The sequence below is a fragment of the Strix aluco genome, chromosome 2 (genome assembly GCF_031877795.1).
Source record: "Strix aluco isolate bStrAlu1 chromosome 2, bStrAlu1.hap1, whole genome shotgun sequence".
In the NCBI taxonomy this organism is placed as follows: Eukaryota; Metazoa; Chordata; class Aves; order Strigiformes; family Strigidae; genus Strix; species Strix aluco.
In genome coordinates this window covers 89,918,274-90,049,437 of record NC_133932.1, presented here as the reverse complement: position 1 = coordinate 90,049,437, position 131,164 = coordinate 89,918,274, and the positions used below count along the sequence as shown (strand labels likewise).

At 39.2% G+C, this 131,164-nt stretch overlaps 1 protein-coding gene and 1 long non-coding RNA gene across 7 annotated transcripts; one reads left to right on the top strand and one right to left on the bottom strand.

Moving 5' to 3' along the window:
- Nucleotides 1–9,627: 9,627 nt before the first annotated feature.
- Nucleotides 9,628–28,440, bottom strand: LOC141919597 (uncharacterized). 3 transcript variants are annotated; one of them, XR_012622017.1, is made up of 5 exons: nucleotides 28,417–28,440; nucleotides 22,471–22,568; nucleotides 21,466–21,495; nucleotides 11,205–11,526; nucleotides 9,628–10,179 (listed from the first exon to the last, which is right to left on the bottom strand). It is a non-coding gene; the product is annotated as an uncharacterized LOC141919597 (long non-coding RNA). The 3 variants fall into 3 exon arrangements; XR_012622015.1 differs by lacking the exon at nucleotides 9,628–10,179 and having other exon boundaries at nucleotides 10,919–11,526; XR_012622016.1 differs by lacking the exons at nucleotides 9,628–10,179; nucleotides 28,417–28,440 and adding an exon at nucleotides 26,560–27,430 and having other exon boundaries at nucleotides 10,919–11,526.
- Nucleotides 27,741–74,895, top strand: NDFIP2 (Nedd4 family interacting protein 2). Of its 4 annotated transcripts, none has more exons than XM_074815460.1 (10): nucleotides 27,760–27,867; nucleotides 44,136–44,220; nucleotides 46,379–46,535; nucleotides 48,013–48,140; nucleotides 52,065–52,124; nucleotides 55,333–55,420; nucleotides 64,089–64,213; nucleotides 67,376–67,442; nucleotides 71,125–71,230; nucleotides 73,073–74,895. In XM_074815460.1, the coding sequence occupies exons 2-9, from the start codon at nucleotides 44,215–44,217 to the stop codon at nucleotides 71,226–71,228; spliced, it is 735 nt and encodes a 244-aa protein (XP_074671561.1). In that variant the 5' UTR covers nucleotides 27,760–27,867; nucleotides 44,136–44,214; the 3' UTR covers nucleotides 71,229–71,230; nucleotides 73,073–74,895. The 4 variants fall into 4 exon arrangements, with proteins under 4 accessions (XP_074671560.1, XP_074671563.1, XP_074671561.1 ...); XM_074815461.1 differs by lacking the exon at nucleotides 44,136–44,220 and adding an exon at nucleotides 37,285–37,359; XM_074815459.1 differs by lacking the exon at nucleotides 44,136–44,220 and having other exon boundaries at nucleotides 27,741–27,867.
- Nucleotides 74,896–131,164: the final 56,269 nt, after the last annotated feature.

The following is a 131,164-nucleotide window of genomic DNA, read 5'->3' as shown; positions in this document are numbered from 1 at the left end:
CTGTAACTTAAGTAGAGTACAGTTAATGTCCACACACACTAACCATTTTAATAAATGAAATTGTAGTAGTGGCATCTTAGCATTTAACAAAAACCTGCAGACATTTTCTATAGATTTTCTCAAGGGTATAGCCCAAGATTATATTGGGCTATATATAGCCCAATATGTATGTAGTCAAGACAATCCAATAAATTGGATAATTATTATTCTAAAGGATAATGAGCAGGAAGTGAAGATAAAGGACTTTCATATAGCTAGACAATAAAAAAGTTGTTGGCCAGATATATTGTCTACACCTGGACTTTTTTCATTGTAATTTTGGCATTTTCTAGTTGGTAGAGGTCATATTTCTGTTATTTATTAATCCTCAAATGTGTGTTTGGTTTTGTACAGATACATAGAAAGTAGCCATGTTCCTGCTCAAATGTTATCCAAAACACTAGCTACTTATAATACTTTGAGGCATACCCGAAGTGGTAAAGTACAAGGTCATATTGGAGGAAAAAATATATATATCTATATAAATATATTTTAAGAAGACAGCTGAATGAGGAGGGAGGGTTATTTGGTTCGTAGCAAGTTACAGGCAGTTCCAAAAGAATCTGTATCACCACCTATAATAAAAGTGCCCATATGCATCTCCTGGTGCTCAATATACAGCTGGGTTTGCTGACTGCTTTACAGTTAGGCTCTGTCGGGAGGCAGCAACTGTGGGATGCTCCACAAGGTGTGGGGAGCAGCAGCTGTGGGAAGAAGTCCTTGGGGGATGGCAAGCTTAATGTAAGCCAACAGTGCACCCTGGCACCAAAGACAGCATTCAGGGTAACATTAATGGGAGCCCAGTAGGTCAAGGGCAGTGATTATTCCCTGCCTCATTTAGCACTCGTTAGACCACATCTAAATGACAGGGTGACAGGGAGGTGATTAGGGACAGCCAACATGGCTTCACAAAGGGGAAATCGTGGCTGACTAATGTGGTAGTCTTCTTTGATGGAGTGTTCGTGGATAAGGGAAGAACAACTAATGTCATCTACCTGGACTTCTGTAAGGCTTTTGATACGGTCCCACACAACATCCTTGACACTAAGTTGGTGAGATAGGGGTTTGATGGATGGACTATTTGATGGATAAGGAATTGGCTGGATGGCCACATCCAAAGAGTTGCAGTCAATGGCTTAATGTCCAAGTGGAGATCAGTAACGAGTGGTGTCCCTCAGGGGTCTGTACAGACCCCTGAGGGACACCACTTAATGAAGATACTGTTCAGTATCTTTGTTAATGACATAGACAGTGGGACTGAGTGCACTCTCAGCAATTTTGCAGATGACATGAAGCTGAGTGGTGCAGTTGATTCACTTGGGGGAAGGGATGTCATCCAGAGGGACCTTGATGGGCTTGAGGAATGGGCCAATGTGAACCTCTTGAAGTTCAACATGGCCAAGTGGGCTGGGGCAACCCCCAGTATCAATACAGACTGGGTGATGAATGGATTGAGAGCAGCCCTGCGGAGAAGGACTTGGGGATATCAGTAGATGAAAAATTGAACATGAGTCAGCAACGTGCGCTTGCAGCCCAGGATACAATTGACTTTTCAGAAGAAATGTGGCCAGCAGGTTGAGGGAGGTGATTCTGCCCCTCTACTCTGCTCTCTTGAGACCCCACCTGGAGTACTGTGTCCAGCTCTGGGGTCCCAAGCACAAGAAAGACAGGGACCTTTACAGCGGGTCCAGAGAGGGACATGAAAATGATCAGAGGACTGAAACATCTCTCCTATGAAGAAAGACTGAGAGAGTTGGGGTAGTTCAGCCTGGAGAAGAGAGGCTCTGGGAAGACCTTATTATGGGCGTTCAATGCTTAAAGGGGGCTTGTAAGAAAGTTGGAGAGAGACATTTTACCAAGGCCTACAGTGACAGGACATGGAGCAACAGTTTTAAGCTGAAAGAGGGTAGATTTACATTAGACATAAGGAAGAAATTTTTTACAATGCGGGTGGTGAGAGATGGAACAGGTTGTCCAAAGAAGTTGGGGATGCCCCGTCATTGGAAGTGTTCAAGGCCAGGTTGGATGGGGCTTTGAGCAACCTGATCTAGCGAAAGCTGTCCCTGCCCACAGCAGAGGAGTTGGCCCAGATGATCTTTAAAGGTCCCTTCCAACCCAAACCATTCTATGATTCTAGAGATACTGCAACCAGGTTTGGACTCCCCAGTACAGAAAACTGGGGTGAGTTCAGTGGAGGGCCACTAGAGTTGGGGCTGAAGCACTTAGCCTGTGAGAAGATGCTGAGGACCAGAGCTTGTTCAGCCTGGAGAAGTAATGACTTCAGGAACACCTAAGAGCAGACCCCAGTGCCTGTGGGAAGGTGAGCAAGGAGATGTTCTTCACAGTTGTGCATGGTGGGATGAAAAGAGGCAATGGGTGCAAACTGAAATGGACTGTATATAAGAAAGAATTCTTTCCACCTGAGGACAGCTGGGCAGGAAGCAGGCTGCCCAGGGAGGTTGTGTCATCTTCATCCTTGGAGGTGGTTGAGACCAGACTGGACAACCTGGTCTGACCTCAGTGAGCAGGAGCTTGGACTAGAGACTTACTGAGGTGCCTCCCAGCCTGAATTATCCTGTGCATTTATGAGATATGTCTCTGTTAGTCACCATGGGCTCCATTTATGATTAACAACATTTCTAGACAGTGATTAATTTGACCTATTTATTATAAGTATTTCTTGCTATACAACTGCCCATTTCTTCACTATGAAGATAGTCCAGACAGCTAACTCAGATCTAATTATCAATGTGTTAAGTGTCCAAAGGGAGGTCAGGTGGATCCCATCCTGGCTGTTTGTGCTCCCTGAAGGGCCCAGTTGGATACCAGGGAGGGAAAGGAAGAAGTTATTACTGTACAGCGTCATAGCAGTTACAACACTTGCCCCAGAAGAAAGATATCTGAAATCAGGACCATATTCCCTAAATTCTTATTGTTTTTATCCAAAACCTCATTGATACCAAACTAATAAATATGTAGAGTATGTATTCTTCCATCTCTCTCTTCATTCTGTCTGTTTTCCTGCCCGAGTCTCTCTCTGACCCCTCATGCTTTGCACGGGGCTGTGCCCTCTGCCCTGTGCTCCCTCTTCCATGGAGCCATGGCTTCTTCCTGAAGAAACTGCAGGGCCAGCTCTCCCTGTTCCTCAGGAAATGGTCCAGATGCTACTAACCCTAATACTAGTTTGTCTTGACACTGGCAAAATTATAAATAGATCATTTAGGTGTTTCTGCTGGGACTCTGATTTGTGGCAAAGGGACACATTCTGATTTTTAAATTGAATTGTTTAAAAACACCTTTCTTCATGTGATTTGTAAATAGGCTACAGAAATAACATTCATGCTACCACAGCACCTTGCCCCTTTTATCAGTGTAACAGTAACTCTGACATAATCTGTTTATACATGCATTTTGTAGCTGTACAGACATAAAAAGCATTACCATGTTTGTTTATGTTACTAATGATGTGTTTCAACAAACAATACAATTAAGTACATCAATAAATTATCACAGGGATAATACTGTTGACTTTTCCCTTGAGTATCTGTTCAGGTTATATGTGTGAAAAAATACAGTCGTTTTCAATCCATTTCAATGTGTGGATCTAGTATACAGGAGAAAATTATCCCAAAGTTAAGCTTGCTAGAAGTATTGTCCCAAAATCTGGGTTATTTTACGCGGTGTGCAATGAGCTGAAAAACACAGAATTGAGATATTTGTTTAATCCGTATCTGCGCAGAGATGGGTGCTAGGTGGTTATTCCACAAAGCTAGCACCCCTTGGTTAACATACGGTCAGCGTTTCTACATTCCGCGCAACAGTTCCCAGTACTTTACACTGGCAAGTCTCGCCACCCCCGTTCTCAGTGGTCCTTGCCAGGTCTTGTCTCCATTTACAGGTGCAGTAACCTCTTTTTTAAGTGCGCATGTGCAGTGAGGAAGGGGCTTTTCTTGGTAGGGGGGCTTTTCTCTACTCGAGCAAGGGTTTTTGCTGTGTTAATGAGGTAAGCTCACTCATAGTTCAAGTAGTTTCCTCCTTGGTTTTATCAGCAGCTTTTGTTCCTGTGCGCTTATCTTGGTATTTCCCTGCTTGAGGGTTTTAAGGTGTCATCCCTTGCACTTATCCTGGTATTTCTTTGTTTTAATCAGTGTTGCTTCTTCGGGATCCTATGTCTTTACCAGTTCCTTTACCAGTTCCTGGCATGCTTTCACAACCCTCCTTTGGTCGTTTTATCAATTAAGATGTAACAGAAGCACCCTTGCTGTTCTTGGGTATTTTTATTACAAAGTTCATGAATCCCATGGTGTGTCAATACCACTCTGATTTCTAGACTTTTCAAAACTATGTCTTTAGCTTAATTATAAACATGGTTTTTCATGCCTCGTTAGTGTTTCGTGCTTTAGGACTTTTAGCTTTTCTTCTGTTGCTTTGCATGTTAGTACCTTTTTCTTGGTGATTCAAGCAACAACATCTTTGCTCATCCTAATTCAAAGCAAGAATGTGATACTGCATTTGAAAGCATAGGTGTTTCTGACACAACTCTTGCTTCTACATGGTGTATTTTGTCTTCAAACATTAGCACCCCAAGGCACATATGTGACTGAGCCTTGAGAATGTGTATTTCCTTTTGAAGTTTGTTTGTATTGCTAATTCACAACAGGGTGCAAAGATTTCTGAGGACAGAAAGAAGGACCGATTACCATTCTTTTATTTTTGATATTTCATCCGTAGATGTGTACATTTTGTTTCCACAATTATTGTAAACTGTAGACTTTGTACATGTTGATGGATTATTTTTGTACTAGACTGTTACAGAAAACTCTAACTTAGGGACTGACTTGCATCTATTTTGCTAACCTGTTATAAGGAAAATGCCTCCTAAATAACTAAATTGGTAAAAAATCATCTCCCCTGAAGTAACATGTTTGTTGGTATATACCATACAGATTAAATGAAAAATACTGGATGAAAAGATGTGATTTTGTGATTTCTTAGAAATTATGTGGGTGCTTAACTCCAAGAATACAAGTAGTCCTACTATGTGTCTCAGATTTAGCTAGTCTGAGTACTTGCATTGCTTTAAACACTAGTTGCATACACAGTTCTACTGCCAATGGAAACTGAGAACCCTCAGCACCTTTCAAGCCATGTTCAGCTCTCTTTAGGGTTAGGATGCTGCTTGGACTCACGTGTATGTCTCTAGAATGAGAGTGTATTTTATTCTGTATTAGGTTGCAAGAGTTGTTTGTTTGGACCGATTCTTCTTATGATTAAGAAAGGAACAGAAGGATAAAGGTAGGAAAGAATTGTTTTAAAACATGAGTGTAAACATACTCCCCTGCCAAGTCTTTTAACAACTGAGTAGTTAAAATTACTTCACAGATACCCGTGCAAATAATATTGCTTTCCTTTTTCACTTTGTGAAAGTGCTCTCCTTCAAAAGTTGAATCATCCTATTTTTTGGTCGTCAGTCTTGAAAACACTTATATACGTGCAAATTTTACACTTGGGAAAATGTATGCAGGGTAAGTCTTGATAAAGAACTATCTGAAAGAATATTTGAGCTATATTTTACAAATTTTCCTCCTACCTGCTTCACTAAATACCCATGCTTTATATGTCAGAAGACCATCCTTTATATTATATCATAGATGTGTCATAGAAAGCGAACACTGTCCAAAATTATCTTTTTTATTATTGTTACTTGGCAACATTAATGCATTCATTGTTGCAAGGTCTTCACTGGAACAACTGCCATACACAAGAATCCTTCTGTACTAACATGCTTTAGTTATTTACCTGAAGAACACTGCAGAAGTCACATTTTCTTTGTAGGAAACATATTTATCACTCAGCAAAATTAATTATTCTTATTACTTCAGAATTTTTCTTTCAAATATTGACTCTTGACCATGTGTGGGCTAGGACAGATCCTGCTAGTCTAGGTTTACTTTTTTTCATGCTAGTATTGTTATAATTATCCATTTAGGATTCAAACACTTCTCTTCCTCCTTTCATGTTTCTTACAATTGTAGTAGGTTAAATAACATTGTATTTCCAGTAGACGTTCACAGAAAAACTGTCAGGTTTTACAGCAAAAACTATATGCTCAGTCTTCGTTTGTCTTTATGATTTTTACTGAATTCAGTCCAATGATTAATCTGAACTATCTCTAGATATGGAACTCTGCAGCTTCTCTTTCCACTAAACTGAACCAGTCTGTACTTTTGTGGATATATGCAGAACAATCATCTACTTGAACAGCAAAAATGAAAATAAGTAGTGTTAAATGTGCTCTCATACAAGACTTCTATATTTTTCATTAAAAGCCTGGTTGGTAAAACTGATACTCGTGTCCTTAGTTATTAAAGCAGACATTGCTCAAATACGGAAGCAGTTACTCCCACTCAGTTGCTTATCCCTGCCCTGCAAAATATATGCTACAATAAAACAGAAAATGACTGTTAATCAGGACACTATCACTTCAAGTCCTATGATAATTTGAGAGGTGTTTAGAAACATGGATTTCAGTCCTGATTTATATGGAAAAGCTCATTAGACAGTAAACTGGAGTGCCTAGCCAGATTTTTTTTTTATGGCTATGAAAAATAAAAAAATCATACTAGATTCTTGCTTATTTAATTTTTTTAGAAAAAACTGTTTTGATAATGACTGTGATTGCTACTTATAATTTCCATCATAATGCTCTAATAATGTATTCAATTTTTTTATGTTGTTCAAATAAAAAAATTAAGAAAATTAATATTGTGGCTATAGAAGAACATGTAACAATTCTATGCACCTATTTGTAATGCCTTTCTACTTTGCCAGGTGTTACTCCTTTTCTAATTATGTTACTGATGTCACACAAGCATTTTGAACATTACAGTTTCAAATGGAGTTTGGAGTCTCAAAAATCAATGTGTGGCCCTCTACACAGTCTTAATATGAAGACTTCTAGATAAAAAAATGAGAATCAAGATTTCAGTAGTTCTTATACATGAAATATCTTCATTAGTTTGATTGACTATAGGACAGTCTATAAGGAAGTTTTCAGTATAAACATTAAACATCTATATGCTTTGCGAAAAATAATATCTGGTTCAGTTCTCCTTACTTCACTGGCCTAATAAAAGGATGCGTTTTACCCTGCATGTCACCTTGGGGGGGGGGGGGGGGGGGGGGAAGAAAAAAAAAAAAAGACCAAAAGCATCTCTGAAGAACAGAGAAAAATATACTAAATATTTTCCAGCTCCTTTTTCTATCAGTGTTTGCACAACTGATGCACTGGAGCAACTGAGCTGGAGATGTAAGCACAATAGGCAGCCACTTTAATAATTGTACCAGATGCTTAAAAGTTTCTCCTGAAAGTTCTGTAAAGATTTTTTTTCCTTTGTCTGAGGGATCCTAAGGCTTGCTACACTCTCAATAGGGAGCAGTGTCTTTTTACTTACTTACAGAGGAAACTGATGCCTTAATCTAAGCTTTTGTTGCCATTTGGCTGCTCTTTTTTACAGTATTATAGAACTGAAAAACACAGTTTCAAGATCTCATGTGTAGAAAATTCTCTCAGATTGGTACCAGAATAAGTAGACAGCTTTGACAAAATTTTTTTAATAGCAAATCAGGAAGAATAGGAGTCTCTTTTATGAATTTTTGTAGTCTTCATCCAAATGGAAGATAAGAGAACTTACAAATTAAATTTTAAATTAAAATGATTGAACTCAGTTTGAGTCAACTTTCAGATTACAATTATCAGTTATGGAAGAACTGGACATGTCCTCATTGCCACTTTCTATGGCATATTGGACCACTGTAGACTTCAATACACGTAGACCACTGTTCTCTTTCTCAGACTTTCTAAATACTAAAAAGAAGAAATTTCAAAACAATCTGTGGTCTGAAAGAGCTTTGTTTTCTTAAAACATGTGATTAGACTCTGACCCAACTCTTTAACGCCAGTTAAATCTAGGAATTTTCCTGGTTTCCTTACATATAATCCCGATGGCAGTGCTCTTTTGACTAGTCCTTCTGTCCTCACGTGACACAGTCCCCATCAGTACATTTTGTGCCACCCACTTGTGCTGGCCATTGCCCGAAGACATTTGAGGAACTGAGGTTACATTTCTGCTCACAAGTGAAACTGAGCAATTCACAAAGGTAACTTTGTAAGAGTTGTCTTTGGGAAGTTTATGACATTTTGTCTTTCAAACCAAATAGCTGTATGTTTATTTTTGCTAGAAAGCTTAAATGGGCATGAAGAGATGCAAATACTTGGCTGACTGACCTTTCTTCTTTTTTATATAGCTTCAGTCTTACCATGGACATCTTTAATTTTTAACTTTTAAACCAGCATTGTGATCTATTTTTCCCTTCCTTTATTGATTTACTACATTGTGAAAGGCTTCAAATTTCAACTGCTGTGTGACAGAGACCCAAACCAAACATAAACCCATGGAAAATAAGGTGGGGAGTGACTCCCAGGAACTACATATAGCAGTGTTGTTCACCATTTTTATTTATTTCCACCAGAAGCAATCGCGCTGACATCAGTGGACTACTCAGAGTAAAGTACTGTTTAATACAAGCAAGAGGATCACAGCCTGGCTGCCTAAAAAGTACAGTACAAGGAACTGAATCTCCAAATTACTGTACCAGTCCATGTCTAACTTTCACAGATTAATGTGTAACCCCATATATAAGAAAGTGAGGTGGTAACAAGCTGGGAGGAACATCCTAGTCTAGTGGGAAAGATATAATGGAAGGTCTTTACTCACTGATACTAGTAAAGAAACTAAGTGGCTTAGACTAATCTTCTCCAAAGGGGAACAGTAAAAGAGTAAGGGAAAAAAAAAACCCAGAAATGTCCTTGTTTTTAGAAATCCTGAGCACCTAGGAGTGCTTACTAGCCATGCCTGTGTTAGCAATTTAAAAAGCCTGGGGAGTATCCTTAGGCACTGTAATTTAATGGTTTATATCATTAAACTGCAAGTACAATCCCTTAGAGAATTCTGGGCTTTGCCCAGCTTTCTAACAGTTCCCAGGCATGGTTTGGGTAATAGCATGGGTAAGAGACTGTTCCCAACAGGCAATTTAGGCCAGACCACCCTGTTCTGGAGAGCCAAGCCACACAGATGTGGGGGTGGGGGCTGCCCCATGCCAATTGCCTTTAATGCCAAAGAACAGTCCTTGGTACATTTGATTTCTTAATATAGACCAGCCAGCTGATGTGGAAATTTCCAGATGCCTGACAATTCAGAAAGTCCAATTGCTTAAATTGAATGTATGGATTTAGTGCCTAATTATAGACCTATTTTTCAAAAAGATGTTGGCCTGAATAACTGAACAAGCGCAGGGCAAAGAGTTCTTCCTTAATGCAGGAGGAAACTTGATGGCTAGGAGCCATGCCAGCTACCAGCTGGATCACTCCCCCAAGCACTGTATTGGCTCTCCTCTCCTCTGGCTGCTCAGTCAGTGCCCAGAAATGCTCCTTCCACTGACCATTTGCACAGAATTTATGCACACAGAAAGACTCAGGTTATCACCAGCAAACAGTTGTGACAAAATTAGCAACATAAATGACTTGACTTGGTTTGCTTATACTTATTTTATTTATACTTACATACTTGTTTATACAGTTACAGCACAGCATTTTCAAGCAGGTTATGTCTAAAAACTAGCAGATGAACTAACAACTTTCAAGCTGCAAATATGTAAAATAAATCCTCATGTTAGATGCTCAAGAGGGGAAAAAACCCCCCACTGCCCAGATTTCACTCCTTGAAGTGCACAGCTTCTTCTAGCTTTAGTGAACCATGAAAATATTAAGGGGATAACTTGCGCCTAAGTATTTTGATGTTCATTAATCCTCAGGTTGCTTTAGTAAGAAAAACAGTTGTATCAGTATTGTACAGCATTGCATCAGACACTTCTACTCTAGTTTTTCGGTTGGTACGACTTCTCAGATTTTTAGTTCTGTTAAAGAACACAGATTCTTCAGCAGTCTTTGAAGGGTGATGGTACTTTAAAAACCCACAATGGAAACATGTCCAGGGAGAGTGAAAGAATCAGCGTGTTTCCTAGGAAAATGACATTTGAGTGTGTCCTTCCTTTTGAACTTATTTACTATTTCAAGGTATTCTGGAAGAAGGGATGGAAAATTCAAATGACAATTATGTTCCTATAAATTTAATGAAAAAAAAGTATTCACTAACACAAATATAAACTGGTACTTTATAATATATTGAATTGTCTTTCTTACTCAAATGTTCCAACCATAGAAAACAAAACTTTTAAGAATCTTCTATATGACACAGTCTTTTGCAATTAATTTTGGAGCTAAAATTATCTGAAGAATAATTATAAGCATTCTGTCTGTGCACCCAGGCCTTAATTTACTCTGTCCCCAAATGATTCTCAGTTAATGCTTGTAGGTTTTAAAATTGCTTTACTTTACTGATATTTATGTTTACAGGCTGGTGGCTAATATAATTTGTCAGCTTAATCCAATAATTTTTTTTCTGTTATATGTATCTCCTATGATAACCAAATAATTAGCATATCTAAAAAGATGGTAGAACTCTTCTGCAGTTGTGATATTCTGAAAAGTTTACCTTTGATTAAATCATTTTTCAGTAGTTACTTCAAAGAGGATAGAGCATATCCCAGAGTACTCATAAACTGACACAACACTGAAGAGAGATTTCTCCCTCTATCTATATAGTACATTTTTCAGCTCCAAGCATCTAATTTTATCATTCAAATGTTTTAGGATTCCAAATTTTTCATCAAAACCCAAGGCTATTTTACAGAATGTCATAATGTGCATATTTTCACATTTGATAAAATCAATATATTTAATAGTATTTTCCATCTTTTTCTTGAGTAGCTGACAAATGTAAAATATTTGATCCCCCAGGGGTACATTTATTCTAAATCCCATATTGATGTTCCCTTCTCATTTCCTTTGATTTTGGGATAATGTAATGAAGATGGCATTAATGGTAGAGATGCCATGATAATCTTTCGATTTAATTTCATCAAGCTTTCTCATAAATTGGTATGTGTTAGTATTCATCTGTTCCACTGAGATATCTTCAGACTACTAAACCTAGCTTAAGTCTTTTTGTTATCTTATGCATTTTATAGTTAATGAAGAGATTTACCAGTATGTGTTATCTTGCTGTTCCCAAGCAATCTAATTTCCTCTTCAGTTTATTTTTTAAAGTATTTCTTCCATATTTGCTTCCAGAAGAAGGTGTTTTCTTTTAAGATAATTAAGAAGATTACTCACATCTTCCCTCAACTGGTCTATAACTGTAGTATTAGAAATTAAAAGATGCCCGTTTTCATTCTCCATCAGCTCGTCTTCTCCAGTTCAGTGATATCTTCCCATATTCCTTTTGCCCTACTCCATCTCCTTCAGAGAGCCTCATATGCAGTGCTTTTACCACCAGCTCTTCACTGGCTCTTTCAGATCTAGGAGGTCTGAAAAAAAGAAGACCAAGAGAAAGATGACAGCAGTCTACATAAGTAGGGTGGGAAGTGTGAATAGAGATCAACTGCTCATTGTCCCTTTGAGAAAAATACATAAGGGGTATCAAATAAATGTGATGGATAGAAAAAACAGAAGAGGAAATACTTCTTCATACAGTGTAGAAGTCTTGGCCATGTGGCACTAGAATATTAAAATGCCACAAGAGTTCAAAAAGCAATGAAGAAATTTATTGAAGAAAAACCTATGGGGGTCTGTTAGAAAGATGGTACATACAGTTTGTAACCACAGGTTGCTGGGAGCTGAGCAAATATTCTGGGGATGTGTCACGAGATACTTGTCTTGTTCTTACCCTCTTCTCTGCACATCTGCTATTGGCAGGTTTTGGGAACAAGATCCTGAGGGAGTAGGACATTTTGTATGACCTAGAGGCCATGGCTGTCCTTGGCCTTTCTTCTGCCTTATCATATTTTTCAGAGATTCTGTTTCCAAAGACATATGACCTCTGAAGCACATCAGTTCTCAGTTGTTCTTTTCCAGCCTTTATCAAAACCCTGTTCATATCATTCCTGTTGCCATACTATCCAATGGCCTCTTTGTTTGCATCAAGATCATCCATAACATTCACATAGTTTTAAAATCCACAAGTCTGTTTTATAAATATCACCTGATATCCCTCTTTATTTGGATTCCTCCAAAACACTGTATTTTATGAGCAACTCAGCTATTTTTTTTCTATTCCTTATTGTGCCAAGGTTCTGTTCTTTTTTTTACTGCCTTTCAGCACTTTACAGCTTCACAGTCAACTTCCCTTATTAGTATTCTGACAGACAAAAGTTAAGTGGCCACCAGCTGGCATCATAATCTTTCAAAGCATCTTCTGAATTTATCATTTTGCATATGTAAAGCATATCTAAGAATTCTACATATCTAATACAGAAAAGAAGTCAATATGAGTATGCAAGCTAAAGATATTCCTTAAATATGAAATGGTTGAGAGGTAGAAGCTATTAGACTAGTTTTTACTTTTCATTAATACTTGATTGGAACCCAGGTAGATTCCAGGAAGGAATATTACAGGACCAACTTTTATTATCCAACAAATCCCAGGAAAAAAGGTATTTTCCAACAGAGCCAGACAATGGCTAGGAAAGAGAATCTGACAGCTCAAGTCCTGGCCGTTCTCAGTATTCTTGATCTCTTGCTCTATCTCTTCTAAAGTTTACCATTTATTTGATTTATAAAATATGTGTGGAAGTAGCATTGTGATTTTCATGATAGACCAAGAATAGAAATGAGGCAATGTCTGTGGGAGGGAGATTTTAATTTACTAGATAAGTGCTAGAACCAGGAAAAAGGCAAGCATAAAAGCCTCTTTTCAGGATATTATCTCTCCCTACACACCTTTCCTCCTTTATGTAACAGCTGCATAATTTAAAATGACCCATTATTTGTCTTGGCATTTTTTGTAATAGCTTGCTAATGGAAATAGTTACGGATCTATACAATATTTTCCCCTTCTGGGCCTTTGTTGTTAGCCTGTTGCTGTTTCATTTACTAATCATTTGTTTCTGTGACAATTTAAGCCAGTCTGTCAATTTTTGATCTTTGAGAACTTTTTTTTTTTAAAAGAAGCTATCTCAGAAACATAATTTTGTCAATTATAAAATGAATTGCAACTGTGAGCTGCTTCTTCATTTCTTAAGAGGCTGCTGTGTGGGCTTCCTAAGCCGGGTGGAAGAAGGAAGAGAATTAGGAAAGATACAAAAACTTGCTACAGTTGCCTCAACTTTCAGTTGCCATTTCAAAGGCCCTCAGGTTTCTCAGATAGATGCGATTTGACACCTCAAAAAGCTGAGGTATCCCCAAAGTTCTGTTAGGATGACCTAAGTATCCTAGGGCATTTCAGGTGACCCTCACATAGATTCTCAAATGATGGAAAAAGCATGGGGGGGTTTGTTTGTTTGTTTGTTTGTTTAATCTAGCATTTCCAGTTGATCTGGCTGTGTAGTACAACTATAATATGACGGGAGACAACGAAAGGAAATAAATGCAGTAATCCAGCCTTACTTTCCCATCAACCGGGGCAAGTCTTAATAACTGTCATAAGTTAATAGTGTCTTACAGCTATGTTTTCTTTAAATTCCAGTGATCTGTGTTCTGATTCATGGAATATCTATCTACTTTATTCCAAAAAATAATTCTTAAAAAAAAAAAAAAAAGTGGGGAAAAAAGTTTCGAAGCAATATAGAAGCTTGATGACACCTGAGAATTTATTTCAGAGGGATTTACAAATCCTGTTTTTAGAGCTGCTTCATACCTTTGGGCATATCAAAACAGTTAGGGACATGCAAAGTATCTGGCCCTTACAGTTCAAAGATGTTTATTTTAGCCTTGCTTATTTTAACCTTAGGAAGTTCTACTATTGTGGTACTAACTGTTGTTGCAAAAGGCACTATTATCTTATTGTAGGCTCATTTAGAAAGAAATGATAGAGATTCACTGAATGAATTATTCATACTTGGCTGAAGTGACAACATATTATTGTACCAAAATACAGGAAAATATAAAATTCTATTTGTTCTTCAGCTTTGGACACAATGGTATTTTTAAAAAATCAAATACTAATGTGTACTTTGGCACATCTTTAGCATTTGTGCCTCCCTCTGATAAAAGGTGATGCAAGAGCTTTCATCCAGCCTCTCTGCAGACAAGGACACTGCTTCAGGGGAATGCCAGACAATGTAGTAGCTCTTCTGCAGTAGACAGGGAAAACATACTACCCCCTACAGTTAGCTGCTAAGTAACCTTGTTTTTATCCTCTTTCCTTTTCAGGTACCCAATTCTGCTCTCACCGAGGTGAATGAGATCTTTTGCAGGAAATTTGCTTTTGTTCCATAGAAATTTATGGGAAGGAAATGGTCCTTCAGGAAGAGTTCATTCCTGTGCCTTTATGAATTTTCTACAGCAGGGTTCACAGCAACAGCAATTCCACTACATTTACCAGCAATTCAGAAATAACCTTAAACACTCATTGCCATCAACTACATGTGTGTTTAGCTGTCTTAAAATCAAGCCAGACATTTAAGATCCTCCTATGGCCTTAGAAAACTAACTTTATGTGCTTTCATAAAACACAAGAAAACTTCTATTCATCTCATTTTGCATCCATTGTCACCCTCTTGATGAGGTATCTGGTGCTGAGGTGCTGCACATAAGATGCCTCTACTGTTTTGCTCTCAGAAAGGGAAACTGGACATTGTATTATTGTCTGTGTGTTACTATGAGAGAAAATTAGATTACACCTTGCACTTTGAAGCAAAAAGAAGGGAAAGTCCTGACAGATTTTACAGTCTACAAGAGATACTTAGTCATGGAGTGATTACTCAAAAATCACAAGCAATCATTACACTCACTTTCCCTTGCTTTGTTTTGTAAAACAGCAGAGAGCAGTTGTGGTTCTGCATCTTTTCTTGGTTATCGTGGACATAAATCAGTCACAGATTTGGAGGCAGGTATTTCAAATCTTGAACTCTGCGTGAAATTCAATACAAAAGCAACATATAGTGGTTTATTTTTCTGAAGAACCAAGTTTGAGCACTTGCCTATGAATATTCCAGCTGTGGTGTACATAGTGCACATATTTAACACATGTTCTAGTTAGCAATGTCGGTTGGGATTATGCTTGTGTCCTGAATATTGCCAGACTTCTGTACTGAAGACACAAAGAATGAAAGAAAACCTAGTCACTGCTTAGTGGGTTTACTTCTCCTATTCATGCTGTTGGGAAATAAGCCAGTCACTTAGTATTGAGGCCATTGATAGGCTCTGACTCATTGATATTATTGCCCTAATCATTTGGTTTTGCATAGAAATACTTCTTTTCTGGTATAGGTATTTAATCTAAGTCTTGCAGATTTAAGAGCTCTTACATGATGACTGATGTTATGATCACGTAAACCAATTCTAATGGAGTTTACATACACAGACACTAAAATTACTCACCTTCAGGGGCAACAGTACTAATAATGAAATGAATTAGCAACTTGATCTATTGGATATGTTAATTTGCCTGGTAGATTTGGAGAAAAGATAGAGGATACCCACACCAATTTCCTGAATACAGACTGATTCACTATTATTCTCTCTGACATATGAATCACTATATTTTTCAGTAATGAATGTCAGGTATAATGTTTAGAAACAGTGGAGTAACAAGTTACAGCAAAGATCCATACAGCTTTTTCCTTTGCTAAATCCGAACTTATCACCCTGGTGATAAATAGCCTTCTCAGAATTAGTAGAGGCTAATTCTGTGACATATCCCTAGACCCCCATTACAAAAATATCTCTCTCCTACTTAAATGGTACTCTTATTTCTCTGATTCAGAAAAGAGCCTGAAAAGCTGTCTTTTTCTCCTCTCAGCTCTGTTCATATGGGCATCTGGTTCAGATGGAGTTAAGGGTCTTCCAGTTCATTCAAACATCTGGTGCTATAAATATTCATGCCTTGGTAGGATTCCAAATTTTTTGTGTCCGTTGGCTTCTTTTTCTACAAAATACTTGAGGAGTTTATATGAGGGGAGCTTTCTTCCATCTGAGTGCTTGCTCAGAATTATGACTGTATCTTCAAAAACTGCTGAAGGAGGAAGAAAATTGACATTGTACAAAAGCAGTATAGCTATACTAAGTCAGGAAAAAAACACCACAGACATTTAGACCAACATCCTCCCTCTGACACTGAGAGAATGGAGTAAATATGGACTCCAAATGAAACAGATTCTCCATCCTTGAAGATATCAAAAATTTGACTGGGCAAGGCCTGAGTAACCTGATCTAATCGGGCCTGCTCTGAGCAGAGAGTTGGACTAGCTGACCTCCGCATCTCCCTTCCAGCCTACATGATTCTGTGACTCTATCCTTTCTATTTAGCATCTATCCATCCATTGCTAATCCCCTGGTATCAGAAAAATAAATCCTTCTCGCACTTGTCTGGGATCTTTTCAATTATGCAATAAGAGTGTCAAAACACACATTCTGTAGCTTTTTGAAGGCACACGGGGTATAGCTAGATGCCTATCTATGAGCTAGATGCCCAAGCTCCCACTACAGTCAGTGGAAATCAGTCAATACAGTTGATAGTTGCACTAAATTTTATAAGTCTAGGTTGCCCACAGTCTCTATAAACTTGTTACTAATTTGCTGCATTTAAATTACAGCTTAGGTTGCCCCTGCCAGTGTGGAACTTGTGCAGTTCATGTGGGTCACGTGTTTTACACAGAACTGGGAATTTACTGCTAGTCTAATTAAAGTCTTGACAGTCTAATCAAAGAATTAGTATTAGTCTGGGTACAATGATACTAACAATTATAGTTTGAATTATCCAAACATTACTTAATAATGATACAGTGAAAACCGAAATACCCAAACTTTGTAGTAATTTTCCCCTTCTCTAGCATTATGCTCACCCTTCCACTGTCATTCTGGTGACACAGAGATCATGTCCTAAGATTGATGGCTTCTATCTTGGGAGGAGGGTGTCATGACAAGTCATCCATGGAAGAATTATGATGTTGGGGGGTTCCTCCTCCTCTTTTCTGGAAATATGATGTTGGTGTTGATGGTTTCTTACTCCTTGGTTCTTACTCTTGGGACTGCTTAGTGTCATTATTATGTACTTGCTAACACAGTCCACTTGCTCCTTATTCATTGGTTCCCATTTCCATATTATAACCAAATCTACTCTGTATGGTATGTTTTACATATATCAGATTCCTGTTCTTTGCTCTGTTTGTTACACCTAAATTGTTTTACCTAGCTCCCAAGGTTGCATTCCTTTGATGGTCAGTAACTGACTACTACCGAGTTGTTTATGACCCAGGGCCCTCTGTTATCATCCTGTGTCTGCACTTTCAAGGCTTCAGTTGTCATCCTATGCCTGTGCTTCTCTACACTGCATTTTTATTCTAGCATTATAGATAGGTCATTATAGAAAGAAAAACTACATGTATTTACTACTTATAAAAATGTATATTACAATAGGCGTTACACCATTCAACTGTACATAGCTAAGAAAGGCTGAAACAAATCAGGTAAGTCACCTGGTTATCAGACAACTGCTGATACAGCTAAACAAACTAAACCCAACCTCCAGGTAGGTCAAGACAAGTCCAGGTGAATCCTGACATGTCCTAAGGCCTGTGTTGTCAGCTTAACACAGAGCCTGAAGCCTGATAATCGTAACAGTAGCACTGTATGCGCTGGGCTGTAAGGCTGAAGAGTCAGGAGAGCTATTCAGCTCACCTTGCAAACAGATGCTGCCATTTGAAGAGCCCAGTCCCACCTATAGTGTCCTGAACGTGCTTGGAATCCTGGCAACGCATCCCTTGATTTTCAAGGAGAGTGAATTATTAACACTTTCTTTATCTAGTTCTGAGAGTGCTAAGATCAGATAGCGTTTCTAAAAGACATCCTGAAAAGCACATGCTTGGCAAAACTGTTTTGAAATGCAGATACCATGGTCTTATCTACACATGCTTTACCTATGTGAGAGCTCATATGTCAGAACAACTGGTACATTATGGATTTGGAACCGGCTTTTCTATCACTCGTAACTCTGATGTTGTCCGAATGAGCCCAACAAATACCATGCTTCCTTCATGACTGGGACATTTGTCTCAGAGTTGAAATAGTCAAGACCAGCACGTCCTTCCAAGTGGACATTTGTGTGCTGAGTTAAGCAACATTTTGCGTTGCTTGTTGACACCAGAGTTACAGCCATATTCATGTAGTACTTGCTGACTTGTCACTATACCTGCTACATTCACTTTTGCTGGGATTCTTGCACAAGACCCAGATCTTCATCTTCAGTTGTAAATATCAGAAAAAAATGCTGGAAGACACTATAGGCCCCATTCAGCTTGCAATTCTGGGCTTCATTTCTGTTTAAACTTGGTACAGTATATATCAAAGGCTAGGAAATTTGGTGTGATGCATGTCCGAGTCTAGTATGATGCATGCCTGAGTTCAAATGCAGCTGAGATGTGGTCAATGGAAAAAGGATCTAGGAAAGCAATCTTAGATCTGTAGGTATAGGGAGCAAAGGACTATTTCTTAGTTCCAGACAAACTCTCTCAAAGTATCAGTCAGCATCTTAGGCAATATTGTTTCTCACATCTGTTGGTTTCTAAGTTTACAAAGGTTTCTGCAAATAATTTTTCACCTGTTTCTCCTCCTGGCTGGCATCTCCTCTTCTTTCTGAGACTTAACATTGCCTGCAGATTTTACAGAGGCTCCCATTTTCAATTCCCAACATCTTGCTTATTATTATATTTGCCAGTGTAAACAGCTTAATAGCAGTATTGTCAGCACATGATTCAGCACTTCTGGAAGCTCTCACTGTGCAGTATTCCAAATGACAAGGAAATAAGCTCACTTAATTCTTACTCAATGTACTTATTAAGATATAGATTTATGGCTGGACATGCCGTGGTCCTGATCCCCAGTCACTCATTCTTCTTTCTGAGATGGGCACCCGTCTGTTTTTTTTTCTGTTATGGCCACATTGCAGAACTAGCATGGTGGTTTATGCTCACAAGGTTTTCACCTCCAAGAGAATATGACTAGCATGTGAACATGGTTCCAAAAGTACAGACTAGTCTCCTATGCCTAGAATTAACCGCTGAGTATCTTTTCCCTCTTTCGTCTTATCCCCCTTATTCTGTGATGAGCAAAATTAGCCCTTAAGTAGCCTTTTCCTCAACTTTCCAGACAGAAAGGGCTAATCAGTTGAGATATCCTACCAAAAAAAAAAAAGAGCTTCAACACTGAGATGAAGTACCTTGTTCTATTTTTTTGAGAAACATACCTTTATCAAAGATAGACTCTGCACACCCCATGGGTCACCTGTCCCTGCTTCCACATATTGTACACTTCCTTTTTATGTCTGAATTAATTTAGGAGCTCTTTGCTCATTCCTGCAGGCCTCTTGCTGCCTTTGTTTGATCTCCTATTTGTCAGGATGGACCCTTCTTGAGCTTGAAGGAGGTGAGCTTTGAATCAACCAGCTCTCCTGGACCCCTCTTCTTTCCAGGGTCATAACCCCCAGGATTCTTCCAACCAGATATCTGAAAAGGTTGAAGTCTGCTCTCCTGAAATGCAGGGTTGTAGTCCTGCTTTTTGCCCTGCTTCCTCTTCTTGGGATCCTCCTCCTGGGTCCTTGTGGATCCTGTGACTCCAGTGGTCACATAGTGACTGCAGCCAAGGCTGCCTCCAACTTTCATATCCCTGACCAGTTCTTCCTTGTTTTTAAGTATCGGGTCCAGGAGAGCACCCTTCCTTGTTGGCTTCTCCAGGATGAGCGCTGGCACTGTTCAGCATGGGCAAGAGAATGCTCAGGAGAATCCCATCCATGTATATAAATACTTGAAGGGAGGGAATGAAGAAAAGGCTGCCAGATACTTTTCAGTGGTGCCTAGTGACAGGACCAGAGGCATTTATCTTAGAATGAGATTAACTGCATGATGAAAATTACTGTTTTTCTCCACTCACTATAAAAAACATCCAGATACCTAGATCCTAGGCAGATGTCTGTAACAGAAACAACTAAATTTAGGTGAGGTAACTGCTCTGTGGTGGAATAAATCTGGGCAGCACAGCTGACAAATATTTTAAGATAAGTCTTCCTCCTTTCATTTAGCTGAACTCACATAATGATGTGCAGGATCAAACCATTACTGAAGTGCTGAGTTCAGAGCAGCTCTGTACATTCCCAGCAGCATTTAAGACACTGAAGCATAGCACTGTCTTTTTTGCCTCAAAACTGGTATGAATGCTGAAATATCATGCCCAAAGCTATATACACGCACCACACAATTGAACAAAAGCTGGTTTCAGTGGAAATTGTCATTGAAGATTTCTCAAAATTAATTTTTACTTTCTGCCACTGCAGTCTAGGTCAGCTCAGATGTTGACAGATACTTCCACTCAGATTCAGCAAACCAGGCATTTTTTCCAGAAAGCTACATTCTTTGGAAAACAAGAGTATGGAAAAGACTTGAGCAATCTTAATTACAGTTGTGACTATGTGTTTGCGTATTACTAGTTCCTGAGGTGTGTCTGGATAAAATTTGGGTGACTGCCTCTAGCTGAAATAGCACAGTGTATTCTGACAGTGGGACACATGTTGTTTGACTGTTAACATGCTAGTCCAGTGAAAAAGAACATTTTTCTCCATGTTTAACAAGTTACCTGTTGAGGTAAGCAGTCATATTCAGACAGTTTTAACCACCACCTAAGCTTGTGTGTCTAGCTAACAGGTAAAAACTATGGATGTCAGAAATCCTCTTAAAGTCATTTGAAGTGCTTTGCAAGATACAGAATGCTTACTCAGCAGGAGACTAGAGGCACGGGGCCTCAGTCAGAATTTAGGCTGAGTTAGCGATACAACTGGCTAGTGATGATGTGGTGGCTAATGGCATGGTAATGCTCTATTTTTGTTTATATTCTGACTTAGGTTCAAAGGAAACTAACCTAGCATTACAAGGAGTCAGTGTAACAGCGCAGCACTGTGTGATTTTTAATGCAGTTGGATTAGGAACCACCCTTTTGTTCTGTGTTTATAATACAAGAGGTTTATAATTTATGCAGAGCTTTATTTTATATAGAAGAAAATCAATTTGGGCATAAAGCCTGCTCAAGAGCTGTATATATGGGAAACATATATAATGATGAACAGACTGAAAGTTATTTAGAACAAGACCATTATCAGTACCGTACAGGACAGTGTGTCACAGGACATCTAATTTGAATGATCAGCATGATTTTGATACTGAAAAAATAATTTTCATTTTATAGTTTTTTCAAATAGATTTTTATATTGTGTTATCAGTGTTAGGAGAAATGCCAATACATTAGACTTACTATTCACTTACCATGAATATATACTCAGTTTCTCTCTGTTCCTGTAGGACAAAGACCATGCATTGCAGTTAATATTTTAAAGCAATATTGGCACTACAAGATCATGGAGTTACTTGTGTATCTATTACTTGGTCTTTCCTCTTCTAGTTGTATAACAAAATGATTTTCAGATAACATGCAGGCCTTAACTGTTTAGATTTTTTGCAAACAACCAAATTAAAAACAAGGTAGCTTTCAGATTAATGGCTGAACAAATATTTGAATAATCTTTTTCCTAAGGGATACACGCTAAAACTGTTTTCTATTTAATCACACCTTATTGATAGTACGAAAAAGACAAGCATTGCCAAGATCAGAATGGAAATGCTGCATATTGGCATCTGTATTTTTTACCATTTTTTTCCAACAGATCTCAAGCGTTTGGGGATTTTTTTTGTGTTCTTTGTTTTCTAACTGGAGGTATTTTCTCACATATTTCCCACATTCCTTCACAGTTTAGTGTATAGTTACATTCTTTATTCTGTATTTCTACTTTACTGTCATCAGTTTTATTGACTCTGCCTGACTTCTGCACATTCCATTCAATCCCATTTGTTAAATGGCAACTTCAAAGCCATGTGGGGATTTTTTTGTTTGTTAAATATTAGTTATTTCCATAACAGCACATTTTGCTGCTGTCAAGACTAGGTTTTTAACATCAGATCTGTATCTGAAAAAAACCTGAAAAACTATTGCATAGAAATTTTTAAAAATTGTAATTACCTCTTGGTTTTGTTGTTTGTGGTTTTTTTAGGTAGTGTCCACCACTGGTGTTTGCTACACACAAATATTTAAATGATTATATTTTATTAAAAGACTTCTTAAAAAAATATTTACAAACTCATAGATTTTAAAGACAAAATAGTTTTAAAGACAACAGCTCCAAACTGGGACACATGTGTTTACTCCTGTGATTCTTCTGCTTTGTTCTGACTTCTCTCAGAGTACACATGCCTCTCCGAAGAGGTGGGACTTACCAGATCATTATTACTCACTGTTAGACCTGTCTGTCACCTGTGTGAAGTGCTGTCAGCCTTTGCATTCATTCTTCAGAGCAACATCCAGTTTGTGTCACCTTATGTGGAAATAAGACTTTTTAAGAAGAATGCCCTCTCAGAGACAAGCACACACTGCCTCAGCCTTTATTTATGGACTCTGTACCATTTCCTCTGGATTCATAGCTTACTCCACAAAACTAGCTAAGCAATCATCTCTCAGTGACAACTTGTTCTGCCTTTTTTTTTTTTCTGCAAAACCAGCAAACTATACTGAAGAAGCTGTATTGCTGCTAATGGGAGCATTGGCTCCCCGAATTTGTCGGAAGCACAGCTATGTCTGCATTGAGGATCATGTTCCTTCACTTCTGTGGTCTCCTGCTTTAACCATGCTTGTGGCCAGCAAAGGTAATTAGTGTAAATTGTAAGGGAGGCAACAGAGACATAGGGATCTGACCATGCCACCGATTTAGACAAAGTACAGCTATGCACGAGTTTGTCAGAATACACCTGAACTAGTGTAAAATTGTCTCTGTGACTAATGGCAAATAGGTGTGGAAGTATAGAGATCCATGCAACCTGCAAAATCCATCCTAGACCAAGGCAAATACTTGGGATGTTTCCTGCCCTGAGCTCTGAGATGCAGTAATGACACTCAAAGCTGGTTCAGATATATCCACATGGTATTTGGACATATCCAAGGACCAGATTTACAAGACTATACACATGTCTAGTCACACTGAACAAAGATGATGACAGTGTAATTGAAAATCCGTATTCAGCTATGCAATCTTAAAAGTAGCCCAGTGTTCCTGTTAATGATGGCTCTGTCATTGCCTATGTGGCCTAAAAATGGAGAAGAAAAGATGAAGAAAACCATTTCTTCCTAATAAATTCAGTCCCAGGGGTTTCTTTAAGCCAACTTCCTGCTTAAAGTAGCTATCTAAACCCATATGGAGATCAGAAATTTTGTGCAGTTTACATAAAAAAGAACATGGAATTAAAACTAAATAGTTTATAAACAGAGTTTGAAAACAGCGGGGAAAACAAATAGTAAAGTCACAGTGTGGTTTCAGGTCAGTCCATGAATAAATTAGGCACATTCGTTTCATTAGACTTAGATTTGGAAAAATCTATTTATTTCCCACTGACATTATCTGTATTAGAGGTTTGAAAACCAATGCTCAAGATGCAAAATGAAGCTACAAAAACTGAAATTTTTTTTTTGTTCAGTTTTTGGACAGAAATCTACACCTTTTATTCTAAATTCTTTATATGGTACAACAAGCAAAACAGGACAGTAAGCATAATATTTACTTGAAATAGTACAAAACTGTAGAATAAATATGCAGTATTGGTTTTATGTATGTTTATTAAAATAAAATTAACCTAGTTTGGAAATCTACCTATTATGTAAGTTCCATCAAAAACCTTAAAAATTTGAATAGCCTTACACAGGTGAAGAAGTGTAAAGTTAAATATAGTGTTTTCTTATTTGCTGGCCATTGATTGAATAATGAATGAAAAACAGGTTTTAAATTGCTAACAGTCCTGTACTGCTTGCCTTTGTGCAATCACATTCAGACTTGTCTGAATTCAGATCACATCCTTCAGGTCAACTTTCTGCAGAATTGAGCTTGCAACAGCAACTAGTACCAAGAAGATTCTTTTCTTGGCTCATTTTCATGGTGGAGCAAAGTTTAAACTGTTGTAAACTTGCTGACTACAGCAATTAAATTTCTTCTTTCCTAAAACAAATCTGAAGCAATATTTTAAATGTCATTTTGACACTATTTTGTTACATGCTATTTAGAACACTATGTTTCCTTAAATACAGATCTTGCACAATAAACAATTTACTGCCAGGATCCAGGAGACAGTGATAACCATTACTGCCACTATAGGGCCTTAAAGTTTAAGAAGGTCAAACTGAAAAAGTAAATCTTAGAACTAGCATTAAACTGTTTTAGTCCACATGACTTGTTCATGTAAGTAATAAAGTCCTAACAGTTCTGAAATACGCGTTTCTCACATTCAATACGTGTTTTGTACAGGAGAGATGTGGACAAACCGGAGAGAGTCCAACAAAGGGCCACCAAGATGATGAAGGGACTGGAGCATCTCTCCTGTGAGGGAAGTCTCTGAGACCTGGGACTGTTCAGCCTGGAGCAAAGAAGGCTCAGGGGGGGATCTCATCAGTGTCTGTAAATACCTGCAAGGAGGGTGCAAAGAGGACAGCGCCAGGTTCTTTCCATGGGTGCCTAGTGACAGGACCAGAGACACTGGGCACACGCTGAAACACAGGAGCTTCCCTCTGAACATCAGGAAACACTTTTTTTTTTTTTATGGTGAGGGTGACTGAGCTCTGGCACAGGCTGCCCAAAGAGCTTGTGGAGTTTCCATCCTTGGAAATATTCAAAAGCCATGGTCATTCAAATTCATGGCCCTGAGCAACCAGCTCTATGTGGCCCTGCTTGAGCAGGGGGGCTGGACCAGATGGCCTCCAGAAGTCCCTTCCAACCTCAACTATTCTGTGATTCTGTGGTTCTGTAATTTAAAGGTGCCTTCATGCTTGCCAGTTACTTTGCAATATAGATTAATATTATGCCATAGTCAAAACCTCTTGAACCAGACAGTTAAATTAAAATATACAGATAACACTGTTTTGAAAATACAAAGACCTGACAGAAATGCACAACCTTCCTTTTGTAGCCTCTACCAGTACAATGACATAGGCTATAATCTAGTTACATAACTTTAAAAAAAAGTTACTATGTTTCAGAAAGAGTAAGAACTGAAAGATGGACATACCCTCAAAACAGACAATGTGACTGATTTAGGCTTTAAATAAGTCCCATAAGTACACTGGTAATACTCCTGAAAAAAAAGAAGTTGAGACTCTGTATATCTCATAAGTTGTATCACCCATCCAAAATCTGTCCCTAAATATAAAACTCTGACCCCCCACACACTTTTACTACCTTTACTGAATCTACCCCTGCCTCTACTGACACTTTTCCCAAGCTCTATGGGATATTTTCTAATTTCACTATTAAAGACATTCTCGTTCTTGCCTTTCTTCCCTTAAAAAAAAGTGATTTGTACAAGTTCAAAACTAAAAGTTACACCTTAATAAATTCTTACTTATATTCCAACATTTACACACTGAAATGCTATTTGGCAGCTACTAACTAGCATGCAAACTGGAGCTTCTAGGACAGCGTATTCCACAGAGCTGAGATACAAAAAAACCCACTTACAAAACCCATGGAGCTTAGGTGACATTTTCAAAATTTCAGATCAAAACTTCATTTTTGATTTGTACACCACTTTTCAGGAAATGTCTTCTTGGGCTGAGATGTCACATGCAACACTTTAGAAACAGTTTACTTTGGGGAAATTTGTTTCTAACAATGTAGAAAACACTAGAAGTTAAACCTATTACATGAATGGTCCAAATTCCATTTCCCATGCAATCTGGTAATATAATTAAGAGATTTTCCTTCTATTTGGTAACTGAAGTACAGTGTAGTACTCTGTACAAACTATTCTTAAACTCCGTATGACCTTTACTAATAACTGTTCCTTTTAAGACAGAATAATTAAACATAGAAATTTTCATAATGTATAAAGAGGAAGAAGGAGGAAATCCTGTCAGGAAAATAATAATATTAATCCATTTATAACCTATATATCTCTGCCAACTTTGTTTCCTAACTGGTAGGACTTTTGATGTGCAACAGAGTTCTTGTATGAGGAACATAACAAATTCAATGAACAACAGAGTAGGCCCAAACTTTCCAAACTTGTTTGGGTAGCTCTAGTAACCGCTGCATTAGGCAGATACGGGGCTGCAGGCAAGGTCCCAGGCACACGCAGAAAGCCTCACGCTTCCACCTCCTCCTCCCTCATGATCCTGTATATCTTCACTCCCACCCCCGTCTAGAAACAAAACTCTGAGCTCACTCTCCACTTCTCTGCCCTCCTACGCATACATACTGGGACTTAACTCCACTCCCTTAAGTCCTCACCCAGCTTATCAGTAATGACTGCCTGCACAAAAACACTTACCCTGCTGTGCAGGTCAGCCTCCGTACTAGCAATCAGCCTGGATAAAGGCGATGATCTGGGTTGCAGGTTAAAGTTCTGCATGCAAGCTATTACTGATAGCAAGAAACTGCTTTTGTGAAAGCGTTATATTTCAGTACATGTACAAACACTCCTCCCCACTGCATCTACAGCTATTTCGAAATTGTTTCATACCACAGCTACATGCAAAAGACTGGGAACCTAGGAATGAGTCATCCTCATCTGATATGCCACTATAGGTGAAGGTGTTTTTCACTGTTTTTACCACAGAAGGTCATAAACATATAAACAGTTTTAAGAGGAAGGCAGAAGAAAGTCACATTTTCTTGTCATACAATGATGTTCTGCCTTCAAAGTCACAGAGGGCAAATGGGCTCATGACTCATAATTATGCAGATGCCTATTCAAAATCATCCTCCAGGTCCTCAAGATGTCTTCTGGGTCACATCCTACTTCTCACCCCATGGAGGTAAGTATCTAAGCAAGGCATGAGTTTGGGACCGAACAGCCTTACAGAACAGTACTGCAAAGAAAAGTGGGGAAAAGGCTGAGGCGCAGACACCTGGTCATAGGCTGGGCACCGTGTATGCCACCGGGGGCGAGGCTGAGGACGGCTGCCAGCACGGCTCCGCGAGCAGGCCTGCAGCAAGGCCGGGGCCTGTACCAGCCCTACACTGATCGACAGGAGGCAGCAACCCTCAGAGCCAGCAGCAGAGAAGATGGCGATACCCACAGGCGGGAAGCCCGCGGACTCAGCAGCCCCGAAACCTGGGACAGGTACAACGCTGGGGCGTCCGGCGAGGGAGCACGGCGGCGCGGCACTACCCTCCCTCGGTGCAGCTGCCAGCACGGGCTCCGCCAGAATATGGCCGCCGTCGCGCGCCCCCGGCGGCAGCAGCGCGCATGCGCCCCCGGCGGCAGCAGCGCGCATGCGCGCCCGGCAGCGACCAAGGGGTTGGGCTGCGGGGGCACGCGCGGCGGAACACGCGTGGGGCGGGGCGTCACGGCGAAGGGGCGGAGACTTCCCCGCCCCGCCCCGCCGTCCTGCGCGCGGCGTAGCTCTGCCGGCACCTCCGGCGGGGGCGGGGCGCGGGGGGGCGGTGCCCGGGCCGGCTCCGCCGCCGGGGGGCGCGGTGGGCGGCCGGGGCGGGGCGGGGCGGCGGCTCCGGTCGAGCGGGCGGGGGAAGGGCCGAGGGACGCGGGGCAGGTCGGAGGAGCGGTGGCCGCGTCTGTGCGTGTCCGCGGGCGGCCAGGATGGATCACCACCAGCCCGCCAGCCGCTACCAAGTGGTGAGTGGAGCGTCACCATTGAGGCCCCGCTCGCCCCCCCTCCCCCCCGGGTCGGGGCGGTGCGGCGGGGGAGGGGGCGGCCAGGGCGCTTTCCTCCCCGTCCCGGTTCTCGACTCCCCCGAGCGGGGGTCTGGCAGGGACCCCCGGGCGTTTCTGCAGTGCCCGTACGGGCCCGAGTGCGGCCCCGTCCCCTCCCTTGCCCCGGCGGCGGTGGGGCTCTGACAGCCGGACCTTGCCCGGGCGGCGCGGCCCTGGCGGGGGGAGCGGCCCCCTCCCGCCCCACCCTCCCCCGCCAGCTCGGCCTCTGAGGAGCGGCTGACCGGCTTCGGCCGCGCTGCTGGCCTGTACGGAAACCGCCTTTGCCCGCCCCCCTTCCCCTCCCTCCGCCTCCCCCTCGGCGGTTGGTCCCGGTCTGGGGGCGGCGGGTTTTCCCCAGTGCGTCCCCCGCCGGTGAGGGGGCGGCGGGCCGGGCCGCAGCGCGCAGTCGGAGCAGGACGGCGGCTGCCGCCTGCCGCGGAGCGGGGTGGGGGACGGGGTAGGGTTAGTTACCTCTGGTGAGTACGTGGCTGGGAGCGAAGCGGCGTTCCTGCTCTAAAACCTTGTTATTTTTAACAGCTCGTTGCTGTCTGGCACGGGGATAAAGTGTAATGCGCGTATGTGTGTTGTCATCTTTAAGCCAGTGTGTGTATACACACACACGTGTACGCGGGCTTAATGAAGATTAGATGCAGGGGACTGTAAAATGCGGGAGACTGACCTTCAGAGTAAGCCGCTGGGGGGGTGTGTGTGTGTATATGCACACGCACAAACACACGCGGGCAAGCTGGCTTACTAAAGAACAGCCCGCAGTGGTTTGCGGCTCGTCGAGTCCAGTTTAAATGTCTGTTCCTTCCTTCCTGAACTTCACTACAGAAATAATCATTTAGGCGGCAAAGATTTTCCTCCTGCCCGAATTGACTGTACTGCTTGTTTCTCACAGTCATTAATGTCAGTTATATTAATCTTGTAGTCATTAGTTTAATGATTATACAAAATATATAAGCTTTTCTGATTATCGGTCACAAAAACAACTGAGGTGTGGTCAGTCTCGTCAAGAGTTTTAATTTTCTCCTTCGGTTCTTTGTACTTCGTGGCTTTGCTATGTATGTAAGGGTATACTATAGAAGTCTGAAATCTTTGCTACTGTCTGTAATTCAAATTTCTACTAAAATCTTCTAGGTAAATACTGGATTATTTATCTTAATGTTTGTGTTTTACAGCTTGAGCAGTGAAAACAATGTTCACAGAAGTAAACACATTTCTGTGAACACATTTCTGTGCCTATGTAGAACTAAATGCTGATACTTATATTCAGACTGTTCCTAGGTTAAGATCTAAGAAGAACTAATAGGAAAACCCTTGTAATAGGTTTGGTAGTCTTACAGTGTGGGAAATTTCTGTATGCTTTTGGACAGTTATATACTGGGACTGTCATATAGCTGATGAACACACCTAGTATCCTGCAACTTCTCCAGAGTGACGTGTGCCTTTGGGATGCTAGTTGGTCGCCAGTTGCTGTATGGGTCAGTGCTTTCTAGCATGCTTCTTTTCCTGCGCCACACTACCATAACCTGGAATCAGCAGAAGTCATTCCTTCTTCTTTACAATGGAGAACGAAAATGCTGGCAAACTGTTTTCTTAAGAGCCTACAAACACTTCTCTTCCCTGAGGCCTGAAGTAACCTGGGTATGTTTTAAAAGGCCTTAAAAGTATATGCTGTTAAACCTCAGACAAATATAAGAGAAATTTTAATTCCATTACTTAAAGGAACAGAAAAAAAAATGGTAAGATGAAACAAAGAAATAATTTGCCTCTTTAATATTTTTGTTACATTTAGGAACTTCCAGCGATGGTGCTGGTGCCACCTTTGGGTAAATGCTCTCTGGTGCGGCCTTCCGAAAGGGCTAATCTTAATATTCAACAGCAGGAGTTGGCCTACTCAGTTCCCTGTGGATATGAAACTTTGTGATAAATTTGTGCCACTGAATTTTGTTATGGAAGTGTTCTTTGAAGCCTTCACAATTACAGCACGTTAAGTTCCATTGAATTTGTTGTAAGTCACGATCAAAGTACTATCTTAACCTCTGATGTACTCTGGAATTTAAAATATGACCTTACTGATTACTGTTCCATGGGAAAGAGCATGTTGTTTTATCTTCTCTCTGTTGTATCTGACTGCTAGACGTTGAGATTTTTGTAATGTTATTTACTTACTGTGTTGGGTTAGAGAATGAAAGGAACAAGGCAATTGCAGATGTACTTAACTAGCACCTGATTATTCAAGCATGTGATCTTAAGTGTTATGATGTATTTGCTTACATAATGGCTGTGATGGGTAATAAGCAATAGATCATTGCAGATTTTATGGTTGTGTCCTAATTTTTACAGACAAAATATAGAAGGAAAACATGTCTTAATGTGGCTAATGCAACATTAGTTTTTTGAACGTCCCACTCCTTAGTGCTAAGCTTATGAAATCTGACCAGTTCTGCTATGCTCGCTGTCTCTTTTTTTTTTTTTTTTCATGAAAAAACAGGGTTTTTTCAATTGAACCCATTCTGCCTTTACTTCTAACTGATCTGTTTTGCTCTATTCAGGGCAAGTTCTCTTCTAAATAGAAAGAATTACAGGCATACATTATTATAGAAAGAATTACTGGCTTGCATTTCCGTTCCTGGCAATGACAGTAGCACTTCAGCGAAGTTGAAGGAGCTGTCTCACTGCTGCCTCTTTTTATTTGTGGATTCTTCAAATATGTTAAACAAAAAGACTTTAAGAATGGCAGGCAGTTTAGTTTTGAGCTTTAGCACAAGCCAGTTTTATGTCATCTTATGAAACAGAATATGTCTGATCATAAAGCTAACCCTCAGCTTCTCTTGTTTATCTCTGTCAGAAATAGCTTCGTTCTGCATCTTATTCTTTCTTCAGTGAGTCTGTGTTTTATTTAAAAAGCAGTTTAAAAATGTTCAAACCAGGCAACAGTTAGAAAGCCAGTACTTGAAATTGCAGCAAAGTAAGCGTTGTGAGCAAAGAGCAGGCGGTACATAAGCATTACATAACTATCTGCCATGGGCATGTGTGATTTATACTGCTTTCTGCCCCCTCCTTTTTTGTCCTTTCTTCATAGGGCAAAAAGAAAACTAATTGATGGGTAAGAATTTGTCATGCTTCCCTGCAGGAATATGACATCAGAAGTAAATTAGCCAACCTTTGTTGTCTTGCTTTACTTCCTTTTTTTTCCCTTAGTCACTTGCATGTTACAATCCTGTTGGTAAACGTGTCTTAGATTTTACATTCATTACAGATATAGTCAGTTTAGTCAGTTCAGTTGTGTTGTTTCCTTATTGTTGTTTTTTTTTTTTTCTTTTTCTTCCCCTATTCTGCTTGTTGTTGATGAGGGGACTGAGGCATCAACTTTAGGAAAATTATAATAAAAATTCCTCACTGATCATTCCTCTGATTCTTTTTACCTACTAGCTCTTTGTCATCTGACCTTAATTTGTGCATTACTGTCTTGTCTGAAATGTCTGCTCCTAGTCCAGCTTGTTTGCAGAAAAAATGATTTGAATGATGCTTTGTGAATCTATACTGGAACAAAGAAAAAGAAATGCACCCATTTTCTGCAGTGCATGATACTGGCTGAGCAGCTAAGTATTAAAGCTAGAGATTGCCTTTTTTTTTCTGTGAACTGTGATTTTCCAGGTACTTGAGTCATGAGGGAAGACTTCATGTGCATATGAGTGGTTTAGGCACAAAAATCGCATTCAAGGGTGCAGGACTTAGATGCTGAACTGCTTGAATGATAATCAATTTGCTGCTTCCACCCTGCCCCCCTCCCCCCCCCCCCCCCCCCCCCCCCGGTCTTTCCTTATTAAAGCTTTGGGTTATCAATCTGGGATCAGGTAGTCATCAGTCTTTGACTTACGGAGTGGTAAGAGCTAGACAGGTAAGTGGTAAAATGAGTAGTTAGCAAACTGGGACATATGGAGCCAAAGGCAGCAGTCCCCATGGATGTCAGTTTAGCTGTCACTGAACTTGCCATGCCACTGTAGCACCTGCTGTTGGTGGGATTTGTAAGTGATGTGTGATGTGAGACTCTGAGACATCAGCCTGCTGTTGTACAGCACTATGCAGGGATAAGGAAAATTTTTTTTTAAAAAGGCATGTGAATCTTAGATGAATGCAAGTTGTGTGTGTTTTTTAGAAACAGGGTTAAGAGATGAAAATTGCCGTTCTAAGCACTTTATTCCAATCCGTTTGTCTGCATAATGCTACATGTTGTGAATAGTTTTAGTTATCCCAGATGAAGCTTAATTTTCTGTATCTCTTAACTCCATTGTCATCGACTCTTTACTCTCACAATGTTATCTGGTTAAAAACATTAATCAAAGTCAAGTTGTCTTTGTAGGTCTCAAACACGTGTGAGTCAACCTACACAGGAAATGTGCACAAAGAAAAAATCTCTTCCTCCTTCCTTTCTTTTTGTGGGACTAAGCCTAATAGTGGTTGACAAATAAAAACCCAAATATTGTTTATTCTACACCTTTGTTATAAGACCCCTAGCTTATATCTAGCATACTTTCTACAGTATTAATTGTCTTTGGAGAACTCTTATGTAATTGGTGTTACTGAACAGACCGAGCTAGTTTACGTTAGGGAAATTCTGTTGCTTTCCACCGATCTGGTGGTGATGTCGTAACTGGAAGATAAAATACTGCATCTAGGGGACTGTTTATAATACTGAAAAATATTGAATGAAGATGCATTAAGTGATAAGCATTACTGTTGCTTGCTTGTGGCGGTTGCACTGATGCTTTTAGTGATACGAACCTCTTAATCATTGAAGGAAAAATTTTTCAGTGCACTGGCTTTTTACATGTCAAACACCTAGCATAGACCTCTAATAGTTTAGAAGGGCAAATGAGGATTTTCTGAAATTAGGTAAATAACACTTTCAAACAATGGGCTGTCCTTGCATCTTAATTGTTTTTTTGAATTTAATAATAAACATTTTAAAATTTGGGTTTATTTCTGTAACATTTTTACCTGTGACAAATGTGTCCATTAAACATAATGGATTTTTCTTGAAAGAATAGCTTTAATATTTTTATAAACACTTTTCCCTATTTTTGTGAAGAATCTTGCCACAAATGAAGAAGAAAAATTATAAATGTGTAGGTATGTTTGCGGATACAGTAGTGATGCAGCTTAAAAAGTAGTATATTTCACATTTTCTTCACTTTTTAGTTAAGTTTCTAAATACTATCATGTTTTACATGAACAAGGAAATAAACCTCAAATCTCTTTGTATGTTTTTCCTAAGTCAAGGTGATGAGTTACTGGATAGGTACAATCTTCTCTGTCTATTCCCTTTTGTAAATTTAAAGGGAGGTGGTTTAACTTTGTGTATTGCCATCACGGTCTGGTTTTTGTATCTCTTTCGGAGGGCCACAAATACAACACCCAGCTTTGCAACTGATTCACATGAAGAAATGCTGGCTCACTGGTACAGCAGGAGTGACAGTGGTTACAATGGCTTTCTAGTTTTTATGTGGGCACAGGTTGTGGCATGTGGGCAGTTTTCTTCTTGGCATGGGCACAGAGGGACATAAGGTAGTTTGCACACAGATTGGTTTAGTTATATAGGGCACCAGTTTTACTGTACTGAACAAAATAAAATCAGTATTAAAAACTAGCAAAATGTACTGGGTTGCTCCACTCGGGTTTTTCTCCAAGGGTCTTGGTAGGCCAAAATTTAAGATTGAGTCTGTATGAGAGTAGTGCAGGAGGAGAGAGTAGGAACAAGACTGTCCTTTCTGGTGACAGCAAGCTGTTGGAATGGCTAAGCCTGTCTTGTGAAACTGTGGGAGTTTTAGGTTTCTGAAAGATGCACAAACCCAAAAGAAAGATGTTCCTGATCTGTGTGGTGACACTAAGTCAGGTAATGTAAAAGGACAGCTTCAGGCTGTGGCATGCATACATGCCACATCTAGTAAGTCTTCTACTAAAAAAGGCGGAAGTTCAGTAAGAGGAATAAAATGCATTCAAATAGCAGGGTTCTCAGCAGAAGTCAGCTGTGATGTGGCCAAGCTAGATGTTCTTTTCATGCTACTTTAAAAAAGAGAAACTCTTAAGCACTCTTTCAGCTTGTTCATATCTGAAAAATGTGGTAGGAACCACACCAGGATAATCTCAGAAATCAAGCACTACATTAATACAAAATATTAGTAACAGTCTTCTAGACGGGGAAAATCAGGTGCTTCTGACAAATGGCTAATGCTAGCCTTACTTTGAAACTTTCTTCCTTGAAACAGTGTTGACAAAACAAGGAGGATGTGGCAACCAGTAATGTCATCACACCTAACTTTGTGAGACCTCAGTGCTCAGTTTACAGTCATAGATTTGAATGTTGCGTTCAGTTTCATAGCCTCAAGCCTCCTTCTAGACTTCATGTGTGTCAGCTACTTTGGAAAGGGGAATGAACAAATGGATGTATACCAGTACACCCACATTAGACAAGCCATTTTCAAAGGGAGAAGAAAAGTAATCCTAAGAGATTATGAGTAGAAAAAAGAATGAAAAAACTGGCAACTCCTTAGGTTGGAGAGGCACTACCAGCTCTTCCTACTGAAACTGAGCTATTGAACAGCCAAGACTGTGGGGTTGAGCTGCCTCAGGCTTAGGTCTCCCACTTCTTGGACAAGTACTGTCACAGCTAGCTGATTTTAGTTAAATGGGCACCCCCTTTGCCAGCTGTGTTTTTAATGAAAATGACTAACAACTTCTGTTTTGTGCTGAAGTCATTTCAGACTTGTGCTGTGAGCCCTGGCTGTGCGTGTCAGGATGTGGATGCCTTACAGCTTTGAGATTTACAGTGAAAGTGGAAAAAATATTTCCATCTTAACATTTAAGTGTATTCCACTTAAGCATTGTTTCCATTATCGTAGGCTAATAATAGCCTAAAACTGATATAGTTGAACTTACTCCTCAGTCACTCTATAGCCAAAATACTAGATATTGAGTCACCCCCTAACCCCATCCCTGGCCTTGCCTCCTCCAACTCTGTTTGGAGTGGACAGAATGATTTAAAAAAACAAGCTTCCAAACTTTGAGTGGTGTAGACACAACAAAATCCCATCAATAACTTGTATGTTACTTTATTTCTGTTTGTAATCCCATTTTTCTTTTTTTTTTTGAGTTATTGTTCAAGGTGCTTGACAGAGATTTGTCATCTTCCTTCTTGTAAAACGCGGCTTTCCAGTAAAAATTGAAGAAAAATTTTGGTCTCCAACTATTGTATGGTAACTTAACATATTTGCAAACATAGTTTGTCCATTTTAACTTCGCAAAAGGTAAAATATTGTTCGGTAATCCTATTAATGTTGACTGATAATTGTTGTAGGAGAGGTCAGAATCATGTCCTTGGTAAAGATGTATATGTAGTTTGAATTTTTGAACATGTGTTTGCTTTTCTCTGATTAATCTGAAAAGGTTACATAGAGCAGCCTTAAGGAAAGGTTATTGACCTTATCAGTTATCTCTGCAGAAAATGAGGTGGTTTGGATTTCTCTTTTTTTGTAAAGTAACCCAAGTTCATGTTTAAGAATTGCTTTGGTAACGGTTAATGTAGTTAACGTGTCTTCCTTGAGGAGTGAGTGATGCCTTTGGTGAAGCATAAGATGGTTGGGATAAGAGTCCTGGGTGATACTGAGGCCAGTTGTCCATTTTGATCATGGTACTTTGAATCAATTGTCACATTTTGGAATTTAAGAGAAACAGTACTTAAAGTATTTTTAAGGAATGCACTCAAGCATTAAGACTTAATTGAAACTCCAGAGTTGTGGTCACAAAATTGATTTGCATCAAAAGTATAGAATAAATGATTAGGAAAAAGATTTGCATAAGCTGTTTATTCTTAAAAACCTCTTCCCAATTCTAGAATGAGAGTGCATAATTTGAACAAATGAGCAGGCCACTAAAGCCCTGCAGTGCTGGGCCACCGCTGATGATGAGTGGTGCAGCCTGTGTTCCTTTTTCCCATACCTCAATGTCTGCTACTTTTTTGTTTTTAAATACTCCCTATGGTTTAGAGGTAGCACTAGTTCGATCATCTGCTATCTTGTGAAGAGGTGAGCTTCCTGGACTGCTGGGTTTTTTTATTGTTTTGTTTTTGTTTAGCTGCCTTATAATCAAACAGCCTGCTGGAAAGTGCTTGCTTCCAGATGTGTGCATCATCTGTCTAGCAACTGAGAGGTCCAGAGAATTGTCCTTTGGGCCACATATTTTGTAGGTTTTCTTTAAAATGCTTGGTCGGCGCTCTGTAACTCTTAACAGTAGGGTTGAAAAAACTTGACACTATCTGTTGAGACATAAACATGCGTTCTTTAAAGAAAGGGCCTTTAATGTTCATTGCTGGTGTGAGTTGTGTTTGTCTTTGCTACTAAATTTTATTAAAGCTGAGTCCCATAGTGGACAGAAGAGAAAGACGACCACAAATCAAAAGGAGAGCCTTTTCAGTAGAGCCTGTTCTTCTGCATGCAATGTACAATAAGTGTGTTCAGCTGGTCGTGTATGTATGTGGGGTTTTTTTAAGCTGTTGAAATTTCTGTCTATATTATCTCTGTAAATTGAGGAGCTTGAGTACTCCATTTCCAGTTACTAAGAAAGTGAGTTAAGCTGAAAGTCAGGCACGATTGACCTGCTAATAAGAATAGAGTGTTTGCTCTTATTGATTAATAATATCCTCCAATTTATATTTTATTTAATTAATGATTTCATTTTGGTCTACTCTATACTGTCAAGTAAGTGTTATTCTGTACTGTCGAAACTGTTGTGCTTGACTAGCTTTATTCAAGTACACAAGCGATAAAACCTCTGTGTTGTCAATCAAGTTGAGACACTTGAAGTTTTTCTTAGAGTTTTCCTGCAGAATTTTCAAGGCCACTTACTTACATGTGATATAGGAGACACAAACTTGAGTCCTTTTTTTCCTACTTCTCTCAAATCAGGGACTTAAGGTGTAGCTGTGTGCTGCTTCTGCACTTCAGTTTCCATGATACTTCTTCAGGAAGAAACTCCTCTTTTTCTTTATACCTCCCCTTGTAAAATGAATTTGCCATTTGTGTCATCCTCCTGCATTGTCTTCATTAGGAAGCTTTGTGTGTGAGCCTTCCTACTGTAGTTGGGCCTTAAAGCGGAACATGCATAGTATAGTTAGAGAAATATTTAGCTTTTTCAATCAAAAAGGAATTTTTCAGACTAAATTTTTCAGACTAAAATGGAAGCTGGAACTAACTGTTGAATATTGAGTTTGGTCTTGGTGACAGTCCTATCCATTTCCTAATTTTACAGTCTCTTCTATTCCCTGTACTTTTACAGTTTACGTGTTTCGTATTGTGTATGACTTTGGAGTGACCGGGATCTACTTTCTGTACCAATTCTGTAAAGCTGATGGTAAGTAAAGATAGGACCTTTTGACTTGCAGTTCTTGGAGCTGCCACTGATGGTTTGCTGAAGCTGTTGGTTAGTAGCAGCTGCCAACAAATCCTGTTGAAACTTTGTCCATCATTGGGAAGACAGTGAGAATGAACAGGAAGCATCATTGTATGAAGCCTGGGGCCTGCTCCCATGTTGGGTACTGTACACAGTTTTGGTCTCTCACAAGAGGAGCCTAGAAGAACTACAGAAGGTAGAGAGGGAAGCAGACTTTTTTTTTTTTTAAAGTGGCATCTGAAATGGGTGGTGAGAGTTGGAAGCGATCAGTGCTTACAAAGTCACCAAGGCAGTGGATAAAGCAGTTGTGGAGCTGTTATTCACCGAACTGTGCAATGTTAAAACTGGAGAGCACTCACTGAAGTTTGGTTTAAATCATGGAAAAGAAACTACACAAGGAGAAGTGACCATCAGTAGTTTGTTAATACACAAGATCATTGAGGCAGATAGTACTAGCAGATACAGGAACACAAATTCACACACATCAGATCCGTAAGAGATGCAAATGGAATAGACAGACACGTGCACTTTACCAGCTATAATACAACAGCTGTGAATGTTGGTGGAGTCTTGAGAAAAATGGATGGCAAGTAAGTGACTAAGGCTCGTGTGCTGTCCACGGATCTTCTGATGATTGTGTTGGAGACAGAACACTTCCTTTGCTGGTCTCAGGTACATACTTTTGTTTTATTAATGAGTCTCTTCTAACTAGAAAGCATTCATGGTGGAGAGCCTCATTTTGTACTTTGTTTATAGAATCTAAACTGGTTCCTCAAGCAGTTTCTGCGTTACCATTTGACAAATAGAAGGCTACATGGTAATCGTTAGTAACTTCTAAATTCTAGAGTAGATTAGAGTTGCAATACCTCGTTAAGTACAAGCTTTAGAGTAAGCTTTCACCAACTTTTTTTTTTGTAGAAATATTTTTTTTTATACTTGTTCTTGAAGATTTGAAAAATGTTGGTCCCAGCCACAGTCTTTATTAGTATTAGAGACATCAGGTTTTTGTTGACAAATTTCATGATTAATTCTTATAATGATGCAATAGGAAAAACTCTTGGAAACTATGCCCAATTTAAAATTTTATAAAAAATACGAAGCATATATCTGTTTGGATCATACCAAAATTCCAGTACTCAGAATTATTTCTGAATAATTATTTAGTAGAGAATAAACCTGAAAAAATAAATCAAGAGAAATGGATGTATTTTAAAGGATAACACTACACTTCTAGTAGCATTATTTCAGAATATTTACTTTTAGAAGAGTTCTCATATTGACACATGGTAAGTTACTGTCCTTTACTAATAGCTCTACTTTTGCTATTAATGTGGGGGATGGGAAAGAATAGATGTCTTAGAAGCCATAGGGAACGAATGTAAATGTGTATGTTGTGCTCTTAAATGTGTAATTAATTACTTAATTCTGGATTATCCACAAAAAATGGAAGAGCAAGTAAAATGTTATATGTAAAGTAGCTGTTGGGATGGAGAGTTATAGATCTATATCTATATATATCTAGCTACACACACATTACATATATATATAATTTTTTTTTTTTTTTTCCCTTCACAAAATCCTGATCACCATTGTTGTGGGGTTTGGTTGTTATGGGTTTTTTTCTGACATTCTTATAAGCTTCTTTTTTTTTAAAAACTTGCAAAATTCAGTATCTTAAAGATCCTAAGTTAAACAACTAAAATCATCTATCACTTAAGTGACATGCATGTAAACCACTTTCACTTGCTATGGATCTCTTTATTTTTACATGAGGAGTCTCACTTTGGCAGAAAAAACATTCTGTTGTAATGTATCTTTTCAACAACATTCAGTATAAGTCTCTTTGGATTCTTTTGCTAGAAATTTGCCTCCAGAGGTGGTGGGTTTCCATGGTACCTAATCCTTATTTAGTAGACACACTTGGTATTTCTACACAGCTGTGGAATGGCAGCAATGGACTTCTGTTCTGCTTTCCTGCTTCTAGTGCAGATATTATACCTTTGACCTTCTAACATACTGACTACTGTTGAAAACTTTCTGCAGAGGTGCATCAAGGAAAAAACCCAAACCACTGTCACGAAGGGCTATTGTTAGATCTGGGTATGTGATAGTTGCTGCTTGTCAAAAGATGGCATGGTGGGGATCTGTTTTGTGCGGTTGGGAATTCTGATCAAATTTGATCACTGAAGTATATAAAAGCAAAAAGTATCTGAAAGTTGCTGGACTTCGGTGTTTTACTGGAGTGTACTGAAATGCCTTTTAAACTTAATTGCTTAGTACTTTAGTAGAGTGTTTGTTAATATGAGGGCTCCCCAGTGTCTAGAGGATAATGTTTCTCTGGAGTGTTGTGGCTGTGGCCAGGGCTGTGGTTCAGGAGAGGGGTGCGTTTGGTGCTGAACCGCAAATAGCTGCGTTCCTACTAGCTGGTCTGCACGGGTTTGTGTTAGGTTGGTGTTACAACAGGAATTTGAAGAAAAAGGAGTGATCTTGTAAACTACCTTATTGGTAGAGGATGAAAACTGATACTGAGGAGAAAGCTAGGAAGTTAAAATATGATGTGGTGGTGTGGTTTCTTTTTTCCTCAAGAATACTTATATTTTACAAAATTGTGAAATATTTCAAAGGCCATTGGGGATATGTGTTTTTCCTGATAAACAAGAAAATGAAAACATTTATTTTGCAGAAGGATTTATTTATCGCTTCAGCTCTTGTAGTTCTTATCTAAGTGTAATATGGATTATTGGTTTCAGTTTTGGTTGTTCAGTGGTTACCAGTGACCTAAATTAGGGCTGATTGATTTTTAGGGCTGATTGATTTTTAGCACTTGAATGGTGTTTATGGGTTAACTGTATAGGTTTTATGTTTTCTTTCTAAAAATACAAAAGTAATAGTAGATGGTGTGAGCTGTTGAGACTATTATGTGTCATTCAGAAACAACAGAGATGGGTAAACAGAGGTCAAAGCTGTCTCCAACATTGAGTATTTTTAGAACAGGTTCAGAATTAAATTTTATTACAAGATTTCCTTTTGTTTTTTTCCCTTGAAAATCCCAAGATTAATATTTTGCTATTTGCAGATGAATAAACCTATTTTTAGACTGCTGAAGCTGGAAAAACACAAAATGTGGTTACAAAACAAGCATTTAATACACAGCCTGTATTTGTTCAAGTGAAATTATTTTTATGTAGGTAGAGAATTCTGCTTTCAAGTCTCAATCTCAAGCCTCATTTGTAGGGAACAGTTCAGTACAGATTTACAAACTGCTATGAGTAGGCAGGTGTAAAAGGCATTTTGAATTTTTCAGCAAATGAAAATACCAGGTGTAACACAGAGCTGATAAGCTTCCTGAAAACTTAATGAAGATGATAGCAGTTTTCTTTTTAACCTACTGTTGGTTACAGCTCTCATATTTACTACAGTAGAATTTCCATGGAATAAATACCTGTGTAGCAGTATGGAAGATGTCATGAATCTAATGTAGAAATGTTGGAATACTTTTTGTGCATTGCACTGGCAATTTTGAGATGAGTCTTTCATGCCTTTCCCTCCAGCACTAGAAGCTGCAGTAAGTGGATATTTTTGGCTGACCTTTAGTCATAGACTGAAAAACTGACTGTAGAAGACCCAAGTGTTAACTTCAACAAAGTGAAGATGATGAACCTCTGTTGCTAGGAGTGTTGCTTTTTGTGGAGGGTGGAGGAAGTGTACCAACTGACTGATTTTCATATAGAGGTTGAACTTGCATGGTCTAGTTAGTTGTCTCCATACTTAAAGGAGAATATTAGGTCCAGCGTTATGGAGTTTCTATGCATTGTGTTTGTTTGAATGCAGTTTGAAAGAACCCATGAACTGATTGGTGTGAGGTCAAAACTGGAGAAGCCAAGCTTCTCAAGAAATGTAAAATCATTGGAAAGGCTAGGAAGGAGGACACATTAAAAGTGCTCCTAATTTACAGTTGCTAGTGAGAATGGTGTGAAGCTCCATGGTGCCCCAGGCAGAACCATCACTACTAAAACACAAAAGCTTACCTAAAAGTTAAGCTTTGTCAAGATGAGCTGGTAATAAAGTTATAAAAGGAAATGGGAAAAGAAAGCTGACTACTTGTTTGTGGGTTTGGTTGGGGTTTTTTTTTCCCCCCTGCATGGCAGTATCCTCTGCATAATTTTATGCTGCACTAAAAAAATATATATAAATAGCATGAAAATAGTGTATGTTTCTAAAGGAGGTCTTTTAAAGTGCTTGCAGTGTTCTGTTGGAGTTAATTATATTGCAATAATTTTATAATGCAGTGATTTCTGTAAATCATATTTTGGATGGGGAAAATGGGAAAACATCAGCCTTTGAAATGTGCATAAAATCAGGTAACAGAAATAGTGAGTGTGCTGTTTGTGTGTTACACTATGAGTATGACTAGAACTAGTGTGTGCTGCTTCAATGTACTTGTGTCAGAAAATATTGTTCTAGTCTTGTGTATGTATGCTACAGGTGACATAAGACATTTTATTACATACTTCTCCCCTGATTTTTTTTTTTTAAATTTGGAATATTATAATAACTTGCCTGTATTGCCACTCTTGGAATATCAATCAGTTCATCACAAATGAAGCAAACTGTTTATCCAGACAAGCAACCTTCTGTAGGTCAGACAAAATTCCTATTTGCAGGTAAATGAAAAGTATTAAGTAAAGAACGAGATGTTCCTCCCAGTTTAAGTTTTTATTTTGAAAAGCTGAAAGAGTAAATGCATGCGCATCAGTCCACTCAGTGAAGGCTTCTGTACTAAGCACTTTCTTGTGGTTCATGTTCTTTGTAGGGTGTCAGCTGATTTCAGGCATTGCATCTGATGACTTTGAAAATAATTACACAAGCTAACAGACTTGAGGAAATAAATTGCAGGAGGAGATGCAGCACTTATAAAGGTAGCTGTAATTTCCACAGTATTTTGGTGCTGAAAGGTCTGACATAGATTTTAACTTCTGAAATGAAATAGTGAATCATTGTTTTATAGAGCTTCTTGGGGAAAGAAGCTGAAGATAGTATAGGGTAGAAATCCTATGAAGGAAACAAATATTTTTTCCTATACGCTCTTCAGTAGTTAGCATGAGATTTTGAGTCATTGGTGTCAGATGAGCTGTTGCTCCTCGATTGAACGTTGAATTTTAAATTTCCTAACACAGATAGATCTTGAGAATATGAGCATGATGACTTTTGAGCCTGTAATGTACTGTAGTTTCAGGGCTGTGAAAGCAGGAATTGAAATATTTGTATAAACAGTTTAAGAGTAATATGTCTAATAACAAAGTATTCCCTTTTTTTAATTGTAAATCTCCATATAGCCAACCAGATACCCTGTGTACAGACTGAGATGTGAAGGAAAAAAATGTTTTTGTGTCCTGCTTTTAAAATGTGAGGGTGGGGGGCAGGTGAAGGTACTAATTTACAGTTGTCTGTACCTTAATAGGTCTTGGCAATTGTTTTGACCATAATCTTGGCAAAAGCAGCTGTATTGCTTACTACCATGTAATAGTTCACTGGGGGCTTGGGAGGGGGGACTGGGATGGTGAACTTTGAGTTGTCCTTAATCCTTTAATTAAAAAAGTGGGCAAAATAATCTTACTATTGGAAAAAAAAATCTTAGATACAATTTCTATACTTTTAATATTAAATGCTGTTTCAGGTAACACTTAAGTACATAGCATAAGTAATGCCTTGAAACAGACATTTTCTGTTCCCTCCTGAGTGTTTTTAGCTTGGTTTCTATGGCAATCAAACCTATGCAGAGTGTCAGGCCTCTTCTTCCCCTGTCTCCAAAAATAATTTCTAAATTTACCAGCTAGTATGCGCCAAAATTAAACGGGAAGGGGGAGACTCAAAGGTAGTCAAATTCCTGCTAGCTTCAAGCAAACTGGTGACTCCACAGAGGAGAATCAGTGCCCTGTGAAAACAAGGCAGAGTTGCTACAAGTCAAAATGATATACCCACTGCTGTCTACCCTACTGGCATAGGCAGAATTTCCAGTTTGCTGGGGCAAGTTCTGCTGCAGTTCTGGGGTTTTATTGTTTTGTTTTGGTTTTTACCCCAGTGGAGTCCCCTGAGAGGAGCTGAAGTTACTGCCTTGAGGAGAGGCTAGGAGACAGAACACTTGAATGGGAACAAAAACTCATTTCTGTTCATGAAACAACTTGTGTTTATTATTCTAGGTGTAAACACTCAAGCTGCTTAATCCACATTTTGTGATCTTTATGATGGGGTGTTCTGTAAGGAGTCTGTTTTATGATTTTTCTTTAAATTGCTGTATTAGGATAATCTTGATGCCTTTCAGAATTTCAGAAAGGTTTGTATAGTAGAAGACAGGATAAACAGAAATGCTTGGTCCCTGAGTATGAGCCCTACAAAATAAAGACCTTTTGAATGCACTAAATGGCATAACAGGACTGTCTTGTATGGAGCCCTTAGGATGGAATTTTTCTGTTTTCTAATTGCAGTTGCTATAACAATTGAATGACTTGTTAACTTGGTCTTTGAAGGCAAGAAGTCTCATGTGCATGTTCTCTCATCCTTATGTTACCACCGTCATTTGTAACTGTTACTAAATTACAGATAATTTGGAGAAAAGTAACTTTCAAGAAAGCCTGTAAAAGACACAAAATTAATTTCCTCGGTAATGGCAGAGTGGGTTTTGAGCAGTAATATGCTCTCTAACCAATGAGCTGCTGTGGATCTCTGTGTGTCTTCAGGATAGTGACTGCACATACTCTGGCTTGGTCGGGGAGAAAAGTTGCAGTGACTGAAGTGGAGGGCGAAAGGAGAGGAAGAATGGAGGTAACAGACAGAAATTCATTAACTAGACTTCACTTCTTCTCCTGCTCATAGACCACATTGTTGTGGTGGGGTAGTCAGAACTACACACACATCCCAAATGAGGGTGGGTGTACCAGCCATTAGTGTAAAAGCATGCCAGTAATGTTCTGTTACTTGTCTCATTGCTAATCAAATGACAGTTTTATTTAAAAATGGTTTTATTTTAGCTGTATCCATTGCAATACTAGATTTTTCTTGTGAATGATTGTACTTAATTTAGAACCATAACATTTGTAGCTCTCACGCTGTTTTTCTGACCTGCTCAACCTTTTTAGAGAGCTTTGTCTTCTCACTTGCTTTCTGTACCCCTAAATATATTAGGTTATTTTGAAGTAGTGTTGTTTTCTTTGGGCTTAACTGCTCTAAATGGCTATACATATTTCTCAGGTTACTACTTCCTCTGGATCACTGATTAGCCATTAAATGACCTGATTGCTCAATACCCAAAAACCCTCACTAGCCTCTATCAGTTCCGTTGAAGGTGACTTCTTCATAGTAGATGCTCGTGTGTGTATTGTGGCCTGTGTGTATATATATACACTCACATATGTGTGTGCATATATGTGTAGTTTATATGTATAGGTAAACCCTTTAAGCTATAGTTCTTTGAGTACAGTATTGGGAGGGACTCCTGAAAAATGCTTTAGCAAGTAACTTCATCACTTGTCCTAATTTGACACATTTTAAAGAGAAGAGTGTGGTAGAAGCCATATGAAAACTGCACAAAGTTGTTCTGCTGTGCTAACTTCTCTTGAAGAATTTTCTGTTGAGCTATCTTTCCAATTTACCTGCCTACTGTTGAAATGTCTTCCATGCTTGTAGTTCCTGGTGTTATCCTTAGTTTTTAATTAACCTGCAGAACTTGAATATGAGCCAGCAGTGTGCCCTTTCCACAAAGAAGGCTAGTGGTATCTCGGTCTGCACCAGGTAAAGCATTGCCATTAGGTTGAGGGAGGTGACCCTTCCCTTCTGCTCAGCACTGGTGAGGCCTCTGCGCTGTCCCCAGGTCTGGGCTCCTTAGTATGGGAGAGACTTGGACATACTGAAGAGACTCCAATGAAAGGCCACTAAGATGATGAAGGACCTGAAGCATCTCCTGTGAGGACAGGCTGGGAGACCTGGGACTGTTCAGCCTGGAGCAAAGAAGGCTCAGGGGGGGATCTCATCAGTGTCTGTAAATACCTGCAGGGAGGGTGCAAAGAGGACAGCGCCAGGCTCTTTCCAGGGGTCCCCAGTGACAGGACCAGAGACACTGGGCACAAACTGAAACACAGGAGCTTCCCTCTGAACATCAGGAAACACTTTTTTTTTGTTGTTGTTTTGTTTTTGTGTGGTGGTTTTTCCTTTGGTTTTTCCTCTTTAGCTAAAATAGTCAAAAATACCCTCTCTAAGAAAAAATCCTAGTTGGTGGATCCGAATTCCAATTTTAGTTGACATTCTTGCTTACCCAGTTTCTATTTCTGTATATGCTTAACTGGACATGTCATTTTAAAACTGCATTTTAAAAAAACAAACAACCAAGCTAACTAGCAACTTTAAGTTTTATAGGGTAAGTATTCTTTCCAGACTGTAAAGAAAAACAGAATGTTTTGAAAAGTCTTAGAATTTGAGTGGAGAAGCTCTCTGACAAGATGCAAGAATATAAAAATCACAGTTACCGAAGTAGAAAAGTGTCTTATTTTTTTTCATTTCTTTTAGATTAATACAATAAAACAGTGTTGCTCATCCGTTATATTTTAAAATGTGTTAATAGATTTTATGAATGTATTTAAGAAAAAAAAGTGATAGTGTTAAAATATTTATATAATAGAAAGTATTTTATAGTCAGCATTTTCCCATATAGTAAACACTACAAACCCCAGATTTTATAAGACTCTGTGAACATCACTAATGAGAAGAAATCCATTTCTGGGGGAAAAAGAAAAGGCAGTTAAGATTGTCTTTAGCCATTTGTTTAAACGGATTTAACTGGACTACTTAGTCACATGCTGTTTTGTAAATAGTTTTTGTTTTGCTGAAGAGAAATATTCTCTCTTTTTGAAGATGGTTCTGCAAGTGCTAGGTTGTCATGGAAAGTATTCCTTGAATGTGTCTGAATTTTGTGTGTTTTTCTTCTAAGCTTCACAATGAGGATGACCCCCCAGAGTCTTCATCAGCTGAGCAGCCTTCCACATCTACAGAGACTACGCAGACTCCTCAGACAGCAGCTTTATCTGAAGCAGATACTTCCCCTCCACCTTACTGTAGCATAGCTGTAGAAGCAGCTGCAACCTCAGGTATTTTTCTTAGATAGCAGCTTGTCAGGGAGGAGTGTGTGTGTGAATCAGCACTTGGTTCAAAGTGTTATGATGCTGCGGTATGTTGGTTTTTTCTACATGCACAATTGCGGCAAAAAGCTATGCTTTCATCCACAGCCCTTTCTCTGGTTTGCTCAGAAGAAGCACGCTTCTAAATTATGCTGATTGTTCCAAATTACTAGACTAATAGAAGCTCATTAATTAGTGTAATAGGTTTTATTGAAGTATCCTTGTAGTTCAGTTCCACATCTAATCTACATCTTTGAGTAGTGCTCCATTATTAGATGTCACTAGCAATTTTCATTGCCTCTTTATAAAAAAAAAAAAAAACAGCCCACAAGAAACAAAGCACTGATTTGTCAAAACTCAAGCTTTTTATGCATATGCCATTGTTAGGTGAAAATATTGCCATGAAAAGATTTATTTTGCTTTAAAGGCTGTTGATAAAACTTCTTGTGGAAAATGAGTAACATGGATCTCTTTCTCTATTTCTTCACTACTCACTTTCTCATGAGGTTGTGACTTTTCCTTGGGGTATGGGAAACTTAACAGCAGGCAACTTCAAAGTCCCTGTTTAAGTTTCTTGGATTTGGGTCTCCCCTGTGCCAAATAAATATTTTTAGACATAACCTCTAATTTTTTTAATGTTGATTAAAGGAGCAATTTCCTGTCCCTGTTCTTTGACACAGTGTTTGCAAGTATAATACATAGCTATGCAGAATTATCCCTATATATAACATCTTTGTGTTGGTGTGCTGACAAATCTTTTTACCATGTGACCTGTGCTGACAAATGTTTACCATGTAAGCAATCTTGTTACAAATTACTGCTGGCTGTAGGAGGAAGCTCAAGGTGTATTTTAAATACTTTTTATTCATTTTGTTAATAATTCTATTCTATATGATAATGTTTTACTATTCTGATGTATAAGAATGGAGTCTGAGGTTCGTTTTGATAGAAGGAACATTTTATAAGAATGTGGTGAAATTTAAACTGATTTTCACAGAACAACTGGAGTTAGCAACAAGGCCATGCTAATAAAAATATAGCATGATTATTACTGGACCCAAGTAACTAATCGGTGTTGATAATTTTTTTTAGGATATTTCTGTGCAAGTCTTTTGTATGACATGGTAAAAAGCTTTTGGCTGAAATGCCTTGGGATGTAACTCAGCAAATATGATTTTTTGTTCATAAATTTGTTGGCTCCTTGCAGCACCTAGGTTAAGGTTTCTGCCTTGAGTAGCAACTAAAAGTACCATCAAGCTGTTCGCTATTTTATTTTGTAAAAATAAAGGTTTTTTGAAAAACTTGTAAGAACTTGAAATACAAATATCAATTTCAGCCTCTGTTGGGAAAAAATATGCTTTAAAGCTCAATAGTTACGTGCATGTAAAATTTAATGTTCTTGACATATTTCTGGCTTAAAAATGCATAACCTCTTTATTTTAAACAGAAACACACAATGAATTTTATCCTGTACCACCTCCATACAGTGTAGCTACCTCTCTTCCTACTTACGATGAAGCAGAGAAGGCCAAAGCTGCAGCAATGGCAGCTGCTGCAGCAGAAGTTGCCCAACGAGTAAGTGATACAGTTCTGCTTTATTTCAATGTTGTGAAACTTGTTAGGCTAATCTAATTATTTATAACAATTGGGCCCATATTATGGCCTGTTTAATAAAATAATGGTGAGCTGGTATTTTAAATGTTTTGAATGCTTAGGTTTTGTATAGATAGTGTAAGTTAGTTGTAAAGTACTATGAAAAGTGTATCATATTAACTCTTTTCTGACATATAGCTGCTGTCTAAACAGCTTTAAAACCCAGATTTTGCCCTGGTTTAATACTTTATCCAGTATTTTGTCATCTTTTAATTAGGTATCTGCTACTAATGTTACTTTGTAGAGTCATTGCTGATATTTAGTGTTTCAGGTGGTAAAAAAAAAATAATGAACAAAGACCTTTAGAGAAGAAGGAGAATTCTAACAGTCTGGAAAGGGTAAAACCCCAAATAATGTAGATCTTTCTTAAAAGGAAAGGTCCCTGTTGTTTGTTCTGTGAAAACTTTAATACCGAAGTTCAAAGAAATGTTCCAAGAACTTAAAACAGATAAAAAAACCCAAAAAACAAAAAAACAGAAAACCCAAACCCCAGCAAGAATTTTTTATAAGAATTGACATTCTAAAGAATACAGGCTTCAAAACTGAAAATTGATATCTGTACTTAGTGTTAAAAGTTATTTTGTAAGCAAAGTTATTCCTTTTTTTCTCCCAAGTTTTGGAATGTGGAAATTCTGCTCTTTGGTAATATTGGCTGTACTATACTATACCCAGATTAGACTTCCAGTGCTTTCACTGAAAGTCTCCACTTTGAGATCAAATGTGATTGCATTTGAGATGCATTTAAGATCTTACTGACTGCAGTGTGCTTGTGACTGGAAAAAATATTCTGTTCACCCAGCGGGAGTCTGTTCCTTCCTTGACTGCTGTGCAGTAATCACAGTGCACAACACTCAGTTTAAGGTATGCACAGCTAAAGTGAAAGTGGATTTGTGTAACAGCACCAGTGAAGGTGTTACACAAATCTGTTTTACTAAATGCAGTAGGGAACCAGGGACGTTTGAATGGTTACTTGCCAAGTTTCTGTTACAAAGTGATGATCTGCAGTTGTAACCTTTAAACTGCTTTAATGGGAGCGTGGATTCTATGTAGTCTGTGCTTACTGTTGTCATAAAAGTAAAACTTTTGCTGAAATACTGGTCTGAATGAAACCTTCAGTCTGAAATTATAAACCTTTACACTTACTTGGAACATTAGAAACCCAAGCCTTAACTTTTAGGGACGTTACATGTCCTGTGATGCTTCAGGCAGGACGTGTGCAACTCTCTTGCAAGATTCTTGTTGCTTTTAACTTTGTATGTCTAGAACCCTATGAGGTGAAAGATTCAGACATATAAGCAATCTTCCTTGACCTAAATTTCACAGGGAAAAACTCAGGCTGGGGTTAGCCAATTTCAAGAATAAAACTAAGCAAAAAACCCCCCCAAAACAAACAAAGTCAAAAAGCAGTGGGTTTTGCCTTGTCATTTGAAGCTTTTTTTACTTTGGAGAACTCTTTCTCACATGTTCAGGTCACTGTGTCAGAAACATCTTTTGCCCTTCCTCAGAAAACCTGCCTGGTTTTGGTCAAATCTGATAAAATTTCAAAGTTTTTGAAAAATTATTTTCCACAGTTGATACATAGAGCTTCAAATTTAGTAAGTGTGTGGAGATTGTCTTGCATGAATAAATTTAGACTGCTTATAGCTCTGAAAGGGATGGGACTGCAGATGCAGAATGTCCCCAGAGAACATTCTCAAATGTTCTGTATCAGAGTAGGACTATGGGACTAAAAGTAGATACACATTATGACTGCTCTTGACTGCTTTTCGTGAAAACACTGACACTGAGAAATAGGAATTTCTGGTGTGCCTTGAAGTAGTTTTATTATTCTTGGCCTTTGGTTAGAAGAGAAGGGGAAAGCCATTTGATTCAACTTCAAGGGCCTCGATGGTAGGCGGAGGGAAGAAGGTCAATGACCCTGGGCCTCTGAAGCTTACGTGTTGTGGGAAGAGAAGTCTGGTTTCGGTTGGGCGAGGAGGTAGCTGGCTCAAGGTGAACACAGGCAGGGATCAGAGAGGATGTGTCTAAGTCAAAATAAGAAAGGGCAAGGATGAATGGAGAGCAGTGGTATGGAGGGAATACAGATTTAGATGAGAAACAGGAGGGAGAAGGATGAACGGATTGGTGGAGAACAGAACCTAAGCGGGGACATAATGTGGTACTGGGAAAGGAGCTGAATCTGGTGTGTGAGAAAAGAGGAGTAGGGAGGGAGAAGGAAGCTGGAGTTAAGAGGTGGGAGAGTAGGATATGGTGACAAAGTGAGAAATAAAATTTTACATAGTCTGCTTTTCCAAAACAAACAGTAGAACTTGACATTCAAGAACAAGGTGCTGACACCACAGAATTTCACTTATGAAAAATCAGTAGGAACACACAATCATTCCCCCAGAGCAGAAATTGGTTAAAATGTTGTAGACTTAACAGCAGTACTAAGTTAGTATCAGAAGTCTACTCAGTGTACGTAGAAGCCACAGTCCTGCTGACTGCTAAAGATCTCAAGTTTGACAGAATTTCTGCTCAGTTTGCTTCTGTGTTTTTGGTGGCTTTGGTTTTTTTTTGTTTTTGTTTTTGTTTTTTTTTTTTTTAAATCACATGCATGCACACACACAAGCTATATCAAAGAAACAGTATTAAGGCTGCAAAGTTGAGATCTGGGGAAAAAGTTAGAAATGCTGAAGTTGAGTTCCAGTTCTGTAGATGATATTAAAATTATGTGCCAGCACAGTTTTAATTAATGCCATTTTAATTACCTTACCATGTGATACTGTCACAAAATCTGTCTTATTTAATACTTCTGATGGATTTACACTGGGGGTGGACTAAGACTGTGGAATAAGACTGTCTTAATCTGGCAGATGACTGGAATAAGGAAAAAAAGGTCATGCTATGGTTAGACTGGTGGTTTGCCATCTTGAGGGGAAGAATTTTGATCATTAGCTCTGAATACCCATGAAAGAACAGATAAGTAAACTTAGCACTACTAGTATGTAGTTAATTGTTTTCTCACTTTCACTGTCTTGGAGACCGCAGGCAGTGACAGCTGCAGACAGTATCTGACTTGTATACTACACACTTTGCAAAACATACACAAATGATACAACTTTTGTTTTTTTCAGTTTTTATCTTCAGCCTTATGAAATTAGTGCTCTTATAAATGTGAAGCCTGCTATGATCTGTGCCTCTAGTTTCTTCCTTATAAAATGAGGTTATATTGCCTCTTCACTACAATAATATGAATAGTTAAATGTCCTTGTTACCTTGAGTGATACATGAAGCAGATAATCGTTTCATGGTATAGTCCAACGTGTGCAGTAAAGAAGACTACAAACTGACTGACTGAGCAAAAGAGAGGAAAATGGTATAAAAAGGCAACACACTTAATAAAGAGCTTTCCTATTTTTTTTCCCGTGAATCATGCAAGGATCTTAAAACAAAAATATTAGTGTGATTATGTCAAAGACTTCATCATTGGCCTGGCATTCACAGATTGTATGAACAATCTAAACTTAACATTTACTGAAACTTTCAGTAGTTGTAGTCCTTTGTGTAGTTTGGCTTACAAGCATACATTGTGCATAAACATTTATTTCTTTCAAATGTTCCCAGATAGCTCAATATATGAAAGAAATTGTAGCAGCCCTATGTCATCAGTAGTTACAGCATTAGTTACCCTGGTTTTTGATGTTTTCCTTTTCAAATTCTCAAGGTCAGTTTTGAAAGGTTAATTTAAATGGACAAAAATATTGCTAACAGCTAAATGACTTGTTTGTATGTTGCAATGAATGGCTTTTACTTAATGCTTTTCAGTTGCATTTGTCTTATGTTTTTCTGTTTTTACATGCTTAGCACGCCCAGTTTAGGGAGTCTAGGAGTCTGTTTGATGAAATATTCCTCAGTCGTCCAGAGGTATGGTATAGTTCTCTCTAGTTTAGACTTTTAACTATGAATTTTCCTGCTGGCAAACAAAAGCTTTTGGAGTTCATTGTGCCTTTTTCCCCCCACCATTAACTTCTCCATATTGTTTTGTATGCTGAAGGTATTATTTATGGGGTTTATTAAGTAATTTGACCCTTTCCTCATAAGTTTTTCCCTGTAAATTCACTGCATTGAGAAGAGTTGTATGAGTGTAGTTATCTAAGGGGTTCCTGAAAACTGGTTATTTGATTAAAGGTGGTTGTCTCACTGTACTCCATGGTAGTTTTCAACCTGAAAGAAGTTAAATAGCATTGGGGGGGGGAAAAACAGTCCTCTTTGCAGAATACTACAGAACACTGTAGTTTCAGAGGATTTAATAGATTCAACTTCAATAGATGCTGCATACCATCTGATGTTCTTTTTGCTTAGAGAAATTACTCTGTGTGACATGCCACTTGTGCTGATAATATATTTTGCTGTTTAGATGTTTCTCTGGTTGTAGGAACAGTAAATTTTCTGTTTATACAGATCTCAGCATATTTAGCAAACAAGAAGTATCGTCCATGATCCTTAACATGGCTAAATTTGTCAAAAATCAGTATGAGATACTGAAACAGTATTATATATTTTATGGATTTGTGTGGTGTTATATGACATTCTTCTCATTAAAAAGAAAGAATATATGTAAATAGAAGATTATTATTCTTATTGATAAAAATGTCAGTATCTAATAGAAGTATTACTGTGAAATTATGTTTAGTTCTAGACATCAGCAGAGAGAACAGTCATTCTTCATTGTCCCTTTTCATTCCTCAATGAATGGTGGCAAACAATTACATTTTGAAGAAGGACTGGGGCAATTGACACCAACTAGATCAAATGAGAGTGCTGTGAAAGACAGCCAATATTAGTAGTGGGGCTTGAGTGGTAGCCAGTTAGTGTCTTGCATCTGCAGGACTGATTATAAAACAACTTAATATTAAATAATGTAGATACAGGCTGAATGTGATATAAGCACAGTAAACTGTTTCATTTCTTAAACATTCTGATAATTTTCATATGCCAGTTTTTGGGGACTGTAAGTAGAACTTCGTTTAACATCATTCCCTTTTGACATGGAGTGTGATAAATTACAACTTGTTCACACTTACTGCAACAGTGCCTACTTACAAATGTCTGCTCTCATGTCCCTGGGTTACATACTGACCTGTGTTTCTCACACGTGTAAGCTTTAGAGAAGCCTGTGCATATAGAGAAACCTGCTAAGCTTGTTATTTTAGTTGAGCAAAACTTTCTTTTTCTGAAGCAATGTTTTGCGTAGGGCGTAATTCACTAATTGGCTTGGAAATGCTAGTATGAAGTACAGTAGTTAGCAGACAGTTTAAAAAATTCAAACGTTATTTTATATGGGGTTTTATAGACCTTCTGAAAATAAAATTGAAAATATTTTTTGTTGCCCTGACTTGAAAAAGGAACTTTTGTGGCATACTTTTCAGAGATAAGCACATTCAAATGTAGCTCTTTGTTAAATGCATTTTCAGCCCTTCCTTCCCTTCCCCACATCAGTCTTGTAGCTGCAGCAAAGTTGAGCTAAATAAACTAATACTTTCATAGTCACTTAAGATAACCATTTAGGGACATCTGAAATTATGTGGAGCTGAATTATAGCCCCTTAAGATTGTTGCTCAGCTACTTTTTTGAGCTTTCCTTAGTATTGTCTATGTGAATAGCAGTGTTTTTAAAGTAATTTGTCTGATACAGAGTCCTGGATAATTAATCTGAAACGAAATAGTGCAGCTGGAATTTAATGGCCTTGTTACGAAGAGTAATGCTGGCTGCCTTGAGTTGGTATAGTTCGTTCTAGTACATTTTTAACCATGATAGCTATACCCTGGTAAATTATTGCTGTGTTGACAAAGGTGAACACGTCAATCACATGAAAGAGCTTTAGATCACTGTGATTGTTTAATGCCCTTTTAGTTATGAACTTACTTACAAAATAACATCTGGTACAGAGACTGAATAGTATGTTAAAATTAGAAGCAGTAAGCAGTAAAATTTCAATAGTGTTTGCTGTGAGTGAAACAACTAAGTAAATCTCACTTGAACTAATCTCCCTTGATGCCATTTTTTTTTAAATAGGTCATTTCTTATCTCATTTCTAATACATTCTCATTTCTAATAATTGGAGAAAAGGATAGAAAAGAATGTTACTCATGCTTATGTCTAGACCATATTACTGCTGCTACTGGCTGCATTATTTAACTTGTATCATCCTGCATTGTTTTGATGCTATTGATTTAAGTGTAAAAATGGTGTGTTTAACTGGTTTTACAGTTTTCATCAGGCTCTCCTTAATAAGTGCTTGTTGTCATGAAAACTTCTAGTTTCCCAGTCTCCAGTTGCAGCAATGTTTTACTTGTGCACAGAACTGTATACCTAAGATCTGCCAAGTTCTCTTGGAAATAAAGTACTGAGGAACAAAACAAACTCATACTTTAAATATCTTAAGATCTAGTATTTTGACACGATGGGAGAAATCTTTGGCTTGTTTTGACTGATACCTCTGTTTTCTTTTGTTTGACTTAAGTACTGTGCGTTTTGCGTAGAAGACTTTTAATGTGCTCGCGCCCTCTAGTGTCCTCAGGGGTTTTCTTTACTTTGCATATGTTTTTCTGCAGGTTATAGGATACTCAAATTGGTTAGTGCAGTGCTGTTGCATCAGCAATTTATTTTAAGATTCTAACCTTATTCTAAAACTTTATTTTATATTTTTGGAAGCATTAAAAACTTTTCTGGCAGGAAAAAATTAGAACATACTATGTAATGATTTTTCAAAAAATATTTAGTAGCTTGGCTGCATATCAAGATAGTTACAGTAAGAAAAGAGATTTCTTTTGGTTTTGGTTGTCAAAGAACTCATCTGAAATAATTTCTAGCTTCATTTAAGATGAATAGGCAGTATGTACATATCTTCTACAGAAGCTTTTCAGTTAAATTTGGGCTCTGTCGATATAAACAACAAATAACACTTGTTTTATAGCTATGAGTTACTTTTTTTTTAAACTTCCTTGATGTGGACGTGTTACAGAAATGTCAGTTTTCTTCTAGCTTTAGAAACATAATTAATACTTTAATCCTACAAATAATTATTCTAAAGTAAGCTTTTCACTAAATTATCACTAACCTATAAATCCAGGAAGAAGAGTATCCACCACGGGATGATTTCAGTGATGCAGATCAGCTTAGAGTGGGCAATGATGGCATCTTCATGTTGGCATTTTTCAGTAAGTTATCTTGTATCCCAGACCTACTGAGGTATATCTTAATTGTACCTTTTTTCTATGGAATATAAAAGATAGCTGTGATAAACTGCATTAATGTACTGTAACGACTGGATTTTTTTTACCTGTACACAGATATAAACGCTTCCTGTTTCAGATGTAGCAAATATGTTGCACTTCTTTCGGTGGCATCTGTGACAGATAAGGGGACAAAGCAAAATCATTGTAAATGTTTTGAGACGTGGCAAGGCTGTACTGTTACCTATGAATTGGGAATTTCTGTCATCATCTAATTGGAGTACCAACTTGAATTAAAGGCTGGATCACAGAACTCTGGCAATTGATTTTTAAGTAGAAAAAAATTTGAGGGGTGATACTCCATACAACAGTTGCTGATGTTAGCATAGTGGATTAAATAGCTGTGGGTGGATTTTTGGAACAAATCCAACAATGCTTATTTTCAGGTTGAACTAACTACGGGCATATAAAAATGTACTGTCTTTAGGTAATGTGCGATTGCAACCAGCACTACTATAGCATTTCTTCAGGTACTGTGTGTGTGCACTGTGCATGTCTTACCTTGTAATTTATGTACTGCATTAAACAAAGTTAGATTTAGCCACTATAAATTACTTCTAGAAAGAAGGTGCTTCTGCTTTGCCAGTTGCATATTTCTTTCTAATTTCTGAGGACTTTTACTTTCTGAAATAAATGTTGGCAACCTGGATGAAAGCTTGCTGTTGGGGATGTAGCTGTTTTTAGCATTTTCATCAGGATGAAAGCTGATTGATTATCCACTGAAATCTCCTTTATGTCTTTCAACCTAGAGCTCATCTTAGCTCTTTTTTCTTTAATGTCTTTCACAGTCTCTTTATTTAACTGTTACAGATGAAGGTTACAGAACTATCACAGTTTTTGGTTTTTTTTTTTTCCACATTGGCATATGATGTACTAGGACAATGTGGTGTTCATATCTTGGGATAAAAATATATGTGTCTATCTCGCATAGCAAATATATAAATACATATGTAGGATAACAAAGTGAGTTTTACAGTCTGACCTCTTTCTGTAGTTGAACCATAGAAAGGGTATATGTTCTTGGGTGCAAAGAGGGGTGTGGCTTCTTTTTCCTTTCTCCCATATGTGCTGCAGGTTTTTGTATTTAACCTGTTCAGGTTTTGTATTGTGTGGACTTGTTCTTGCTTTTAAATCCTGGTTCAGGCCTTCATTAGCACTGCACTTGAAGGTCAAGTGGATCGTTGGCTCTAATATGTTTTAAGTCCTTAAAATCACAGCTGTGAACAGACTTGTTAGCTTGCAGCTAGGAGCACAGTAGTAGTTAAAAGCCTGCTATGTAGAAGCTGAACTGGAATCAAAGGCTCCAGAAAGGCTCCAGTGATACTCACATACAGTTGGCCAAAACTGCATGCCCAGAACCTTGTGTACATCTTCAAGAATGCAGATGTTTGGTTGGATAAACTGGCAACTTTCTCTTCAAACAGCTGTTTAGCTGAGACTGATTGCACAGAGCACTGCATCTACAGATTTGACAAAAGTACTCTGTAGATCATATTTTTTCTTGATTATTCTGAGACTACCTTACTACCAACTTTGCTCACCTACGAATGAAATACATAAAATAAGTGCTTACACATGCAAGATATTTATGCAAGTGCATGCTTAATTGGAATCTGTGTTGGCTGTTGTGAATGCTGTTATCTATGAAAATTGATCAAGTTTGCTTATTATTATTTGTGTTCATAGAATGAGGAGTTCACAAAAACTTAAAACATTTTTAGACCTATAATATTCAGTAGTTTTTCTTACGGAAATTGGAGAGCTAAATGAAAAATGAGCTTAACTTGATAAGGTTAGATCATAAATAGTCCGTGGTGTATTTCTGCCTCTGTAATAATGAGATAAAAGTCTCCATAAAGTTGATGTATGTAGATTTAAGAGAGTGGGAATGAAAATGAAATTTACAGTATGACTTTTTTTTTTTTTTTTGTAGTGTGGAATATGTTTAAACAGTGCAAGTAGAGGTGGCAGATCAGAGAGACATCAGTTCAATCATCAGTTCTGTCAGTTAAAATGCAGGAGAATAGTGTAAGGAGCTGTGCTTCTAGTGAGAGGAGCATAGAAAGAATGGCTTGTTCCAGATGTGCTCTCCCACCTCCTCCCGTGACTGTTACATACAGCGTTGGTAGAAAGATCTTGGGGAGGGCGGGGGCGAGCTGACTTTGTTTTAAATATAAAACAATGAAGTTAGCTTTTTAAATTTGATTTTATTCAACCGAAGTAAAATCAAATAAACGTTTAACTGAGCTTGCGTGCATATTGCAATCAACTAGTGATATGTAGCTGCCATCTAGTGGTAGCTGTCCAGGTTGCATAAAGCTTCTGTCTCGAGGCCATCTAGTGGCCGGATCTGTTTGTTTGGGTTTTCTGTTTGTTTTAGGAGCTTGATGCGTGCAAGTTACAAACCTGTTTCCCGTCTAAGTTGTGAAGCACTGTTCTCTTTAGCGTAACTAAATAGAATGGGACAATATATGCTAAAGAATAGAAGTATTTTGCGTGAACAGGTGGATTTTTTTGTTTTAGCACTTGATTCAGAAACTTAGAGGAAAAATTTGGGAAACAGCCTATTTTATTTCTAATATATAGTAAAATAATGTGTTTTAAGAAATTGGTGTTTCTCCTGAAGTCTGTGTGTTGGTGAGTGAAGAACCTGCTCTCTAATGGTCAGGGCTGGTGTTTGTCAGTTTCTGATTTTGCTATGAATGCAAAATACAGCAAATTTAGCTGTTGGACCACTTAATGTATTTTTTCTGGCCCCAGAAGGAGTTGTGGAGCTCATCTGGATTCTTTGAAACCATGGAAGGGAGTTTTGGGTTGTTCGTTCAACCTAGGAAAAATTAATATGAATTTCAACCTCACAGATGGGTTAATAAGGAGGAAGAAATGTAGAGAAGTGTTCGGTCATACAGCCAAAATTTAAGTTCACATAGAGAGACCTGATTTGTTCTTTTTGAACAACATCTGGGCAATTTAAACCATCTGTACAACTCCACCAATAAAATCTCATGATGTGGAGAAATGTAATGTGCATATTGTCTCAGATGCTATAATGATACCAAAATTGTGTAAACTAATGTTCATACAGTTTTCAAAGCTATTAGATGCTTCAGTTAATAAACTGCACACAAGCTAGGATATCTACTTAGGGGGTTTCAAGCGGGCACAAGTTGGAAGGTAGCGTTGTGGCAGAAGCTCAGGGTGAGCACAGCATCCTGTTGTGTCCTTCCTGAGGAGTGGTAAGATGGTCTAAATTTCCAGTGGGAGGATTCTTCTGTGTGAATTTAGGAAACTTGACTTATGCATGTCCACATCATGAATGTTATGCAGGTTTCCCTTAGTCATGCAAGAGAAGCTTAGGGGAAGTCATTTGACTGAAATTGCAAATGTTGGAAGGAAATAAAGGAACTGTTTTGGGAGTGCTTATCTCTCTCCAGTTATCAGGGGAGCCTGGCTCATGTTCATGTACAATCACCTGACTTCTTTCTTAATGTAGAAAGAATTTGACTTGAATGGTTTCTCCATATGCTTTGGATATAATACAAAATATTTGGAATGAGGAAGCTTCTAATTGGGCATTAAGAAAAATTTATCCACAAGGGTAATGAAGCCGTAGAAAGAAATAAATCGCCTAGGGAAGTTTTTGAACATTCATCACTGAGTATAAAAAACTGCCAACATTATCTGTGGAAGCTGATAGCAAATGCTTCTAGTGATCTTCAGACTTCAGGGGTGCCCTTCAGGAAGGAGCAAAAATGTGTCCCAGTTCAAGAATAGAATAAATTCTATGCAGGAATGGGAAGAATAATTTCTAGTGTTGCATGGAGATCTGGAAAGTATATTTATTGCAGATGCTTAGTAAACCTAGGCTAGGTATGAAATATTAAGCTTTGTCTGCTGTATATTAAAATAATAAGTCGTTGGACAAATCAGGGACTGAGGGTGTAACTGAGCACAATTGCTTTTTGTAGATATGTAGTTGCCATTATAGTCTTAGTACAGGCTTGAGCCATGGTTAAAATTTGGAACCAGCACAGGTCTTCAGACCAGTTTTGTTGGCTTCTTTTCATGATACTGAATATAAACTTAAGTGATTAATGTGTAGCTGTGGAAAGTTAAGTAAAAAAGATCAGCAAGTGAAGCGTAAGAACAATTCAGGAAAAAGTAGACTTTTTTTCTAGTGTGCTTGTCATTTTTGTATCTTCTGATGTATTGCAAGATGTACAACTCAAAACCTTTGCACAAGATCGCTTAACTCAGAAAACTAAGTTTTCTTTGTTTACTGTAAATTGTGGGAATACAATGAAAGGATGTGTCAATATTGTTTTGCAACTTAATGAGCACTGACAAAAATAAACATGGATTAGTAAATTATTAATGACACAGTACAGCTTCACACATCATCTTTGCCTTGCCCCTGTAGTTATTGGAGATGAAGAATGGCAATGGATACAAGCTTGTTTGTCAAAACCAAGTTGAATTATTTTACTCCAGCTTCTTTGGAATTGCCAATAGATAAAGATTTTGATTTCTAACTTTAAGTTTTGATATGAAAAATGCTATGCTGACCACTGCCCCTCAGAAGAAGGCTTTCAGTGTGGAAATAGCTGATGGATAGCCTTATTTTACATGTCAGATTCAAGAACTTCTGCAACGCATAGAACATCCTGTGCTTTGTATCTTGGCGGAGATTATGTTACTGCACAACATGAAGGGAAATACAAGTATAACATAATTGTTGTGGGTACTACACTGGATATCAAGAAGACTTTTTGTTAAAGATGACCTTTAGTCCAACCCTCCTCTTCCTCCCAAAAAGCAAGTTCTTGCCTGTTTTTATGATGAGTTTTGCTGCCACGAGGAGATAACTCTAATGGTATATTCTTTGTATGTGAATTACATTAATATAGTCTTACTTTCTCTTCTTGTTGGCACTTCAAGAACGTATAAAACTCAAAAATCTTACTTTTATCAGTTCTGCTTGTCTGCATGGTGTTAGAGTAGCAAAGAAAGACTGAAATCATGATGCCAGCGCGGTCAGTGTGAGTTTCATCTAAATGTCTGAAATTCATTAAAAGAAAGAGGACAATAGTTGTAAGTATGAATCCAGATGCTAGCGATCTCTGGGATAGGAAACAATTATTGCTGCAGAGTGGGTAGTCTTGCAGTGGTTGTCTAGAAGATACAAATGCTTCTTTAGTTAAAACCAGGATGATTTAGCAGCTTGTTAGACTGTCTGTCTCATTTTTAGGAATGGCTTTCTTTATGGTAACGTGTATTAGTGTCAGACCAGGAACATTGGATGAGAATGTCATGGGAAGCTGAAGCAGTATGAAGGACGAGGTCATCTCTTTTAACTGCTGAGCAGTGTCATTTACATTTCACTGAGTGAGTGAATGCAGACAAATAGAGGATTGCATGTGTTGCAGCAAGAAGCTCGCACAATGACTTGGTTGTCTCTAGTAGATACAGAAGGAAGTAGATACATCTAGAAAGAATAGTAGATGCTTCCTTTTATTAGTCTGTCCCCTCGCCATTGTATTTGCTTTCTCATCTTGGTGGACAAACCTGTGCTATGACTTCTCTATGTCAGTATAGGGATGAAAATTATGGACAACTTTTATTGCAATAATTACGTGATGCAGGAATTACACAGAAAATAATGTTAGTAACTCTTAAGCAGATGCAATGTAAGCTGCAAAGCTCAGACAACTTGCATGACTGACAGAGGATATACATGGAAATCATCGTGGAAAAAGATACAGAAAGGTGTGGATCAGGCTAATCTTGGTGTGAAGAAAAACAGTTGAAAAATAGATAAAAATTTTACTTGTTGCAGTTTGCTCAGAAGCTGGAGATGTGTTTCTGAAAGGAAAAAACGGATTTTTGCAACCAGAATGAGAGTGAAGATGACTTTTGGAGTAGCAGTAGGACACAGAGGAGGTGAGAGAGTAGAAATGGGAAAGATTGAAAACGTATAGACATTATTTTTGCTCATCTTAAGTTTGTTAAAGTGATGCAACACCAAGGCAATGTTGGGAAGATCTCCCTGATATGTTGCCTAGGTTTTACAGAGGTGGAAGTACACATTCCTATTGCTGCTGAAGACAGGGAGTTTTGATTAAGTTTCACTGCAGATTTATTCTAGTGGATGGTTACAGATGGAAAGTTAGTGAGATTTTTTTCTTCTGTATGTAGTCCAGTTTTATTGGGGTATTTGAACTTGCATAGTTTACAACTTTTGTATAGTTTATGCCTTTTCTTTCCCACTTGCACTGTCTGCTTATCTAAATTGATGGAACAGCACACTGGTTAAAGGAAAAGAGCTACTATGAACAACGTTGGAACATGGTGATACCTTTGCTTTCAGGAGTTGGGCAAACAACTTAGTGTTAAATATCTACCTAATATCCAGTGACTGTGGATTCTATTTTGAATATTCCTTTAGATCAAATTGAAAGAAGGGTAAAACTGTCACTGTGTTCAACTTTGATTATAAGAACTAATTTTTTCCCCCTCCTATATTTATGATTGGGAAGTCTCTAATTTTTATAATGCGTGTACAAATTAGTTGAGGCGTTACAAAAATCCTTATTTTTTTTTAAATGTATACCTATTAAAATTGTAAGTATTTTGAGAATTCCTGTAGTCTGCATAGTCCATTAGAAACATGTCTATCTTCTGTCCTTTTTTGCATGTCTGTCTTTGGAGCCACAGTTGAAGTCACCCTTGTCACTACTTTGCTTGAGTAGTGGGGAGGAAGAGAAAGAGCAGTAAACCATTATGCTGGGACAGGAACAGAGATGTGTTGAAGAACTAGGTTCTGAATTGTGTTACTCTTAAAAGTATGGTGGATTTGGAGATCTTGCTTAAAATAGGGAAATCCTGTTTTCAAAACAAAGTATCCAGGCTTTGTAAAATGTAAATGCTTTTCTTGTGTTTTGGAAAGATAGGTAAAATGTTAGGGTCACGTGTTCTTATGTAATAGAAATGCCCTCTTTTGTTTTTTTCTTCTTCTTCTCTGTGTATACAAATTTGGATCAGAATTACTCAAAGTTGTGTGTGTTTTGGGTGTTTGGTTTGGTTTTGTTGGTTTTGTTTGTTGGTTTTTGTGTTTTGTTTTCTTTTTTTAAAAGATTACTAATTAGCATAAAAGAGTAAGCTTTCTGATTGCTACCATCTGTTACCCATGGCTCTGTCTGGGACAAGGTGTCTTCTCACTTGTATGAAGTGACTGTGCTGATGTCTTCCAAAACTTCTCTTGGAACTTCAATTATTTTCACAGTTCATGGAATCGCACTGCAGTTTTACAGACTAATTTTGCATTTGTGGGCAAATCATTGCATCTTCATGTGGATTCTTGGAGGAGTTGTGACGAAGTTTTAAATTACAAAAATGGTGGCTGTTTATAGATAATCCTACCAAATTAAATTGACTTTTACTTAAGAAAACTATTGACCAGTTTTCTGTTCCTAATGTTTTAAGTGTTCAAACTTTTACAATAAAGACAGACATTTTTTTTCTGTGGTGGTTTAATGTTTGAGTTTTATGTGAGTTTTGTTTTTTCCCCTAAATTTGGGGATTTAAAACATTGAGGATTTATGTGCAGGGGTTTTGTTCCCCTCTGCCCCCCTTCCATTCCTGCTTGCCTCCAGTGGTTTTTGTGTGGCTTCTCAAATGTTTCAATTTTTTACCGTCTTGTCCTCTCCAGAACTCCTAAATGGTTGTCTTCTGCCAGCTCCCCCAGCTTGTCTGTTTGATGGTTTTCCCGTTAGTTGGGGTAACTTACTCCGAAAGCTGGGACATCACCTAACTGGGAATTCCGACACTTTGACCTAATGCATGCAAACAGAAGTCAATACAGATGATGATGATGTTGATTGTCAAGTACATAAGCAGATATGAAACTTTAAATTGTAAAACTACTGGGAGCTGAGTGGAAGTGTTAATTGAAGTAACAGTAGTAGTTATGCTCAACGTCCTTTGTGTTTCTTCATTTCTTAAGCTTCTGTGTAAAACTTCTTATATCTTATGCTTGAATAGAGATCTAAAAGAGAAGACATTAACCAATGAAACATCAGCTTCTCAACTTATCTTCGTTTCTATACTATGTTTACAGAGCAAGAGAGGATACTTTTATTCTGTTCGATCCAAACTGGATAAAGCTGAATATGCAGCCTTGATACATGCACGTATGTGTGCATATAACTATATTTTTAGTTATAGAAAAATGTAGGAGGGTTTTTTCGTTGTTTTAATCCAAGTCTCATATGTTACAGTCCTTTGTTTGCATTCACTCTTCATGTCTAGTGTCATCTGGTTAGATTTCTGTAGCAATATAATACTTTCTTTTAAGTTGGAATTTTCTCCTGTTTAAAGTAGTAGGTTCCAGCCTGTTTACCATTTGCTTTGTTATTAAGTGACTATACCATGGGGAATGTCTGGGTTCAAAGTCAATCTCTGAAAACCTGAATTACCGGAAGGGAATTAGTGACTGTGTAAGCATGCCCTTATTAGTTTAAAAGTTAAATTAATGTTCAGTCTGTTTGCTTAGCTATACAGATTAACAGAAGCTACTGTTTCTTTTATTTTATAGTGGCTTTTATTTTCAACTGGATTGGATTTTGTTTATCCTTCTGTATAACAAATACCATAGCTGGAAGGTATGGTGCAATCTGTGGATTTGGTCTGTCCCTGATCAAGTGGATTCTCATTGTACGGGTATGTTTCTTGATTCACACTGTACAGACTCTGTTTGTAGAACCAAGCCATAACAATTTCTTCAAGGATATATAATAATGGAATTAAAAATCAGTATATTAAATTCTAGTGCTTAACAGAGTGCCCAGACTTCTCTCTAACTTCCACTTTAGTTAGAGAATTTACGTGCTATATATTCATATGTGCTTACTAATGATGAAGCTTAAACTATTTTTATCTGACATAGCATTTTATATTCATCTTTCCACTAAAATAAATGATTTATTCTTTGCACAGACATTTAAAAGCATTCAGAAGAAATGGAGGAAGTACCTAAAATGTCACTGAATTATAGTGTCCTATATGAAAGATTTATAAATGCCTCAGCCTATCGGGGTGGACAGGGAGGAAATCAGAAAGCATTTATTCCTTGTATCAGATTCTTTTATTCCTTGTAAGATACATACTGAGTCAAGTCAAAATTCAGTATGTAGTTAGTCACATTTTTACCATCTCACATGCTCAAATTCCTGATATTTTCACTGCAAGACTAGATACTTTTCAGAAAGGTATGTTAGCCAAATGGAGGTTACTTAGCTGACTGTGTGCTAGATGAAACGTGATAATTCTTTCTGAACTTGAATTCTGCATGTCTGTGAGACGCAACATATAAAATCTCATACTGTCTAATGAAGAAAGGTCTTGGATAACTTAGTTGTCTTTTATGCCCTGCCAACTCTGATTTTTTTTGTTTGTTTGTTTGGTTTTTTTTTTGTTTGTTTTTTTTTCTGTGTATGTGCTAGTAGCTTAACTTGATTTGGTCTTTGCATGATAGTACAAGGTTTGTAGAGAGAAGAGATTGCACGGTCCTTCCTGGACATGTCCTGCATCTATCTTAGAGCTGAGGGTGATTTTGGTGGGTTTTTTTGTTTTGTTTTTTTTTTCTTCTTCCCCAGGGCAGTGGAATGCTACTGGACCAGATGTGATTCTGGTGTATTTAGTTGGAATTCAGGGTTTGGGATGGAATTTATCTTAAGGGAGCGAGGAGACATGAATTTTTCAACTATGCATTCATTTGGGGATATTTTCAGTTTCCCTTGAGGCATACTAAACAGAGGGCAGAACTTGCTCATTGTGTCAGTTTTATTATTCCTGTCTGCTTAAAAATGTGCTTATAACAAACACAAAAATTATTATATGTTAAACTTCCTTGAATTACTGTGTTCTAGACTATATTTAAATTCTTTTATGTAATCTGTTGCTAATTCTAAAATACTAGAGCTGACCAATTCCAAGACCTCAGGGGTGGTTTTTTTCATAGTGAAGATTATCATCTTCCTGTGTTGTCTCCCCTTCTAGAGACAATAGCAGAAAGCTCATAAGGTGTATGCCAACAATTCTGTTTTAATGATGACACACAAGCACACATGTGTGCACAAAATTGTTCCGTTCCTTTGTTTCAAGCTCCTCCGAAGGTCTGTGTTGCCCTTTCTCACTCAGGGTCAGTAGTACAAAACTTTAGTGTCTAAATAGTCTGAGTTCACTTATGCTCTCTCTGTATCAGTTTTTACTGGGGGTGGGGGGAAGAAGAAAACCATGATTTTGCTGTTGGGAAAACTCTGCAGCCACTGCTGCTTCTGCCTAAAGAGTGAGAGTAATGCACTTAGGCCAGTATTTGATTGCTGGTTTTAGTAAATCTTCTTTTCAGTTAAATGAAATTGTAATTTTAAAAAAAGTGTGTTGTTATATATGTTTAGAGAATTGAAAATACTGACTACCAAGTGAGATGGGATTAATAATGTTGTTAACTTCCTGGGAATTGAGTATTCATTTGATATTTTAATGAAGTGTCAAAAAATATGAAATGCTTACTCTGCCAAATTGCAGAAATGCTAGTATTTATATAGGGATTTTGTAAGTACCAATCCTTTAGTTCAATTTAGCAATTCTGCTTCTTGATTATTTTTTTCTTCGTGGGTTGCCCATAGAAATGAATATAGTACAGGACTAAACATTTAAAGAATTCACATGATCTGGCTTTATTCTGGAGAAAACATGGATCTCAGTGCACAGTTACTTGAAGAAAAAAAACCCAACAACTATATCTGGAGTTCTTTAAATGTCTTGGATTTTTATCTGGTTGCATATGTGGTCTAGTATCTTCTCTCCCTCTTTTTTTTTTTTTTTTTGGAAGTAAATTGATTTACATGATTTCTTGGTTGATACTACTGAAACGTCCTAGAAATGGCAAATGGGAAGCACTGTAGCAGGATGCAGTAAACGTACTGAATGATAGTAGGATGGGAAGTGTATGAAAAGTGTGCAGAGCTACTAAAAAGGTTATTTTATTCCTTCTGGCGACTTTTCACACATGTCCCCATTCCTGCTTCTTATGTGAGTTTTGGAGACATTTGATTAGCCTTTTTATCAGTGAAGCATGCAGTCTGGAGTCTGGTAAAGGCACAGATACCTGTCTCCAATACCATCACACCCTGCCCTCCAGCTGCCTTCCACATCACAGGGAGGACAAAACTGTCTACCATGGTCACTAACAGGAACAGTTGAAATGCCACTTCAAGGTTCATTTAGTTGCGTTCAGCTCACTGCTGGGAACTGAATGCTGGTTTGAAAATGAAAAGACTTTAATGAGTTGGGGGTCTTTATGGGGCTGGTATTCTTGGCAGCGATTAACAGTAGGGGGTATACAGAAGGTCAAAAGCTCTTCTTTTTGAGGGGTCAGCAGAACATCCCTGTCTGATAAGATTAAACTAATGTGGCTTTTGGTGTTAATATCTAAAGCAGCAGGCTGCTATAATGTGTTTGGGATGGCAGGCATTGGGGGGGAAAAAGGACAATTGACAAGTGGTGATTCATTATAGTAGAAAATGTCAGATGATTCTGGCAAGTAATACAAGGTTGGTTTTTGGTTTTTTTACACGCACACATACATTTTTTTAATGTATGTTTTAAAATAACTTTGCCACAGACCAACTGACACTGAATGTTATTTGTATATTAAACTGCTGCACAAATACTAGTTTTGCATTTTAGTTGAATTTATATATTCATTTAAATACTTTTATTTAAATTTGCTTTTTCCTCTGTGCTTTCTGTATTTGCATAGTGCATTAAATGTGTCTGTCATCTGTCTTACTGCAGCTGAGCCTTGTGTATGAATTTCAGTTTTCAGATTACTTTACTGGATATTTCAACGGGCAGTACTGGCTTTGGTGGATATTTCTTGTACTTGGTAAGTGGCAATTGAAAACATGTCTGTTTTGATGCGGAAGTACTTAAAGATGAATCATATCATTGTAAGTAAGAGTTCTGTAACGTGTTTAGCTATGTGTTTTTCTTTAGCTGCTGATAGTTTTTTGTGTTGTTTTTATTTCCATAGTATTCATGAGGTTATTGGTTACCATAGTGGTGGTGGTGTGTGAACTGTGGACTGTTCAAATAACCTTCATCTCAAAAAATTTTGTTCTACATATATAATTATATAGATACCTGAGACTTGCAATTTGTACTTTTTAAGCTGCTTCTACAGATCCAGGGGTGCAGAACTGTGTAATGAAACTTCAGCTTTATGGAGGGAACATATTGAGAAGTGAGTGGTATCTAGTACTTAGATGTATGTCAAGTATTAAATTTTAAGAAATGTGACCGATACTAGGAAGGTGGAGTCTGCTGTGTTGTACATAGGTCATGAAATGCCCTTTTCTAGTCCTTTGAAATGCATACTGCATCAGTAGTTTCTCAGTCGGACAAGAGAATGGCTTCATGCTGTCTGATCACAGTGCTCCCATGATGTCAGTGTTCTCTTAAGAGGGCTGTCTGCCTGTGTTCCAAGTCTTATACACATCAAATTCTGCTCTTCTGTCTGTTTTTAATTAGGATATACCAAACCCCAACCTCTATACCTTTTTTCCTACTGTGGCTATTGTAATTTGAATATGGAATCTGGAATGCTTTTCTTTTACAGAAGTGAATGCTACTATCCATTTTATTTCCTAGCTTTCCAAGCAAGGTTGCTGGTTCAGTAGGTGGCACTCTTCCCTTTAAATCAATTGACTCAAATGACTAACAGCAAATGTTAGAATGAAAGATGAGTAAATTAAAATAAAAAACAAAAAAAGCCCACAAAAAAACCCAAAAACACTGAGATCCTGACTGTTTGTGATTTGCTATTTATCTCACAAGAAATACCAGTAATCTTAAACGATGTTACCTAAAACTTTCTCTGTCTTCTAGTAAAGTTCAAGGGCATTCATCAGACTTCTTAAGACTTGGGTTGCCCTACTGTTCACTTGGTTGTTGAAGTTATATAGAAACTGCATATATTTAATGCATCACAGCACCAGTCTCTTTAATGTTTTCATATTCTGTTTGAGGTGATTGCATTTAAGTAGCAAGTGAAATGTCTCTTTTACAGGTACAAACATCTCCACATAAATCTTTAATTAAAACAAACCCTTGTGGTGCCTGAAATTGGGGTTTGACACTGTTTTCACTTGGATGAAAATACTGTGTTCTTCCCCTAGCGGTTTCCCCTGCCATGTCTATGGAAAAAGCTGTGATTTGCAGTTCCTCTTGTTTCTAGTGTTTTGCAGCACTTCTTCAGAAGGAAGCTCACTTTGATTTAGGAAAGCCTTATCTTCAGCCTTAACTGTTTGAAGATTATTTTTTTTTCTTTAACTCACAAAGTTTATAATATGCTTTGTAATAAAAGACACTGTGAGGCATGTAGTATGCATCCAGCGGTCAACGTTCTCTTGTTTTATGAATGTTTTGCATGAAATACACCAGCAGTGTTTTTAAACTGATAAAGTGGATATACTAAGATTGCTAGAGAACCATAGAAGGATTTAACCCAGCAGAGCTACTTAGCAGGACATGGAGGAATATTATCAAGTCACGGGAGCTCTGCCAACCAGATCTGTATTTCATCGTTTTGGCTAACTTTCCCATTAGAGCATGTGAAGTAGCATGTCCTGTGTCTCTTCAGAAGTGAATGAACTGGTTAGACTTTTTCTTTTGGATAGTCCTTTGACATACTTGAGCCCACCTATTGCCATCTTCTCCTCTCTTCTGGTGTTCATCGATCTGTTTCTGCTCCCTTCTTTCAACATCTGGAAAAATCTGCTCATGCTTCACGGAAAAGTGAAGTGCTCTACTTCCAAGGAGCTGTCATGTACAGTGAACAAATTGGAGAGAGACAATTCTAATTTTTAAATTTAAATGTTAGCCTATGTTCCTTTTTGAGGAACACAATGGAAAGTGTTGGGTGGTGTTTTGTTTTGTTTTTTTTCTTCCCTAAACAGAGAAATATAAAATATGGGTTGAACTTTGACTGGGTTTTCCAATGTGTGTAATGTAGAAGGTACGCTTTCCAGGCACCTTAAGAGCTGCCTGACCACCTTTTGCTGTTTCAGCTGCCTTTCAGTTGAACGTGGGACTGTCTCTGGTAATGTTTGGGTGGCAGCTTTTGTAGTAGACTTCTGATCCAGATCTCAGTGCTTTCTTCTCTGTGCAGAATTCACCTTAATCACAGAAATGTGTTTGGCTTAGGTCAAAGTTCCAATGGTTAGCAGAGCAATCTGTGTGTTTGGGGTTTTTTTTGTGGTTTTAAAAAAGCAAAAAGAAAGTAAATAAAATAAAAATTTACAAATAAAAAGCATTTAGAGAAGAAATGAGCATTGGAAAAAACAATCAGAGTCTCAATCCCGAGAGCAGGAAGAAAAAGTGCATCACATAGCAAAATACCAATGTAACCATAGAGATTGTTTATTAGGATGTAAGATGGTGAAAAGGACTAAATTCTTTGCTAAACTTGTTAAGCTTCAGTTTAGATTTTCGTTTGAACCTTTGGAATCTTAATGTATACATGTGTACATACACATAAGCATGTATCTTCAAAAGGTACCTGTGTGTTCATTAAATGAGAAGAATTGCTCTCTAGGCTCATGTTTCTCTCCACTGGATGTGGAACTCAGATTTCAACCCTCCCAACTCTTTGGGCAGATTGTTTTATCTCTGTTGGATTCTCCCTGATCCAGCTGATAAATGGATTAATCTGTTGAAGTTTACTTAGCAGAGGAAAATGGACCAAAGAACTGTGTCCACTATGCAACAACGTGTTTTTCTGGGTTGGTTTGTTCAGATGTCCAGTGACTCTCTGAATTGATAAAAATGATGTTGGCAACATCATGTTAGTGATTTCCATTGTTGCAATTGTAACTTCTGTGTGACTGTTCTGTATCTCTTGTTCCTCTTATCGGAGCTGAAATATTCTTTCAGATGCAGCTAAATTTAAATATTTTAAAATAATTTGAAATGTGGATTTGACAAAAGAAAATGTAATCATAACACATGTTGAGTAATTTTCTTTGAATCGACTGTTGTTCTTTCTCCTCTTGGACAGGTGCATTTTCCTGGATGGTGAAATCTCAAGCCATAATCTACTATAATTTATTATTGGCTTGTTGCTAGAGCAATCTATACTGTCTCTTCCTGCCCCCCTGTGCCCCCCCCCCCCCCCCCCCCCTTGTAATACATTTACCTTATACATTTCTAAAGGTATGTTTTGTGGTTTGGGTAGTCTTCTAGCACACTAGTAACTCATTTTAAGAATTCTACTTGAAAAGAATGTGTAGCATGTATTTTTTTTTTTCTTTTTAAGTTCTTTCATGCAGTCTTTTAAGCAGATGATAATTGAACCAAGAATGAGTGTAACACTTCTGAAAAGCCTTCCATAAGGCTGTGTCCTAATATCACAAGATGAAAGCAGAAGACTTGCTTGTTGAATTTGTGAATCATGCATAAAGACCTCACTTTACTTAGTGTAATCTAGATTTTAAAAATTATAAGCATAATGTGGGATACCACATACTTAAGTTGATAGACTTCATTTTGTTCATTTTCTACACTTTCAGGACTCCTCCTGTTCTTTCGAGGTTTTGTTAATTATCTTAAAGTCAGAAATATGTCTGAAAGCATGGCAGCTGCTCACAGAACAAGATTTTTTTTCTTGTACTGAAGGTAAGCAATTTTTAGTGATAAGATTATCTCTCCCAGGAAAACTGAGAAGAATGAAATACTTCTCAGTATTAAATAATCAAGCTTCTGTCACAAAACAGTAGTCACATGGGTTTTGAACATCTGTCATAAACGTTATGTATTCTACATGGATTTGAAAATATCTGAAATCTCTTTAAGTCATGAAATTTGAAAGTAAGTTATGCATCCTCGTCGCCTCCAGTCCTCCCTGGAACTAATGTTCAGTAACAAAAATGAAGAGGAGCCTGTTGTTTTCCTAAGCAAGAAACAGTATTTGGTGCCTGTCAGAATACTGTTCTTTGTGTTGGAAAACTGGCTTTAGTAGTCAACCTGTTGTCAGCAAGTTAGGAAGCACTAATCTGCTTGCATATTAAATCTTATTGACGTGGGTCTGAACATGTAAACAGTAGATGAGTATTGTGTCTCTTTATATGATTGTCTTAGTCCAGTCCTGTACAAGTATGATTATTGTATATGCAACAATGTGCTTTATATATCCTTCAGGTGGCTGACTAATCAGTCTGACACATACCCACTCTTTTTCTTTCTTTTTTTAAACTTTTTGTTTGTTAGGTGGATCTATTGGACTTCACTATGTAACTTAAACCAGGGGGCTCTGCGTTCAACTTCTTTTACTGCAATCACATGATGAGATAAATTTAAGCCTAGAAATAAGTACTATAGCATTTTCATTACTCTGCAGTTTACTTAAAATGCTTAAATATTGTATTTTGACTTAACTGAGAAACTATGGTTGCTGTAATAAAGCAGGTTTTCTTAACTTTTCTCCAAGACTGGTCACAGGATCAATATGAAGTAACCAGCAACACATTATTGAAGCCTGAAAAAACCAGTATTTGCCTAGAAAAAAAACCAGTTATGTTTATATAAGACACATTTAAAAACACTAATGATAAATATCTGTGCTATACTACATAGTTCTTGGTCATGGAAGAAATCTGTTAACATAATATTTCTTTTTAATGTGCCATTTTGTCAAAATCATGCAGTAAGTTAAATAACTACGGTGTATATTGCCTTTTAGTGACCAACCTAAATTAGCATCTACCTGGCAGCATTTCATTTTTACAATAGTTACATATTGCTACTTTTCTTAGTAATGTTGTAACCTCTTCAGAATACTGAAATTTATAGAGGTGAGACTGAAAATATGTTAACTTTCTGTACAATAAAGTTTAAAAATACTATTTAAAAATAATTTTTAGGACTAATTGGTATTTTAAAACTGTAGCTTGAAGAGAATGAGACTGTAAGATACTGTGGTCTGGGATTCTTTGCTCTCCTGCAGTTAAAATTCTGCTCTGGGACAAAACACAACTTTAATTCAGCATTAACTGAAGTTAGTGAGTTCTGTGCTATGTGAGTTCAGTGGCTTTGAATTTTTCCTTTACTTGTAAGCATTACTGAGAGGTATGGGCTGATAAGGTCTGTGGAGTGCTTAGAGCAGAAAAGTACTAGTTTTCTGAAGCATCTTAAGTATTGCAATAAGAAGTTCAAATTAATTGCCGTCACACTTAAATGTCCTTGTTCTTGCATGGACAGGTAACTTTCTCTATAGTGACTATTAGTTTTAATAAAAAGCAAATATTACCTCTACAGTTACAAAATATTCTTAGGTGTTCTTTTGAAATGATAGTAAAGTAACAGTAAGTTTTCGCTTTTTTTCCCCCATCCTGAGGTGGGGGGGAAAAGCGCTGCTGCTTTGTTGGTTCTAGGTTTAACATCAGTTAGCAATGGTACTTCTAGTGAATCACTGCGATGAACTGAGGTACAACTCTCTTCTTTTTTTTTTTTAATCTCCAGACTGCATCGAACAGACATTCCTTTCCTATACCAGTGTGAAACTTCCAGCTGATCTGTAACCCTCCAAGTTAATAGGATAGAAGACTACTAAAACCAGAAGACAAATTAGTGAAGATACAACTTCAGAAATGAATGACAGGATGGTTTATGCTCAAATACCAGTTCTGGTCATTCTAGTAAATATTTATAATTGCTGCCTTTTTGTTTTAGCACATTTGTATATGTGCTTATTAAAAAGATAGTATTGAAGTAAGAACAAACCATCTGTTAGTATAGATTAGGCACAGTCAGATTAGGTTAATCTGCGCTTGTTGTATCTGAAAGATTTAAGTGGACACTCGTTTCACGGCATGTATGTACCACTGACTTGTTGATCTGAACTTTGAGTACAGAGAAATGCATTAAATGATTCAGATTAACCAGTTCAGACAGTTTTTTATATAATTTAGATTCATCTATTGATTGTGTAGAACATTTTTAAGTTTACTAAACCCCAGCGTTCCTTGTCACAAACTTGTATTCACCAATATTTTATCAAATTCAAACCTTAAATTGATACTCCACTTAAAATTGATACTCCACTTTAAGTCCCTTGTAAATAACTCTGCATAAATGACTGTTTGAATTGCTTCTTAGGAAATATGTCCAAATATATTTTGTAACAGCATATTCTCTAAATTTTGTTTAATCTTAGAGCTACATACATATTTTTTGTTAATTGGCTATTAAGGGTATAGTTACTACTAGATGTAATTTTGGAGGTAAAGGCATTGAATTGTTTGTCTCATTCTAATTTTCCTCACATGAATTAATATTAACTGGTTTGGGCTTGAGCCTGAAAGTCATTATTCATATGCATGATCCCATTAAAAGATAGAGTTTGTTCATGGTAGCAGGGATGGACAGCCTTACATCTTTAGTCATTGGTTATGCAGTCAGATCCTCGTAGGTGCACCTTTGTTCCTGAAACAGAGTATTGCATATGTATTCTCTGGGTTTATAACACTGGCTCTGTTTAAGAAGTCTTGAGTTCAGTGTAAATACAACATCCACCCTGAGGGCTTCTCAAAAAAAATTCATATAGCTATCTTACAATGCTTGTTTAGAATAAATACTTAGCCATTTCCTATGAATAAACTAATTTAAATGTAAGGTAATTTTGGAAATAATCTCTGAAGGGGAAAAAAAAAAATCTTACTTTTAAAGTTCTGAAAGTAGAAAATGTGTGTTGCACCTCTCCCAGTATTCATTTAAGGTATACCATTACTTTCTTATAAATATCATCTCTTTAAGGGGTACTGTCTACTGTTCATGCATGTGTGGTTTCCTTTAAAGTTTGTGAAATTTATGCTTCTCCTTCAGTAGGAGAATACATCTCTCAGTCCTTTGTACAACTGGAATTTCAGTTGCAAAAATACATTGATTGTTGGTTGCACCTTTTGAGGAAAAAAAAATACAAATACTTTCCTCCAGTTTTTGTTTTTATATTAGAATTTTGCCTTTTTATTACTAACATTAAAACCAGTGAGGTTTATGTTGTTCTAAGCTAGTGCTGTATTCAGTTTTGTATCTATAATGAATGTTTAAAATATACATATGTAAACTGGTCACATTATTCATTTTCTTAATCTTTCAGAGATACTGAAAGTGACTAAAACTTTAGGGACACCTCCACTTCCCAGCTTTTTATGGAAAGAATAAAATTATGTTCAGTATCCAATTGGGATTTCCTTCTAAATTTATGTGTGTGTTTCTGTGTTCTTTTGCATTCATTGTCCATATGAAAAAGAAGTGGATAATAAAACATTGCTTTGTTTTGCTAATTAAGACTTACACTTTTTGATTTTTTTTTTGTATTTCACACTGAAAAATACACACTGCAATATTTGTGTCAGCATGGAATTCTAGACAAATTACTGGGCAAATGTTTTATGGCAACAAACTGTAAGGACATTTCTTTTAATGGGTTAATATAACTGTGCAAAGCATACCATATTGATTCATTTTCTCTGTTTACCAATATCAACTAGTACTATTTTCCAACTACATCAATTTTCCCAAATTAAGTAGCGTCTTCTGATTGAATTATTTCTGTTTGCTCCACTGCATTTTCCGGAAAGCTTCATACAGATACTTGGTTTTGTTGTGGGTTTTCTTCTGGATTAGCTTGGAAAAATTCTCATTTGGACAGAAATAATATGTAGGGTTAAAAATGTACACATGTTATCTAATCCTCTATAGTTGATGCAGCAGTTTGGTAGCCTGAAATCTCATCAGCAGGAGGAAGGGAATTGGGACACTGTTTTCAAAGACTTTGCAATCTATTCCAGATGTGTCAAATGCTGCATATTTTCCTTGCTATTTCCTGTGAGCTTGGTTAGGAGCAGCTGGCTCTGTGGTTTAGAGACACCTGGCCAGCTTTGCTTTGTGTCTTAGTCATGGGGGAAAGGGGGAGGGGAAGCTCCAGTATTGCAGTGAAGTTGACTGTAAACAGATTTTGTATGAATGCAGATAAGCCTTTGAAGTTTGGGGCAAAAACAGCTGGGGGAGGGAAGGTGGGGAGAGAAAATTCCATTTTATTTGAGCAACTGGCATGAATGTAATTTGTTTAGTTTTGTCATCTACTTTTACTGCTGTGGACACCACAGGAAGTTGGACATCTTGAATATGGTTCAGGTAGCCTGCGACAATAATGCATTTCAGAAATGATCCATCACTCACACTTCCAGTCCTCTTACGGAATGGAGGTTGTCTCCAAGCATTCAATTTGCTGACTCACCTAGAGTGTGGACATCATCCTCATCCTGCAATACCTTTTAACCTGGTTTCAACACCCTACTCTTTCTGGGTCTGCCTCACTCCCTTTGAGTGATGATAACAGGTGAGGAAAAGTGGTTTTATTAATGTGCTATCATAACATCAGAAAGCTTTTAATCTCTTTTCTGCTTTTGAGAATGTTTTCTTGTAGTACTCTGCATCAGTCCCTTCTGTGTGGTGGCTTGCTTTTGTTCACTTCAACAAAAAGTTCATCTCATGAAATTGCTGTTGCTTCCTGGACTTTTAAAGAGAAGGTGAATAACTTCTGGTATGGAAATAAATAGCTCTCAATAGGGGGGGAAAAAATTTTAATCAGGCTAAAATGTGATTAGCATGTGTGCATAGCTATGCAGAAACAGTAGAGTCCAGTGTATTGTTTGTCCTATGTATGTTGTTCTTTTCCACTATCCTAAGACCTTTACCTTTTTTCTTTATAATTCTGAGGATACTTTTACCATCCGTATCTTCTCTAGTTAGCATATCCTTTCCACTTCCATGCTCCTTCTCCTTTCTCTGTACGCATAGCTTGCTATGCACCCCGCAAGGACAGGCAGACAGCTGCCCTACTGCACGTTGGTTGCAGTTAATAAGTAACACCTAGCAATTTTGAAGTTTTTTGGTTTTGGTTTTGCTTTTTTTCTTCTGCAGTGGTGGCTTGTATTTTCATATGTCCATATTTTACAGGTAAGCCAATTTCTTAAAAATCAGTGACTTTCAAACAACTGAAAACGCTTAAAATATGTGACTGTCATCCACCTGTTGTAAGCATTGTGTGTGCAAGTGGTATTAAAACAGTGGGAGAATTTGGTTTAGGTATATGTTCCTTTATCTCCTGAAGTGTCTGCATGATCAACTTGAAACTTCTCTGATACGTAATTGCTTTCCCCTCCCCACCAACCCTCCCTTCCGAAATGAAAGAAGTCAGCTTTCCTGGATTTTTGCCTGTGGTATATTTTCTACTTGAGGAAACTTGCATGCAGTGAGGCTTAAAGGTATTGCAAACATCATCAGTTCTCCAGCTATTGTTCTTTCTGTTGTGAGTAAAACAGAAAGGTATATATTCAAAAAAGTCTAAAATGTTTTGATTCTTTCATACTGAGGGATGGTTACAGTTATCCCCACATTTTTACATCTGTTCTTGTAGTCTTCACTCTTAATTTTTCTTGTAGTCAAACAAACACTGTTTGTGGGAGTATCATTAACGTAATATGAGATGTTGTTCATTGATTCTTCATTATATATGGCTGCACAGATGCCCATCCTTAATTTTCTAGGTGGTTATAGTCCCATGGCTTCGAAATGCCCAGTTTCATGTGGGCATCAGACTGCTGATGCTATAAATTGTTTATTAATAAAATAACTATAAAGCAAGCTTCACTTGCATGTGTTCATTAATTGAGTCTTGTCGTTTAATATGATTGCAGTAGCATTGCTGGTCAGTCCACTGCTGCTGTTGCTGTATGTAGTTGATGAGAGCTCACTCCTGGAGTCTGAAGTCTCAGGTGTATTCTTCCATTAGTTGAGACGTGGGTGTTTGAGTAAAGGCTGTAGGTCTTACTGGTGGAATGGTTAATGGAATAAAGCCAGTGCTAATGGTTGTGTAATTGGTAACATTTGCACCTGTGGGACCGTTGCTTAGCTCTTCCTTGAGTCTCTGACTTCTAATGAATGAATTAATTTGACAATGTCTCTTGCAACTTTCATGGAAAGTCTTCATACATATTTTTGTCTTAGAGGATGACAGATTGTTTTTGATGAGTCAAATTTACCTCTGGACCTGTCGGAACAAGGAACTTCGGAAGACAGACCTACCAGTTCACTCCTCTGTATACACAGAACAATGGAAATTGTTCCTGCAGACTAAATTGTTGACTACTACTACCTGAAATGTGAATCAGATCCCGCTAAAAGCTCTTACTTTGGGGATAGTCTGACACTGTGGTTAAGCAAACCCAGGAATTTCTATTATAAATAATTATCACCAGTCAGTTGTAGTGTTACTCTACTTTGGATTCTCAAGTGCTGCTGTTTTTTCCCTGAGGAATCAAAAAGTTTTGTTCTTTTGTAGGAAATTCGCATCACTTATTCCAGTTCTGCTGGTGTGCATCATAACATGGACATGTGTTAAATGCAAGAAACACTGACAGTGTAATCCCGTTTAAGTGTAAGTGTATGCATTCAGGAGGCTTAAATGTTGCTGAATTCTGACTGAAAGCTGATGTGACGTGTTGGACTTGGCAGGTTTCATATGGCTTGGCTCAGGTCTCCACTTGATTCCTCCTTCATAAGGATGGTGAGTGCTGCTACATGGTGTGATCTGGATATGTCACGGCTTCAAGCTGTGATTGCTGTGTATTAAGCAGAGATTTGCTGTGAAGGGACCAAGAGAAGGGACGAGGGGTTCTTGGACCTTTAACTCTGGGTTTTCAACAGCTGATGTAGCAGGTGTTTCTGGTGAGATGTTGGGAGCACACCCAAGTGCAGTCCTCATCCCCTTCCTCCCTGGTTGACCAGCCACTTTGGGTACATACATATTCTGTGAAAAGGGACCCTTAGGTTTTTCTTTTCTTCCTGGAGACAACTGGAATAGCAAACTCTCCTCCACTTGGGCAGGGAGAAGGAGGTCCTAGCTACCTGTCCTCAAAGGTGCTTGGGCAGCAGTTGTTAGCCTAGCTGGCCCCATGGGAAATGCCTCTGACTGTTTCCCTGCCTTGTCAGCAGGAATGCGATCTGCAGCCCTGTCTTTGATTATACAATCTGTATGGCATATGCAGCCTTCCCATTTCTTGTGACACTAAGGTTTACATTAATGAAATCACTGTTGTCAACTTTGTATTTTGTCACAAATCTCATGATGCTGGGCACCTTTCTTACCGTTTCACTTAGTGTGGTAGCTACATGAGATTCAGTTTAGGGTGGAAAAAGGTATGTTCCCTCCCAGCATATTTTTTAAAATCTCTTTGATGGATGACATGCATTAATGAACACTTGCTCCTGATCTTGGGTGTACCTCTCTACCCAGTACAAAGGGATCACTAAGATTTGTGACTGGCTTCTTAGGAATTACCATTTTAATCATAAAATTTGAGCTTTTTAAGAGAAACTGCTGCTTACTAGAAATGTTATCTACCCAGTAACAGCAACAGCTGTAGGAGGAACATAGCCCAGAACACTTAATAGTTCTTACTAATAGTGTCTAATATAATATATGTTTTGGTGAATGAAAAATTTCAAGTACTGTATTAAATTTTTCATGTTTTTTACTTCTAACTTTGATTTTTACATTTAATTTGTATGGAGTTTTTTTTCCTTTGGGGTGTGTAGACAGTTAAAGGGTGAATGTTGCGGTTCTCAAAGATTGAGTCACTTAATTTGTTTGTTCTTAGAGGATTGTTCTTCTTTGAACTGTGAATGTGAAAATTACTTAGGGAGGTTTTAAGAGCAATGAGTTATAAAGAATTTAAGAATCAAATTGATCAAGAAGGCGTACCCAAAAAATAAAGCAAAAGCGTGCCCCCTGCCCCTGCTCCAAAAAAAGAGATAGATGTCTTTTGGCTCTTCAACTGTCACCTTGACCAGCTGTGCAAAAGTAACTTTAGTTCTGCAAGGTCTTGCCTTGCAAATCATCAGCATTAAGAAAAACTGAGCAGAAGAAACTGTCCTTCCAGTTATGCTCTTAAAATTGAATTTGTATTTAGAGTCTTCCCACAGTTAGCATACGTATACTCTATGATATAAAAATTGCCTCCAAAGAAAGGTCATTATTTTGTAGGGCAGGAAGGGTATCTGTCATATGATAATAAGTAATGAAGTTCTGTGCACTTGCCGTTTTTTGAGAAATGTCTTTGGTAAGGTGTCTGGGTTTTCTTTTTACCTCCATGATCAGACTCTTCAACGGGATGTTGTGAAGTGAGTACAGTTCTTAAGACTGGCTTCATATGTTAACTCTGACAAGTATGTGTGATGCAAGATGCATAATTCTTGCCTACCTCAATTCTGTTGAAGATGCATAATGCAAGAAGATCCTTCAGCTTTGTTGATTCTGTAGTATAAAAATGATTAATTTGAGAATATGGGAAGATACATTGTATCTTTTTTTGCTTTCAAAAATCAAATAACTGTGCAAGGTCCTGCACCTGGGTTGGGGCAACCCCGGATATCAATATAGGCTGGGTGATGAAGGGTTTGAGAGCAGCCCTGTGGAGAAGGGCTTGGGAGTACTGGTAGATGAGTCAGCAATGTGTGCTCATTGCCCAGAAAGCCAGCTGTACCCTGGACTGCATCAAGAGTAGGGGTTAGTAGGGCCTGTTGCAATAGAACAAGCAGTAATGGTTTAAAATGGTTTAAAATTAAAAGAGGGTAGATTCAGACTAGATATAAGGAAGACATTTTTGATGATGAAGGTGGTAAAACACTGGAACAGTTTGCCCAGAGAGGTAGGTGCCCCATCCCTGGAAACATTTAAGGTCAGGTTGGAGGGGGCACTGAGCAACCTGATCTAGTTGAAGATGTCCCTGCTCATTGCAGGGGGGTTGGACTAGATGACCTTTAAACGTCCCTTCCAATCCAAACTATTCTATAATTTTATGAATTTAGTAATTCCTATGCATTCTGCCAGTGAATGTTATCACAAAGCATTTTTTATATGTTTGTTTTTATTTCCCTGCGGTTTTTGTAATGTCTCATGATGATATTTAGGCTATATAAGTACTATATATAGAATTTGATCTCTGTGGTCCATGCCTGTAAAGTGAACGACCATATTTTATGTGCATGCAGTATATATTTCTGTGATGATATCAAGAGAAAAGATGGTGTGTGGTTTTTTTAAAAAAAAAAAAAAAAATCTAGGGAGGTTTACTTTTGGTTTGCTTTGGAAGTTTCAGCAGAACATTTATTACTTCTGCATCTCAGCCCTAAACTTTAAATTGCAGTGACAATGGTGATTTTTGCATCTTTATTTCCTTTGTTTTTTTCTGGTCTGGTGTTTTGAGGCCTTTGTTAACGCTTGTGCAGTGTTTAGCACAGTGCCACTCCCCATCATTTTTAGAGCTTCTAATTATACAGCATCTGTGCTACAAAAGTGATTAAACAGCTAGTGTGTGTGATTTAATCCAGATTTGGGGCTTGTGAAATGCATAAAATGTAATCCAGTAGTATTTGCGCTCCTAATTAGTACAGAATTGTGTTGCCCTTCAACTGAGAAATACCATACGGTTAACTCTCGGCTCCCCAGAAGCAGCTTATCTGCGTGATGAATCAGTGAATGCCATGGGCTGACACCTGCACTGGTCTTGCTTGGCTGCCAGCTCTGTGCTCATCAGTTTAGTCATGGCAACTATACTGCTATGAGCCTTGATTTAGGCTTGAGTTTGGAAAAGTTATCACAGCCACCCTATGACCCAGATACTGGGCTGGTAAGTCCCTTGCAACTGAGCTAGCTGCACATAGAGGTGTCTTTGGTTTCCTAGGTGGTGTCTCCAGTATCTGCACTACTGGGAAATATCATGCACAATTTTTGATTTGGAGTCAGCTTGGGTCTGACATGGCTGGTTGTAACTCACGTGACACAAATTTGGTCAGGCTCAAGCATATGCCTTTTGGACCAGTCTGAGCATCAGCATCATGTTCTTCAGCACATCTTGAGTATCCATATTAACTAGATCTTTTTTCATGACAGTGAGAAATGAGTATCAGGCTGATATATACAACACTTAAGTTCCTTTATGAACCTAGTTTTAGGTGTATTGCATGGATATACAACAGGTTGAAGTTGAATTCCTGCTCTCAAGATTATTTCTATGTTTAGCATAAATGAAAATCTCTGAGTATTCCAACTCCCATCTGAGTGATATAGCTAGGTTAAAGGGTTGGGTATCTTCTTGCCTGTTTTCCTTTGGACCAGTAATTTCCAAACTCACTGCAGAAGCAGTCCTTCAAGTCAGAGGGGACCACAGGAGGTAATCTGGTGCAAGCTCCTGTTCAAAGCAGGGCCAGTGCTGAATTCAGACCACACTGCTTCAGACTTTGTCAGCTGGGTCTTGAAAACCCCGGAGCACAGTGATTCCCCACGCTTCCTGGGCGACTTGCCCCAGTGCTTCATTATCCTCGTTCATCATCATCACTGACTGAGTTTCCATGAGGGATGTGCTCAGTGGCTCCTTCCACAGCACCCTGGAGCTCCCAGCTCTCTTTTGACAGGCTAATCCCAGCATGAGGAGGGATGTAACCCAGGTCTCTGGATTACTGAGCAGCCCTACAAACTCCTCAGCTGTCAAGTGATGAAGGAGAGAAAGCATTTTGAGAGAAAGTGTATCCAATCTCTAATGAGTTGCCCACATTTCCAACACCGAATAAGGATGGTGGGTCTTCCACTATTTCCTGCCAGCTTGTTTAAACATCTTAGCGCTCAGAGTACTGGATGCTGTGAATTCTCTTAATTGGTCCGAAAATTGTCACTTCCATGAAGCCTCTTCCTTCATACATGGTTCCTGGGTATTCTTCTGTGATTCCTATTTCAGACTAACTATAGGTTTAAGTATCTGGATCACTTGCAGCAGGGCTCACATAGTCTAATTGCATTTGCATAAAAGTGTAGTCATTAGTCTAAGCTAGTTACCAAGGATTACTCTGTAGTCAGATCAAGAGATACATCTGCAAATGATGCTTTTTTCCACCCAAAACTGTGTGTCTAAGATGGAGTCAAGTGAATCAGTGTTGAAAAGTATTTGGACAGCAAACTGCACCTTTCATTACCTTTTAAAAAATGTGCCCTGCAGGTTCTTAAGAAAACAATAGCTTTTGGTCACACTGGAGCTTGCTGAAGAGTTCCTCGTTTATAGGAAAATTTCTTTTCTTTGAAATTCATTTGAGCAATTTGCCCCAGCTTCCAGTGTTCCTGCCCTTTGGGGACATCTGTCTTGTGGCTGAGGATACCACAACTTCCAGAGTTGCCAGTCGCCTGGGTTCCCCCAGGATCCTGCCTCGTATTTGGCAATAGACTTCAGTCTGTGGTGTTTCAAACTGAATGGCTTGAGCTTTGTGAAATCCTGTTTTCCTACAGACTTTGTTTCACAAACAAATAAGGATCAGCTGTTTGCTCCCTTCTGATCCAAGAACTGAGGGGACATAATGAAGCAAGTATGGAGATGTTGAATTTTTTTCACAAAACGTGCCATTGAGCTGTGGGACTTCTTTCCCCAGTGTTTTGGTATTTGTTGTGATTAGAGTGGCTAAGTTCATTACAAAGACCAGAGAAACCAATTTCCATGGCAAGGCTTCTTTTTGGTATGGCTTGTGGGGGCAGTATGTCTTCATGGTAGAGCTGGCAAGGTGTGTTAAGAGTGCCATGCAGTGAGTTGCCAGTCAAAATTTGTCGTGTTCCCAGCTCTTTTACCTAGTTTATGAACAGTATTTGTAGCTGGTATTTGGGATTAATTGCTACTTTAGTGATTTTGAGAGGTCAACCAAGTGTTCCAATACCTACAGCCCTATTTGATTCTTGAATCCTCCCCCTGTGAAAGCAAGAGCTCTGCCAGTTCTGAGTCTTACTTAGCAGCTTGGCATGAAGAATAACAAACCTGCTGCAGGAGTGCTGCTCAGCAACTAGACAATGCTTTCTAGATAGGGCTTAGGGACTTGCACTGTCATGAATTAAATCAATTTTCAGAGACAGCCTGGGACTCTTAGTACACTGCTGAATATCTCAGCTTCAGAAAGGGATCCTTGGCTCCCAGGCCAAAGGTGCAGAGTGGCTTTCATGCACGTTACTGTGATCCAGCAGACCTGCAGCAGGCTCACTGCATCCACACTGTGGCCTTGGTTGCTGTTGGATCCTAAGACAGAGTATTATTTGGCTTTTAGTTCAAAGCACCTGAAATGTGGCCTACATTGCAGCTTTTCAGACTGGTGCTTTTCTATCATGAAGCAGACAGTCTGCAATATTTTGGAGTGCTCAATGGTTCCAAGGCTGCTGAGATAGTGTTTGGAGGACTGAGACAGTAGCAAAGGAAAGAAAGTCAAACCTGGTGCAGTCTGAGCCATGCTATCTGTCGGAGGCCTTCTCTGGAATAATTTCTTGCCAGAGCTGCATCCAAGTTCAGTTATGTGGAGAGAGCTTAGTTAAAGCAGTCAAAAGTAGTGCCAGAGAATGACCTAACAGCTAAACAGTGCAGAAGATTGGGGCTCTGGTGCTTGTGTTCAATCCCTGACTCCTTCATTGAGCAACATGGTCATAACCTTAAAACCTATTTTCATGATGCCAGAAATTTACTTAGCTGCAAGCTCATTTGGATAAAACCCTGGATGAAGCCTCTGTACTGTTTAGGAAGTCGTGTAGATTCCCTCTCTCAGTGCTGGGAAACTGATTCAGTTGCTACAAAGAAAGCAGGAGTTCCTTGTGAATTGGTTAAGCCTCAATGCTTTAGTCTGTTATATAAAATGAGGAGTGATCCAAAACATAGTGCAGTAAGATGAAGGACTCAAGGAGCATTTAATTGTGACCACTGGAGAACAGGAGAGTCTACCACCACTTGAAAGCTCAAACCTGCTCTCACCACCACTATACAAGCTAAAAAGCTGTGACTGTGTGACTTCCAGGCAGGTAGCAGAAGGTGCATGTTAATATTCAGTTTTTGTCCTGTGTGACGTAGGAGTGCCTCCCCAATCCTGACTCTGCTCTGCATCCCATCTTCTGGCAAGCTGGTTTCCGTACAAAGGAAGGGAATTGCAGCGAGTTCTGAAAATATCCCTGGGTCCGAACAACTATGAAAGGAAGGTGTGTTACTGAATACACTCACCCTGCCCAGCCAGAGAGACCACATTTCAGATAGTTTCACAAGCTGTAAGGCCTCAAATCCTGCCAACGTTAGCACATAATCTTCGCTTTGTGTTTGTAAGTGGTCCCCTTGCTTTTGAAGAGAGGGGGAGTTACTAAGAGAGGCCTCTTTTTGTAGAACTGGGTTTTAGTCTTGATTTAAAAAAAAAAAAACCCTCAGTAAGTGTTTTTTGTTAAAAAGAAAACACAGCAAATATGACTCATTTAATATTGTAGTCAAGTTTTTCTCCTTTGGGTTTCTGTAAAGAGGTACAGAAAGGATTGCAGAGATGTTGACACAAGGGTAGATGATAACCGGTTGCTCTCTGAGGGGCTGAATGGGTATCTGGAAGGTAATGCTCCACCTGGGCTTTGTGTTCAGGCCTGGTGGTTGTGCCCACCCAGAAGGCTCAATAAAAAACTTTTTTTCTTTTTTTTTTTTTTTGCCTTTACTATTGTTCTACTGAGAGGAGGCTTCCTGAATTCAGCTATATAAACTTTTAATGAGTGACCTATTTGTGAGACTCCTTTCCGCATTGGCAAATAATGTGGATGGGAGGGAGCTCCTTGTGCTCTCCGAGCTGTGGCTGCACTCTCCTCCCTGCCTCCTCTCGATGGGACCCAACTGAGGTAGGGAGAACTTGACCTGAACTCACCAGCTGTGAAATACAGACTGGACACAGCATTTCTGCACCTTGCTGTATCAACACCAACAAAAAGTAGGTATCTTGTGGTAAAACTGGTGGCGTGTACCATCTGCCCCAACCGAGAGACTTCTCAGGCCTAAACTAAACAGCTCTTGCTAAACGCTGAGGCCCACACTATTGTTGACATAGCGATAAAATAGCATTTGCAGCATACAGCGTCCTTTCTTTCACTGCTTTTGAAAGGTGTGGTGCATCCGAAAACCAAAAAAGCAATGGGTTTGGACCTGGTGTGTCATGCTTTACAAGGCAATACATCTGTCTGGATGGGGCATAAGAGCATTCAGTCCTGCTTTTTCCTCCTCCGCCTGCCACTTGGAGGGTTGGCGTTTTTCTCCAAACATAGGAAACTCTGGATTAATTTGTCCGTACAGAGAAAATATATTTTCTTGAAATAATATTTATTGCATGTTGATATTCCTTAGACTTAATGTATTCCTGAAAAGGGGATTAGGAACCAGAACTGGGGGGGAAAGCCCGAAACCTGGATCAAAATAATTAACAGAAGTGATTGAAAAAGATAAAGATGTAACATTGCATGTTCTTTGAAACTCAGACAACTTCATACTGTGTAAAACAATATGGCAAAAGAAGTTTCTAATGAATAATCCAGTTCATCATATGATATTCCAGTAAATACTGAAAAACAGAATTATTTTTTTAAAGGTTTTAAAAGAAAATGTCACCAGTAACCTTTAATTACTGATCTTGTGCTTTAACAGAAAGGAGTTCATAGGGGTATGGATGACATTTTAGTCCTCCATCTCTGACAGACTTGAAAGATATTTGTACTGCTACAGTGAAGATGAATTGTGTAAATTACATTCTGTAAAGAGACAGGATACGTAGAGAGGAGAATTAAAAAGCATCAATTAATATCTGGTGTCACCTGAGACAGATGTGGGTTTCACATCTCAGACTTTGTTCCATTTTAGCGTCCACATACAGGCTTTGTGAGAGACCAGATGCATGTGTTGATTGCAAGCAGAGTCCATCTTTCATGTCTGCAGTAGCTAAAAATGCATAGTTCAATGTTGTATGCAGGGACGACACAAACATCCACGTTTGTCTTTAAGTTGTACTCACAAAGGGAACGAAAAATGCACATTTCAAGTCTGCAGTGTTGCTCCCTGTTCCAGTGGTTTTCCAGTGAGATGCCCTGTAGGTCCATTTGCAATTCTGTAAAAAATTGTCATTATAGTTTGCTTCCCAATATTACACCTGCTGTTTCTCTACTGTAACCAACAAAAGGTACAAGAGTGATATCCATTTAAACAAGTGGCCTTGAAATGCCATTTTGGTTGCAATGCAGTCAAGTTTTGTGTAAACATCTTCATCCTGAAACTTGAATTCAAACATTGGTTAATTCAACGTGTTGGAAAGAGCCTGATAGTTTATTTGTGTGCATCTCAAAACCGCTGCATAGTTTGGCATGGGAAGCGAATAGCAGTGAACTGGCAGGTCATGAGTGAGGTCAGCTGGCAAAATGGCGAGGAAGCTTGCACAATACCTGCCTGTCGTCGGTTTGGCTCTAGCTCTGAAGTCACCCACAAATCAAACAATGTTAAAGAAAACACCTGGTGCATTGTAGACGTTTGTACAACACTGTAAACACGAATCAATTTTATTAATGGAATATGCTTTATCAATGGAAGTGAGAATCCAGATTTGGGGGAGATTGATGGGAGATGGGTTTTTCTGGGGGGGGTGAGAGGAAGAGGAGTCTCTTCTGCGCAGCGAGAGTCATTCCTCTGGAAGGTCCCCACCAGGTGTTTTGGTGAAGTCCTGTGGAGGAATGTGCAGTAATAAAAAATGGAGATTCAATGAACAAACCGGGAGGCAAGGATAGATTTATGTCCTTGGCAGCTCAGGCCAGTCTCCATATGTTGTTAACATTAGATGGCGAGAGAAATTAACTGTATCATATGCTATTGCACAGCCTGTATTTTGAGCCTCTCCTGTTTAAAAACATCTTAAAACAAATGGAAAAGATAAAATGAGAATTTTCCTCAAGTGAGAACAGATGGTAAAGTTTTCAGGCTCTGGAACGCAGAGGGAGACTTCTCCATGGCCAGGAGGAGATGGGACAAGGAGCTCTCTGCAGGGCGCTGCGTCACCTCTTTCTACAGCAGGAATGTCTGAACCTTCCAACAACATGCATGTTGTCACAGTAACTTACCTTTTGTAGCCAGCCACCCTCCCCTTGCTTTAATATGGTTTGAAGCTCAAACTATTAAGGGCATAAAGTTCCTTGACAGATGTGGTCATTATTCCTGACGACACTTGGTTCATTAAGCTGCATTTTCCAGTTCCTTTTTTGTCAGGACTTGGGGCCTGTAATGGAGTACTGTCAAGCATCTTGGTGTTCTTCCTTTCTTATATATCAGGAAATGTGGGAGTTTATTTTTGATTTTTGAGGCATCTAAGTTGTTTTCAGGCGGTCTATCTGCCCAGATAGCACCTCCAGGGTCTTCCTGGACTGTGGTGTGAGCAAGCAAAGGAGCCGTACCGCATGTCATCAGGACCCGGAGGTACCCTGCCACAGCTGTCCAGAGCCTCCAAATAAAGAAGGAAGGATGCTTTCAAAACAATTAGCTGAGGAACTCTGCAGTTCGGCCCTATGTTTAATTAATTTATTAAAGATTTGGGCTAGCTTGAATTCCTTAAAAGCCTTAGTTGCCAATGTTTTCTTTTAAGATGTGAGCCTTTTTAAGGCTCACAAACAAGCAAACTCCACATCCCATTTTGTCCAAAAATTTTGACACTAGAGCACCTGACAGAGGAGGCTTCAATTCTCATTTCACCTGCAGGGGATTTTTTTAATTCATACCCATTTGAACCATGACCACCCAAAACAGTGCCCCCACGTAACATAGTATCTAGGGGTTATTTTCACAATCCCTGATGATAACTTTTTCTTCCCCAATAAAAATTTATTGGGTCACTGAAATAACTACTCCATTAATGAATTATTCACTGGTTTGCTTTACCTCCCAGTAGAGTGCCCTAACTGATAGGCCTTAAAGTCATTTCCCTCTCTCTTTGTTCAATGTATATTTAAGTAATTACTTTATACAAAGGGGTGGAACAGCTCCAGGAGGAGAGCTTGGCAGAGCAGGGCAGCTTTGTCGGGGCGGGCAGGATCCTCTCCCGAGAGATGGCTGCTGAGAATTTCACATCCCTGTAGGGAAAGATGACAGGGGTTGAACCAGTATCTCCCAAATCCTGCATGTGGGCTGTTGAATAAAAGCACTACTGCCTTCATTTTGGAAATAATGCCAAAGCGCAGCTGTTTGAACATTTTGTTTGCCCTGAAACAGATTGGTTTGGTTTGGTTTAATGTCAGTGAGGACACCTCTCTTCAAGTCCCGTTTTGCTTTGGAAAAAAATGCCTTTTAATTTTTTCAGTGGTTTACTTCCAAGGCTTAAGTAAAATGAGAACAACCAAAGAATTTATTGACACATGTATAGCTAGCTGAGCCTTGCAGAGAAAAGGCAGAGGGAAATGCAGCTGCAGGTTGATCCCTGCAGGGCAAGGAGATAGCTTTTCATTTTCCATCTGTTGCACGATGATGAATTTCATTTCATCTGGAAAATAGTCGTGGCTATAGGTTTGCAGTTCAGCTACAACCTTCTGGGCAGTTCATATCGCCATGGATCCTTGGGGTTTGGTTGGGTTTGTAATGACTGTTGCACTGCCTTACGTTTGGTAAACATTTTGAAAGCTAACTGCAGCTCCAACTGCTAGAGACTTTGTTTTTCAGTGTAATCTGAGATCGAAGCATGTTTTGCACAAGGGTTGAACTGTGGGCGCTCATGAAATATACAGCAGAGGCTGCGGTTGCTCATGCCTGTATTTCTAATTGCTGATAAACCTGGTAGCAACCAAATCACTTTGTAGCCTCTGCAACTGAGAACAAGTGAAATACGAGGCCAGTCAAACACCATGGTATGGCTACAAGTAAACTACATTTTCTGGATGAATCTAGGGTGGATTATCTGTCTAATCAAAATTTGTAAGGTGTATTCGACAGTACAGAATCTGAATTTCTCAGCAGCAAGTCATCAAATAATTCAACAATTGGCCAGGAAGTTAATTGTTTACATTAAAACAGCTTTCTTTCAAGACTTTGGGTGTGGATGGAGCATAATATTTATTTAAAGATGGAGATAAAAATTTGCCATGCACACATAATCTTGTATGTACATCTCTGATGTAAATACCTTCTTATCCCTAATGCCTCTTACTGCTGTAATTATGTATTGCACTATTTATACAACCAGGAAGATACGAATTAAAAAGGAAGTCCTGTACATCTTTTATATTAGGGTACACAAAAGCACCCAAAGCAGGGATTGAGAGACTTTGTTTTCATATGGATGTTGTGGTTTTTAGCAAATAACATGGCTTCTAAACACATGTATTTCCCTCTTACCACATAGTTTCTAACAGTTATGGTATAGGTTATGTCTAGAGAAAATCAATCAGCTTTTTTCCCCTGTCTTTGTAGTAACAGTATAGTAGAGGGTTATGGGTTTGCTGCTCTCTCCTCCCCCTCATTTGACAGCAGGCATAGGCTCTGTGCTGCAGCAGCCCCAGGAGCAGTTAATGGTGAAGCGCTTGCTGCCGCAAGGAGATGCTTAGAAGGCCGGTTCCAACACGGCGAACGTCTCCCTTACAGAGAATTTTAAACTTGTTTACTGGGAAAACCCTACTTGCCAGAACAAGATCTTTTTACACACAGTGAGAACAATCTCCTATTGTCTCCGGGGATAAAATGGTGCCAATAAAAGATAAAAACCCCATGCCAATGCAGTGATACATAACTATGTTAACTGCTTCACCACTATATTTAACTATGAGGTAAAAGTCTCTGAGAGAGGTGTTTTTTTGGTCTTGTACATCCAAATAAATGGAATGTAGCAATTACATTGAAAAAACCCCCAAATGTTACATTCACAATTCTATAACTATGTGAATATGAATATTACCACTTTTTTATTTGTTCTTATGCCCTGGCTGTGTGTCTGTATGGGAGGGCAGGAGTGAAGGTTGAAGTGTCTCCTGCTGCCTTCCTAGCTTTGTAGAGCTGCTGTCACAAGGGAAGCATTCATATTTTAATTCTCTATAGCTGGAAAGAAGATGCTCTGACCCACTTCAGTTTTTCATGGGAATGGACCATTTCTTGTGCCTCCTCTCATGATGGTTCCTCCCCTTCTACAGAAATAGTGGCTGCCTCAGTTTCCCCTCACTAGGACAGCCCAGCTCTGTATGAGCAATGGCTGCTTGAAGGTACCTGTTTGGTGTAGCCAGCAATTTTCAGGGAGCAGGAGAGTGGGAATGGGTCTTATCTAAGACATTCATTAGCTAGAAAATTGTGGAAATTGGGTGTGATATTTCTGATTCTCCTCTCTCAGCTTAATGTCCTGACAGTGAGCCTGTAGGATTGGATTTACTCTGCCCCCAGTGACTCCTCTTCTGACTCACACTCTTGATGGTCTGTCCCCATCAGGTGAGGTGGCAGGGCAGTCTGTTGGTGAGGTACTTCTCAGCACTGTGGGCTGTGTAGGTAGACCTGTAGGTGAAGCCTGAAATGCCTTCTCCAGAGACATCATCTACGTAGGGCAACAGAACAATTCCCAGAAGGGACCCTGAATGCAGCAAGCACCTATTTTACAAAGAAGAGTGTTTAGCCATCCCAGGCCTGTTATATTCAGTAGCGTAGATAAGGTCTGCAGGACATGAAGCAGGAGGTTGCTGAGCCTGTGTGGAAGATGGGTGCCTCTTCCCAGAGAGGAGTGTGCTCAAGACAAGGGCCTCTGAAAACTCCCAGGCTCACCAGGGAGGTGCTGGGGGACTGTAGGATCCTCAGGCTTAGGTGCTGCTGGCCAGTATAGGCTTTCAGATACCTTTGGCTACTTGGATGTAGGTAACCACAAGGAGAATTTGGTGGTCTGAATCTTGCTCTGTGCTTTTGTCTGATTTTCCCTACACAAACTCATGATTGTGCTGATAGTTTTTAAACAAATCTGCTGCTTTTCCTTTAATCTTCCATTGCTCCTCCTGTCCTGTTCAAGCCCCTTTTGTAAATTAGCTGGAGGAGTAACAGTGTTTTTCACGCTCATAGTACTGGCGCAGCCTTTGAACAGTCCTCGGATGTTTGCTGAGGAGTTCTTTACCTTGAACCATTCCAGCCCTTCCTTCTCTTTTTATTCCCGTCCCCTGCTTCAACTGCCCTTCAGTAAGCTCAAACAGTGTATCTCCTAAATATCAGGTAGAGAAGCAGTTTATAGTATATATTGCATGTATATATATGTACAATACACATATGCATACATGCGTAGTGTATACATACACACACAAAGAGTATGTATTTGTATATGTATGTATGTGCATATATAGAGTACTGGAGAATAGCTCCAAATGCAGTGTAGCCTCTAGATGCTACTGCATTACAAACAACCAGCCCCTCATTCAAAACCTCTTTTTCTTAAGTTTGGATGTGCTCATTGTGGAGAGCTGGCCCCATTATGGGGCTTGCCCTTTTCCATTGATTACATGGCACCAAAATGTAGAATTGAATGCAAGTCTAGGTTCATGCTGAGAAAACCCTGCTAACTTCAGGGGGAAGGAATTAGTCGGTTTTGGAATTTTAATTTGGTCCCAACTGTATTTTAGCTTTCTTTCAAAAATCTGAAAAGCATAACAATCAGGAAACCATGCTACATAGGTCCATGTCATTGAGCTAAAATTTTTGTTCGGAATAAATAAATGGAAGTGCAAACCACTGCAAACAATCTGGTTGCAGATTGTCGTCAAAATTATATACACACATGTATACATTTTCATTTCCTTCCTTCCCAAGATAAATTATCCCTTAAGCTTCTCCTGTGGAACACATGTGTCTCTGGAATTTCAGGAGACTGAAATGTGTGGAAATGCAACATGTGAAATCAGAATTACATCTGGTTATGTACTTTTTCACTCCACTATGGCTCAGTCTCTTGCTTCCCAACAATGTTTAGATTAAGCCCTCCAAGATGAAAATTGATTCTCTTTGTGTCTCTGAATCTGCAGCCATGAGAATTAAAAAAAAAAAAAAAGACAAGAGACTTTTTCTGGTGTAGTCTTTTCCCGTATTGCTCTACATCTTTTATAATTGGTAAAATTGGCTGTTATGACAGAGGCAGCATCATAAATAATAAGCAGCAAGCTGTCCAACTAAGAGCTTCTTTCTCACGCTATTTCCTGCAGAGTCAGATTGTACGGATGCCTGCAAATATCTAAACTTGGGGCAGTATTTGAACATCCCTATTACCTTTCTGAGCTTTAGATCCAGCTCTTTGATTTGTTCTCTCAAGCTCCTTAAAGCTCCTTCTCTGCCAGTTTGGATGATGTGTAGGAGTCTGTGATGAATACGCTCATTATCTAATACAAAGTGGCATAAAACACTCATGCCATGAACTCCGCCACACAGCTATACCCTGCTGCAATTCTCTGATTCATGCTGTAAGAGATTAATAGCATTTATGTTATTCATATATCTTGGTTGACCTTGATCTGTTAGAAACTCCCTCCTTTTTATCTCTGTCCCATACTGGGGAGGTTTTGTCCCATGTTAACAATGGATCTTTTGTACTTCAAAGCACATTCCCCCCACGCCCAACATCCTGAGTTTTAATTTTCCTTACATATATAATATCTGTTCCCTTCTCTTTCCCTCTCATATTCTTACCTATGTTTAATGGGCTGATACTATCTCAGGAGCTGTAAGCTTTTATTTTATTTTTTTTAAAAATCATCTTAAATTAACCCTTTGGAAGCTAATTGCAGAAAAATTCTACTGGAAGAAATAAAACATGCTCTAAGAATAAACAGTATTTGTAGCTTTTCTCTGTGGCATTTGTAGGGCAAATACTGTCATTTCAACTGGGACAATACATGAGAAGACATACGTGTGTATGGGCAAAAAGATGATACAGGAGCTCATATAAAACAAAAAGGGGTTACATAGTTATTGGTGTGATTTTTCAGAAAGCTACGGTTCCTGAGTTTCTCTTGGGCACATTACAAAACTGGGGCATGTTTCTGCCTCCTGTGTTACTTCTGTGCTCGAGGGATGAATTGCTCTCTGCGGTCCCCCACTTCTGCTCCCTGCTGCAGCACACTGCTCCCCACTCATGGTGAGACCCTTTGTTTGTGAGCATATTTGAGTTGTGCAGGGAGAAACATCCTGTTGGAAGTAGGTGTCCATGGTCTAATCTGTTTTCAGCCAACAAGTCTGCCTTTGCTGGCTGCAGCCTCTAACTACTCACTATGCAGAGGGAGGTCGAGGGGTGAGCAGGAGCTGGGGTTCAGAGAAGCCGTGCCCTGCAGATGAGAAGCCATACTTTCCCGGCCCCTGGCCACAGCAACAGTGCCTTGGGGACAGTTTGCTGCCATGCTGGTGGGGAGAAGCTCTGGATGGGCCCAACAGCTCTTCTCTTGGCTGTGTGGAGCAGAAGCTAACAAGGCTCTGGGCAGAATGTGCACAGAGGGAGACATGGGGCAAGAGCAGAGCTGGGGAAGGACTGCAGGCAGTGCAGCAGGGCAGGGAAGTGCAGAGGAGCACAGAAACAGATGCAAAGGGAAGGCGAGAGAAGGAAAAGACTGGAAGTGGGAGGTGGTGACAAGCCTGAGCGTGACTTTAGTGAAAATAAGAACAGAGCCCCTCCATATGGTGCAAAGGTAGATGCTTCCTGCAGTTCTGGGGCCAGACTCACACCTCAAGAAGTCACGTCTCTGCCGTGGACTGGACATCCTATATCCTTACTGTCCTTCCGGGCCATCTTCCACCATAGCTGGAAGTGGAATCCAGCTCTGTCTGGGTCTCAGTCTGTCACAAACTGCTGTGACACTGCCATGGGTAGGCTGGGAACTCCAGATACTGCCTCCCTCCCTTTTCTCTTCCTCAGCACATGCCAATACTAAGAGCTGTCAAAACAGGTATATGCCTGAGTCCAAAAATTGCAACTGGCAAGGACCATGTGATTCTTAGGGTTATAAAGGCTTTCTAGTCTATTTATTTATTTATATCTCCCCCTGGCTTGTGATCAGTGGCTTCTTAATTTTTATTTTTCCGTCAGGTTTCTGAAAGGCTGGATTAGAAATATAATAGCTAAAAATGCTGATCTGGAAATACATGTGAACCAAGAGCTGTGGGGAGAGGCAATGTCTTATATTAGACACACTGATACCGCTGGAAAAATAGACAACTTCCAGATATAGCAGCTCATCTTTAGGTCATGAAATCCTGTCTTTATTTTTTCCCCAGTGATATTGGTTAAGACTAATAAAAGATATGACATCTAGTTCCAGATTCTTCCTTGCTTATGTTGCTAGACCATCATTGCTCCAGCAGCGTTTATCAGTAAATATTTGTGGCCAGGGTTGTGCTGCTTGGAGCGGTTCCTCCCTCCAACTCCCTCCGGCTCCAGCTGTAGGCTCCTTGTTGCCCGCCGTTGCCAGTGTTCAGCCCTTGTGCCGAGCAGCAGCAGCCCAGGGAGCAGGGGGACGGCTGGCTCTGCTCCACGTCCCTAATGCTGCACCCGCCTGCAGCTCTCTTTGTAGGGGATTTGCTGAAAGGGGAATAAAACAATTGTGCTTAATGCAGAGTAAATAGAGCAGATCCTACCAACCTTTCTTTGCAGTGTATGGTGAGTTCTGCATATTTTTTCCTGCTGTTTTACAGGGTTTTAGAGTACATGAACGGGTCAGAGTTTTTAACGGAGGCAGTGCTTTAAAATTCTTATGAGTTTTCCCTGTGCTTATGCTGTTGTTGCCCCACAGGTCTGAAACATGTTAAAATCCATCTATGTTATAATCCATCAAATTAGCTAAAGGAGAAGGAGAGACTAAGATTTTTTTTTTCTAATCTCTGCTTTAATCCTGCAAAGAAAAACCTGACACTTTCTAAAAGAATTCTTTAGTGATAACAACCTTATCGGTATCAGACCCATGGTTTAACTGTGCTGTGCCTGTGTCAAAGGAAAGCTCTGTTGACTCTGGATTTGCAACAGGGCATATGCAACTTTCATGGGCTTAGAAACCCATATACTTTGGCCTGGTGAAATTGTTTTGCTTTCTTGGCATGTTCGAACTTCTTGAGGAAGTGAAGGACTTCCTCTATGAAGGGCCGTGCTTATTTCATTTCTTTGTGCTCCAAGTACTGAGACAGCAAGTTCCTCAGGAGATCTGTTCTTTGTTCGCTTTGGGTTTATTTATGACATGCATCTGCCTGCCTTGTCCTCTGCATTCAATACTAAGAAGAAAAAAGAAAGAAAAAAAATAAAGGAAGAAACTTGGTGCTTCTACAAAACCATATCCCCTAATCTTTATTCAGGGATAGACCGACACTTTAAGGCACAGTTTCACAGTGCATTAAATTGCAGGGTGCAGTGCCAGGAAGTGTATCTGAACATCAGCAGGAAAAACATGCTACTCACCACCATCCTCCTGGACTTTGAAGGAGCTCTATTACTTTTTTTTTTTTTTCCTGAGATTATGAAAAGCAAGCCATGCACCAGTATGCCAGACATTTTCTAACCTTATGGTCTCCACAAGGCCACACCCGTTAATAGGTTTGTCTTCTGGCTTTTCAAGCCTGAGTCTTTGTCTAAGGTTTTCATGTAACTCCATGCGATGAATTCCTTGTTTCCATGCAGGTCACGTGAATTCCCACCAGTGCTACAGCACTCGGGTAGTGCTTGCAAAGTTGTGCAAAAACATTCCTTAACAAGGATGGGTTCACTTTGGGTAGGATTGGGCTGTATTGCTGCTGTCCTAAACACTGCATAGGACATTGAAAACTGGTAAAAGCCATTTTATCCTGTCTTCTGAAAAGTCTGCACTTGAAAACCACAATTTTTTTTGGTGAAGCAGACATGTAAAAAAGCAGTTTGTGAGCCCAGAGTTGGTTGCTAGTGTTAAGGTCTCTGTAGCTCCAAGTTAAACTCATCCTTTAAAGTTCCTCTGTGGTCAGGGGTGATGAATTCATTCCCCTCAAGAGGAATGGTCTGAAGTAAGGATTCTTCTCTCCCCAGGGATTCTCTCCCTTCTTTCAGCAGTAACCCAGTCATTATGCTTAGGTTAGCTGACTGCATGTTAGATACTTACATTTAGACAAGTTAAATCCTACCATAAGCAAACAAAGGTAGTTCCCAGCTGAAAGTCAAGGTACCCGGAAAGGATCAGGTTAGTACAATACGGAGATACAGTTCCTCAAAACATCCCACAGCATAAAACCACACATGGGACTTTAAAATCTGGACACAGCTTCTACCTTTAATACATGTGACAGTTTGTACTTACCAAAGCTTTTTACTGATTCCCAGCATAACATAAGAAGATGCAAAGGAAGCGGGGAGAGTGATGATAGCATTTAAATTTAACCTCCAAAAGGAAGAGAATCATCTGCTTTTCAGGTCCATAGGGACAAGAAATAATTTCATTAAACTGAAGTGGAGGAGATTTTGGCAAAAAGCCTGTCTGAAATAAAGGTGACTAAATGCTAAACTAGACCAGGAGGCCATGGAAATCTACCACTAGAGGTTTGTCAATAAGAGGTTAAACAAACTTTGGTTTAGTTTGTATAAAGAAACAAGATCAGCTGAAGACAGATGGACCTGCTGCAAAGTTACAGAGGGGATTTCCCAACACTGACCTCTGGGCACTGAGGTCTCCTTCCTACTGCTCCTGCATCAAGCAGGAGTTCGAAGTAGGAGTCTCTCTTACACATCATTGGGGAATGGCTGAACTGGTGACTCTGGATTTGGCACAAAATTTCGTATCATGCTAAGAGTGTGTGAATACAAGGGTTATAACAGAAGTCTGAACGGGCACTGCATTACTCAACAAGGACTGCTGAAAAGCTGTTTGAATAATGAGTTACATGACATGAACCTGGAAACCAGGCAGCCAAGTCCTGTCTGACATGAATTTACCAACTTGGTAAAACATCTTTCAGAATGAATGTAAAATAACTAAATATTTATAAGAAATTCCAGGAGACACACTGAACAGAGGTAGCAGGCAGCATGAGAAAGCAGCGATGGTATAATGTTGTGTCTTACTGTGCACATGTTTGTGCATCCCTGCCACTGTATCCCCTATAACCATCTGCAGTTGTTGCCTGCCTTGTTTGGGATCTGGACAGGGGCTGTATTTTTAGCTTGACTTCAAACATTGTCAGTGCTTGGCTCTGAGTTGCACAGGCTTTTGCCATTTCTAACAGTCATTGTTTGGGACTGGAAAGCCTTATATAGCCTTGAGTTGGAAGATAATGTATTCAGCTTCTACAGTCACAGGAACTGACTGACTGATTTACACCTACTTGGTGTTGAGGATTTAGGTAAAGCCTCCAAAAACCTCTGAGTGTTGTCAAATAGAAACTGGGAAACTTTTCTAACTGGTACCATATTTCACAATTTCATTTCACCTTGTTTCTTTTAGAAGTTCCTTTTAAGTGGATTCAACCTGGCATTTTAGATGGGGCTATTGTGGTAAGGGATGTGGCACCGTCTGGAAACACCAGTTCCTCTCCACTTGCTGTAGAGGGAGCCTAGAGGGCTAGTTTAGATTACACACTCATCTTTCAGACTGCTGACATTAGAATAGAGGAATATGTGTCTTTGCTAGTAGTGAAATCAAACCACGAGGACAGAAAGTGCCAGAAGTCGGTAACAGAGTGGAAAAACTTAAGCTGCCTATTAGGAAATATTTATGAGATAGTGTGGTTTAAGCACTACTTCTGAAAGTGAAACACCTATGTTGACCTTCCAAAGAAATGCCTACTGCTAATTAGGGGTCACAGCTATGAAACAACTCCTGGAACTGGTTACCTTAGTGCATCTGTTCTCATAAAGTCCAGCAGAAAATGGAGCCAGAGTTAAAGTATTCTCTGGCAATGTCAGAAATACAAGGCCTTTCTTTCCTCTTAGACTGCCACTTGTGAGAAATGGCTAGTTTAATAGCCAGTGTCCAAGAGAGGGTTCTTGGTCATGAATTCCACATGGAGGGATGGAGGTCCCTGCGGTTCAGATTTCAGTGCCTACTTTGTTTATAGAGGTGTAGAAAGGTATGGCATAAAACCAGCTCCCAGACTGGCCTTTGTAGGCAGAGGAGTATGTAGTCTGTGAACTGTCTGTCCTTAGATGTGAATTAGGTGCCAGCTTGCTTGACAGCATCAAAACTTAGGTTATTGTGGGTGTGCTCAGGAGAAAGATATTTAGGTACCGAAGACAGTTTACTATAGAAACTGTGAGTTTGGTACCTCCAAAGTGACGTGGCACTTAAACAGAGAATTTGAAAACCCCAATTTAGCCTTAGAGACATAGAATAGCAGTGAGACAATTCTGCAAGGGCTATGTCCTGGTTGCTGCTCTGTATGGCCACATGGAGCTTAGCCCAGAGTCAGCTTTTAAATCTTACCAGAGTTTACTTGTGCTACCTGCTATGAATTCCAGGCTGTGGGGGCTAGAAGACTTCTAGTTCCCAAATAACAGGTCCCACCAGGTGAGCCTATGCCAGCCTGGGGGAAGTGACTCACTTCATTGTGTTTTGCTACCTGAGTTATGAACCTTTCTACCTATCCTGTAGTGCCAGTTCTAACTGTACAGGGACTAGACTCTGTAGCTTTCCTAGTCCTTGTTTTTAGCCCCCAAACCTCAAAACCTTAGCGACTCAAAACTTGGAGCCTAAGTGCACCTGAAATCACAAGAAGTATTTAGGTTTAAGAGCACAGTTGCTTTGCCCGTGTGGGCAATGGAAAGAGAGGGAATCATCTGCAGAAACAAGGTACCCCTGCCTCTGGGCTGACATGTCTGGGATACCTCAGTAGCGTTTGTGTGGGGACCTTGTCCTGTATTACTACCACAAATGGGACTTTTGCCATGGACTTGGTTGAAATGAATCACCCTTTTCTTACAAACATTTCTCTGTAGAGAAGCTAGGAGAAAAGCAGTGCTCACCTTTTGTAACACCAATTAATTTGGAGACAGAGTGTGAATTTGCATGTGTCTTAGGTATAGATGTTTTTGGAACAAAAGTCTAATCGAGTATTTTTGCTGAGAGAGTTGTTTCATAAATCCTGTCGTGTTATATGATGCTACTGGTCCTATGTGTTTACTTTCAATTTACATTGTTAGCTCTGTTTATTGCCTTTTATTGAAGTTCATCAAGGGGATTGTTTTTAAGTCCTGTTATGAGAAAGATGAACACCAACATGTGGAATAACCTAGATAAATAAACTGAAAGTAGTTGAAAGCTTCTATACTCAGAAGTATCTTATTTGAATTTCTTGTGTGGGAGTATTTACTTGCAAAAGACAGGATATTGATGATCAAACATGCAATTAACTGAGAGGGTTCTGTGTTCTTTGTATTAAACAAAAGTATATTGCATAAAGGCTCTGGCAGTTTATTTTTTTAACTCTTTTTTTCACTCACTTCTTTAAATGAATGAATGCATATGTTGCAATATGCTTTGCCATAAACTGACTAAATGTAGTCACACATTTGTTAAAGGAAAAAATCAGCTTTCAATGACTTAAAATCTCACAGAACTGCTGATATAAATTGCTTCATCTGTGCAATCCGATCTATCCATCTGTTATGTTTTATACTGGTTCATTTCTATATTTTAGTCAGAGGCTCATGATGAACATCCTATCAGTCCTCCTTTGTAATGCAGTCCGTAAGCCAACTAGCAGTTTTGAGACAAGTCTATAGTGTGCTAGAGGGTCTCTCAAAAGATGTCTCATTCACTTAAAAGCCTAATGGCAGGACATTTCTGCCTTAGTATTTACCACTCGGTCATGTTTCAGAAATGCTATCGTTGTCCCTCTGTGACAGCCATTCTAGTGCACCTGTTTCTTTTTTTCTTTTTACTTTTTTTTTTTTTTTTCCCAGGCTCTTTACAAGTGCCTGTATTCACAGTTTTTGTGTGTCTGTTTGTATTTTACTCCGTCAACTGACACCCTATTTCTTTGCTAGGATATACCTCTACAGTCCCAGTCTTTCACATTTCCTGTTCAGTTGTCATTTTTATCCTACCTTCTACTCCCAGACACAGAGTTACCTTTGTGCTTTTGACATCTCTAGTAGATGTCTTTATCTGACCTGAGTGCTCCCCAGCACCTGTTAGCTTTGCCCCAATTCCTATTTTAAATAACCTCTTCCCCTCCCAATTCCATCAGTTTTCTTGTTGAGTAACTTGGCTCCACCACACACCACACTCCTTTCCTTGTATGATCCTTCCCCTCCTTATTTCTATCTTATCCAGCATTTAGGAAGAGTAACCCTCCTCTTACATATCTTCTGCAAATACATGGGTTTCCTTGCCAGCTGCTGAAAGGTGTAGTGATGAAGAGCAGTTCAGGATAGAATTTGTGTGGCGATTTCAGCCCTAATGACTGTGTAGCCATACTTGTATAAAGAGATATGTTCTCTACAATGTACCTCTTGCAGGGATGAACTGCATTAGTACCACATTATTGAAGTTTGGGCATGGCCTAAGATTATAAGGTCCAACTGGTATGTAGTACTGAAAAGGTTCAAGAGAGGATTTAATAACCTAGAAGCCTCAAATTTAAACCTTGATAATCAAAGTGTCACTCCCATGATCTCTTATCTCCTCCCCTAGATGTGTGATACAAGATTGTGGCCATGGTGAGATTCAGTCTTGAATCAGTCTGATTGTGGCTTCAGTCTTGTGATGCATCTGATAACCAAGGTCTGAGGGCAGAAGATGCTGGATCACAATCGCTGCACCTGAGAGAGGCAGTTCCTCTTTTGTAGGCAACGCAGATGACATGAAACAGGAATATGACCAGTTGTTGATTTTCCCCAGCCTTTCTAAAGCCTATGTGAGAGTGACCTAACTTGATGCACCTCCTAGTGACACCCAACCCAAATTCTGACCTCAAAAATTGAATTGCCTTTTCTTAAAACTGCTCTCCCCTTTCCCAGTGTCCTTACCTGCTGCTTTTTGCCCATTCCCACCCCCATGTGAATGTCTCTGAACTACTCTGTCCCACGCTGCAGATTTTGGAAGTGTGATGTAGAAATGTTCAAGCTGGCCCCACATAAAACTTGCCCAGTTTCAGTTCATTTGCTTAACTGAACTGCAACCCTCGCATGCTTGAGTCACATCAATGAGGCATGCTTCCCTGCTTGGGAACCGGTGGTATAGGCAACAGCTTAGCACATGGAACAAACCATTTGTTCTGTTTAAAAGCGAAGACAACTTTACTTTTGAACTGCGTGGTGTGAACATATCTTCTAAGAAATGTGTTTTCTTAAGGGGGAAGAGAATATGTCATCTACAAACCCATTGACAAATTCTCCCCATGTGGAAAATATGATCTCTGATAAAATCTAGCAGGTGTATTTGAATTTAACAGAAGATGTCAAGGTTCTAGAACCTTTTTAAAACTTATTTCTTATTAGTCAGTACTGTCAAAGTACACCAAGGTGTAAGATTTAGCATGGTGGTATTCAGATGTTTTCTGGGCTCTTCTCCTTTTACTTTCCTTCATTTACAGACTGCCTTGCCCTGTCCCTGAGCTGTCCAGTTAGACAGTGGTTATACTTGACTGTTGATCCTTGGTAATACATTCTATGAAAGATTTTTTTTGTTTGTTTGCTTTATGTAGGAGCTAAGAATGTTTAATAGAGTGAAAAAGCACGCGGGTGAAATGTAGGAAAACACCCACGGCAGTTGCTTAATTCATCACTGAACTGTGGCCATTTTAACCGTCTGCATGGCCACCTCTCCATGCGATGGGCAGCCTATGGCACATCTGTTTGGGACCTGCAAGGGCATTAACCTCAGGATTATGACATCAAGAATGGCATTTGTACAATTAAAAATGTTATCTCACAGGGCAGCCCCTGTTGCCCTCGGCCACCTTTGGGTAAATTGTGTTGTAGGAAAGGTTAAAAAAAGCTGCTGGAACTAATCCTTTTGATGAAACCTTTAACAAGTATGTCAAGCTCCTCTGATCTTGGCCCTGGCAGAGTATAGTTGTAGTTGATGTCCTCGGCTCTAACTCACCGTCTAGGACCCTCTTTCCTGCCGTGTGTTTTCTTCATCAGTTTGTATTTCTGCCAGTCAGTGTCACAAAGCACTTCCTGCTTCATCCCTGCCTGACGGGGTTAAGCCACGCTGATGGTCTGCAGTTGTGTGCAGCTTCATTTTTCATAGATTCTTTCTGATAACCATAACATGAACTCTGGAGTATGTGTTAGGAACTGAAAACAGGCCAAGTGTTTTGTATTAGAGCCTGTATTCCCACATTCACCAATTCTCCAAGGGTTGAAAATGCATCAGTGACATGTATGAGAAAAAAAAAGGCTGGGACTAAAATCAATTTTCTCCCCTCTTGCCTACATGAAACAAAATTAAAAGCACAATGAGCCTTATTCTTTTTTCATTTACTGCTGAAATTCCTCTGCCGTTTGTGAAGGAACTCTTGTTACACCACCGTAACTGGAAGGAGAATCAACCTCAGTGTCTGCTGCAGATGTTTATACCTTAAAGAACACGAGTGCGCCCAGCTTCTCTACTTGCTTTTTAAAAAGCCAGTAAACATTTTATCTTTATGGATGGATCTAGACCCCGGAGAACTGCATTAACCGAAACTTGTAACTTGCCCTGAATGAACAATTTGATACTCCCTTATACATGGCTGGCTTTCAATATTGCAGTACGTATTGTGACCCTAAGCTGTCTGTTTAATGCCTGTGTTAACACAGATCAAAGGAGAACTGAAACAAAATATAAAAATATAGCAATAAATAGCCTAGTCTGCTTTCTTATCTCCAGTGACAATTTTATATTAGGCTGGTTTATTTGCTTGGTATTACAGAGTCTTCTTTAATTCTGTTGAAAAAAACCTGGGGTGAAAAGCCACAATAATCCTTCAGATAAAATGGAAAGAGTTATTTATGCCTGTGCTATTAATAGACGTCTCTTCTTAGAAACCAGCCATTTGTGGGGTTTTTGTAGCATCAACTTTTCTCCTTGAGGTCTCGCAACCCTTTCTTTCTTTCTTTCCCCCCCCCCCCCTCTTATTTTTCACTGTAATGCAGACCCATGTTAACAATTCTGCCTTCCTGGCTGTCAAAGAGATTTCCTGTGGTCTGTTTTTGGCTGTGCATTCAGCCAGTTGCAGTGTAGATCAGGCATTTGTTTAAAAAATAAACAGCTACAGTCATCAACGGCATAAAAATTAACCCATGACATGCAGGATTTTTCACTTTCTTAGCATGTATCCAAGAGCCACCTGAAGACTCATTGAGAGATGGACAGCCAAGGAGTTGAATGTGTTTGAGGGTGGTTGTTGCCATGAGAAAGGCAAGCCAAGCGTCATCATCTGAATGCTAAACAGGGGTAACCATGGATTTGCTCATGTGATTTGGTCCCTTTGCTTTGCTCAGAGAAAGGGACACAGGAAACACTGCTGGGGCCTTTCCAGCTGGGGACAGAAGGGGACAGTCCCTCCCTCCCTGCCAGCACCAGGCTGTGCAGGTCCCACATGCACCTTTAAAATACATCAGGTTCATTTTCTAAGAACAGATCAGCTACGGACGTTTTTCTCAGCATCGCTTGAAGAATAATTGTGGTTTCACAAGTTATTTTTCACAGTAACATGTGAAGAAAAGGCTAAATTACTCTACTGTGTTCAGGATGCAGGGGTACGTAGAAACATTTACCAAAAGTAGGTGCCTTTAGGCTTAAGAACCTAATGACATTTTTTTTTTCTCTGCTGCAATTTTGAAATAAGGTGCCTAGTCCTGTTTTGAACATCAGATCACTGTCTGGCTCTGTCTCATAGTTCCTAAGTATTAAAAATGTTTTTTGAGGCTTGCCAAGAATACTAGATGAGTGAGTAATGCCATTTGACTTACTGAAAGGTTTCTAATGCAACATTAATTCATTGTAACAAACCTCTTGCAGAGCAGTAATACAGCTTCCTTTAAAAGCTGATGAGATACTTTATTACAATGTGATAACCACAAAGATTTACAATGCATTAATTTTAGGCTGGGTATTTAAATTTGGGCAGTATAGAGATTAATCTGCATAATTATTTGCTTTAAGAATGAATCAGAGTATATACTTCCTGCATTAGACTGGACTTTTAAAGTAAGTGAGAGAGATAAATGCCTCTGTTTGCAGTAGCAATGTATGTTAACACATCTTCCAGAAACCTCCTGTTCTTTCTGATACAGAAAAAAAGATACTGATAAATTATGTAGAGGTCCACAAGTTTTCATCAACCTTGGAAAGCCAAACCTAGGGTTATACAACTAAATTCTTTATCCATAAGCTGATATAACAAGGCATGATACAGAGTAATTTGGGATAGGTCTCATTTCATCTAACTTTAGCTCCCAAAAGGGTTAGTGTCCAGGTACATGTGCTTCTAGTGGATTATACACCCCATCTTTAAGTTAGAGGTTTAAGATAGTTGAAAAGGTTCTCATCTGATGTTGTCTTTTTCTCTCCATCTAAACCTGTAACATCAAATTAAGACAAATATCCATTTTTTTTCCTGTCTAGAAATATTACAAGAAACAGAAAAGTTAATGAGCTTGGAAAAAAGATTTTACTGGAAGTAAACTCCTCAAAGACACAGGAGAAGAGTTTCAGAATAGCACATAGGCATCTCAGGTATGTTTTAGATAGCAGTAGTTGCCCATATTTGGAAGAACAAGCAATTTGCACCTCCTGGGTAGATCTGTGTCATGAAAGGACAGACAGACAGGAAGTGAGCTCATGCACTGGTTGGTCTTGGCAGCTCCCTCCTGCTCTTTCAGGGACTCTTTCCTTTTTTTGTTATCCTTCCTCTTCTTATATCATGACAGTGGTGAGCTCTCAGATGTTACATTCATTCATGTGTACAAGGGGGGCAACCTTTCCCAGATAATTCCAGTCTGGGAAGAAAAAAAAACCCTGGTGCCAGGGAAACTCAGTGATTTCTACCATGTCTTCAGAAAATGTCCTCATGCAGTGTTCTGGAGGAAGACCAGGGAGGTGGGAAAGCCTCCAGTCTTCTCTTGAAGCTTGTCCATGTCTACATGAAGACAACAGGAGTCCTGAGACCCAGGGGAGATCAGGAGAGAAGGGATGTGGTGCTTGCGTGGTGAGCAGGAGACCAGGCAGAGGGTTGAGAAGATAGGGAGTTTGGGTCTGTGCTTGGAGAGAGGTTCCCCTTTTCCATCCCCTGCCCAATGTAGAAAGTACATGCAGTCCAACCTCTGTCACAACTGAAGGACCATCCAAAAAAGAGGATTTCAGTGATTCTCAGGCCAAAGGAAGAGCAGAAAAGAGAACATGGAATTTGGAGTTACTGCTGAGCAATGGGAGTGCCTGGTTCTAGGGGGGCTTGTGGAAGCACTTCACATTTGGGGGCCCTTTATGGAATGTGACATGAAATCACTTTCTAAGCTGAAACCGTGTGCTTCCAGTGCTGATGAAGATGCCATTGCAAGTCACTCATTTCACATATTAAGTGGATCAATTATTTTGGCTTTCTGACCTTCCAGTTCCAGGAATGCCTTGGGCTTTTTTGTTCCCAAGCTGTATTTCTTTTCGGACAGACCATGAACTGAATTTGTTTCTCTAAGGAACATGAATAAAGTTTGTTTTTCCTAAATTCCTGGCAAACAAGTTGATGAAATCCATATGGATAACAAAGACTGAACGCTTGCGTACAATGTTCCTCATGTGACCAAACACTTGTCTTTTAAAATAGACGACTTCTGGCTGTGGGGATTATATATATTCATATTTAAGATCTGTTCTGTGGGCCATCAACTAGATTTCAAAAGCATAAGACAGGAAGGTGACTGCTTCTGAAGGTGTTTTCCATCTTCCTCATATTAAACATAGATGCTTTTCAGGTAATGGTTGTTAATTTTAATTTGTCATCATGTCTGATAATGAAAGAAAAATCATGAAAAAGTGTTTTCAAGCTTTCATTTTAAACCATAATCCTTCTCAGCCTGAAGTTTTTACCTGAGTTTTAACCTTATTCTTACCGTTGTCAAAATCCCTTCAACACACACACACACACACACACAGACACACACGCACACACATATCCTGCATCTCCTACCTTGGCCAAGCTGCAGATGATCCAGCCTACTGGGATTCTGAATCAATCTCCTTTTGAAATGTCCTGCGCACATCTCCATGCCCCAGCATGTCTCCAGCCCACACCTTCCTGACACCAGACTACCTGAGACATGCTTGAGTGCAGGCAAAGAAGGGAAAGCATCTTGGGGGGCAAGCACTTTGAAAGACTGCAGAGAAGGTGCTTTCTCACACCTGACAGGCTGCTCAAAGGAAAGCTATGCCCTTCCCTCCTTTTGGAAAAGAAAGGGGGTGACCAGCTTAGTTAATTAAAAACTGCTCATTGTCTGTGAAATGGGTAGCAGTGAAATGAATTATCAGTTAGCAGACCTCATCTGTATATACTTAAAATCTGTACAGTGCTTTCTTATCCCTGTCTGTACATGAAACATAGCAACTTGAGGTGCTAGATCCTATGGCTGTGTCACCAGTGGGGGACCGTGGCCCTCCATTGCTACACCCTCTCTGACATCCCCAAAACCCTGCCTGGGGGCTTCCACACCAGACAGGTGCTTCACCATGCACAGCCTTCCCTCTTTTAGGACAGGAGCAAAATGGCATGTTTAGTCCTATTCTCTACTGTCTTATCTCTTCACCTCCTCAAAAGACAGGAGAAGTGTCGACAGTCTTAAATCTCCATGGGAAGTGCCTGTGATTGACAGAGCTGAGAACTAAAAGCATTGGTGCAAGAGTGAGCAGCAAAATGGGGAGATAGCAAAGCAGGATGGATAGATTTGAGTGGCCAGGAGGGTGAGGATGGGGTTGTTGTCTCCCTGTAAGGAGACTGGGTAGGGCTGGGCAGCTGCCCTTGCACCTGAGGGCTGGAAGTGATTCCTGGTCACTCGTGCCAAGTAGTGAACAATCATCAGTTTATCTGCAAAATAAAGCATAAGCTTTTTAGCATACCACCTCAGAAACCTTTGAAATGATTTGAGAGGAGAATAAAAGCAATTAGCAAAATATGGGGTTAGAACCAAGGGAGTTTCTGCTGATTTTTTTTCTTCATGTTTATTTTGTAAGTGGAGTGAACAGTGTGTAGTAAAAAAAGTTGAATAATTGAGAAAAGTTTTCCTTGGCAAAAATAAAACATTTTAAAAGCAGCAGAAGATGAAATGTCAAGGCAGCTGTTGGGCTGCAGTCGCTATGGTAATCATAACACAACACTTTGATTAGTTAGGCACACGGCAGAGACTCTGGATAAGAGTCTGGGGGTGGTGGTGGTAAAAGGCAGGTTCTTTTTTTTTTTGAGGAAGTTTTAGAAACAACACAGAGAAGGATCTGTCATTTTTAAAGGACATTGTATGTCGAATTTTCTGCTAAAATGTATTTGTACACACATTTTGGCACTTTAAAAAAAAAAAATCTTAAAATTAATAACAGTCAGGTGCTTTTTGCTAAAATAATGCCTGCAGGACAGCAGAATGGTTCCCTTAATATGGGGTACGAGCATCTTATGTCTTTCATGTATTCACAATACCCTGTGGAACAAGGAAGTCTTTTATTCCCGGTTTTTCTTGTGGGGACAAGAAACCAGAAAGGCTATGGTGTGGATTCATAAGAAAACATAGGTGTTTGGACACTGCATCACCTAATGTGGGCACATCCAAACTACCTGCCACTAGTGAGTTAGGCTTACCGGCATCTCCATTTGTGCAGGTTTTTGACAGTGGCATGAAACAAACATGTTGAAGGCAAGGCAGAGCTTCCTTTCCTTTTCCTCCTGCTCTCCTTCACTTCCACAAACCAGAATTGAGCCTTAAATACGGTACTATTGAATAAAGTGGACAGTCCTTCCAGTCCATCTTTCAAAAGGAAGGAATGAGGGTTGTTCAGTTTTGAAGAAAAGACTTGGCTTCCCAACTTCAGTAGTGGGTTGAGCCCTGGGAAAAGCTCCTGGGGGATCTGAGCAAGTGTATGTCTGGGTGGAGTTCTCATCAGCATGTCACCTGCTATGCTGAGATGCTGCCTCCCTGCGAACAAGGACATTTCAACTTTGTATTTGTGGATTCTCTTCACACCTTTTGTCTCTTGTGTTTATTTTGACTAGAAACTCCTTCATGGGCACTGGCCTCTGTGGCATGTGTGCATAGCACAGTATGCCTCTGAGGTGATTTGGATGCTGTAAGTACACATCGCCAATGCAAACAGTACAAATAATGTTACATATTCTTTCAAAGTGTTGAAATACATGAATTATCCAGGATGACACATCACCTGTTTAACCTTTTGTCTTTCTAAAAAAGACAAATCAAGATCAACATGGGGGTTTTTTGTATGGGGAGCCTTGAACAGGAATGACAGTCCCAAATCTTGTAACAGGCTTCCCCAGGACAGAATTTCTTACCTCTTTCAGAGCTGCTGCTGATTTTGTGTGGTGCTGCACTACACTCTCAGAAGTCAGGGGTGTTAAAATCAATCCCTTCTCCATTCTGTTTGTCAATTAAAAATCTCCTCTCACCTTTGTGAATTCAGGGGTTAATCCCTTCTTTCATCTGGCACTCACTTCCCTGGGCAGCATCTGGCTCCTGTGGCCATAGCAGCCTGGACACCCCCATCCCAGGGAGCCCCAACCCCAATGCAGCCCCTCACCTGTGCACAAACTTCTCTGGTTTGACTGCACAAATTGGCTTGCAGGACGAAGACCTCAGTGCACAGCCTGAAAAGTCATTTCAGCCCGAAAAGGGCTGGAGTAATACGGTAATGTAAAGTAATACCTAAACAAACCCACAAAACCTAGAAGGGAAGAGATTTAAGTTCTGTAATTGCCCTAAGCTTTGCTAATTTTGAGACCACCAGCTGCGATAAAGGAAATTGATTTCATCAGTTGTCAGTCATCCTCCTTTTATTAATGATCAGAAGTTCACATCTCCTCCAGGCAGGACAAAGTCCTGCTCTGCTCTGCTCCTCTCTGCCATGCTGAAAGCTTTGGTTATAACGAACACTTGCATGTTACACAGGGAGTTTTCTCTTTCCCTGGTGATTTCTCTTTGCTGGGATCATGCTGAGAAGAGTCCTTGTCCTGACAACATCACTTGGAAGTTTCTTGTCAGGCTTGTTCCTTCATCCATTTGCTTATTAACTAATATATCTGACTTCTAGGGCAGAATTGTCTGTGCTGTGGCTAAACTAGTTTCTGTTAAGTACAGCTAGGCAGCTACATTACCCTGAGAGGGTGTTGCTAAGTATAATGGACAGTACAGAGATGCAGGACCATGCTGACTGCTTCTTTCAATTTTACATGAATTGAAAGTAGCCATACAGCTAGTTAAATGTTTTGTTTGACAATACAGCAGGAAATGTTCCTCTCCACCTCTCCATTACTCTAGTGCAAAACTAACTCTTAAAAAAACTGTTGAAAGATGGAATTTTATCAGAAAGGAACTTGTTTGTTAGGGTTTCAGTTTCAGATAGATGTGCATTGACAAGCCTTGGTACTGCTCTTGGAAAAATGAGAGAGCTCTTAAAAATAATCAAAAAAGAATGAAAAGGAAAACCAGAACAGGCATGTCCTCCTCCCTCTTCATTCTAAGCAAATGGTTCTGGCAATGCTTTTTCAGCAGTGCTGACTGGGTCTGTACTGAAGAAAAAGAGGTACCAAACTTTCAAATGGTCAGCACTGAACTTTATTCTCACTAGAAATGGATCATTTTGAAATTTATTGAAGAAACATTGTGAAAAAAACATAAAATGTTTTGGGGTCAGATGAGTGGTTTTGCTTAAACGTTGACTTTTGTTTTGCATCTTTCTGTCTATTGTATTCAGTCTTGTCCATCTAGGTTTAGATATCTGCAGTAGGGCACATGAACCCCACCCCTGCAGAATGACAGAAGAACTGGTACTGTGGTATACAAGGCTGCATTTAATCAGTGTTCCCATCTTTATTTATTTATTTATTCATGCATCTTTAGTGCTTCAAGCAAAACTGCTGTGGACTCTGGCATGGGAGAATGACAGGAGGGGAATGAAAGTATAAAGTGGGGCCTTGGGATCGAGACTGACTGTGTAGTAACATTTGTTAATTTTGCATGTTAATTAGACTTGTGAATGATGACATGAGAACTTCACTACCTTATGAAGTATTCAGCTGTGAAAAACTTATCTTCTAATCATAAAGTTCCAGTGTCTTGGAGAATCTCTAAATCTTTTAAAGTCTCATTTGCATCATGGCTGTTGGAGCAGAAATGTAACCTTTATGAAAAAAATATATGAGCGAAATGGATAATATGCTCCAGAAGTGGTAAACAGAATGGGGAACTAGTGAGCTGGGGTAGAAGAGATGAGGGTTAGTAGGTGGAAAGGAAATTTTGCAGAAGGATAGTAGGAGTGGAAGATGGCAGAGAGAAGACTTGTAATGGGAGGAATTAGAAGGAAGGCATCTGGGTGCAAAACCTCACTGGAGCCCAGCCTTGAAGGAGAGCTGGGTCTACAGAAAACACCTACACCCTCAAAGGGTGAAGGAGGTTGTGCACAAGCTTGAGTCTTGTGTTCTCTGCAGCAGCAAACGTGCCTCAAAGGGGAATTGAGGGCTGCACTTTACGATGGGCAGAAAGCCGTTTCAGAAAGCCCATGTAGTGAGTGCTGTGCAGTGCCAGGAAGAGTGTTGTGGCAAGAATGAGAACATTGCTTGTTGTACTTTCTCATCACTCTGTGACCTTGATATGTTTTATTATTTTAAACACCTAAATGTGTTATTTAAAACCTCTTATAATTACTCAGTTCTCTAGAGGCATACTTACAACTTTTGCATAACAGTCCTGGGTAGATCCTGAAGCAATTATTGAGGAAATCTTGTGAAATACTATATTGTAGAAGCACTCTATAGGTTAGTTATAGCATAACAAATATGGAAATGTACATAACTTGCTAACTTACTGCCTATTCATGCCTGCAGTGGGAAATGGCAGTTCCTAAGCAACAATACAAGTGACAGTATTGCAGTCCCTCTCAGAACTGTCTTGCTCCACAGTCACTACTGTGCATTGCTCTTGACCTGAGGCAACGTCTAGCAGTACTGGAGTACAACTGGGATGCAGACAGTCAGAGGTCAAGGAACAGAAATGTCAATCATTACCATTGCTGGATGACTCTCTGCATTGAATTTATTAGCTTTTTAGATACAGATGAAACAGCTACAGCTTGAGTTAGATGTGCTAAAAAGTAATAAACCAAAAATTGCAAGCCATTTCCAGCCTTTTTTGTTTTCACCTCCACTTTGGAATATGTGCATAATTTCCTCTCTCTATAAAGTTCCTGTGGGACTTCTCTCTGTACTGTGTATTTTAAAGGTTTTTCTTTGTTCTGTTGTAAAAACTTGAAGTGGTACGAAGCAAGTACAGCATGTGAGTGTAGGCAGCTTGCTGTGACTTTACCTCTCTGGAAGTGCCACCTCTTGCAGTCAAGAAGCCCAGTGTCCATTTGAAGACTGTCTGCAGGGTAAAGCAGATACTTTTAGAGGCACTCTGCAGCAGTGAACTGTTTGTTGCCAGTTTATCTCTGTGTTTAAACAATAATCAAGCTCTTCCGCTCTCAGTTGGTGATTCACAGTAATTTTGTCCTATGCAGGCTCTAGATTAGATGAAGGCAGCTGCATACGTTTGATCAGACTCTCACATCAGCTGAATTCTGACAGGCTGGCACTGTCCTGTTTTAGCACTGTCCTTCATGCATACAAATATTCTGGCATGAGGATTTCCTAAACTACATGTCTGAGGCTGACCAGCATGGGAACCCTGCTACTGCAGAGGAGTAGTGCCTTGCCTACGAGGTTCAGGCTATTTTGTTTCCCATTTAAGTTACTGCGCTGGAAATGCGATACATCCAGTTAATCTTCAACAGGCGATCTCAGACGTTATAGATCCACTTATACCTTGTGATGAATTACTTCAGTGTCTGGCAAATATTAAATAACATTTTTTTGTTGACATGGAAGTGTGACCTGCAGGCTGCAGCTGGTCCCAGTGTTTGGTGCTGTTTGTGTGCTGCCGTCTGGCTCTTCCTCCCTCTGTTCTCTTGCTATTGAGACGCAGCTGGTTTACGTCCATCACAATCAATGGAAGGACATTTCCGAGCTGGTAATTGCTGAGAGGATCCGGTGCTGATAGCTTCTAGAGCTGCCAATCCAGGGAGCAGCTTTTGGCTCCCGCTGTGTACAGTATGTCTGCAGTTTGACCATTTATCTCACTTTACATACTTGAACTGAAAGAAAGGTTTGTGCAAGCACTTGCTGCTCATTCCCTGGCATGTCTTTCTCCGCCTCGTCCCCTCCCTCCCTCTCTTGTGTGTTATCAGCTATTGCAACAGTACTAAAATGTGTCAAATAAGGTGAATGCTGTTGTCTAGTTCTGAAGTAATGCTTCACAGCAACTCCATTCAAAATGTGACTTTGAAAAAATCACTGGTTCACAATTACAGGAAAAGAAATACAATTATACTGGCTACACTCTGAGTGTCGTAGGCCCAAACTATCAAACTTTGGTCTCTAAATGCAGCTGCAGAAAATTTGTTTAGGCTTTTTCATAGATGTTTCTAAGCTTAAAAGCTGGTGAAGTCTGTTAAGGAGATACAGAAGGTGGAAGAACGGTGAAATCAGTCTGCTGCTGTAGGTGATTGAATGACTTCATTTAAGATATCAGATGATAAAAATATTGAGTGGAATCCGGTCTGCAAAATCCTCCTTATGCTGGGATTTAGGCTTCTAAAAGCCACTCAATTTCCAGTCTTGCTTAATCCTGTAGGCATCTAAATTCACTAAGCCACTAAGCCTCACTATCTAGTTGAAAGCTCCTTTGGTTCCTGGTTTTATTCACCTGCAAATGCTCAGATTGCTGTTGCTAGGAAATGGGTGTCTGTCTGTCACCTAAGCAGTTTGGGATTCAAGCTGAGGGGAACAGGAATTCAAATACTGCCCAAGCCCCTTGGAACAGAAAATGCAAAATGAGTTTTCATCAAACCAATGATTACTTTCATTTGACATAGTGACACTGACCATGTGTTGCGTGTTAGCTGAGTGTCTAGCATGCTGACAGAAGAAGGAAGATGCTGGGTGGTTAGCACACTGACAGAAAACTGACAACAGAACAGAAATGCTATGTAGCATCTTTCCCCCAAAGAGTGTGTGGACCCCTTAGAGGTCTTAGAGGAGCCTAGCTGGACCCAGCTAACTGCAGTGTGCACCCCCTTTATATTAAAGTATCAATGGATAAACAAGAAAAACTGCCTTGGGAGCAGGGATCAGAATTCAATTTCTCAATTTTTTTTTATCAAGCTACACAGAAATTGTTTTGAAGAAAGCTCCTAAAATAAAAATGTTACCCTTTTGCTTTGCCTTGCCTTACCTTCTCTCCCTTCCCTTTCCTTCCTTCTTCTCATTCTCTGTCCTGTTCATTCCCTTTGTTTAATCTGTTTTAACTTTAACTGGTTACTACTCTCCATCAGAAATTTCAGGCCCCTGCTCTCTCCTCTGCTGCTCAGTGTGTGCATATTTGTACAGGAAGGAATGCTGTCTTCCTGCTTTGGCATCTTCTTTGTTTAGCTCACCTGTTGGTCAAGACTGTTCACATCCGTTTGCTTCTCAGGCTCCATGGAGACTGCATATAAATCCAAAGTGAGGTGACAAAGACATCATAAAAAGGTGTGTTTGATTCAAGACAGATATTGAGAAATATCTGATATGTAGCCACTAGGTGAGTGGAAGTAAACATCCTCCCAGCTCTATGGGATAAAGGAAGTTCACAATAATCTCTCTTGTTTCTTATCTCATGCCTTCAGTGAGGTGTCACCAGATGGCAAGAACCGTGGTGAACCCCCCCACACTATTTTTCTCCTCACCATTTTCATCATTGGTCTATCATATCAGATCTGTACTAGGTGTAGGATGGAGAACATCGCTTTTTTCTTTACAAAATAGTGAGATGAAATAACTACTGCACTGACCTACAAAAGCCTTGGTCTATGTATGCCAGACTCCTCCATCTGGCTGTGTTCTGGTACACATATAAATAGTGTGGCATGGTATTCGGAGGAAGGAAAAACAGGATGTCAGGCAGTTCCCCTCTCATATACTCCATGCCTGGGTGTGCACAGCTCAGCTTTGCAAGGATGAGCCCCAGAAGGAAGGAGATCAGCTCAGTGCTTTGTCTGGTCAGGCTGTGGAAATCCATTCCTGATTCAGTTCCTTGCATATGGACAAAAAGAAAAAAATATTTTGGAATTACTTTCTGGCTCAAAACTGCTTAGTTACTGAAATGAGACTGAACAATACAGAAGGTTATTGGTGATTAATTTGACAACTGACAGAAATACTTCTGTGGGGCTATTGATTTCTCATTATTATTCAATTTATGTATTAAAAATCTATCCTAAAGCATATTCTTAAAGGGAAAGCTCTTCAGAACAACAGTACAAAATGTATGCAAAAACCTTTCGTGTTGACGTGTTAGCAGTGTCCGGCAGCTTTTTATGGCTGCAGATGACTACAAATAGAGCATGACAGAGCAAATCATGCCACAGCAGAATATCAATGATAGCTAAACTGGTAAGCGATAAGGCACATAGATAACTGATAAAAATGCTTGCCTTTTAAAAAAATATTGGAAATGTTGTGCTTTATTCTTATTTTCAATAGGAGGGAAAAGACTGGAATTCAAGGACCTTCAGTAAAATCTAGGACAGCCTTGTTCCACAGCTTTGTTGAATTTTTATAGAAATTTTCTGTTTTCCTAAAGTTTTATAGCTGTAGGTGTTTGAGTAGAGAAAACATCACAGGGAGAAGGCTTCCAGGATTTCCTAATGTCTAGGATTTACCTGAGGGAACAGAAATGTTTGCTTTTATTTGCAAGATATGAAAAATATTAACTGAATATAAATTTTGAAAAAAAAAAATGCTAGGGTTCATTCACAAGAAAGATTTTAAAAATAGATTTTTAAAAGAGACAGATATCATTCAAGGTTTAAATACTCCTAAACTGCAATGCAGTTCCACAGAATTTACTGTAGCCAATACTGTCCTTAAGAGAATCATTGTGCGTGTGTTCTTACCCTAAACCAAACACCTACACCTACACCACTTAGACACACACAGGTCTATGGGGCTGGATGAGATCCACCCAAGGGTACTGAGGGAGCTGGTGGATGTGTTCACCAAGCCACTTGCCATCATTTATCAGCAGTCCTGGCTAACTGGGGAGATCCCAGTTGACTGGAGGTTAACAAATGTGTTGCCCATCTACAAGAAGGGCTAGAAGGAGGATGTGGGGAACTATGGGCCTGTCACTCTGACCTCAGTGCCAGGGAAGGTTATGGAGCAGATCATCTTGAGTGCTATCCTGTGGCATGTACAGGACAACCAGATGATCAGGCCCAGTCAGCATGGGCTTATGAAAGGTAGATCCTGCTTGACTAACCTGATCTCCTTCTATGACAAGCTGACCTGCTTAGTGGATGAGGGAAAGGCTGTGGATGTTGTTTGCCTAGGCTATAGTAAGACCTTTGACACTGTCTCCCACAGCATTCTCCTGGCAAAACTGGCTGCTCGTGGCCTGGATGGGTGTACTCTTCACTGGGTAAAACACTGGCTGGATGGCTGGACCCAAAGAGCTGTGGTGAACAGAGTTAAATCCAGTTGGCGGCCGGTTACAAGTGGTGATCCCCAGGACTCAGTGTTGGAGCCAGTTCTGTTTAGCATATTTATCAGTGATCTGGACAAGGGGATCAAGTGCACCCTCAGTAAGTTTGCAGATGACACCAAGTCGTCTTGGGAGTGTTGATCTGCTTGAGGGTAGAAAGGCTCTACAGAGGGATCTGGACAGGCTGGAGTGATGGGCTGAGGACAATTGTATGAGGTTCAACAAGGCTAAGTGCCGGGTCCTGCACCTGGGTCACAACAAACCCATGCAACACTACAGGCTTGGGGAAGAGTGGCTGGAGAGCTGTCTGGTGGAAAAGGATCCGGGGATGTTGGTCAAGAGCCGTCTGAATATGAGCCATCAGTGTGCCTAGGTGTTGGAGAAGGCCAATAGCATCCTGGCCTGTATCAGAAATGGTGTGGCCAGCAGGACTAGGGAATTGATTCTCCGCCTGTATGCAGCACTGGTGATGCCACACCTCGAATACTGTGTTCAGTTTTGGGCCCCTCACTACAAGATATTGAGGTGCTGGAGTGTGCCCAAAGAAGGACAGTGAAGCTGGTGAAGGGCCTGGAGAACAAGTCTTATAAGGACTGGCTGAGGAAACTTCTTTAGCCTGGAGAAAATGAGACTGAAGGGACACCTTCTCGCTCTCTACAACTACCTGAAAGGAGGTTGTAGTGAGATGAGTGTCAGCCTCTAGTCCCAAGTAACAAGAGATAAGACAAGAGGAAATGGCTTCAGGTTGCACCAGGGGAGGTTTAGATTTGATATTAGGAAAAATTTCTTCACCAAAAGTGTTGTTAAGCATTGGAACGGGCTGCTCAGGGGTTGAGTCACCATCCCTGGAGGTATTTAGAAGATGTGTAGAAGTGGTGCTTAGGGACATGTTTTCAGTGGACTTGGAAATGCTAGCTTAATGGTTGGACTTGATCTTATAGGTCTTTTCCAACCTAAATGATTCTATGATTCTATGATTCTAAATAATTCACAAATAAGAGTGTGATGTATTTGTCTGTAGGTTAAAAGAATAAACCCCCTAAATGACAACATATTCAGAAAACTGCAATAATGACAAAGGAACTGTAGGAACTGATCTTTCCATTTGCACCAAAGAACAGCAGGTGGATTGTGTTGTGTTTGTGTGTGGCAGCTACCCTTTTTGAGCTCCTTGTGGGGAAAAAAAAAAAGAGCAGCTTATTCATAAAACTGTGCATTTCATTTTTATGCCCTGGGCTAAACAGTGGAATTGTATATCAAACACCAGGTGTCTATCGCATTGCAGCCTTGAGGCCTAAATCCAAATATTTGAATATTGCATGAAGGTTGGGATGTGAATATGACTGAAGCTTCTTTGGCCTTAGTGAATGAACACATAAGGCAAACCAGAGAATAGACTGTGCCACTCATCATGCAAGGCTGAATCACACAAAGATACTCAAAATGATAAATGACATCTTCAGAACTAACTTGAACCACTAATTCTGTAGCAGATAAAGAGGACAAAAGGGAAATAGTCACAGATGAATGCAGGATTCAGGTTTGCCAAATTCAATTGACAATCACAACATTCCTTGGCAATGACTTTCTGTGTTAAGTAAATAGTGCATGTACTGCACACTGTGGACATCAAGAAATTTGTATATTTGTTTATATATATATATATGTAAAACCATCAAAAGGCAAAGGTCTTTTTATACCAGTTTTCTCTCTCCTGTAAATATATGAATACACTTGTTACATAGACCTCTCCGTCATAAATTAATAACCACTATTTCTCATGCTGTTGTATCGGGGGTGAAGATGAAGAAGGCTAAGGTCCTTCAGGACTCCATTAGCTCCTCTGCCACCACTGCCACACATCACCCAGTCCTTGGGAGTTCTGTGACCCTACAGCTTCCCTCTCCCTAAGAAATACTGTAGCATAGATCAGCTACCTGCCACTGATTTTCCCACCATGTTTCAAGTCATGATTTTGGAGCAAACCCTGTCATCTGATACAGCGACTGTCACTTGTCACTTGACACAGGTGGTGGTCCATCCACTCCTCCAGTTCCCATCATCCTATCATCTTGTTCAGAAGTTAAATGTGCAGTAAATTAGTTTCTTGGAGACTTACCAAGATTTTCTTGACAGATACGCCTCAGAGAAAGTTGGGTGTCCACATGCTGGGAAGAAAATTGGATTATGTTCTCTTCAACTTCCATCTTTCTTGAATCAGGAAATATGCCTTCTCTTCTAAAACAAGCAAAAATTATAAGGTTCTTGGTCAAGTTTCGTGAGTTTCTGCAAATAGGTTTCATGTTTTGTTTGACCTGTTCATGCATTTGCAGCTACACCCGCAGTACAAAGTGGCTGCTTCCTTCATACTCCTGTTGTATAAGAAAATAAGCTGTTGCTGAAGATGGTTTCTGAGCCTGTACTAAGAATGGTTTGTCTTATATACATAAGTTTCAGCATTAATTCATACTAATAGTTTTGCAAGCTTCTTTACTGTCCATTGTCAACAACGTCTCTTGCATAAAATTTGATTTTAAAATACAGTGTGTACTATATACTTCATAGTTTATCATAACACTTTACATTCTTCCTACACTGTATGGCTACTTTTCTTGTTTAATATGTCAGAAAAAGCTGAAAAAGTACTTTCTAGCCTACCCGAGCAGTACTTTGAACCCCAAGTTTAAGTGCTTTGACTCACATCTCTGAAGTGTGAGCAGAGAAATAGAAAACGCTACCTGGGAGGTACATTCGGTTTGCAAAATTCTTTAAAACTCAACCAGTGAGAAAAAGCTGATTCTCTGGTTACTGCATTCACCAGATACTCTTGCACTGCACTGGGTTTTGTTGCACTGTCTGAAAATGATTTAAATGGAGAAAGACAAATCCACATTTCAAATGTTTTTATTGTTTAATATGAAGAACCAGCTCTGAGCCTCCAGAATTCCCCATTCAACATATTTAATGTTCACACAAGGCTGTATTCTGATCTTATTATTCATACCAAGCAGTGAAATGTCTGACTGTTCCCTTTGCCTTTTTTTCACTTTGGTTAGTAGGTCCAAAAAATAGTTTCCTGATCAGAGGTTTGAGAAATAAGATTTTTACATTAAAAATATATTACAGATGCTCATGGGTTTTTTTACTCAACTTTCTTTTTTTCATTTTCTTTCATTTTCTTCCATTTTTCCCCACAAAATTGGCCTCATAAACGTAATCCTTAAAACCAAAAGTTATATTACTTACAGTCAGACAACTTTGCTGAAAACAGAACATAAAGTGTCATAAACTATTTCATTTGTTATGCCCTGAAATATAGCATCTTGCTTGACTAAAAGAAATCATTAACACCATGAGTTCATAAATAACTTGAATAACATATTTTCTGAGAGTATTTTTGATACAGTCCAGTCAGGCTGAATTCAAAACATTCCTATAGCTCTAAAAATATACATACTCATGGTTTCTCCTGTTACAGATTGGTTATTACACTTGATACTAAAGTCTACACACTAGCAGCTCCAACATGGAATTTTCTAACACATTTGTTTTTCTTTGATTCAGATTTAGTCACAATAACGCTGGTTAATAACTGCCTAGTTGTGCTTGCTCTCTAAAATACATAGAACATTTGCTGTCCTGTGATATGATAACCAAAAAAAAAACACCAAACCCAAAAAAACCCCCCCAAACTAACACTCATTAACTCTGATGGTGATGGGATTAGACTGTGTAATTCAGTGAACTCTTCCTGAATATGCTTCTCTACATTTTGGAGGTTCAAATCCATTTTTCTCTTTGCTACTGAGTTCTGTTTCATTCAACCTAACTGCATGCCTATTTCCAGTAAACTTCCTTCAGAATTATAAGAGCTGTAATTTACATTATTTAATTTTGGAAAGAAAAATCAAACAAATATAGGTGTGAAAGTGTATCTTGACTTTTTTTTTTTTTTTTTTTTCCCCAGCGTCTTTGAAATATCAGAATAATTTTCTGCTTGCAAGCAGCATGGATGAATACAGTTAGAGCCTACCTCTCTTAAAAGTGTTTTCAACTTGTTCAATGTAATAGCTTCACACTGTGAGTTCTTAAGTGGCAAACTAATGGGTAGATTAATATTTTCATTAAGATATTTCTGGTTTTCTTCTAAGAGCACTGAAAACTTTGTGATCTGAAAAAAAAAAAAAAGAGGAAAGTGTTTGTGGATCTTTGGTCACAGGAAGAAGCCTAGGAACTTCCAATTCAGCTCCCATTAAATAAATTCAGTGAGCATGAAAGCTTTAATTGGGTATTTAGCCAAAGGATAGCCCATGTTTAAATGGTACAGTGTACAGCCATTTCAATAAAATTCAAAGTCACTAGCTGGAGAATAATGGACACTTTAAGCTTTTTGAAAGTGAATTGGTCACTCCTGAGTGAAAATGGTTTGCAAGCTGTTCCAATGGCAGTGGAAATTATAAACCTACTGTGTTATAAATGTGTTTCCTACATCTCTGTTCCCTTACAGTTGTTATACCTAGTGAAACACAGAAAAAACAATAACTAGCAATTTGCACTGAGAGTTCAACAAACTTATAAACAACCTGGGATCCTTTTCTGCATCCCCTCTGGAAAAAGATGCAGCCTGTGGTGTGTCTGATTTTGGAGTTTGAACACATTTGTTAGGTGGATAGGAAGCACAAACCAAATAGTCAGGTTAACAGAGTAGAAGGTTGTCCAGGACAATGTCGAGTCAAGTTTTGAATACCTCCAAGGAAACTCCACAACCTCTCCGGACCACCTGTTACAGTGTTTGACCAGCTTCACAGTAAAAAAGATTTTTCTTGCTTTCAGATGGAATTTCAGGTGTTTTAACCTGTGCCCATGGACACTTGTCCTATCACTGGGCACTATTGAAAAGACTCTGGCTGCCTCTTCTTCATCAGTATATCAGTGTATATTTTTATCATATTGGTAAGATCCACTTGATCTTTCTCTTCTCCAAGTTGAAGAGTCCCAGCTCTCTCAGGCAGAATTTATATGAAATATGCTTCTATCCTTAATGATCTTCATGGCCCTTTGCTGAACTAGCTCAAGCATGTCCATATCTTTCTTGTACTGGGGATCCCAGAACTGGACACAGTGCTGCAGACGCAACCTCACTAGTAGGGAAGAAGGATGATCTCCCTTGACCTGCTGGCAATGCTCTTTCTGCTGCAGCCCGGGAAGATGTCTGTCTCCTTTGTTGCAAGAACACATTGCTAGCTTATGGTCAGTTTGGTGTCCCTGAGGACCCTGAGATTCCCAGAAAAGCTGCTTTCCAGTCAGTTGGTCTTCAGTGTGTACTATTGCCTGGGGTTATTCCTCTCCAGATGTAGGACTTTGCATTTCCCTTTATTGAACTTCATGAGACTCTTTTCTGAGCATTTCTTCAGTCTGTCAAGATCTCTCTGAATGGCAGCACACCCATCTTGTGTGTCAGTCACTCACCTCATTTATTTTTTTTTAAACTTGTGAACTCTTTGAGGGTGTGCTCTGTCCCAGTATCAGGTCATTAATGAAGAGATTGAACAATATTTGCCCTAGTATTCACAACAGGTCAAGCATAAGAATGTTGTGGGAGGCAGTGTAAAAGCCTTACCGCAGTTGAGGTAATGTAGTGGGTTGACCCTGGTTGGACACCACATGCCCACCAAACCCACTCTTATCTCTCCCTTCCTCAGCTGGACAGGGGAGAGAAAATTTAATGAAAGGCTTGTGGGTTGAGATAGGGACAGGGAGAGATCATTCACCAATTAGTCACAGGCAAAATCAGACCTGACTTGGGGAAAATGAATTTCATTTATTACCAGTCAAATCAGAAGAGGATAATGAGAGAATAAAAACTAAATCTTAAAAAAACCTTCCCTCACTCCTCCCTTCCTCCCAGGCTTAACTTTACTAAATGTTACTCTTATTTGATGGAATTTGTATTTTGTTTATTATGAAATGTTAATTTTGTTTAACAGAGTACTTCTGTCTCCTTCCAAAACTGCTCAGATTCACTGGTTAAGGTCCTCAATTATCTTTCCTTAGGGAAAAAATGCTATTTACATAGACCTTAGTAGTCTCCTTACCATCAAAATGTTTACTTTATTTTCACTGAAAAAAACTTGTTACCAAATACAAGCCAGATGGTGGCTTATTTTCCAAAAGATAACATTTAATATAGACAAACATGCTGTTATGTCTCCGAGGGTAGAAAAATATTTGATGTCAATGATATCTCTCAAAAAATTTACTTTGCAGAGACCATATTATCTTTTTCTACATTTATTGATCATTCTGTGTCTATACAAGTGAATGTCTATCTTTTCTCTCCACAGTGGTTCTTTTTTTGTCTTCTTTACTTACTGTCTGATTTGTAGAGAAATTAATTTTTCTCTGATTTTGCACAAAGGGAACTTCACAATGGCTAGTCTAGAAACTTAGGTTTGATCATGTGCTGTTGTGATTTTACGTTATTTTTAACACTGAACAGGTGAGACCTTCCTCTCATAGTGTAATGAATGATGTTGCTTTCCAAATACATGATTTGCACCCAATGTATAAATTCCTGTTATGGGTATAAACCCAGCTTTGAAAGATGCCTGAGTTTTATCTGTTTTGTTTCTTCAGCTTGGACTTTTCTTACAGTGTTGGTGGTGTTGTCTCTGACTGTGCATCTGTCCAGCTTAAAATTTATGATATTCTACTTGCTTTCATGATCTACTAATGTTCTGCAGTGACATAAGCAAATACTCCACCTAAGAAAGGCAACTTGAGGTAGTGCTTGTGTTGTCATCTTCCTTGTCTAAGCAACAAATGTTCTGCTGGCATTTGGACAGTTTTGCAAAATAACGTGCTCCACTGAAACCCTAGCTTTCCTGTAAAGGGGCAGGGTTTTCTGGGTTTATTGGTCAGCATGTGTTTAGCAAGTTGTGTTTTAGACAGATAGGTAAACTCAAGGATCTCAAAAGTAACAGTGACATATGACAAGTGGACATGGTCTTCTTCAGAGAGGCTAAAGCTGAACAGTGTGGATATTTGCTACTTGCGTAATTTGTACCATTTGACATTAGGCATAGGCATCACTCTCTGGGAATAATATATTCAACAATGTTGTTTATTAATCTACCATATGAGCTGATAAAGAGCTGGCAGCCTTCAGGCTCAACTCCCCACCAATCCACTTGGTAGCCTATCAGCAAGGCAAGTGAAAGGATGGGAACTAAGAGTCAGATTTTGGATGGAAACTTTCAGAATCAGCAGATTCTGAAACCCACGTGTGCTTCTTCACAACTTTGTCAGCCTCATAATTTCTGAGAAATATTTCACTTCTGATTAATCACCTGTCTCCATCCAAAGAAGTTGCATTGGAAGACTTCTAAGTCATATGTATGGCTATACTTTCCAAGTGGCCTACACATGCAACAGGATTTTGTTAAGGCAAGGTTTTCTACATAGAGTAAAAGTCAATTTCTATCTCACAGAGATGGCAAGAGACTGTTGATATGAGAGATTAAACCAGACAAAGTGAAAGAAGATGAACAATCACACAGTATTATTTATCGTATGAAACTGTGGTATGAGTCTATCAGCCTACCAGGGGACTGCCTATGGATTTTTGGACATATTTAGAATTAATTGTTTTGGTTTTTCATTTTGAAGTTATATTTTCATTTAAAGTGGTGACCTAAATTAAACAAAGAAAACAAGAAAAAGATAAAAAAGTTAAAAAGTGGATGGGAAGTTATCTAAATGACAAATTAAATAATATCTTTCATTGGGAATTGAAGTATTTTATATTGGCCCAAAAATCTTCATTCAAAAACCTGGTTGGTTATTTTGCAAAAATGTTTTAATTTGATTATTTTGTTCTTTTGGAGCTATTCTCACTTGCCCATTCTCTGTTCTTTTTTGTTATTCTACTGCACAAAAATATGAATATTCATACAGTTATTTTCTGAGATGACTGTTACTGCTCTGCGTATGTTCCAGTCCTAACCATAAAAAGCTGAGATTGCAGCTTTCACTAGGAAAATACTAGTACTAAAAAAGAGTAGCAAGAAGCACTTTTTTTTTTAATTATTATGTGAAGCCATTGAGAAAAAACTGAAAGCTATTGAGACAAAATAAAAATATCCAGCAATTATGACCAATTCTTCATCTCTTACTTGATACTAGATTTTCTTAAAGATGCCTTCTTTTTCAGTACAATTCATATTGATAACTCCCTCCTTTGGATACCAAAATTGTTAACAAAGGATATACTACTCAATTCCAATTCCAGATATCAAAGCTTTTGTTGTTTCTCTTTCCAACCTGAAGAAAGTTTTCTATACCTAAAGGCTTGTCTAATTCTTCTACCCACATCAGTTAATCAAATAATAGATATTACCTCTGCCTGCAAATATTGTCCTACCATATTTTTTTTTAATTATTATTACAGCAAAATACTACTTTAGAGAGACATTTTCTAGACAGCATTTTGGAAGCCTCTTTCTCCATTGACTATAGGGGAATGCTAGGAACACTGGTCTCCTAATTCAGGCACTTCATTATGTAATTTGAGACTAATCTGTACAAGATATCTACTTAAATCTTGATCCTTGCTGCCTCAGCAGGTGACCATCTATCTATTCAAGCAACTCTAAAGATTTCTACATCACATGGTCAGGATGTCAATACAGAAAAATTCACACCATCAAAGTCAGAACACATCACTGATTTCATTTCAGGTTTTAGACATATAGCTTTTAGATTGCAGAATTTCCTTCCACAGAAAGAATTCCAAATGCTTGAACTTTATCTAAGGGGTCCTTGTTGCCAGAGACCCTAGTGGAAGGATGCCTCAGCCTCTGGGGACCTGCAGTCTCACAGCATTGTGTTGCAGCTTCCAGGCGCACATTCCATTCAAAAAAGGGTGAAATCAGGGAATGTCGTCCAACGTGCACCCTGTGTGATTTGTCATAGTCACCAAGAAATCACTTTCTTGTGATATTTTGGGCAGACTCTCTTGAAGCATGTAAAAAAACCACTGTTCCTCCATGACCTAAAATTGCCTCTGGCAATGCTGGAAAACCATCTGTGCAATCTTTCAGGGTCTCTGTGTGGTTCTGCTTTTTCTCGTACTGGTGCCTGTCTGAATGCTCAGCGAAGTCCAAAGAAACTGTAAAAGGAAAGGCTGCAGAACTTAACAGGAAAGGTGAAACAATGGCACAGATAAGCACTTCAGGTTCCCAGCTTCAAAGGAGTTCAGATAACAATGACTAGGCCATCAAGTGATGGGAAGCATTTGCCTGTCTGGCTCCATCTTTTCTGGGATCAAAAGACATGGAAAAACCTCAAAGACCCTTGAAAAGGGAGGGGACTCAGGAGAGTGCCCAGATTGTGTCAGTTAAAAAAGGCTGGTGGGCTCCCTCCTCCCACATGAAAGGAGGGAGTAGGCCATTTCTTTTGACACAGAAATTGGGAATAAAACAGGCCTTCCTTTTGATAGGGTGGAGAAAACTTGGTAAATAAAGCATGTGGGTAACATAATTGTAAAAAATAATTTTCCCAGTATTGCATTCCTTCTGGCAAAAAACCAAATGCTTTGCTTTCCATTACAAATATTTTCCTTATTAATGTTGAAGATATTCAGGCTCCAGGAAGAGAGCTCTTGCAATGGCCAAAACTAGTTATATCTGTCTCTTATTCATAGCTAAGAGAATGATAAAATATCAAAGGATGTATTTTGGATACTTCTTTAAGAATGAGCTCAATGAAGCCTATCACTTTTGAGGGTGCATTCATAAATGGTTGTTATTGTCTTACACTATGTTTGTCACCCTGTGCATAGTAGTAAGAAGACCATGTAGACCACGTTCAGATAGAATATTTGTTTTTCCCTCAGGAGACTCTTCTGAACACAAATATTTTGGTCGTCAGATCCACGCACCCAGCATGCAGAACAGGTACTGCTTTCCCATGAATGTCTGCAGCCCATGTGCTCTCTGACTGCACTAAAACTATTGATCATGAAAGCATATGAACAAGAACAAAATTATTCACATTGTTAGGAAGCTATCCAGCTCTGTTTGGGCCTGTGGTAGCTATTACAGGAACATGTCACAGGTGTTGCAGTTTTCAGGCATTCAGGTTTTGCTGATAGACTTTTTAGCAATTTTTCACAGACAATCATGATATATCACCCTTCCTTCTCCAGCTCTTGTTTTAACACTTCCCTGTAAAACATTTCTGTAGGAGTTAGTAAACCTGGACTAATTCTGTTGTCAGTGGACAGACACAGGTATCTTCAGAGAATACTCATCATACCTCTGTTAGTTGTTTTTGAAATGAGATGATTCAACCTCGAGAGCTGTGTATGCCTATACATTGACAGGAGAGGGGGAGTCAGTTTACTGAGTGAATTTTTTTATGCTCGATTGCTTGCCAATATGTTGACTTAAATACCTCATATACGAATGTGATATTAGAGATCTGCAAACCTTGAACCACTAGAAACTTTCAAATAGTTGAGTATTTTTAATCTTAAGAAGAAAACACTGAAACCATATATTGTCATCCTGAATAATTAAATGGTAGCTGCAAAGAGCAAAGAAACATATTCTTCCATTAGTGCACTGGGTTAGGAAAATAATGTCTGCCTAACATTGCTATAGGGTGTATTTAGGTTAGATTTGAAGAAAACCAAGTATGATTAAATAAGCGGCCAATGGAGATTATGGGATCTCTGTCCCTGGAAGGTTTTGAGAACTGGATGAACAAACATTCAGGAGCAGTGAGCGTTTGTCATGCATGATTTACCCCACTGCAAGAAGCAGGTGATCTCATCAAGTTCCCTGTGTCCCTGTTTTCTAAGGCTACATCTATACTGATATGTTAAATCTGCCTAGGATCGTTTTCTGACATGATTCCAGCTGGTATAAGGCAACGTATATCTATAGTATTAAATTGCCTTGGCCACCCAAAACAAGGTGGCCAACTCCACCCTATTCAAGATGGACACTGGCCTGTGCCAACTGCCAAATCATGCCCAGAAATTGTTTGGGAAGCTGCTAATTGATGTCAACCATAATTGTGTGGAGACCCTTCTAGCATTTGAACAGTGCAGATGATCAAGACAAATTGTTTGGGAACATTCCCAGGCCCAGTTTAGTTTACTAGTGTAGATATAACCTACAATTCTGTGGCCAAGTCTGTCCACACCCTCATCAAAACCATTGTCAAATTGAAAAATGAAATAAAGCTCAGTGTTCTCTACTCCTGAAAACAATCAGCCTTTTACTACTTGTACTAGCTAGTGAAGATTCTCTGTAGCTCTCACATTTAGACTTCTATCCTTTTTTTCTCAGTAGAGGGCATCCTTAGTTCAGTCACTTCAGTAGTCTGTATCCATACAGTAAAGAGTGGGAGCAAACTTCATAATGCCTCCAAAATAGACTAAAATGGGTAAACACTTGGTACACGTGCATATTTATGAGAAACACTAGGTCTTGTGGAACAATTTGGGCCAGTATTCACTTGAACAGGCTTTCTCCTCTTCACCAAAATAGGCAAAAAAGGGGAAATAGGGACTGGAAGACTAGAAAGCACTTGTTAAAATTTCTTGCTTAAACTTTTTTTGAGTAGAGAAAAAGAGACAGTATGAGCATAAAGTTAAAATAGCATATTTAAGTTCTTGTCAGAAGAAGGAGGGGAGATTTCTCCATTTACTTTAATTAAAGTTCTCCACAAGCTCCTTTTTTCCCCTTAGGTTTGGGAGCTTGGCAAGCTTTATGTTTTTTAAAAAAATCCAGCTTGCTCACTAGGCAAATTTTCCCATGCTTTCAAAGCCGTACTGTTTAGGCAATCAAATGTTAATCCGACCACAGTCTAGCTTTTGCTTTCTTCCCAACAGCTTGATATCTATTGCCATCAATGTTATACCCTCAGATGTAGGGTAGACAGTGATGTCGCTGTCCAGCACATAAGTGGTAACGAACTGCAGCACAAATAATGAATTGATAATATGCATGTGTTCCTCACCCCCAGAGCATGTGCATGGGTAAGCCAGCTGCAAATGATTTATTCTACGTACCAAAGCTATACTAAATCAAGCCAAACAATATTGCCTTTTTTTTTCTTTTTATAAGAGTGAAATATTTCCCACAAAGCTGGTAACCTCTATCTATTAGTTTATAATCTATATAACCCAAATATTTTGCTTTATAACACTCTGCCAGTGGTAAGCATAAAAAAAATTGAAGACAGTCTCTAGGGGACTGTGTTAACTGGAGAGTGAGCATGCAACTGAAATGAAGAAGGCACGTCTAAGAAAAGAGAGAGTATAAAAGTGAAAGTCTAAATAGTTAAGAGATCTCAGCCTTTGAAAAGAGGTTTTTCACCGAGTCCAATCTGTAAAGAGTTACCACCATGAATGTTTTGAAAAGCAGACTGATGTAAAACTTGAATTACAGCCCTTAAATCTACTTGATCTGTACTGGTCGTCATTGGTGGCTTTTACTGATACATTTAATGTTCATCTAGGATTCTTAAAAGTATGGAGGATGCTTAAAAGTATGCATTGTTTCATCTTTTTCTAAGATCTTCATTATAAAGGAGGTTTGCAACCAAACGTGATAAAAAGTGTAACTTTTCATTATTAGAAGCTAAATTTGAATGACAATAATTTAGCTATGATTGGTTTTGATGATAAACTGGAAACAGCATACAGTGATCACTACCACATGTATTTAGACTTGGGTTGGCTAGACTTGTATTCTCCCAGGGAAACTGGGTACATCAACTGGATTTCATTTTTTAAAATTTATATCTCATGGAGAAATTTCCAACTTAGTTTCCAATCTATTTATTCACAAGAATTCTTAGGGTTTCCACTAACCGTTGCAGATGTTCTTTGCTAGCCTGGGTTCTGCAATCTTGGAACAAGCTCTCGGGAGAGAAAAGGCCTATTTTACGGGATCAGGCTGTTTATTCACGCTGAAGTCAAAAGGACTAGCTGTATCATGTTGCAAACAACAGCAAATTATCTGAACAAATAGATTCCTTTTCATTACAAGGATAAATGTGCACGTACACACACATACACACACTGATGGACACACAGGCACATGCACACGTATGCATGAACTGTTTGGGAGTAAATCTCAGAAAGAAAATGAGGGAGGAATGAGGTTAGAAAAAGTTAATTGGAGAAAAATAACCCCCTTGGGTTTTACTCTACTCCTGTCAGAGAGTAATAAAGGGGTTTTGTTTGTTTTGTTTTGTCTTGTTTTTCCCCCAATGAAAACAGATGACTGAGGCCTGATCCTGTTCTCAGCAAAATTATTCTAAAAGCTAGAGTTGGAAGTTGAGCAAAAAGGGGCACTTGTTGGTGCTTGCCCAGAGAGCGGAGCCTGATGGTTTAGCGCCTAAAACAGTAGTGTGACATCAATGTCAGAAAGTTTGGACTTCTTTATTTATGAAAAAGTGTCCATGTCTTTTTAGGTGCAGAAGTTAGATGGATGCAGTGGTAACAAAGGGCCCAGTTTCTCAGAGATTCTTAAGAGCTGCCAGATAAAATTAGGGTTTCATGAAAGGCTGAGAGAGTGCAGACGCTCGTAAATAATGATGCTGTCCTCCTTCCTTCAACAGCGCGGCAGTGGGGCTCTTCTGGCAGCAGGCACAGTGTTAATGTTTTTAATATGCTTTAAAAATTAGTTTTATTTTTTAATAAAACAGTCTTGCATGTTTTGAAAGAGATGTATTTTTTTTAAATGGAGAACGAAGTTATTTTTGTTAAAACAATACAGTCATCTCTTCTTCCTCATCCACAATGTGGGATATCCCCCTTGAAAATTCATAATGAACTGCATAAACCACATAGCCATGAAAGTCCTTGGAGTCACTCTGTCTCCCAGAGGTGCATCTCTGGATGTCAATTGTACCCTAGGTTGCACCTTACTCCATGAGGATGGGAGCAGAGTAGGGGTCACAGTTTGTCACTTGCTGTGTTGTATTGTGCTACTCTGTCCCAGTGGTCAGGGGAAAGCTGGAAGTAAAGAAAGGTGATAAAAAAGTTTCTTTAATCCTTCCTACCAGTCCAGAAATAACCCAAACATTTCTTCTTATAAACGTGAAGATTTCATTTCATTTAAAATAATGACAACATGCATATCTGTGCCAGGCTGCAAAACTAACCGCTGTGTGGTAATATTTTGTGCCCCAGAAAAAAGGTGTTTGCACTGGCCCAGGCATTGTCGCATGCATCAGATGACTCAAAACAGCTCAGTGTAAATGAGAGTCAGGGGAAAATCCCTTTTCAGGTTTGTTTCTTACTCCTTGTCTGCTATAAGAAAAACTATTCCACTGACCTTTTTTAAAATAGATAGAAAAAAGGCAAGCATGAGGACAAATCACCAAAAAAATCACAAGCCCTAAGTGAGCCCATAATATCTCGCTGAAATCACCCTCCTATTTGAAGCAAAAAACCCCAAGCAATTGAAGCAACAACAGCGAGCCTTCCCTTACTCTGGAGTGTTGGTATCCTCCATACTTTTTGCTTTTGTTTCGGAAGGAAATCCACCTTCCAGCCATTCAGCCCCAGAAGCTCCTTGGAACAGGTGGTCTCTAAGCTCCAGGGGGAACCAGCAGGCTGAAAGGGAAAAGCTCCCAATTGCCTCCTACCGTAGCCCAAGAAAATACTTCATTATTTGTGTTTCTTTATTGAAATACAGTCTCTTTTATAGCTGAGGCAATACAGACAGCTGTTCCATTTATTTCAAATGCTCCCTGTTTCTGGGGTAATAATTTAGAGCGGGTAGGTGAACCTCTGAGCAGAGTCTGCTTGACTTCTTAAATAGGGATGAAAACCCAGAGTTTGGATATTGACAGAAACTCTTCTGGTATTTCTCGTTAATTAATTTAAGTTTTCTTATTATTCTTTTCTTTATCTTGCAGCCAGATAGTCTT

Coding starts and splice junctions, on each gene's coding strand:
- NDFIP2 (XM_074815459.1), top strand. CDS start 27,832: ATGGATCACCACCAGCCCGCCAGCCGCTACCAAGTG. Junction 27,868..46,378: donor CCGCCAGCCGCTACCAAGTG/GTGAGTGGAGCG, acceptor TTTTCTTCTAAG/CTTCACAATGAGGATGACCC. Junction 48,141..52,064: donor CAGCAGAAGTTGCCCAACGA/GTAAGTGATACA, acceptor TTACATGCTTAG/CACGCCCAGTTTAGGGAGTC.